Source organism: Hypomesus nipponensis, chromosome 28, assembly GCF_054491055.1.
Source record: "Hypomesus nipponensis isolate SF chromosome 28, ASM5449105v1, whole genome shotgun sequence".
Taxonomy (NCBI): domain Eukaryota; kingdom Metazoa; phylum Chordata; class Actinopteri; order Osmeriformes; family Osmeridae; genus Hypomesus; species Hypomesus nipponensis.
In genome coordinates, this window is record NC_140388.1 from 5,192,696 (window position 1) to 5,332,991 (window position 140,296).

Below are 140,296 nucleotides of genomic sequence, written 5' to 3' on the forward strand. Positions count from 1 at the left end.
TCAACTGTGCAGTTTTTTTTTCATAATTTCAAATCACATTTCAAGCATGTGAACACGTCACCAAACACCCAGATGCATGCTTAGTTTTGGCGCTTCAGAAAACACAAGCAGCCTGTTCCAGTGTGGAGGATTGACATGGTTACACCCAGATACGTCATTAGTCTTATTCTAACATTTCTTCTTTTGTCTTTCAAACCTTTAAACGGGTAGATCGAAACGAGTAGGGTGTTTTATAATAAAGCTACGTCCAATACTGAGTTGATGAAAGGGGCTGCTTGGTTTTATGTTGCCCAGGATCTTTCCGTCTTCCACTATACCACTCAACTGGAACAACCTGGCCCTTCATGCTCAACACCAGCACTCATAACCATGGTAAACACCTGCAGATACATACCCACCATAGCAACCGCTCTCAGCATGAGGTTCACATCAAGTATTCAGCAATACACAGAAGGTCTATGTACTATTTGAAGTTTGGTTGCTTGTGTCAGACAAATTTGGATTCAAGTTGTGACAACAGAGCGGTTCGAGATTCTTAAAACCTGGCTGACTGGATGACATCTGTAATAGCTGACCATGAATGGTAAGTTCTAGTTGTTTATGGAGGGATTGTAGCTCCATGAAGTGCTTTGGTACATTTGTTGTGTGTTCCACAGCTGTTGCAGTGGTCGTTCTTTGTCTATCTGTGGGATTGGTGGACTCTCAATGTACAAAAGATTTGGAATCTTACATCTGTCGACATATTCCACAAAGTAAGACACATTTATAAACAAATATATCTGAAATTGAGACATACTTTAACGTGACGTTCTGATGCCCTGAGAATCTTGTGCTTCAGGTTTTCCAACAGGATTGTCTTCCCTGGTCTTCATAATGTCGAATGTGGGGGAGATCAACTCCAGTGTTTTCCACAGTGACAGCCTCACGTCAGTGATCAGATTTAATTTTGTAGGGGCTGGAATCACAAACATTTCTGCCGAAGGGCTGAGTTCCTTCAGTCATCTCACCAACCTGGTTTTGGACAACAACCTCCTCTCTAACTTCACCCCAACCTGGCTCAGCCAGCCAGCCCGCCTCAGTCTCCTCAGTCTCCCTGGAAATCACATTGAGATTCTGGAAGGGTCCATGCTTAATGCTCTAACTGGTCTAACCAGTCTTGACTTGGCCAGAAACAAGATTTGGGCCATAGCTCCTGGTAGTTTTGCATTCCAGCCCCATCTCTCCAGCCTGGTCCTCTCAGGGAACCTACTGACCCATGTTGACCCTCAGGTCTTCCTGCCTCTCAACTCTACCAGGATCCACCTGGATGGGAACCCCTGGAACTGTTCCTGTGAAGCAGAGGACTTGGTCCATTTTCTTAGAGGTGTGAAGAGACTCTTCTTTTCCTTCAATTGTATGATAAACGGGGCCAGTGGTATCAGTGTGCAGGGTATCCACCCAATCAAAAGTTAGGAAAAACTTAGAAAATTTAAATAGCAAGTAAAATGTCAGTGCCGTTTCTAATGTCTGATTGGGTTGGGTGGGAAGCCTACAGAGATGGCCAGTGGATCTCAGCATTAAGCCAATCAAGACCACTAATTTGTGTCACCTGTTAATAATTTACTTTGATTGGCAATAAGATCACATGACTTATGCCACCTATCCAGATGTATTTTATCTAATGCAACAATCACCAGTATCAAACAGTTAGCAGATCTAGCTTTAACATTGAGTCTGTGGGGAGCCAAATGCTCAAAACTGACTGCCTGTTTTTGTTCTGTAAATGCTTTCAAAACTGCATGAGCCTTCTAGGGAAACTTATTGATGCACAGCATTTGTTTATTTCATTTGCAGCACTCATGAATTTCTTAACAGCCTTGGCTCCATCTAGAACACATCTAGAAAGACTGCCGTTCTGTTTGACTGTGCATTCGGTATTAATCAATTGGATCATGGATAGTAAGGGAACTCCTGTGAACAAGCACTGCTAGTTGTCAAGGGAACAAGGCAATCCAGATGCTGAGAGGTGCTTTTCTTGTGTGTCCAGACCTGCAGATGCGCTCTCTGCTGGAGAATGAGATGGAGGTGAAGTGTGAGAGCCCAGCAGATCTGAGAGGTCAGCTGGTCTGGAACGTGTCCAGGTGTGTGACGCCAACAGGCGACCCCGTGAGTCCCACGTTGATTCCACTAACAACAGATAAACCTGTTCCCACCCCCACCCGAATCCCACCCTCGGTCACAATCCCTGCTCTCATCACAATAATAGGTAAGTGAAGTGTTTTCACACTGGAGCCAGTACATTTCTGCCTAAACATTAGACACTTTGTAATACGTGGTTGAAAACAAAGCCGACACCTCGGGTAAATTCCGGAGGCTGTGCATGAGCATGTCGTATTGATTAGGCCTCTTACATTTACATTTAGTCATTTAGCAGACGCTCTTATCCAGCGCGACTTACAGTAAGTACAGGGACATTCCCCCAAGGCAAGTAGGGTAAAGTGCCTTGCCCAAGGACATGACATAATTTGGCATGGCCGGGAATCAAACAAACAACCTTCTGATTAATAGTCCGACTCCCTAACCGCTCAGCCAACTGATCCCGCCTCTTGACTGGGTCGTCTCTTTGCAGTGGTTCTGTGCGTACTGCTGTGTGTGGTCTGTGCTCTGGCCGGAGTCTATGGGAGGAGACGAAGGAGGAAACAAGTGAGGCCCCAGCCGGAGATCAGAGAAGAAGAAGGTGAACCCCAACCGCTGAACCCCCCGAGACGACCCTACCAGAAGTGCCCAGAGGAGATGGTGAACTGGGACTTGGAGTGCGTCCGAAGAGTCCCTGCTGGGACTGAAGTCAGACCCAAGTCGGCCAACGCTGTGCTCTCCACCTCCCCCTTCTGTGGAGGAAGGGGAAGACGTCACGACATGGAAGCTGAGACAGAGGGACCCTCACGTAAACCAACACCCACGGAGGAGAACAGCTCCGGAGAACAAGGAGAGGAATTAGGAGAAGATTCCGGAAACGCAACAGCTCAGGACACCGATGCTGAACTGAAAGCTCAGAGATGCCTGACTGACTTTATAAATGAAGGGACCCAGTGCGATGATGGAGATGTCTCACCTTCTGGAAACGGCAGCAGAACCACAACCAAAGCTACTGAAGACACAGAGACCATACCATACCTGTCCATAGGAACTGACCTGCCCACACCAAAGACTGGCAAACCAAATGGTCTCCATGGAGAAAGCAGGGGTCCAAGGATACAGATTGGGAGGCCCATTGGAAGAGTCTCCACCTGGCCTCCCACCTTTAGCCAGTGGAAAGCCAGGTGTGCCAATCAGGGAGAAGGGTTGAGCTCTTTTAATGTGCCTGAGCCTTTTCAAGACTCAGTCGTCAAAAGTGACGTCTTGTCAGAAGGTGGCAACATCATTGTCATGGAACCTGTTCCTAATGACATGCTATCACCCAAGGGCTGCAGAGGGGAAGCAACTGTCGAGGAGCCGTCTGGAGAGCCTGTTGAGGAACCAGTTGAGGCAACTGTGAAGGAACCGTCTGAGGAACCTACTGAAGAACCTTTAGAGACGGACTTTGAAACAGCTTCCTTAAATTATGATCCAGTTTCAGAAAATCTGGTCATCTCAATCCCAGATGGCACTGAACCACTCACTGGATCTGCCAAGCTGCAGTCAGAACCAGCAAATTCTGTTGAGTTTCAAAGTGGGTCAGCAGAACTTCTATTAGATCGACCATATTCTACTGAACCTCTAACTGGATCTGCCGCGCTTCAATCAGAACCCCCAAATTCTACTGACCTTCCAAATGGATCAGCAGAACTTCTGTCAGAACCATATTCAACTGAACCTCTAAATGGATCATTTGAGATTCAATCAGATCCTCCAAATTCTACTGTGCTTCCAAATGGGTCTGCAGAACTGCTGTCAGAACCATATTGTACTGAACCTCATACTGGATCTGCCGAGTTTCAGTCAGAGCCACCATATTCTACTGAACCCATCACTCCGGTTGCTGACCTTCAGTCGGAACCACCTGGGTCTAATGAACCTCCAGTGGAATATCGGCAATCTCAATTATGTCTGGTCAGCTTTGAGACAGCTTCTACTGAGTTTGACATCAGCCCAGATGGTGGTTCTCAATCCACTGAGCCACAGTCAGAACCAGTCACAGTGAGCGGGCCTTTATCTGGAAAGACACCAAGCCAAATCAGTAAAGCTGAGGAACTCCAGAACACGTATGAGGACACCACAAGCCTGACAGAGAGTGGGGAAAAGCCGAAAACAACGACGTGTGAAACGCCCACAGGGGAAGAACCAGAGATCCAGGTGCTCGGTGGCAGCTCACAGTCTCCCCCTAGTGGTGGCTCCCCAAACGACGAGAATCTCCTGGCGAATAACGAGTACGTCTTCGTCGGACTGCTCCAGGAAGTGGTTCAGAACCGAGGACGCTGGACCCGGGAGAGATGGAGACAGACACACAAGAACCAACAACTCTACCGGCGCAAAGGACAGGACTTGAACTAGTCAGCAGAAGTGGAACAAGGTCATCTCTTTGTCAACATGACTTTAATGAGCATCTTGACTGTGCTGTGCCAGCAGATGGAAAGAACAGTGAGTTTTTTTTAGTGTTTGCTTGTGCTTTGATGTTTGTCTTGTGTTGGAGACGGCCCTTTCCTGGTGTAAATGTCTGGGTGTAACAAGACACATTAACCCATGTTTCTTGAAAAAAGAGTGAAAACCTCTACTTCCTATTGATTCATTATAACTTGTACAATGACAAATATCAATCAAATATTTTTTCTGACACTGAATACATTTGTTTTGATTTTTCAATCTCAGGCGGCTGCATGCAGCATTTATTGATTCATAATTTATACACTGTTGAGAAGTACACCGACTCCTGTTAGAAATAGTACAAAATGGATCAGTCTTTTTAAACAAATAATTTTAAAAAAATGATATCGTAAGGACAAACCAAACATTTTGATACACTGGAGGACATGCACAGTCCAATACAAATATACAGTATCAAACAATACAATTTAAAATTACGAGCAGGAAACAACTAAAAATCAACAAATAATCATGTAGTAGTCATGATGATTCACACCAGTTGTTTGGCTAGCTGTACAAAAACATCTGATTTTAGCGAGCTTGATCTAAAAACATGCTTTTTGTCTCAGCATGCCCTTATATTATAATATGACCTTTGTGAACAACAAACGGTTTGAATGAATGCTGCTTCCTAAATGCCCTGTGGGTTGAAGACAGGCTGTACACCAATCAAAAGCTTCCGTAGGTTTGCTGTCAGTCTTCAACTGGTGTAAACTGCCCCTCCGAAGGGCTTGGCTTGTTGTGGAGCAGAGTTGACCACAGTTCTGTACTTCAGCAGATCATCCAGGGAGACGTGGTCTCCTTTGCATCGCCCTTTACATAAACAAATGGCACATACAATACAAAACATAATTTGGTTTACAATGGCACATCATTTAACTTACAACTAGGATTCCATGTAACCCAGGTGACTTGTGTCTGGGCCATCGTGGATTCAAGCTGTGGCTGTTGCTATTGTGTCTTGAGCAATACTATCTGTCTTTATTGTATAGTTCACAATTAAAGGGTCATGCTATAATGCTCTAGAAAAGCCCACAGAGTTTAGTGCAAAAGTAGTTCAAGTCCTGTTTCATCAATACATATAGCAAAACAATGCCAACACTGTGCAAGTGAATATTTACAGTGATGACTTCATTCATGTTAGTAAGCAAACAATATCCTAATAATGATATTACAAACATAGCTTAACTAAACATTAAAACACCATAAGAATAAAGTCAACATTTTTGTGAAGATAGGGGAATCTGTTATACTAACATAAAATATGATGATAATAACATACCTTAAACTCAATAGTTATGGAACTGAACAGTTACGGTACAATATTAATGTACCTTCCCACTGATTATGTCATGAAATGAGTGATGTGTTGGCCATGAGAAAAGTTTAGAGTCAAGGATATCAAAAGAACAGCGTGCAAAACATTTGTGGTTTAACTCCACAGTATGATACATTTTCTCTCAATTATCTCTATTTACTCTTGATTTACAGTCTCACAGGCGAAGCTTTGTTGTGAATGCCCACAATTGTGAACGTTAATTTAATGGCCCTTGAAGTCCTTGACATTTTTAAGGATGAACAGTTTGTGCTCATAGCAAAAAGTAGAGAAACATGATGAGGAAAGCAGGGTCTTGTTCGGTTTGGGAGTTAAGGAGTTTGAGGGTTAAGGGGTTAGAGGGTTTTGGCGAAGGAGTTAGAAGGTTAAGGATTTCCCTTTCCGGCAGCTTCCTTACAATAGCAGCTCAGTTAAACATCTTCTGGTGGGTGTAGGGAGAGGGGATGGATGGAGGGAGAGGGACTGGGGAGGGAGATGAAGGGAGAGGGACTGGGGAGGGAGATGAAGGGATGGAGGAAGAGGGGATGGAGGGAGGGAGATGGACTGGGGAGGGAGATGAAGGGAGAGGGACTGGGGAGGGAGATGAAGGGATGGAGGAAGAGGGGATGGAGGGAGATGGACTGGGGAGGGAGATGGAGGGAGAGGGGAGGGGATGGAGGGAGAGGGACATGGAGGGAGAAGTGCCCCCCCCCCTCGTCTAACGACATGGAGAGGTCTTAGAGGTGGGTCTCGTCTCTGCTCTCGGTGCCAAACTCATGCTTGCTCTTGCTGCTGCTGGACTGTCCGGCAGGCGCCGGGCTGCTGGGCTCATCTGGCACATGAGCCAACGGGTCAGACCGGATGATGTACCTGGAGGAGGAGGAGGAGAGTGCAAGGCTCTTCATGTACATCCCATTACTAAGGTCTGGTAGGTCATCCCACATCATACAGTTTAGAACTATAACTGTCAGTTAGGTGATCCTATATCACATCCAACGACAGGGTTTGTAGGCGATCCTGTATTCTATCCTGTAACTGTCTGGTAGGGCGATCCTGTATTCTATCCTGTAACTGTCTGGTAGAGCGATCCTGTATTCTATCCTGTAACTGTCGTAGGACGATCCTGTATCACATCCAATGACAGGATTGGTAGGTGATCCTATATCACATCCTATACTAGATCTGGTAGGTGATCCTATATCACATCCTATACTAGATCTGGTAGGTGATCCTATATCACATCCTATACTAGATCTGGTAGGTGATCCTATATCACATCCTATACTAGATCTGGTAGGTGATCCTATATCACATCCTATACTAGATCTGGTAGGTGATACTATATCACATCCTATAATAGATCTGTTAGGTGATCCTATATCACATCCTATACTAGATCTGGTAGGTGATCCTATATCACATCCTATACTAGATCTGGTAGGTGATACTATATCACATCCTATAATAGATCTGTTAGGTGATCCTATATCACATCCTATACTAGATCTGGTAGGTGATCCTATATCACATCCTATACTAGATCTGGTAGGTGATACTATATCACATCCTATAATAGATCTGTTAGGTGATCCTATATCACATCCTATACTAGATCTGGTAGGTGATCCTATATCACATCCTATACTAGATCTGGTAGGTGATACTATATCACATCCTATAATAGATCTGTTAGGTGATCCTATATCACATCCTAACAGATCTGGTAGGTGATACTATATCACATCCTAACAGGTCTGGTAGGTGACCCTGTATCCCATCCTAACAGGTCTGGTAGGGTGATCCTGTATCCCATCCTAACAGGTCTGGTAGGGTAGGCCTGTATCCCATCCTAACAGGTCTGGTAGGGTAGGCCTGTATCCCATCCTAACAGGTCTGGTAGGGTAGGCCTGTATCCCATCCTAACAGGTCTGGTAGGGTAGGCCTGTATCCCATCCTAACAGGTCTGGTAGGGTAGGCCTGTATCCCATCCTAACAGGTCTGGTAAGGTAGGCCTGTATCCCATCCTAACAGGTCTGGTAGGGTAGGCCTGTATCACTGCCACGTACACTACATCGTTGAGCTCCAGCATGGTGTCGGGCGGAGGGTTGATCAGCACGTAGGACAGAGTGTTCTGATGATCGTTCATCTCATCTGGAACAGAGGGGAGAGAGGGGACCTTCACAGCAGCTCTGCAGCGATGACACACTCCATTAAGCCTCAAATGTACCATTAGACAACTGGAAGGATGTGATTTACAGTGGCTCCCTTTCCTGCAGCACAAAGACTGTTTGGGAAAAATAACTCATTTACATACTGTTACTGTCACATGTCCTCTTGTCTCTTCAAGTATGTTATGAAATCAAACATTTCGTTGTTGTCCCCATAAGTTGCTTTGACTGGATGGGTGGTGTGTGTGTTTGTGTGTGTGTGTGTGTGGGTGGGGTTCTCCAGAAACCCACCTGATTGCACCACTTAAAATGGCAGGCCGGTTGAAAGAGAGAGAAAGTCTAACTGTTACTACCAGGGCGAGGCTGGTTCAGAGGTAGGCCCATGCTGCCACACACGCAACCATGCGCCCACACTCCAAACCCCGCATGCAGACCCGAGTCCGCTCCGTCGCTTCCGGCACATTCCAGGGGTCGACGGGAATGCCCAGATCGCCGGCGACAGGAGACAACATCACCAAGAGCCAGGTTGCCATGCCAACACAGTCGCAGCCCCGGCGCCACTCAGTTGACCACACCCACAGACACAGAGAGGGCATGCTCGGGCAGACGCCCCAAACACGGGGCCAAACCACACCAGAGTGAAGCAAAACCCCGATGGTAGTGTAAGGGTTAGGGTTATCCCTTGGTAGGGTTAGGGTTATCCCTTGGTAGGGTTAGGGTTATCCCTTGGTAGTGTAAGGGTTATCCCGTGGTAGTGTAAGGGTTAGGGTTATCCCTTGGTAGTGTTAGGGTTATCCCTTTGGCAGTGTAAGGGTTAGGGTTATCCCTCGGTAGTGTAAGGGTTAGGGTTATCCCTTGGTAGTGTTAGGGTTATCCCTTGGTAGTGTAAGGGTCACCCATTGGTTTTCTTAAGAGTTTGTGTGGAAGGGCTCTAGTTCTGAGCTGATATACCAGGGTACCAGTACCAGATGAAACTGTGGACACGTCTACTCACTCCAGAGGTTTCTATATTTGGATCATGTTTCACATTGTAGGTGCTTTTTAGTTGTTGTTTTTTAAACCCTTGAATGAGTATATGTCCAACTATTATACTGTATTGAATGTATACTATATGTTATTTTACTGTATAAAATGTATAAATATATAAACACATTGTGCTTACTTATGTACACACTACTGTATTGTGTATGCCTACATATAAATAATGGCAAGATATCCTTCCAACCATGGATAACATGGGTAATCATAACCTTGTGAACACACGTATAGTTTCTGCTCCACTCTGCCCCACCCCCGCCCAGCGCCCTGCAAAATAATCCAACACCCTGCAGCCGCAAAACGCTCCGCTGACATCATCAAGGAGCGCCAACGCCAGTCAACACAATGCAGAGAAACGGAGAGAGAGAGAGAGAAATGTATCTGGACAGCGCGAGAGGCAGAAAGATACGTGTATATATACATAAATATATCGAAAGAGATACAGACAGAGAGGAAGAGCGAGAGGCTGCTGGTTTGCCATTCAGCCGGAACACAGTCATGCAGTAGTGAAGAAGGGTCGTGTCACCAGCTAACCTGACGGCCTGGCCTCCTCTCTACTCTCTGTAATGCCCTGCAACTCTAAGCAAGTCAGCACGATTAAACCTCCACAGGCTACACTAAGGGTAACATTCAATGACACATTGGCTCCGTCCTTGTAGATAAACAAAACAGTTAAGTCATGGGAAAATATCTTTAAATGATCAATAACATCAAATATCTGTAAATGATCCATAAAATGCTTTCATAATAACCTTAAACCACCCCCTTTTCCCTGCCAAATTCTCCCCCAAAATATTGTTCGCAAGAGGTAACAATAATCTGGCACAGATGACATCCAAACAGACTTCACTCCACCATGTCAAACAGAGACACCACAAAGTAAATGTGTCGCACGCTGTAGGAGTAGTAAGAGTTACCTTGTAAATATCCTAGATTTACTCGATTCATGACATCACTCGCTGTTAGATTAGCAACATCCTCTACAGGACAGAGAGAAAGAGAGAGAAAGGAATAAAGACAGAAAGGAAAAGAAGGAGGGAAAGAAACAAAGAGAACGAAAGAGAGAGAAAAGAGAGCGAGAAAAAAAGGGTCAGGCAGGTAGGGCAGAAGCTTTTTGTTAAGCTCGTGCAGTTCCAGTCAGATCACAGAACAGATTTATTGCGTGAGAATCCAAGCCATTGTCTTTGAACTCTTTTCAAATTAAAAGCGAAAGCAAAGAGGTGTGTAAAGCTGGGTAACAAAGTGAAAGATGCAGGTGGAAAGTGCTACAGTGATTCTACATGCAGTCTGATTAGGCTACATGCAGTCTGCTTTCAAAGCAAACTTTCCAGGGCTATGTGGTTCATGCAATGCATTGTAGTGACTTGGTTATACACATTAGAAAGGTTTGGCGTTTTATCTTGGTAAAAATGGGGTGCATGTTCACATGAAACAGTAGGCAATGAGATTACAGTTAAGGTGTGAGATGTTATTTAGGCAAATCCAGAAACTAGAACTCTATTCGAACAGATGAATCCCTGTCAAAACAAGAGTCGTAAACTGAAATGTTCAAATCAACAAAGCAAATGTTCAAATAATACTATTATTATACTTATTATTATAATAGTTCCAGCGATGAACACCATGAACACGACATTTTAACACCCACGATTAACGTGACCTCACGAAAAAAAAGAAGAAGATGAAAATGCATATCTACGGCCTATTCTGTCAATGCAAAGACACGACACAAACACCCCACGCACACTCATGAACCCACTACAGTCCCCCCCGCCCCCCCCCCCTCCCCGCCCCCCCGCCCCCCCTCCCCGCCCTCCCCCCAGCCTGTCCGAGGGGGCCCCTCACCATATCCCACGGTGGGCAGACCCAGGTGCTTCATGCGGTTCTTCACCAGCTCCGACAGCTCCTGGCGCTCCGAGCGCCGGTAGAGGTTGAGCCGCTGCTGGGAGATGCGCTCGGTCCGGCTGGGCGGCTTGACGCTCTTGCGGCTCAGGCGGCGAGCCCACTGCAGGCTCTTCTTCCGGAGGAGCGGGTGCTCCGACTGGTCGCTGGCCGAGGAGCTCCTGTGGCGGGGCCTCTCCTTCCAGGACCCCTGGCGGTCGGGACCCCTGCGCTCGTCGCCGTCCTCGATGTTGATGGACACCTGAGACTAGGGGCAGACGGGGCAGACGGGGCAGACGGGGGGGGGGGGAGGGGGGAGAAGGGTTCAAAACAAGGTGTGTGTGCGTGTCACTGTAACAGGACTAGGAATCTGTTCACACCAGATCACATCCAGAAGGCATTCATGACTCAAACCAGAGGCGTCGAAGCTTCAAAGCAAAAAACGCTGCGGCTTTATCTTTGTGAGGCAAACCTTGGGGGAATGACAGGTGCTAATGATGTACGAGGGTGCCATCTTACCTGTGGGTAACTATCCTGGAACTGAGACGGACAGACAGGAAGCCAGACAGATAGGTAGACAGACAGACAGACAGACAGACCAAAGACAGACCAAACACACACAGAGGCACAATAAAAGGATGGAGGGCAAACAAAACAAGCGTTAACATTCCAAACAGCACTGACCAGTTTTTGAGAATAGTAAATGCACCATTTACTTCACATGGTCAAGAAGCGCAATGGTATAGGCAGTAAATAAGCCTGTGGTGTCATCGCTCAAATGACTAAGAGGGGATGTGGCAGATGTGTGATTCTGACATATATAATGTCACTCGATCCAGCATGATGATGACATGAATCCTGATATAACGATGACAACACTATATGAGTAACGCAACAAGGAGGAGGTTGTGGTTGGGAGAGGAGAGAGAATAAGTAGTAGGGGAGGATGATTTTAAGGAGCAGAGCAGAGGAGGGAAGGAGGAAGGACAGAAGGAAGGAAGGAAGGAAGGAAGGAAGGAAGGAAGGAAAAAGGGAAGGGAGGAACAGTCTCACCTCAGAAGACGAGAACATGTGGGACTCGGTGCGGTAGATGCCTATAGGAATCTCAGCACTGGAGGAGCACAGCTTCTGGAACAGTCTGCCGTACGTCCGGATCCACAGGTCCTCCTCTGTCACCTTCACCTGTGGAAGGAACAGGAGCTCGCTACACCAACACACACAGCGGTCCCTTCACCCACTCACACACTAAACCAGCATGCATACTGGTTGCTGTATGGTAGCTGAAGCTTGACTCACCGCACACAGGTACCCAGAACCAGGCGTGGTGTCCAGCCCCAGTAGCAGTCTGGCTATAGCAATCATATAGTCCTTCACAAAAGACTGTAAAAACAAAAAAGATAAATCAACATGAAACCTTTTTATAGAGGTGTGTCACCTGGTAGTACAAAGTATCTATACTGAACACCTGGTAGAGCAGAGTGTCTAACAACACATACCTGGTAGAGCAGAGTGTCTAACAACACATACCTGGTAGAGCAGAGTTTCTATACTGAACACCTGGTAGAGCAGAGTGTCTAACAACACATACCTGGTAGAGCAGAGTGTCTAACAACACATACCTGGTAGAGCAGAGTGTCTAACAACACATACCTGGTAGAGCAGAGTGTCTAACAACACATACCTGGTAGAGCAGAGTGTCTAACAACACATACCTGGTAGAGCAGAGTGTCCAGCATACTGATACTGAACACTCGGCCAGCAGCAAACGGCAGACGGAACATGAATGCCAGGTTGGAACCCTTATCCCGCTCTATCTGCAGAAAGAGAGAGAGAGAGGGGTAGAGAGAAAGAGAGCAATAGACAAGGAGTGATAGATGGATAGAGAAAAAGAGAGAGGGGGGTAAAGAGAGAGAGAGATATTAAACCCCACAAGCCCTGGTCACCCTGTCTCCCAGCCTCAGACACATGCCCACCATGAGGGCCGACCCTCAGAGAAGGGAACCTGGAGGGCTGCAGGACCCTGGGGAGCTCCTCACCTTCTCCAGCTTGGACAGGGCCAGGGAGTAGCAGTCTTTGGCTCTGAACTGCATGAACCTCATGTTAGAGGGATGGGTCAGCTCTGTGATGATGCTGAGACTGGGGAACAATCTGTAGACACAGAGTTGGAGGGGCGGAAAGAGAGAGAGAAGGAGTGAGAAAGAGAATAAGAGGGAGATAAAGAGGGAGTGTGTGTGTGTGAGAAAGAGAGAGAGAGAGAGAGAGAGAGAGAGAGAGAGAGAGAGAAAGAGAGAGAGAGAGAAGGAAGCGAGGGAGTTTGAGAGGGAGTGAGAGCGTGACAGAAGCGAAAAGAAAGGGAAAAGGAGAGAGAGAATGAGAGAAAGACAACGAGAAATGAGAAAGAAAGAGAATGGATAAAGGGAAGGGGAGAGAGAGAGAGAGAGAAAGGCAGACAGATTGAGCGCTTCGGGCTCGCTGGCCACACACGACGTACAGCTTTCCTTCCAGCCTACTTGATCAGGAAAAAAAGACGGCGGTTGTTTACAACGTGTGTTTACCGAGGGTGTTCTCGGTTTCATCATTTCGATTCAGATTTGTCCGTTTAGCGAATATCAAGCGGCTCGGCGAAGTTAAGGGAGGCCGAGCTCTCCAGGGGAGAGGAGACACGAGGACGGCGGGTGTCCGAGCACCTGAACATGGTCTGAACGTTGACGATGGTCTTGGCGTCGGCCATGTAGTCTTCCTCGGCGCTCATGGTGCTCTCCTTGTCCACCACCACCAGGTTGTCAGCGTAGATGATGCCACACTGCAGCAGGTTGTCCAGGCTAACACACACACACACACACACACGGAAACACGCACAAGTGTAAACACACACGCACGCCTGCACACAGTACGATCCGACGATAGACACCGTCTGCAATGCCGCGCAGACGTAACGGAATCGAGGGGACGAGGTTGAGATATGATATAACGGCTATTTATAGACGGAATGGCCTCAAAACGAATGAACCTACTTATCGATGGTTCCAGCCATGAAGTAGACCATGGGGAAACAGCAGATGGCCTCCAGGAAGTGGTTGTCCGGCCTGGGGGGAAACAGGAAGCGGGTCCCGCTAATTACTGTGAAACATTAGCAATTAGGCTATGTACATTATCACGTGCAGCTGTTTTCATCTGGAAAATCGTCATGCTTGTGTCGCAGACATAGAGGCATGTGTTCCAATGTTACGTTTTCATGGTCTAGTTCCAAGATGGAGAGGTCTTCGGCCTTTGAAACCTTTTGACCAAATATCTGCCGGCAATTACAACCCCTGTGCTCTATAATGACAAATTGATCGTGTCGTGTTATTTGCACACACAATCACATAAACTGTCAATCCAATCTATCATGATCTATGTAGATCTACCTAGGTATCCAGATTATGTACAAATCTCAATCCATTCTTGCATGACATTAGACCCATTATGGATCTACCAGACGACATGATTGGATCAACATAACCGTAACTGATATCGAACCCCGGCTGTCATCCAGACCGACAGAAACACCCAGATGAACATCCATACCAGACAGACATCCATCCAGAGAGGACGGGGATGGGGGAGGGAGGGGGGGCCTTACGGGTAGTCCAGCAGCAGCACCAGGGGGTTCAGCTCCTTCCTGGGGCGGTAGTAGGCCCTCAGGGGCACGATGAAGTTGTACAGGCCGTTCCCGGCCGTCTCCGCGGAGACGATGATCAGCTTGTTCTTGAAGCCGTAGGCCTTGGCGTCCTCAAAGCTGTTGTGCTTGCAGCCCTGCGTGCGGAGCGAACACAGTCACCCGTCAGTCAGCCCCCCCCCCCTCGCCGTTACCATTTTCGCTCTTCATTGTATATGCGGAGAAAGGTCCTGTCCACGGTTACTGTTTAGGAGACCGGGAATACGTTTGGGAGCTGTCGGGGGGTTCGGGTTGGTTGGGTCCAGGCGTCCAGCTCACCTTGTCCAGACGGAGGCAGCAGAAGGGAGCCTTCTGGGGGAGAAGGTGGCACAGGGTGGGGGAGCTTCCGATGTACGGGGAGTTGGGCGGGTAGCCTTTGACGAAGCTGGAGACACACAGGAACACACACCCCAACGCGGGGCCGTTAGCATCGGACGCGAGTATGAAGTCCCGTCGGGCGAAGCGGCAAAGGCTGTACTTACATCAACAGCGCCACACGGGGGCAGTGTGGGACCTCGGGTGGAATCTGGGATTTTGGAGGTGGATTTTGTGCAGGGTGGCAAAACTGAGCACACCCCCTTGGGGATAGGGGTCTAATGGAGGGTGGGGGGCCGGAGGGACTAACGTGAGCAGCGCTGAGCAGCGGTGAGAGGATGTTGGCGGAGCAGGCATGCACTGGCTGAATGGGAGGGTGACCGTTTCGGAAGCGCACACACACGCACACACGCAACCTGAGCGAGTCTCCATCCCCTGAAGCAATCACTTGTTTCAGTGGGTGTTTCAGTGTGTGCGGGTGAAGAAAGGGCAGGGCCAAGCACGGGTTTATATAACAATGGTCTGGGCCTGCGCATGCGAGGACAGACAAACAAAGGCGACAGGAGAGCGACAGACAAGCAAGCGAGACAGCTAGACATAGTCACGCAGGACCCAAGATAAACGTCCTGAGGGGATTTATGGGCAACGGGCACCATCATGACCGGTCTACCCCTCTGGAACAGACCTTCCATTTGTCCCTCGTTTATCCACTTTCATCACTCAAACATCATTTCCCGCAACTCGTCGTGACACAGTGATTACTTAACCGGCAACACTCAGTTATTCGCTCCCCAGCGGGCCCTCCGAGACAGAGGTCACACCTACAATCGCAGGCAATTCCCTTTGCTCATGGAGCGTGACGACAAGGTGTCGCAGAGTTGACATCTATGGGAAAACGTTAGCCATCGCTGTCAACGTTTCCAAACATTAGCCGCAAGGCTATTTATTAGCTTTATTACATAAAGCTGTTTCGGTCTGGAACGCTTGTGTCATAGAGATGGAGGCGAGTGCGTTCGAACGATACGTTTTCACGGTCTGGGTCCGAGATGAAGCCGTTTGCGATCGCGGTCAAAGTTTCACTGGCGCCAACAAAAGCCCACAACGCTACCCCTGCTCCCTTCCTATTCCGCGATTGGATACTCACTCTGACCCCACCGAGCCCTCCTCGTCCGATTGGTTGGCCTCGTCCTCTGATTGGTCGCTGAGCAGGTCGCAGGGCAGGATGGCGGCGGAGTCTGCGATCTCCAGGACGGGGGCGATGCTCGGCCGCCGGCTCCCGCCGCCGTTCTCCGTGGGCGGAGCCAGCTTGCCGCTGTCCTCCTCGGGCTCCGGGTGCTGGAGGTCCATGGCCACCGTTCCTGTCAGCGCCGTCACACGACAAGGTGACAAGGTTAGTCATGGGCTTGGGAACGTCGTCAGGTGGTTGCTAGAACGTCGTCAGATGGTTGTTAGAACGTCGTCAGGTGGTTGCTAGAACGTCGTCAGATGGTTGTTAGATGGTTGCTACAATGCTGTCAGATGGTTGTCGGAGGGTTGCTAAGATGAGCCTGTCTACAGGACTTCTGTCATGTCAAATATTATAAACGTCATCAAATGCACCGGTGTCCTATGAAGGCCTTGCTTCTCATACCTGTCATTCTCCTATGAGTCTGTAGCAGGATTCAGGGGATTAGAACTGAACTGCATGACCCACAGGTTAAGGCATTGTGCTGGAAAACTCTGGCAATACATGCAAACCACACAGACACTGTGCGTACATTGTACAGGTCTGTGTATTCATGTATTATCAATACATGATGTGCTGTATTCGTGCAGGAATATCGATGAAGTGCATTTAGCAAAGCGAAAATGCACGTCACCAAATAGCTACAGTAATGAGTCAGTGATAAGTCTACGATGAAAATATTGACTTCCAGCAACAACTGGATCCGATGGTGCCAACCCTACTAACAGTGGTCCACACTAGTCTACAGTACTGTGGTTGCAACATGCTCACACTTACCATAAGAGGTGGTCTGATCGACTTTAACACGTCAAAGAAAAACACAAACACAACCAGGTCAGCCATAAAAGTAAAAGGAAGCACATCGTGTTTAAGAGGCTCATGCATGAGCCAAAGCACACGGCACCCTCACACAACATCCAGCAGCCTCACAGTCGACAAGGGACCTCCTCCCTCCACCCTCCACCCTCCTCCCTCCGCCTCCCTCAATAACGTCCTCCATGACTGTCTCGCTCCCTAATCGACCCCTTTCTATTTCTCCCTCCCTCCCTCTCGCTCCCCCTCCCCCTCGCCCACTCTCCCCCTCCATCCCTTCCACACCCCCCCCCTCGCCCTCCCCCCTCCATCCCTTCCACCCCCCCTCCCCTCGCCCTCCCCCCCTCCATCCCTTCCACCCCCCCCCCTCGCCCACCCCTCCATCCCTTCCACCCCCCCTCCCCTCGCCCTCCCCCCTCCATCCCTTACACACCCCCCCCCCTCGCCCCCCCCCCCTCCATCCCTTCCACGCCACCTCACCCCCTCCATCCCTTCCACACCCCCTCCCCCCCCCCCTCCATCCCTTCCACGCCACCTCACCCCCTCCATCCCTTCCACACCCCCTCCCCCCCCTCCATCCCTTCCACGCCCCCTCACCCTCTCCATCCCTTCCACACACCCTCCCCCCCCTCCATCCCTTCCACGTCCCCTCACCCCCTCCATCCCCTCCCCGCCCCCTCCCTCACCCATGCTGGCGATGATGCTGTGCACGGGCAGGGAGGGGGCGTCGTACAGGCCGGCCGAGGGCAGGCCCTGCTTCTCCTCCTCCTTGAAGATGAAGCTGGAGTTCTCCTCCTTGGTGATGTTGATGTAGTAGCAGGTGTCTGGGGCCGCCATGATGTGGCGAGGGCCGGGGTTCAGCAGGATGCTCTTGTTGTCCTCCCGCTTGACGCCAATCAGACACACGCCGTACCTGAGGGGGGGGCGAGGGGGAAGGGCAGCATCATCCCAATCTGCCGCCAAAACATCTGCCATTTTGAGTTGCTGATGGCCCAGGCCATCTCCGTATGAGTCATCAGCCGTGCAGCACTCTGAGAGCCCCCTGATGCGAAACTACAAAATATCAGTCGAGTTCAACTAGACTTGACTGTTTGGTCAGCTCAGTTGTCTTGACCTAGCTAGAACTTGGCCGAGCAGAAGTTCTAGCTAGACCTAGCCAGTCCCTGCTGCTAAACTGGCATCCTCTCCCTGAGGGAGTCACCGCGGTCTCTACTCACTTCTTGTGAGCGTGGAAGGAGGCGTAGGTGAAGCTCTTCCCATCGTACTCCCCAAAAAACTTGCTGTCAGCCAGACGGATGTGGTAGACCTCGTTGCCCGAGCAACGTCCGTAGGTCCTCTGCCACTGCTCTGGGGACATCTGGCCCTCCCTGCACACGGAAACAGTCGCCACGGAGACAATCACCACGGAGACAGTCACCACAGAGACAGTCACCACAGACACAGTCACTCTGATCTCTGGACATGGAGACAGTTCCTCTTAGGAGATGGAGACTGTCCTCCAGATCAATGCGTGTCTGAGCTGGTGGAACTGGGTCCACGACAGGAAAACCGTGTTAAACTTGTGGTGGAGCTCATCAAACTGTCCCTAACCCAACTGGAGTTTTCCCAACCGCTTCCTCCATCTTTGAAATATCCAGAGGTGGATTTACAACACGTCAACCAGCGGAGAGGGTGATGTCACCTAGGCCAACACGCAAACGCAGCAGAATGACGACTCTACTCGTGGACAAGCACAAACACCACAGGATTGATGGCCACGAGGTGATGGCGCGGCAGGGACTCAGACAGATCCAGCTGTAGAGGGAATGGCTCTCTGCCTCCATGTTCTCACTGACTGGCGTGTGACTGGGGGAGCCGTAGCTGGCTAGTTGGGGTACTCACTGTCCTCTGGAGGTATGAACGAGCAGGGTGACCAGGGTGGAGGTGGCCGGACACACACAGTTGAGGGCCAACATGGCGTACTTGAACTCCTCCTCACACACCACATGATCTGACAGAAACCAACCAGAACACAGGGTTGAAACCACATGATCTGACAGAAACCAACCGGAACACAGGGTTGAAACCACATGATCTAACAGAAACCAACCAGAAGACAGCGTTAAAACGAGGGGAAGAGATTAAGTCAAAAAGAAGTACATGAGTAACAATAAGAAGTTGAGCGGGTGAGTTAGAGAACAAGAGAGAAAACTTACCGGCGAACTTGACGTGGAACTTGTTTTCAGGTTTAAGTATCTGGACATAGAGGGGGCAGTTGGGGGCGAAGTCCTTCACAGCCCAGGCTCTAAGGATGGTCTGGTGGTCCTAAGGCACAACACAAGCTCTCAGCGCACTCAGTTGTATACACAACCATACACTATCACCTGTACCTACATAACATACTGACAATGCCATCAGTTCTGACAGGGAGAGACAGTATGTTAAAACAGGCATCTATCATCATATTTAGATCACTGTCATAATGTCTTAAATCCCCATCAAAATACGAATGAGAGTACATTTGAAGCGCTAGGTTTGTGAGAGTTTCAGGGGAGTGTGTGTGTGCGCGTGGCAGTGTGACTGCAGACTTCGTGTGGCGGACGGAGACTTACTGCAGCCGTGCGGTCTGCCTCGTTCCTGCTGCTCAGGATGAAGCAAGCCTCCGCATCGTCCATCCTTCACAGGGTTACAGAGACAAGGGGGTTACACACAGAGAGGGACAACAGCTAGGGTTACACAGAGAGAGAGAGACAACAGCTAGGGTGAGACCCAGAGAGAGACAACAGCTAGGGTGAGACCCAGAGAGAGACAACAGCTAGGGTTAGACAGAGAGAGAGACAACAGTTAGGGTTAGACCCAGAGAGAGACAACAGTTAGGGTTAGACCCAGAGAGAGACAACAGTTAGGGTGAGACCCAGAGAGAGACAACAGTTAGGGTGAGACCCAGAGAGAGACCACAGCCAGGGTGAGACCCAGAGAGAGACCACAGCTAGAGTGAGACCCAGAGAGAGACCACAGCCAGGGGAACACCAAGATTGAGAGACAAAATAACTAGGGTGAGACCCAGACCGAGAGAGACAATAGCCAAGGTTACACACAGAGAGAGACAACAGCCAGGGTTACACCCAGAGAGAGACAACAGCTAGGGTTGGACACAGGAAGAAAGAGAGAGAGAGCGAGAGAGAAAGAGAGAGACAACACCCATGGTTACACCCAGAGAGAGCCGACATCCAGAGTTACACCCAGAGAGAGAGTGAGAGAGCGAGAGAGAGAGAAGAGCCAGGGTTACACCTAGAGAGATACATGTAAGATAGAAAGTATAAACATGGAAACATGTAAGACAGAAAGACAGGTAGGTAAAAAAGAAGGAAGGTGTGAGAGAGATAGAGAGAGATAGAGAGAGATAGAGATAGAGAGAGAGAGGTAGAGAGAGAGAGAGAGAGAGAGAGAGAGAGAGAGAGAGAGAGAGAGAGAGGTAGAGAGAGAGAGAGAGAGAGAGAGAGAGAGAGAGAGAGAGAGGTAGAGAGAGAGAGAGAGAGAGAGAGAGAGAGAGAGAGAGAGAGAGAGGAGGGGGTTATAGATGGGACATCTTACGAGACCACGGCTGAGCAAACAACACTGCAGCTCACCAGGCCGTGCAACTGTAAACAAATGAGAAGTGATCCAGAACAAGAGGGGCATCCAGGATCCTGTGTGGCCAGAGGCTCGCAGCCAGCATAGGAAGGACCTCGTGTGGTCACATCCTGTTCTGTGAGCACTCTGTTTCTACGCTGTGCACTCAGCAGTCTTATGGTGTGCATCCATGCATGCTCAGCGTAGTGGCTGAAGAGATCATGTTTACAGCTCTGGAAAGCCCCACGTAGCCTTCAGCGAGCACGTCCTTCCCAGCTCCCCCCTCCTTGGCGGGGGTCACCGTAGCGCATATTCAGCACCCTACAGCTACACTAACACCGGCAGAAAACGCACCACAACGGCAGTATTGACAGGTCTGGCCCTTAATGGGGGCCAAAGCCATACTGATTTCAATCAGCCCTGCTCTTATTGGCCCTGACGCCTATGCTCTGGGCTATAATGCAAGAGGATGAACCGTGTTCAGGGAAATCTCGTTACGCCAAATTGGAGAGGACAGCCAAGGAGTAGAGCCCACATTCCGGCTGCCCTCTCCCTGACGTCAGCCCTGGTCTCTCCCCGACACGCTGCTGCCAGGACTGCACAGTAGCCCTGAGCCAGAGAAGCTGTCTACGAGTCAAAGAGGAACTGAGGCGGTTCATTCCGTAGTTGTGACAGCAGTCATTCAGTAATCCCTCAAAAAAAAACATTCAGCAATCATGAAGTGCTTCTTCAGCATTTGTATAGCAGTCATTCAGTAATGATTCGGAAGTCACTCAGTATTCATCCAGTACTTATACGGCAGTTATTTACATTTAGTCATTTAGCAGACGCTCTTATCCAGAGCGACTTACAGTAAGTACAGGGACATTCCCCCCGAGGCAAGTAGGGTGAAGTGCCTTTGCCCAAGGACACTAAATAATTTGGCACGGCAGGGAATCAATCTGACAACCTTCTGATTACTAGCCCGACTCCCTCACCGCTCAGCCATCTAACTCGCGAAAGTTATACAGTTATCCAGAAGTCACCCAGTAATCATCCAGTGCACATCCAGCAGTCCTATAGCAGTCATCCAGTCACCATCCAGTGGTCACTTACTTGGCCCTCATCAGGTCCTGGTCCTTGAGAGCAGAGCCCTGCAGGTAGATGACCCTCTGAGACCACAGGGGGATCTGCAGGATCCGGCGGACCTGGATGTCCATCTCGGTCGGACACAGGATGACCACGTAGTAGTCCTGCAGCACACAACTACCGTTACCACTTCAGAACCGGGACCAGCACAGGGACCAGTAGACCAGGGTGGAAGTGTGTGTGTGTGGGTGAACTTGGGGTGAACCACGCCCGTGCAGTACCTGTAGTCTGGGGTGAGCGTAGAACTCGTTGAGGAAGTCCATAAGGAGGTCGATCTTGAGCGAGCTGACGCACAGCACCACGTGCTTCTCCGTCTGGGCGCGGTGACGGCTGTAGTTCCCGCCAGACTTCTGTCGCTCCATCCACAGGTAGGCCAGCTCCTCGAACTGCGGCACAACGTCTCCTGTTAGCGCACACACGCTCTCCGGGAGGACTGCAGACACACACCCTCCATCCAGGAGCACTAGACATACACACCCTCCATCTAGCAGCACTAAAGATACACACCATCCATCCAGACACATTAGAGATAAACACCATCCATCCAGACGCACTAGAGATAAACACCATCCATCCAGACACACTAGAGATAAACACCATCCATCCAGACACACTAGAGATAAACACCATCCATCCAGACGCACTAGAGATAAACACCATCCATCCAGACACACTAGAGATAAACACCATCCATCCAGACGCACTAGAGATAAACACCATCCATCCAGACGCACTAGAGATAAACACCATCCATCCAGACGCACTAGAGATAAACACCATCCATCCAGACGCACTAGAGATAAACACCATCCATCCAGACACATTAGAGATAAACACCATCCATCCAGACGCACTAGAGATAAACACCATCCATCCAGGCGCACTAGAGATAAACACCATCCATCCAGACGCACTAGAGATAAACACCATCCATCCAGACGCACTAGAGATAAACACCGTCCATCCAGGCGCACTAGAGATAAACACCATCCATCCAGACGCACTAGAGATAAACACCATCCATCCAGACGCACTAGAGATAAACACCATCCATCCAGACGCACTAGAGATAAACACCATCCATCCAGACGCACTAGAGATAAACACCATCCATCCAGACGCACTAGAGATAAACACCATCCATCCAGACGCACTAGAGATAAACACCGTCCATCCAGACGCACTAGAGATAAACACCATCCATCCAGACGCACTAGAGATAAACACCATCCATCCAGACGCACTAGAGATAAACACCATCCATCCAGACACACTAGAGATAAACACCATCCATCCAGACGCACTAGAGATAAACACCGTCCATCCAGGCGCACTAGAGATAAACACCGTCCATCCAGACGCACTAGAGATACAAACCCTCCATCCAGGAGGACTACAGACCCCCCCCCCCCCTAACCCCACCCAGGAGGGCAGCCCTGACCTGCAGAGGGAGAACCACCAGAGCCACACAGATGAGGATGACCACGAGCAGCTGGGAGGGCCAGATCTGGGGCGTGACGTCCCCGTAGCCCACCGTGGAGAAGGTGACGATGCAAAAGTAGAGCGCGTTGAAGAGGGACAGGTTCTTCCCCGCTCTCTCCAGGTGCTGAATGCCGCACGCCCTGGGGAGAGAGGACAGGAAGCGGTCACTCTAGATCAGGGGTGCCCAATGCGTCGATCGTAAAGCTTCTGGCGGTAAATTGTGTCCTTAAAAAATCATAAATATATATATATTTCATATGCTCCATAGAGGTTTCCATTACCCTGTCTTGGCCTCAGGTTCAGTTTTTGTCTTCTTAAAATTAAACTTTTATGTTAATTATACATTACCTTCTTAGCCATGGATAGTCTCTATTTATGAACATGTTTTGTGGTCGATCATTTTTTATTGGTCAATTTAAAAGTAGATCACAAGCCCAAAAAGTGTGGGCACCCCTGCTCTAGATGGAAAAGGGGTTTCTTGTTTTTCACACCGCCAACTCACAACCTTTGAATGGAGCGGAGTGAGAGGCCCCTCGGTAAGGGAGGAGGGGTGTCATGTGAGGATGAGCTTGGGGAGGAGAACCAGGGATGACGTCAGGGTGCAGGGTTAGGGATGAGGGGATGACGTCAGGGTGGAGGGTTAGGGATGAGGGGATGAGGTCGGGGTGGAGGGTTAGGGATGAGGGGATGAGGTCAGGGGTGGAGACCCAGTGATGAGGGGATGAGGTTGGAGGTGGAGACCCAGGGATGAGGGGATGAGGTCGGGGTGGGAGACCCAGTGATGAGGGGATGAGGTCGGGGTGGGAGACCCAGTAATGAGGGGATGAGGTCGGGGTGGGAGACCCAGTGATGAGGGGATGAGGTCGGGGGTGGAGACCCAGTGATGAAAGGATGAGGTCGGGGTAGGAGACCCAGTGATGAGGGGATGAGGTCGGGGGTGGAGACCCAGTGATGAAAGGATGAGGTCGGGGTAGGAGACCCAGGGATGAGAGGATGAGGTTGGGAGCGTGGATCAGTGTCACTCACCCGGTGAAGACCAAGCACAGCAGGGTGCAGATGAGGATGAGCACCTGGTTGAACATGGCTGAGTGAGTCCTTTGGATGGCTCGGTGGAGGTCGTTCTGGAGGGAGAGAGGGAGGGAGGGAGAGAGAGAGAGGAAGAGAGGGAGAGAGAGGGAGAGAGAGAGGGAGGGTGAGAGGGAGAGAGAGAGAGAGAGGGAGGGAGGGAGGGAGGGAGGAGGGAGGGAGGGAGGGAGGGAGGGAGGGAGGGAGGGAGGGAGGGAGGGAGGGAGGGAGGGAGGGAGGGAGGGAGGGAGGGAGGGAGGGAGGGAGGGAGGGAGGGAGGGAGGGAGGGAGGGAGCAGAGTTATCAAGCCTCCAATCTTAGTCCTCTAGTCTATCAGAGGCCATGAAAGTGATACAGTCAGGCAGGAAAAATGACCTCATGCCAGATGGACAGCTACCAATTAAATCACTATAGAATTCATGTCAGGTCAAAACCACTATCAAAACCACAACACCTGTATATAGTGAAACCTGGCTCCAACTCCTAGCGATAAGAGCTAATCTAATTCTGGCTATCTGCTAATCTGATTCAGATGGTCTGATACTGGCTGCTAATCTAATACTGGCAATCTACCGATTGTATACTGGCTACCAATCTGATCAGCTAATATGATATTGGCAATTTTTATTCTGGCTATCTATAAATATGACACTAGATATCTGTTAAAATGATACTGACTATCTGCTTATTACAGACACTGGTTAATGCTTTTTTTTGTTCGTCGTCGGTATGATTATTGTTCAAAGGTATGGATTAGGAAAGAAATGAAGATCTTACTATCATATTCTCCAGGGCACACTTGGCTAACCAGCAGTTAAGAAACACTGGGATGAAAATGTTCCTCAACGGAGGCCAGAAGATCTGAAAAGAGAGAAGACATTTATGTAACTAATGCAGTCTGCACAAAAACAATCTAAAAAGCCTTCAAAGATCCTTCCCTCTCCATGGACATAGTCGTGTGTCACATGACTGGCTCTGTGGAACCCCAGGGTAATGGTAAGAATTCAATTCAGTTCTGTCAAAAACTCAGTCGGAAATGCTCCTGCCTGCAGCAAGATCAATTCCAGCTGATTATTCCACATGCACCGTGCGGTGAATTCAGAGTCAGGTGAGGGTCCACGACACCATACGGTTAAGTTTCAAGATGGGGCGTGATGACTTACTGTGATTATGAATGGCACGGTGTTGATCATCTCAAGGGTGAAGGATATCTGGAAGATCTGCTCCCAAATATTTCCCTGCAACAAACAACAGCATCCGAGTTGTTGTGAGAGCTCTTGGCGATACATAACAATCACAGTAATAGGACCTGCATCACCAAGCAAAGCCAAACGTCAATGATTTATTAGTACTAGAACTCAGACGAGGCGTGAGCTGAAAAGATCTGTAATCAAAGCTGGTGGTTCTTTCACTTCGACTAATGCAGTGCTTCTTGCTAAAATCAATAAAGTGCTGGCCTCTCGTCTGGCAGCCATTTGCATCGTAAAGGTCTGTTCATTTGTAGAGTGTTAATGATGTGTTTCAGCTGGCTGGCATTGTGCTGAGACAGCAAAGACATTCACCTTGTAGCTGAGGTACGTCAGGAGCATGGCCTCCAGGAAGCTGATTAAGGCCACTATCACCTGGGGGGGAGGGGGGAGGGGAGAGGGGGAGGGGAGAGGAGGGAAGAGGAGGAGGGGAGAGGAGGAGGGGAGAGGAGGAGGGGAGAGGAGGGGAGAGGAGGGGAGAAAAGGAGGGGAGAGGAGGGGAGAGGAGGGGAGAGAGGAAGAAGAGTAGCGGGAGGAGGGTAGAGGGAGGAGAGGGGATGGAGGAGAGAAGAGAGAAGGGAGGAGTGAGGGGGGAGAGAGGAAGGAGTGTAAAGGGAGGAGAGTATAGGGAGGAAAAGAGGGAGGAGAAGAGGGAGGAGAAGAGGAGAGAGGATGGAGGAGAGAAGCGAGAGCAGGTATGAGAGATGAGTGAGGAGAGAGGATGGAGGGAGAAATGGAGGAGAGATAAGGGAGGAGAAGATAGAGGAGGCAGGAGAGATGAGGGAGGGGATGAGAGAGCAGAAGTAGAAGGAAGGCTCTGACATTCATGGGTTCTGATGGGTGCACATTGGAGAGCAAACTGGTCATTTGAGGGCACTGTGTCCACAGTCGGGCTGTATCCTCGAACTCGCTACTCAAAACCTCTTTGACACGAATGCTTGATTACATACTGTGTGCCACACGTTCTGAATGAGCTCAACGTGGAACAATATTCAATTTAGTCCTCTTACCTGGATCGCCCATAGAGGAACCTTTCTGTTCACCCAAAATATCAACTCCCTTTCAAACCAAGACAAAATGACAATATCATTCACAGGATCCAACACGGCTAGCTCACCACAGCAGATGATTGATCAGTGGAAGGCTGGGATTACCTACCAGTTGATTTCTGTCGAATCGGTCACAGATCTTGTTAGATTGACAGTAGAACAGTTGACGCTGCTGAACAACATCAACGACAGAGGAAGCCACTTAGGAAATGAACCCAAGATAAAATACCCTGGTTCAATAATACACTATATTATCAACACATCACATCCAACACTTATGATACCCGGGTATGAGAAGTGGTATTATACCCTCATATTCTACCCGGTCATGCTGGTGTGATGTTTGACGTGCAAGGCATGACTCACCAGGCAGACCGTCCCACTTCCTCAGGGTCGTCCAGGGCCACTCTCAGAGCGTACAGGGCGCAGGTCAACAGCTTCAAGCAGAAGTTGAACATACGAATCCTCAGGCCTGTGGAAGGAGAGGGGACACACGCTGAGCTGGAATCCAAGCCCTCTATCAACATGGATGCCCTGAAGTGCTTTGTAAAGGACCGCACAAGGACAGTCTAAGGCTGTCAACTACATCTCCCAGGTGGCTGTGGGGCTCTCCGTGGGGAGAGGGCCTCCTTCCTCACAGGTGCTTCCCTCGGCTGCCCTCACCAGGTCTGGGCTGACCGGTGCCTCCTGCACAGTGGCTAACACGTCTCGCTGCCTCTCTCCCAGACTGTCACCTCTCTTCTCCTCCGCTCTGTCACTCTCTCCCACATCAAGCTCCAACGGCTGACCCAACCTTGAAGCAAGGATTTATGTTTGGGGGTGAAGGAATGTCCCTGAATCAACAGTGGACATACTGTATGTTGGTGGATGCTTGTGGGGCTCTAATAAACAACCTTTTGACCAGCAGGGGAGTTTGTGTTGGACTGACTGATGGGCATTAATGTGCGTTCATTCAAAGGCAGGATTGCACACGCAATTGCTCAGCCCTCACACACACACACTCACAGTCAGAGCAGAAGCTGTGTATTCGGGTCAGAAGGGGGCACTAGCAGCACCGTAGACAACGGCTGTCACGGCAGCCAAACCTCCCATAATGCACTGCCACGGAAAGTCCTCCGAGAGCAGTGTTTCACCAGGGTAACGACCGAGCCGTCCACAACATCAAAATGAGAGATTCAGCAGGAGTTTCACTGCAGGCCTAACCTAGCATTTCCATCCGGCCAGAATGTTCTTTTGCGATTGTACGGGTCAGATACCCCGGCAAATACATCTCCACGAGGGAAAGGTGCATCACGCACACACACAAGGAAATACAGTTTCAATGTCCTTTTCTGAGAGACTAGCAATTCCACTCCGGCTGCAACTAACTACTTTATACTGCAATTTCAAATGACATTGTCCCCCTCTAACAATGGAACTCCAGTATTTGTTCCCTACAAGAGTTCTGTAATACAGACCAAGAGCTCTAGAACAAAATATCACCCCAGCAGAAATTGGATGCGTGTTATCGGTGAAGGCTCGTGCCAGCGTTATTGAAAATCTCATTTTGCAGCCGGTGAATCCCTCGACGATCCTTTTCACCTGACGACGTATTTAAATCCCCTGCACTTGTACTTACTGGACCTTTGGTTTTTGATGAAGAACAGCTTGAGCCTCTCTTTGAAGGTGTTCTCATTCACGTAGAACTCCACCTGGACCCTGGAGAGGAGAAACACAACCGTCACGACCTGTCTTACAAGCAGGACTTTAACGTATGAATGTTATTTCAATTCATGCTTTCCCCTTCAAAAAGGAACATTTAAACATACAGACGCAGTGCGCTCTGAACCAGCACTGCCAATTCCAAACATTAGAAAACTCCACATCTAGCCTCCCCACCCAGCCCATAAATCTCCCAGCAGCCACCACTGCAGTGCTGCCTCCTAAACGCATTACCACCCAGACTAGCTTGGGGGTTCCTCACTCCTAATTGGCCGTGCCCAGCACCACCACATGAACGCCTCAGAGCGACTAACGCAATCCACCAGGGGCTCTGGCGATCAGAAGATCTCCGAATGGACACTTAGGGCTTCCGTCCCTGCATGACGAATCACAGTGGGCCAAGCAGTGAGGCGGTCATTAAGAAAACGATTGATTAATAATTCAAAAGCATCTGGTAGAATAAAAAGACATTTATGACAACATTATCGCCATCAGTGAAGCGTTTAGGGACCTCAAACGTAAGCTCCTGTATATGATGAACACTTAAGCCTGGTCTCCCAGATCTAAAGGGTGTGCTGGCTGCGATGCCGATGAAGCTCTTATGGGTTTAATCTCCGTGGTGGAGAACATTAGTGGTCCCTGCAGACCCTGACAACATGAACACTGGGTGAGCTTGAGGAGAAGACAGTAGGACAATTACTGGAGCTTTAGGGGAACGGGAGGGAGCGAGGGAGAGTGTGAGAGAGAGTGAAAGAGCTACGGGAGTATACGGGGGTGGGGATAGAGAGAGAGAGAGAGAGAGAGAGAGAGAGAGAGAGAGAGAGAGAGAGAGGGAGAGAGGGAGAGAGAGAGGGGGATAGGGAAGTAGGTAGGGTAGAAAGAGAGAAAGGGAGGACAGAGACCGAGGATAGAGAAAGATGGAAAGAGTGGGCGGAACAGCGAAGGAGAGAGCACAATATAATGCTATTTGTAGTCAGACAGAAGAGGGTGAACATACGTGACCATTAGACACACTGAGTTGACACAGCTGTCAGCACGCACACACAAACAACCTGATTCATTGTTTAATTTCCTTCAGAAATTCAATAAGATCAGATTACATTTTATGAGGTATTACCATGCTATAAGATAATAATAATAATATAAACTAACGCTTACCATAGCCCTCTCAGTCTGGAACAGAATAAAAGTGCTCAAAGCAGAGAGGCCACGACAAGTATATGGCTAACAAAGTCAAACAAAGGTTGATGAACGCGCAAAACACGCTCATCAGCAAACATATGTATTGTATATAAATACTTGATTCGCTGACAACAGGGAATAATGATGAAAACTCACACGCACCACCAAACGAAAGCACGCACACCCGACAGACACATGAACATCAACCACCTGTTCTGCTGCAGGGGGAATTGGCCCGATAATTCAGAATGTGGCAGCTGATTGGTCCACATTACAAAACAGGACACCGGATTGGCCCATATTGCAAAACAGAGCACCTAATTGGCCTAGCCAGGACAGCCTGGTGGGCAGTATGAACCCTAACCATGCCCAGACTTGGAGACACTGGCGAAAACTGCCGTCCTACCAGGCTCTCTGCCAATGCTCAGGTCATGGGAAACACATAACAGTAGCTGTGTTCGTGGGTCTGTTATATACCAAACCCTAATTGTAATGGCTGCTACACGTCACATGGATGTTACACCGCGAAGCGGCAGCCGCTGTGTGGAGAGCTCCTCTTCCAGCAGGGGGTTCGTTAAGGGGTTTGTTCATCTCTGCATTCTCTAAGGCCATCGGTCTTCTGTACAACATCCTCTTCCCAGCGACACCTCTGGGTTCTAGCCTCTCCTCCCAGGCACACAAGCAGAACACTGCTTTCTCCTCTCCTCCCTCCATCTGTTGGCATTTCCTGCTCGCTCCCTTACACACTTTGACATATGAAGAGCAGTAGCATACATTACAGTCCTCGCATGGCCCTCAGAAGTGTGTCTGATGTATTGTAGGGCAGCGGAGACGTCTATAAATATCCATCACAGACATGAATATTAACTGTTTGGAACTCATGCTCCCTCCCTCCCTCCCTCCCGCCCGCCCTCCCTCCCTCCCTCCCTCCCTCCCTCCCTCCCTCCCTCCCTCCCTCCCTGTCTCCCTCCCTCCCTGTCTCCCTCCCTGTCTCCCTCCCTGTCTCCCTCCCTGTCTCCCTGTCTCCATCTCTCTATCTCCCTCCCTCCCTATCTCTCTATCTCTCTCCCTCCCTCTCTCCCTCTCTCCCCCTCTCTCTCTCTCTATCTCTATCTCTATCTGTCTGTCTGTCTGTCTGTCTCTCTCTCTCTCTCTCTCTCTCTCTCTCTCTCTGTCTCTCTCCCTGTCTCTATTTGTGTCTCTCTCCCTCTGTCTCCATCTGTGTCTCTCTCTCTCTCCTTCTGCTTGCGATAATGTGTGCGATGATTTGAGGCTGGGTGTGAAACCAGTGTTGAAAGAAAAGTGAGGCGGTCTACTGACAGACGTAATGCGGTCAGGGACTTACTGGGCGTTGGTGGAGTCCATGCTGTACTCCTCCTGGTACCTGGCACACACACACACACACACACACAAAGACAAGCAGAGACAGAGAGACACACACGCCAAATCACAGACAGCCACAGACAGACACAGACAGACACAGGCAGAGAAAGAGGTGTACAAGACACAGGGACAACAGGAGAAGAACACAGAGACCCAGATGCAGAGGCACGGGGATTAGGGGGATTACTCTCCATGAAGACCACAGGAGACCAGAGAAGACCCCTGCTGTGTCAGGCTGGCTGCCGTCATCGCTTACGATGACGATTTTTCTTCTTCAGTGTTTTCATGTTGGAGGGAGGCCATGGAAACGAGGGTGATACTGGTGATGGATGATACTGGCGATGGATGATACTGGTGATGGATGATATTGGTGATGGATGATACTGGTGATGGATGATACTGGTGATGGATGATACTGGTGATGGATGATATTGGTGATGGATGATACTGGTGATGGATGATACTGGTGATGGATGATACTGGCGATGGATGATACTGGCGATGGATGATACTGGTGACGGAGGACGGTCATGTTGGAGATGAAAGGGGTCAGGAGAATGACAACAGCAATACGTGCGTACATGGTCTGAGATGAGAAGAAGTAGTGAAGGAAACACAGCGACAGGATCACCTGACGGCTCTGGCGATAACGGTGGATCTGGATCAAATGAAGCTTTAGTCTCGTTGTTTAACACAGTGGTTCCCAAAGTAGGGGTCGGGACCCCACAGGGGGTCGCGAGACAGCAAGGGGGGGGGGGGGGTCGCAGGATGGATGATTTCCAGAAATCAAGGAACATTTTAAAACAATTATAAAATAGCATGTTTTAGACATGCGGGGGCCGCGAGTCACTGGCACTATTATTTTAGGGGTTGTGGGCTGAAATGTTTGGGAACCCCTGGTCTAACGCACAGAGGGGATCCAAAGTAAGACTGCAGTCTGGGTGATCTGAACAGCATTCTAAGAGCCCTTCCCTTCAGACACACGGTTCTACATTCATGTAGCTGCTGTTTGTCTGGGTCACTGATGAGCAGGCTGTGATCCATCATCATGTCATCTGGTGGAATTCCATGCCTGCTCCTGGACCTGTGAAGTCCTATATCCTCCAGAGACTCAGGACCCATAACTGTTTATTTGAGTCATAATATTTATTTGAATGTTTAGCTGGACGAAACATATTTTTCGGAAAAGCCACAATATCATTTTCTTATTATTGTTCTACTATTATTGCAGCTATAACTTTATTGACTAACTAGATATACACAGCGATTCCTGAGGTCGTTCACTAGGTGACTTCCTTAAAAAGCCCAGGATGTCCTCTCAACCGGACGAAATAAATACATACCAAGGGCAATACGGTTGCAAGTTTACTCGCACCAAAAACCAATGTCCACAACAGGGGGACATGAATGAACTACTGAGTCTCAGGACGATGACTCGTGACTAGCAACACGTCAGGACACTCCGAGAGAGGGGTTCTCCCCTCTTGTTAATTAGCTCAGCTGCTATACGGGGACAGAAATGTCTCTGGAAGCAGGAGGACCACGGGCAGATGGAGTTGGAGTGTTAGCCTTTAGCATGCATGCAGCTAGTATCCCGGCAAACCCCATACACACATAATCTCATAATCATGCAATGCAGGAATAAACTGCTTCTCACCCCTCTCCAGGTCTGTGCGCCGATGTGGGCTGGGCAAAGACACCCCAAACAACAGCCACTGGCTACTCCGAACGTCATTTAAAGGTGTGCTATTGACATTAGCTGACAACTCTGTCACTTGTCCTCAAAGACCTATTAGAATAACATTCTCTGCAGTAGTTTCAAGGACTTGTGGAACTTGTAGTTTTCTATGCAGGCAGGGTATAGAACTACAAATCCCCCCCCCTCCTGAGTTCTGCCAACTAAGACTGTGTCATCATTTCCTTTAGAGCAGCACAGACACACCCCTTTTATCATTTGCATACTATTGACAACTATGTGTGTGTGTGTGCACATGCCTGTGTATATGTGTGCTTGTGTGTGAGTGAGTATGTGTGCGTGTGTTTGTGTGTGTGTGACACGCACACACACGCACACACACACGCACACACACATACACTCAGAAACACACACTAATGCTTGAGTGATGGTTGTTTCAGCTTTCAGTTACTTTCAACCATCAAAGTCTTTTTTAATTGGGTTGGTTCCACCCACCAGGCAGGCTAAGGATGACAAACATGACGTAACCCTCCCCAGAAAACACATGAGAAGAGTTCATCAAACAGGAGCAGCAATGCAGCTAAATCTGTTCTGTGATAGCATGTGTGCTATAAATAAATGATAGTGATTTCAACACTTCAGTACAAAGTTAGTTTTGTCGTTTGTGATCTCTCCTTAAGAAACTTCAGGACAAACAGCACAAAAAGAATAACGAGAATGCTCTCAGAGAAAATATATTCATCCGCAGACAGCAGAGATCATTTGAGTTCAGTCGTTTGATTGAAGTTGCGTCCTATCCTCACTGCACTTCGATTAGTCTTACTAGAGCGAGGGCTGCTACCAACCAATTACAATAAATAACCAGTTTGGCAAGGACGCTTGAAGCACTTCAACCAACTTTTCGGAAGCAGTAATACATCTAAAGTACTCTACAAGGCATTGTGGCTCCATTCTCTGCTCAACAGCACTTTGCTCTGATGGTTGGGGTTAGTCATGGACACTGTATATATTAGATAGCATGCCATCTGTCTGTGAAAACAAACACCTTTTATAGCCCACAGTAGATACTGCCTGGATTGTTTCCGGACCAGCGCCATCAAATAAGGAAGTGATAACTGATCGGGCGGGCATCGAATTGAGACAGGCTAGCACTGTCCTCTACTGTAACCATCACCTCCTCTACTGTAACCATCACCTCCTCTACTGTAACCATCACCTCCTCTACTGTAACCCTAACCTCCTCTACTGTAACCATCACCTCCTCTACTGTAACCATCACCTGCTGTACTGTAAGCAGCACCTTTACTGTAACCATCACCTGCTGTACAGTAACCACCTCCTGTACTGTAACCATCACCTCTACTGTAACCATCACGTCCTGTACTGTAACCATCACCTGCTGTACAGTAACCACCTCCTGTACTGTAACCATCACCTCTACTGTAACCATCACGTCCTGTACTGTAACCATCACCTCTACTGTAACCATCAACTGATGTACTGTAACCACCCCCTGTACTGTAACCATCACCTCTACTGTAACCATCACCTCCTGTACTTTAACCATCACCTCCTCTACAGTAAGCAGCACCTTTACTGTAACCATCACCTGCTGTACTGTAACCACTCCCTGTACTGTAACCATCACCTCTACTGTAACCATCACCTCCTGTACTGTAACCATCACCTCTACTGTTACCATCACCTGTACTGTAACAATCACCTCTTCTACTGAAACCACCTCCTGTACTGTAACCATCACCTGCTGTACTGTAACCATCACCTCCTACTGTAACCATCACCTCCTGTACTGTAACCATCACTTCTCCTGTAACCATCACCTCCTGTACTGTAACCATCACCTCCTCTACTGTAACCATCACCTCCTGTACTGTAATCATCACCTCAACTGTACCAATCACCTCCTCTACTGTAACCATCACCTCCTCTACTGTAACTAGACTTGGCCTATACTCCAAACATTCACAAAGAAATCTGCCATGGTTCCAGTGACTGCTGACTCAGCCCTCTGTGAGACATCATCTTTGCAGCACCATCTTGTTCTTGCAAGGTGTGAGGTTGGAAGGACTCCATATACCAGGTTCCCTCTCTGAACTACAACAGGCAATCATCCTCTGCCCCATAGGAGAACACACAATGTCAGGAAGCAAACATTACAGGAACTAAACTATGGCTGTTTATCAATCCGAAGAACGCCGAGAACGCAAGTACAATCTTTTGAAGAACGTTCTTGCAAGCGTCCTTGCGAGAATGGTCTTGCAAGTCTGCAAGGACTTCAGAAATCAGAAGCGTTCTCGCCGGCCAAGTCACCACCGATGCATCCTCGATAAAAGGGGCGGATCGGGAACATTTCCGGGTATTTTTGGCGTTCTTGGTGACTTGTGTTCTTTGGAATGGAACCGTACTTGGGCAACGAAAGATGACGTCCGACGAGTTCGCAAGAACCGAAAATAATGTGGATTGATAAACCTAAGAGACAGTTCTGACCAAAGAGTTTGGGGTGTGTGTCTGTGTGTGTGTGTGTGTGTGTGTGTATGTGGGTAGTGGTGAATGGGATATGAATAATAAAAAGTGTAGCTGTCTTTAGGGCTGACTTTGGTGCATCGGTGTAAAGCAGAGTTCAGAGTCTGTATAATTGATGGCATAGCGAAAGTCGACCTATCATGAAACTGCAATGAGCTCTGCAAAAATACCTATAAAGTGCACGGTTCGCGTTTGACAGTGTTAATATGTAGGTACACAGTGTGGGTATGGATGCAATGTGGAGAACTGATGACTCACCATGAATAAAAAAAAAGCGTGTCAATGTATTAGTGGGAACATATATTGACAGACTGAACACCCTGCACCAGCATAGAGTCTTGGCCCCACCCCTTCCACCGCCAAAATATCGAATTAAAGCACAACATTGCAATTTTCGGTGAAAACATCTTTCCATCTGGCCGTCGGGTGCGCAGTCAGAAGAGTTGTCAACTGGAATCTGTTGACGATGTGTGTGTGCGTGTGTGTGCTGTACAACTCAAAAAGACAAAGTAACCGGATATGAACGTGAAGGGGTTCTGGGTGATGCCAACACTGCTCTTGCCTCAATGAACTAGTTCACAAATGACTCATTTGATTTGCAAATAAGCCGTGCGTTGACAGCAGGTGTAATCCCGGGTGTACTGTGTACACCCAATCTCCTGTGGTTTGCATTGGAAATACATGTACAATGAATCAAATCATTCATATGCTGTCAATGGCATCAGCAAAATGCAAGTCATCAACACAACCTGTTTAAACAAGTGAAGCAATTGACCCATATGCTACACATTCTGGACAAGCAATATGGATTTATATAGACCTCCCTGTGCTGCAGTATCCTCCGATTTATGTAAGCATTGAGCACTGCAGGAAAGCTCAAATGATTCTTGGAGGAATTTGACTGACGGGGAGGGTAGACAAATACGGATCCAATTTGAGCAGCTCTGCCCCTGCTTAGTAGCCTACTATCAGTCTTCCCTATCTAATACATCTTCATCATAAAACGCGCATACGATCTGTCAGAATCGGGTTACAAGCTGAGCGAAGAAAACAGCACCCTGCAAGCAACATTATGTCCACCATACATTTGTCTTTCCCGTGGAATATTTAAATAATGTGCGGGACTGTAATATCGATAATTTCGATAAGGCGATATTTGCAGTTAAGACAAGCTAATAATCAACAATTGGAGTAGTTTTCCCGCCGTGCACTCCCGCTATCTCAAAGACTGGTGTTTCGAGGATGCTGCAGGTCTTATTATCGAAATCAGTCTAGAAACATGCGCTACCTCTGGCCGGTATCGCTCCCGAAAGAGCCCATGGTCCGTATCGGCACGGCAGGATTAACCCAGGTCGGCTCGGTAGGAGTTTTCTGAGCCGCAGATTTGACGTCTGGGTCTATCTCCGAAGGGGACGGCGTCAGTTTGGCGCCTGCCATAACCACTCTCTTCCAGGTTATCACCAGCAGAGATCAACCAATATGTTCCTCCAGACGGAGTCTCAGAGTTTGGCTACGACCGCAAGCTGCATTGTAAACTGCCATCAGACTGAGGAACAAGCATCCTTTCGCTTCTACATTTCTTGTTGCTAGGACAAAGTCATGTAGGCACCAAGCGTTCCTCTCGTGGTTGAGCGCTCCATTCTTTGGAGACTGTGAAGTCCCATTCGGACTCGGCTTTAAACGTCATCCTCCCAACGTCAACCATTCAGTCATAGGCTACCCACCAGTCTTGGCATGCCTATGGTCTGCACCAATTATATAACTGGCAAGATGTTAGGGCTGGTGCCAGGAGAGCTACATTATTTACTACCATGGTCATTTCCAGTCTCTTGAATTTGCTTGGTAGCGATAAAATGATAACACACTCCAACACCATCCAACAGTCTCATCTAGTGTCAATCTAAAGCAGGACAAATATGACACTTTGATAACACACATTATTGAATAATCCACTTACTATTAAGGATGCAGTTACAATACATAATGTTCACCAAACCAAAAACGGAAATATTATGCTGGTGACAATAAGGTGTCTGGTACACTTTCTCTGCTCTCTCCGTGTGAGTGTGTGTATTTACGTGTGTGTTTACATGCGTGTGTAAAGATGGAGGACGGCATCCGACTCTAGAAAGACGCCTGGGGGCTTACAGCTGCCATCACAAAGGATGACAGCGAGCACACAGGTGAGCAGCTTGTATGAAGATAAACAAGACTGACTGAGGTGAGAGCGAGGGCCATGCACACAGCCTGCGTGGAGCGACTCACAGAGACATCATGTGGTGGAATGGGGAACTACAGGTGCCGAACACAGCACCCACACGGATGAGATGTCCGTTGTGAGACCGCTGTCGTAGCAGTCTGAAACCTGACTGCTCGATCCATACCATAAATAAGTATTTACATCTATCAATGGGGGGGGGGGGGGGGGGGGTGATGTTCGAATCTTACACACTCGACGCCGGACACAAAGACTTGGAGAGCGACCCACGTTCGCCCCTGAACGTGTTTGAATTGCAGCACAGTAAAGTGTCAGTGGGAATGTTCCAGGGCCTCGACCTGGGGCCCTAACGTGCAATAATCACTATAAGGCTGCGCATCATTTCCTGCCTCTGTGCTGCAGATTGGAGGGGAGAGACAAATGTTTTCTCTGTCAGAACACATCACAGCAGGAGTGGCCCCCTGGCCTATTCTGCCCCCACCCCACACACACACACACACACACACACACACACACACACATACACCCACACACTCCACTCCCCTCTGGCTAGCGGAGCAGCTGCCTCCAACATAACATGTCCAGAGTAGAGAGGAGAAAAGGGCCAGCCAATGCCACTGGCACACACACACACACACAGACACACAGACACACACTAACCCTGGAGACCCTACCCACCGAGAGGGCTAAATAAATCACAGGAAAAAGACTATTCTTTCTTTCATGTGGACTCTGAACTCACATATGGACACAGCCATAACAACATGCCATAGTTACGCCAGGTCTACAACAGGCCTGCCTTCTTTAATAGAACCACACGAGTCCTGCGATAGTGTTCGGTCTTCCCTCCATCGGCCTCCAGCTCAGTCACGCCCTCTACCTGCAGCTCCTTCACAAACACCCACACAACCCACCTCTCCTGAACGCAACTCCACTCCTAGAACACAGTCACCTGAGTACTAGCACCTGTTGCCCATTAAGCACTCCCTATTTAGGGCTGCCATCTGGCCTTGGTGCTTTGCGAGGTATTGTCGTTTGTGATAGCTTTCAGTACCAAGTCGTTCGTCCATTAGCCTCGTGCGCTTGTGTTTTTGACCAGCCTTTTTGACCTGCCGTGCGCTTGTGTTTTTGACCAGCCTTTTTGACCTGCCGTGGACCTTGTTTGTCTCTGGATTAACCTTCTTGCCTGTCGTCTGGTACCTTTGCCCTGTCGTCTTGCCTCCATGCGTACCGAACTCTGCCTGGCCTTGGTTTAGTCTTTTGCCTGCTACTTTTTGTCCAAGTAATAAAGTGTGCGCTCTGCGCTTGTACCATCTCCTCAGTCTCCACAGAGTATCCGTTACAGATATTACACAGCAGGCTGAATATCAGCGAATTCCGTTTGTTAGCATCCCTTTTGGGTTTGCAAAATCTCCCCTCTACAATTCACTTTCGAAAGTATGCAATAACATTGCCCCGGTGGTAATAAGGACAGAAGAAGCATCTACTTCTCATGAATAAAACAACACTCGGCAGAATAGACTGAGGAGTGTTGCTGTTCAATGTCCTCCTTGGAATGTAACAAGGCCAAACAACTGAAACTAAACATTACAGGAACGTCACAGCTACTGTTGCTCCTGTTTCCAGGAGACTTCAACAATAGCCCAGCTAATGACATGTCACACTAATTCAACAGCAATAGAACATGGGAATAATTGTAATCATAGTAATATAGCATAATGCAATATACTAATAGATAATATTATGTTAGATGATGTGTGCATTAAATTGTATTCAACAAACCAAATCAATATCTTATCAATTCATTTGTTTATGGGTGAGCTACTGCTGTTAAATATGCAATTAAAATCAATACATTTTCATGTCCTGCGCTTGCTTTTATTGTTCCTAGGAGGGCAGACTGTTCCAGAAGCTAGGAGGTGGTTATCCTAAACATCCTGCTGCACCAAGCTGGAATCACCTCAAACACACATCCCTCCCCACCTGAGAAGCAATAATTCAATATCTATCCCAGTGTGATCACTTCGACGAGGGAAATAAACCCTGAACGAACACGGCGTATTGAACATCACGTAAAAGAGTTCCCATGGCGACTGGTGAGTGTCTGCTTTTCCACTCAAGTGATTGGGCACTGTCTTTGGAAGCCTCGTCTCGCTCGGGGAAACCACGGCATTCCTCAATCGTCAAAACTGCCTTGAGGACCTCTATTGGAGCCCCCTAACCCCTCCCCTCCCCACCATGAAGGCGCCATATCCAATCAGATCATTCAATTGGCCGAGAGACAGTGCTAGAGTGTCATGTACAGCCGTAAAAGCACCGGGATCTATCGAACACAGAGACACGCGGCGCCAAAGAGGAAGGAAAGCAATCGGAAAGCCACGAATCCTTGATTCTCCCCTGACGGTTTCTGACTAAACGGACGATCCCACATGGTCTACCCATAGCCTGGGAATGGCAGTAGGCGATGGATGGCAGACGTCAACAATTGGCCACCACACTCAACCGCCACTCTATAAGCAGCAGCTTTCATTTCCTGGTTCCATTACAGACCCTGTAAACACAAACACAAAGACAGAGAGAGAGAGACACACACACACACAGACGACGCACAGCCATGCTCACACTGTTAGAGAGAGTGGGTTTCACCACAGTACTACTAAGAGCTCATCTCACCCCTTCTGGCTGTTTCTGTCTGCCTCCCACTCACTGCTGGTCTCATCTGTGTTGGCCTGGCGCCACTCTGGTGACTAATGCAACCGGTGGTCTAGACTCCAGGCCCTGTCTGTCCAGCTCTGCCAGTGTCCGCACAGCTTACCCCCCCCCCCCCCCCCCCCCGACACGACACCGGACGCCATCGACAGACAGCTGTCAAAGCAGTGGGTGTCCTGTCCTTGGGCCCCGAGAGCAACCACTCGGAACATGCCAGAACACGATCCTTGAACATCTCAGCTGATCTGAGAAGGTGAAGGGGGAAAAGGAGCTGAGATTAGAGTCGGGCGTGGAGGAGAAGGTTCTCCTTCTCAGTCGTTTCAGAACCATTGGGGTCGATTTGGAGGCCATTTATCTGTTCTTAGCGTCAGTTAGCCCTCTTGATCCATCAGCACTGTCGACAGCCCCAGGGGAATGGAGGGGGATAGACGAATTGGATTACACACACAGAGGAAGACGGAAGTCAGCGTGTCACCTCGCTGTTCATTCTGTTTTCTGTCAACCTCGACGTGCACCAAAGGGCGGCTCGCTTCTATTTCTGACGGGAAATATCACCCCCTCGCACAGGCGTCAAGCGGGGCCGGCGCACGAGAGAGAGAGAGAGAGAGAGAGAGAGAGAGAGAGAGAGAGAGAGAGAGAGAGAGAGAGAGAGAGAGAGAGGGAGAGGGAGAGAGAGAGACAGGGAGAGGGAGAGAGACAGAGAGAGGCGTCTACAGAGATGGGGGAGGCTGGGGGGCGCAGGGGGGAAAGAAAGAGAATTTGGGATCGTCTTTTATGTTTAGAGAGATCTAACAGCTCTGAACTGGGGGGGGGGGGTGGAAACCACAGACACTCAGAGACACTCGGGCTCCTCCTTAATCCCAGCTCTGGGTCCTTTCGGAGCCTGTGAGCCCCTGCCTCTTCTCTGCAGCTTGGAAACAGTCCATTTCAGGAACAACAAGGAAACCAAACCATAATTGCCATGCGCCACTAAAAAGCTATCGCACTTGCGCTGATATGCTTTTGGAGCCATTGTAAGTGGGGCGGAGCGGAAGCAATGAAGGATGTCTCTGGGAGTAGCCCAGCAACCCTCCCTGATTACCTTGGCTAACGAGCCTGGGATCATCTGGACAACGACCCCCCGAGTGCAAGCAGACCTGAGGGTCAATCAGCGGCTATGCTGGCCACCTGCCTGTTCACTACCCTCCAAAAACCAACGCAGAGAGGAAGACACTTGCCACAAATCACAGTTCTCTCTGTGTGGATTTGGCTCTTGATTTACCACCCTTTAAACAGTGGTGACGAGATGAATCTGAATATAAAGAATGTCATCGAATGGAAGAAATAACCAGCAGGCCTCACTAAAACCAGGGAGAGTGGAAAACCTTACAATATTTACATGGCGAGTACTGGTGATGTGTGGATGTGTACAGCTTTGATTATAAAACATTCTGACAGCAGTTTCCAGTGGGGGTAGTGCAAACGAGAGAGAGAGAGAGACAGAGAGAGAGAGAGAGAGAGAGACAAAGACAGAGAGAGACAAGCGTGAACATCATCTCAGTTTACATAAGCTTCACCTTGGGGGGGTTACACGGTAAGGGACATAGAGTTGATCTACGAGATAATCATCTATGTGTGGCTGTCGTACTTTGGTTCTCCGGAAGGTTACCGACCTGACGGTGAAATGTGTTTGGACTCAGATAACATACAAAATAGGCCGGCCGACTACAATTTATTCGTCGTATAAAGCTGGGAATTGATTGTGTCTTTTATTGCTAGTCAAACTGAAATGTCCATGTTTGTCAGACAGACAGTAATGATAATTTGGTGCCTATGCATATTTCCAATGAGTAATAAGAAGTACTAGCAGCCTTCTGACAGAATGAGATATCAGCTGAGAAAACGACAATGAACACAAATGCCTTACTAAAAATATGATACTGTTATAAAACACCTTCTTATAGAGTCCATAGATCCACAACACTCTAAGGGTTTATTAACATAGTAACATTTATACACCAGGCTTATGATGTTGCTGAGGTAAGGTGCAAGGAAATCATCTTTGCTCATGCTGTGGGAAAACACATACAAGCCTCAGCTCTCCAGGCACCAGCCTTTGCTGCAAATCTGAGTCGAATCCACCATTTCCATGTAAGTTAAGTTAATATCCACCGTGAGGTGGAAACCCCCGGGCAGTTACCAGCTGCTGATGTTGACAAAATACCCCTCTTTCCCAATGACCAAAACCAGGCTCCATCTGTTTCCTTCCAACCAGCACCTTGGACAGCTACAACAACCAGAACCAGGTTCCATCCGCTTCCTTCCAACCAGCACCTCGGACAGCTCCCCACCAGAGCCGCTCCACACTCACACACAAACACACGCAGAAACACACACACACTGACACCCAGGTATGCCTCTACCTGTCGTCGTTGTGGAAGGACTGATCCCCCAGCAGCAGGTCCCTGAACCGGTAGCGAGGAGGAAGAGGAGGGACTTCAGACTCCACCTCGGCCAGCCTGAGGGCCGAGATGTCCAGGAGGATGCCAGAGCTGTTCCTGTTGTTCGGCACTTCCTCAGAGGGCCCCGGAGATCTGGGACACACACACACACACAAGCAGGGTGACACGCCACACACACACACGAGCAGGGTGACACAAGGAATATTCATGCAAAAACACAGCTTCGGTTTGAGAACTGAAGATAAAGGCTCGAACAATCTTTATGTTCATTAAGCCGTACAACTCCCCTGATTCCAATTAAAAGATCCAGTTTGCTTCTGGATGAAATGCTGTAGGGAAGCGTTTGTGTATACAAATACTGGCTGCAGCACTGCAGGCTTTATGGAACAATAACGGACCTGTCACCAGTAAGGAACCTCCTGCTGCAGTGCGTGTAGTATGAGACACTCGTTCACAGCTTCAAAAGAATCAAGGCAGAGTCGGTTTTGCATTAAAGCACTAAATAACAGACGTCAGAATTGGAATATTAGATCATCGTGAACTCTTTGTGCCGTGGGGATAAATCACATTACTGTAATCCATGCTACTCATTTCTGTCTCTTCTGCTCAGTGGGCTGTGACAAACCAGTTTGCAAATATAACTCAAATCATTAAAAACAAAATGATGCCGGCTCTGAACCACTCTGAGAGACCTATGTTGCACCAAGCGAAACAGAGCTTGAAGAAACCCCTGCACACTTGGTTCCTGCACACTTGGTTCCTACACACTTGGCTCCTGCACACTTGCCTCCTACACTTAGCTTCTGCATGCACTCATTTCCTTGTCATTCAAATGTCACATTTCAATAACCTAAGAGGCGGAAAATTACCTGTCACCATGGGAACTCAATGATTGACCTGTTGTACTCATGGTTGCCTCTTGGTGAGAGAAAGAGACATACAGAGAGAGAGAGAGAGAGAGAGAGAGAGAGAGAGAGAGAGAGAGAGAGAGAGAGAGAGAGAGAGAGAGAGAGAGAGAGAGAGAGAGAGAGAGTGCATAAGAGAGTCAAACACATTTCATGACATGATTACATGTGTAGCTCGAGTCTCCTCTGACACCTGTGATGGCCTGGACAAGACACTGGAGACATTCCGCCAGGGTCTCCTTTCCTGCCATACAGTCCCTTGGGTGGGGGGGGGGGTGGGGGGGGGGGGAGGTGTAAGGGTTTTGGTCTACATAAAACTGCATTAGGAACCACCCACATCCTCTTACAGAACGACAGCCAGTATGAAGAGTCCTCATGCAGTCTTTGAGACCGCATGATTCCTCAACAAATTGGCAGAGTGACGGCTCCAGGAACGAGACCACGCAACAATGGATTTTCTCTCTCGGCTCACGGTGCTTAGAAGGGGGGGATTTCAAAGTGCACAGGGTAGTGAACCAGATTATGTACCAACCGAAGCGCCAGGTAGAGGCCCTTCCAACCCCCCCGTGAAGCTCCTCTCTTAGGCTCTCCAGCTGGTGTGAGTGGCTAATGACTCGACGCAGGTGACATGTGCAGGGGTCATGTGGGTGGAGAACACGACACACTCGATCGGGCACCTCCGACACCCTGGGTGTCCCCCTGCATACCTTCTCTCTTCTGGAGACCCTTGTCACACACAGCGATGACACGTGTGGGCTGAAGAGGGGGGGGGGGCGAGGGGGATAATGAAGAGGGGGAGGATGAGTGTCGGCTAGTCATTACGAGAGGAGACACGCAGAGGCTGCGTGATAATGATGGGCCATGTGGTCACCGAGCAGGAGAGAGTAGTTTGACGGAGGATGGGAGAGAAGAGGGGATGTACAGTGATAGAGGGGGAGGCTGGTGGAGGCTGGCTGAAGAGAGGGTCTGAAAGGGGATGCATCTTTTTAGAGATACCTTTCACTGACAGCAGTTAGGACTAGTACCGAACATGTCGTTAGATGCAACAATAGAACAGACGGATGGATTAAAGATGCATTCAGCTCACACCAAGTGACTCTATGGATCTCTGAATGATGCAAACAAACTCAATCGTTTATCCGATTATATAACCCCTACCTGAAAGTTACACTTGGTTGAATATAAACAAAAGAAGATGCCAGGCACTTACATTAGATACGGGGAAAGAGGAGGAAGTGTGAATAATTGTTCAACTCACATCGGACAAAACAATCGATAAATGCACACACCTCCATCAGTTATGAAGTATAACTTATAGGTTTACTTTATATTATAGAAAGTAAATCTATAAAATAAAGTAAGTAAATATATACAACATCAACGACACTGTTGAAAGTTGATTAATCTACGTCTAAAGGCATCAACATCAACAAAGCATCACATCGACCTCGGTCAGGTTGCCTTCATCCACCACCTTCCAGAGCGACTTACCCGGCTTGGTCTGTATCCGCGGTCCCATCATGGTCAACACGCGTATTATTGAGAAAACATTCGCTGGTCATGGTCCATGCCGCCCCAGCAGAGTCACACAGAATGTTTTCGATGTGAAAGTGTTAGTGAATGCTACTTCCTCGTGGGAAAAAAATCACACTTGAGTCCACTAAAGGCACTGGACTGTCGACCAACACCGGAACGCGGTGAATATAGTACAAGCATCCTCTACGTTTCATGGGTAGTTAGAACCAAGGCTGTATCGAAAGAAAACATCCTAATCCTCTTGTTTCGTAATGAAAGGGTAATTGAAGTTGACATCTTCTTGAATGCAAACATTACCAAGCTAAATGCATTTTGAAAAGCATAGGTAGCGGTTCTTCCAGGCTTAATCTGCTGTGACAGCACTGGCTCTCTCCCCCGTGTGTTTTGAACGGAACGGGAGAACGCACGAAACACATCCATGACTACATGGACCAACGGCCATCTACTGGTCAACCTTGAAATTACCTTCTGTTAAATGTGCCCACGAAGGCAATTAAAACCCCTTCTAATGGACAGGCTATATAATCATAAACCTTTTACAGAAAGCTGTTTCTCGGGGGACAGCGATACAAATATTCGAAGACAACAATATGTGTAGCTTATTTTATCGGCCTGAACAGCTTGACCCTTTGATGGATGAAATTATGCTCTTTTAATATAGCCTACTCCGTCAAAGCTCACTGATGAAATTGAGGTAAATTGCAAACGTTCCGCCCTGTGAATTAAGTGTTGTTGATATAAGTACAAAGTGCATGGAGATCCACAAAAAAAAAAGTGTAGGCTACTTTTAGCGCAGCACCAAAACACAATAACAGATGACTTACCAGTGATACATACAACCACAGGTATACAGCTCACAGAATAAATAAAAATGTAATCGGATTGCAACTTTACCATTGTCTAGGCCTACTGTACATGTCATTCAGATGCTGAGGCTATATACGATCTTCACATCATTCTCGACCTACATCTTTCATTCTACATGCCTCTAACCATCCTGTCCTCAGCAAAGTAAGTTTACTCTTGGTCTTAACAAGAAGCAGAAAAAAATCCTCCCTGAGTCTTAACAAGAAGCAAAAAAAAAATCCTCAGTCGAGAGAGCGGGAGGGAGAGAGAGGTGGGGGTGAGACAGGGTGAAAGAAAAAGGGAGAAATGGAGAGAGAGAAACGCTGCAGTTACATCAGAAGCAAGATAGCCCTCTCTGACATGAATTCCTTACGTTTTTGTCAAAGCTCTGGGGAATGCTGTTGTATGCGTCATTCATATCGTGTAACTATTTAGTAAGTGAATTCGGATAATCTGGGCCATTTTTTGCATGCACTTTCTCATCGGAGTTTCCTGATTAACTTGTGCCCTGACCCTTTCTGTGACACCACCCAATCACATTTTGGTGATTTCAGTCACATAACGTACATGCTAAACCTAGGGTAAAAGTTCTGTGGACTAGACATTGCCATAGCAGGGAAGAAAATGCTCTGGAGTTTAGGTGTCCCACATTAGCCAATGTCCCAGATTACCCAAATTCACTTTTCCAGGCAAAAAAAAATCCGTAATCTTTTCTGTATCTGTCTTTGCATCTTAGCTCTAACTGATTCCACTTGATACTGTCATATGTTAGCCTGCACTTTACCTTGCCACTGGCAACTGGTACAGCCAACATCCGTTTAATGGTCATACATTTGTCTGATACAGTGGTTTTCAACCCTGGTCCTAAGGGCCCAGTATGTTCTAGATGATTCCCTGATCCAACACACCTAATTCAAATGAATGGTTGTTATCAGGCTTCTGCAGAGCTTGATAGCAACCATTCATATGAATCAGGTGTGTTAGAGCAGGGAAACATACAGGACAGTGGGCCCTGAGGACCAGGGTTGAACACACACAAACATACTCATGCTAACAATTTGTCAACACAGAAATCTGTTATACTGTATTTACAATGATAATATCATGACATTATCACACCAGACCATGTGACACGTTAGCACCAAGACAGTATTAGTACTTCCTGTTTCACCTTCAGCTGCCTCACCAGCTCACTGACACCTTCCTCACTTCCTGTGGAACCTGCTTACTTCCTGGTACTAGTCTTACTATTCTCAAAACGTTTCATGACTCTATGCCAGTGGACATCCCATCAATCTCAATTATTACAGCAATAAATACAGTGATTACTTCAAGCGGGGGAAGTTGTTGGATTTGGCAAACTTTACGGACATTTTTGCATATTACATATTTGTGTGCTAACATATTTACATGACGCATTTGTGCCTTATTCTGCAGTCATATTATGGGAAAATGTGAAGACCTCTGGGACATTGCCTGTAAAAAGTTCAGAAACAAATAAAACTTTGATTTGATGACGTTCGATGTTTGGACGGTTCAGAGAGGGTACGCCTCCTCTCTTTTCAAGATGGCAACCTGGCCTCCTGGATGCTTGGTTTTCATGCTCCCAAAGTGTCTGCAAACAGAAGGTGTCAGAAAATGACAATAAGCGAAGTTGTAGTCTTTAATAGACAACTTGAATGTATTTAAACTGCATGAGCCTAGTTCATCAGACTGATGCTGAGAACTCACACTGGAAATGGGAGTGTCGTAAGAGCCAACAATCTCTCCCTTTGCCTTACAGAATCCCAAGTGTCCTACACTTGTATCCTAGCCGTGTCATACTGTACACACGTGTCCTACAGCCTAGCCGTGTCATGCTGTACACGTGTTCTTCACGTGTCCTGCATCCTGGTGCCCAGGAGCGTCTTACCTCCAGGTGTTTGTCTCATGGTTGTACACTTCGAGAGTTTTCAGGTTGGTGAAGTTATCAGAGCCCCCTGCTGCCAACAACGTCCCGTTGAACACCATCAGAGAGACCTGAGGAACACGTAGAGGGCTGTCACTGAGTGTGTGTGTGTGTGTGTATCTGTAGGATGTGTGTGTGTGTGTGTATCTATAGTGTGCGTGTGTATATCTCTGTGCGCGAATGCTTTAGACACCCAGCCACTCACGTTGTTTCTTTTGGACCTCATACGTTTGACCGGGGTCCATCTCAGGGTTTCCGGGTCGTACGTTTCCACGGCGCTGAGCTCCAGGAGCAGCTCGTCGCGGCCGCCCGCCACGTAGAGACGGCCCAGGAACACGGCGCAGCCGGGGTTCTCCCTGGGGCTCAGCATGGGCGGGCACATAGACCAGGTCCCGTCCACTGGGCTGTAGCACTCCACTGGGGAAACACCACACAGGGGGAAAAAAAGGTTGACTGACTGTGGTTTGGAGGGAAAAAACCGACATACATCGCAACATTTCGCATCTTTGTTTGGGGGTCTGGAAAGCTTTTTTTGGCTTGATTTTGTCTTGGTTCCTGAGTGAATGTAAACATTCAGACTCTGAGATTGTGGTGGTTCCTGGAAAAGCATCTGGTAAGAGAACAACATGGAGACTAAAATAGGTTATGGGAATTCTCCTTAGTTTTTCTTCTCAGAGACAGAATTAGGCCCGAACAAGTGGTAGTACAGCACACACACTCATTTCTTTGGCAGCCTCAGCCAGCAGAAATATTGTGTGAGTCTGTGTGTGTGTGAGTCTGTGTGTGTGTGTGTGTGTGTGTGTGTGTAATAAAAGGTCATGTTCACCGAGACATTATATAAGTGCTGTCAGACTTGATGAATTCTCACAGACTGCATGAAAATAGATACCTGTAGTCTGTACAGCTAAGAGGATAAGAGCATCTCGGCCGCAGAATACATCGACAAGACCGACATTGTGGATCGTGACTAGAGCCTCCCCTGTCCCCTCCCACCTGAGTCGAGGGGCGTGTCTCCGTCGCTGCCTCCGACCACGTACAGATGTCCGTCCAGCACGGCCGCGGCCGCCCCGCTGCGCCTCGTCAGCATCGGAGCCTGCTTCTTCCACGTGTTCATCTTCGGGTCATACCTCCAGGAGGGGAGAGATGAGAAGAGAAGCCACCTGGAGTCTCGTAAGTGTGACCTCATACCTTTTCCCCACATTATGTGCTTTCCTACACCCATGCGGTGCGAGAGGACGGCCGTTGGACGCACCTTTCCACCGTGTTGGTTGCAGCCATGCCGTTGAAGCCTCCCAAGGCCCAGAGGTGTCCGTCCAGCTCCAGCAGACACACCCCACTGCGGGGGCTACTCAGGGGGGCCACGTCGCTGCTCCAGCTGTCGGTGTCGGGGTCATACCTGGGGGGGCGGGCGGGGAGGGAGGCAGAGTTGCAGCGATGTTCATGCTATGCGGTACAGCTAAGGTTAGTTCCCCCTGTTGTTTCCAAAATGGCACCGCCGTTCTCGGGGCAGGAAGCAGTTCATGTGTGCTACACTCTACTGTCCTCTAGGTTCTCTACTGCATGGTGCACTTCTCTACTGCCCTCTGCTGTTTTCTACTGCCCTCTCTACTGCTCTGCAGTGTTAAGTGGTCTGTTGTTGTTCTATAATGTCTACTACTGAATGGTTCTGATCTAAGTGTATTATAGCTTGCCAGACTGCTGGAAGTCTAGTGCTAGTTGCTTCGAATCGTATTGGTATGCAGTTACTAGATCTTTAAATAGATACAGTGTGGTGGGAGACGTTTGGAAGGGTGGGCTATACCTTATCTCCTTATGTTACCCACCATCCATCCCCTATGCCACAGCAAAGGCTTACCCAGTGTCAGCGCACTGTCACTGGGCCTCAGGTAGTTGAGAACCCCCCCCCCCCCCCCCCCATCCATCACCACATCTATCACCGCGCCTTACAGCTCCAGGGATCCCCCGCATCACGTTCCCAGACCCCCAGTCGTCGTCCCCCTCACACACACACACACACACACTCCGTTCGCACTGTACCCCAGTCTGACAGGGATCCGAGTCCCAAACATGTCAGGGATTCAGATGGCTGAGCGGTTAGGGACTTGGGCTATTAATCAGAAGGTTGCTGGTTTGATTCCCGGCCGTGCCAAATGAAGTTGTGTCCTTGGGCAAGGCACTTCACCCTACTTTCCTCGGGGGAATGTCCCTGTAATTACTGTAAGTCGCTCTGGATAGGAGGGTCTGCTAAATGTCGGCAATTTTTTTTCGTTATTTCAAGTGGAGTTTTTGCAACAGCATGTGTTACGTCTGTGTCTTATCGCTCACCACCGTCTCACTTTTCCCGGCCTCGCCGGGAGCAACGCGCAGCCTCAGAGGGGCCGTCTCTCCGCCCGACTCACCTCTCCACGCTCCGGAAGCAGGAAACGTTATCCTCTCCGCCCACCGTGTAGACCTTCCCATCCAGGGTGCCCACGGCCACGTTCCCACGGTGCTGGATCATGGAGGCCATCATCTGCCACTCGTTGTACTGAGGACAGAACTGCTCCACTGGGCACGATGGGTCCTCCTGGCTCCAGCCCCCAACTGCACACCACCCAACCGGGGGAACGACATGACCCCTATCAGTGTCAGCATCCTGTGAGTATCAAATCCGTTTCGTCTATAGGAGTTTTGAGATCTACAAAGCACGACACCGGGTTTGTTGTTTGCCAAAGAACAACCAGCATCGGATCTCGGAGGATCGTTTGTCGTCACATGACCCTTTTACACCCCCACACCCGTGTTCTCCTTTTCAACACATAGGATAAGATGAAGAATTTCACATCTATTTTAGACTGTCATCTGCAGCCTAATAGCTGCATAACCCCCCCTCCTCCTGAAATACCAGCTAGAGGCTAGAACCTTCAGAGGCTGGGAGGATTTATGGATGACTCCTTCTCTTTTAGCCTGCACACTTGAGCTAGCCTGCAACCTGAACACTTAACCCTTGGCGCTAGCCAGCTGTCTGAACATTTATCCCATATTGCTAGCCAGCTTTCTGAACAATTATCCCATATTGCTAGCCAGCTGTCTGATTACATAGCCATTAGTGCTAGCCAGCTTTCTGAGCACTTATCCCATATTGCTAGCCAGCTGTCTGATTACATAGCCATTGGTGCTAGCCAGCTTTCTGAACACTTATCCTTGGGTGCCAGCCAGCTTTCTGAACCCTGAATCCCTTGGTGCTCGCCAGTTGCCTGACACATTTCTTATTGTCATAATCAGTCTTTGGAACTATTTTTCTTGATTAATTACTGTACCCTTGCAACGTGAATAGTATGTCAGTAAAGCACACAATGTCTCAGACCTGTAAAGATGTCTACCACTGACCTATGTACATCGTGTCGTTGAATGTGTCTTTAGGTGGAAGTCTGCAGCCCTTCCTGCGAAGGGCGAGAGGTCCATGGGTGTCATGGCGACGGCCGAACCTACTCGTCACTTTGGGCAGCATGACACTGGAGTCTGGCTTCCCCAGAGCTTCCCTAGATCACCAGCAAACAGAAAAACAGAAGTTAACACTGAAGCTGAAACACTGAAAGAAACGCAGAAACACTGAAGCTGAAATACTAAAACAAACACAGAAACACTGAAGCTGAAACACTAAAACAAACACAGAAACACTGATGCTGAAACACATAAACGCTGAAGCTGAAACACTGAAGCTGAAACACAAAAAACACTGAAGCTGAAACACTGAAACAAACACAGGAACACTGAAGCTGAAACACTGAAACAAACACAGAAACACTGAAGCTGAAACACGGAAACAAACACAGAAACACTGAAGCCGAAACACAGAAACAATAAAGCTGAAACAGAGAAAGTTAAACGCTGATCCAATCAAACTGAAAAGTAGAAACACCAAAAGACAGGAAACTGAAGCTGAAAAACAAAAACACTGAAGCTCAAAATGAAAAACTGAAGACGAAACACAGAAACACTAAAGAGAAAACACAGACACACAGAAACACTACAGAGTAAATACAGCCACACAGAAACGCAAAACCTGAAACAATCACTATTTTCAGTTAAATGGGGTGAGTTGCAACTCAGATTTTCCAAATGTCTTCATCTGATTTTAATATTAGCCTGTACATATAAAAGACGATTATCAAACAATTCTCTCGTCACACCTCTCCCGTCGAGAAACACCTGTCTCTGTTCAGCACAGCGCAAACTCTGATAATAGCGATGATGAAGATAATTACCAATAGGCATATACCTTCACCACAGCCCACACAAACGGACACTCTCACGCTCCAGTACCCTTGTTCATTGTACACCCCCATCTCTCCTATGCGGTTTGTTCAATTCTCCCGGTGTGGTTGGTCAGTCTCTGTCTCAGTCTTATCAGCAGCAGTACATACAGCCCACTGTTGAGAGCCTGAGGTCTATCTTATAGACCCAGCTGACATCCACAGAGCTGGATGGAGACTAGCCTCCACCCCTTGGCCACACACCAACTGCAGTATGCCATCCTGGTTTACTCATCCACGAGGCCCCAGGAAGCCTCGACTCGAGTTCCGCGTTTTCAAGTTTCAGGTTTCTTGGCCATTTGTAGTACAAGAACAAGAAGTACAAGAGCAGGTATATTGAAATGTCTTCTTAGCAGGAACCTCTCTCTCTCTCTCTCTCTCTCTCTCTCTCTCTCTCTCTCTCTCTCTCTCTCTCTCTCTCTCCCTCCCTCCCTCCCTCCCTCCCTCCCTCCCTCCCTCCCTCCCTCCCTCCCTCCCTCCCTCCCTCCCTCCCTCCCTCCCTCCCTCCCTCCCTCCCTCCCTCCCTCCCTCCCTCCCTCCCTCCCTCTCTCTCTCTGTCAGTAAAGCGCACTGCCTGGACAGGGGGTTCACTGTCTCGACTGGGGTTTGTTGAACAGTGGTAAGGATGCATTATTGTATTCAAATGTTGTGTGCGGGTGTGGGAATGTGTGTGTGGATGTGTGTATGGGCAGTCATCCATCCAGTTAGACAGGGAAAGTACAGAGGGTTCCCCAGTGGGGAAACACGAGTAGTCCCGCATTCCCCCCAGGACTCCATGCCCTGGTACAGACGTCACCCTATCAGCTCCTCTGGTACAAACGTAACCCTATCAGATCCTCTTGTACACATCTGGCCCAATCGGCTGGTCCGTTTCAACCAGACCGGACCCTTTCAGCTCTGGCTGTCCACCTCTCACTCCCCATCCTCAACCAGCTCACGTCTCACGACCTCTGACCTGCGTGTCTACACGTCTGTGATGGCAGAAATGCCTAAGCTATTTTTTCGGACTGAGTGCAAGAGAGAGGCACTGCGTGTAGCGGTGAATCCATATTTGTCTGTTCCTGTGGACGGCGAAAGATTTACAATGTGTGCAGATGGTTGAGTTCTCACGTCGACGTCTATATTTTCTATATTTCAAAAGTCTCGAAGGCAGTTTCATAGCTTTTAAAGCCTAATACAAATGTATCTCTGTTATTAAAGGACTAAATACATATAAAAACAGAGCAGAGAACATTGACTTTACAAAGCACCTCGTAAAAAAAAAAATCATAAAGCACGTTACAAGCCTAGTCTGGGAATGTCTAGTTACAGCCCTCTTAAAAAAACACTCTTAAAATCTCAATAACTGGGAATGCGTCCTGGATTATTTATGATTTTGAATTCAAATAACCTAAACACTCACCAGCCTACAGCTCCTTCCGGTTATTGATCAACAACGCCTGTATGGTAATCCAGCAGGTTTAGGGTTCAAATGGGTCGATTTCTCTTTTCTCTTACCTATACCTCAGTATTTGCTCGTTCAGATATTCCCTCGCTCAAGACTGTCCTCTACCCAAGAGCAGAATCTGTAATGAGCATCAAATAGCTCCTCAAGTCCTTTAATAAGGCCACCGATGGTTCTGGCCCAGTCTTGGCATGCCCCCTACATCGTAAAGCTGGCAGCATATTCGGGAGGCCAAAGGTTGGTGGACATAAACGCTGGCACGTACATCTCATGGGGGTGTAACTGAGTTGAACTGGTTCATCTCGCTCCTCAGCAAAAGCGCCGCCCACCTGCGCCATCGTAGAGCTAGCCTTTCAGGGGCGTGGCTGGTGAATGTGGTGTCTGTAGAGGTGGCGGTTGCTTTGGCGAGTCAGAGGAGCCTTGCTTGCTTCTGCGGGGTGTTTGGGGATGTCTGTGTGTGTTTTTGAAACCTCTCCAGTCGCAGAGGAGGGACAGAAGTTCGGGGGTGAGGGGTTGTCGAGGGGTCGTCGAGGCGTTGTCAAGGTGTTGTCGAAGCGTTGTGGTGCTGTCGAGGGGTTGTCGAGCGGTTGCCGAGCGGTTCGGGTGTCGTTGATGTCCTCAGGTGTTGTTGATGTGTTCAGGTGTTTTGGAGCAGGTGTGTGGCAGAGGATGACAACGTGAGAACCACATCAACAACAATGGTCTACATTCAAAGGCTATGGGGCTGTGCACTTGTTTTCCTGGGGATGGAAGGCTTGAAGGGACAGTGACTAAGAATTGTTTTACCGCATCCAGCAGTGATGAAAGGTGACACGGTCTGTGTCACTGATTCGGGGACGAGAGGAAACTCAGGTTATGCCAGATGGAACCGTTGAAATGTTTGGCACCTTGTTGTGGTTCTGGGGGAAGCCATGCAAGAGGAGGGCCAAGAGGCAGCACAGGCTGGAAAGACTACTCTACCTGTGTGTGTCTGTGTGTGTACACACGACTGTAGGGGAAGTGAGTGTTTGTGTACGTGTGTGTGCGAGTGAGTGTGTGTGTGTGTGCGTGTAGAGTGAGTGTGTGTGTATGTTTTGTGTGCGTGTGTTGTGTGTGTGTGTGTGTGTGTGTGTTGTAATGATGCTAAATATGTTGTGAGATCATGGCTTAGATATAAGCTTGATGAATGGTAAGCGAAGTAAAGGTCAGATGTCTGTCCTGGAAAGAGCTGGACTAGGTCTTTATCCAACTGTACTATGTGTGTTTATAGCTAGACTAGGTCTGTATCCAGCTGTACTATGTGTGTTTATAGTTTATTGTGTCTGATACTTTGTCAGTGCTACCACAGTAATGGAAACCTTGGCATTAGTCACAGGCCTGTGGTATTTTAATAGGTGCAAATGTTACTTCAAACCCTTCAAAAGTGCTTCAGCTAAGTAACAGCCAATGTATCAAGATTCCCTTATAAGTCCTGACAAAATAGTTCCCTACCATTTTTTACACTTAACTCCTAACTCATAAGTTGACTCAGTTCCAGAACAGATGGCTCATCTGTGCAGTAGGTATTCCAGTCACAGAATACTAACATTTGCATCACAAGCAGTGGTGTCGTGGTGATCGAGGGGAAAGACCCACGCAGACGACTGTCCTCAGAGCTCCTTGGCTGGACTCCAGCCCCCTTCGACCTGCCCCTGAAGCCCTCAACCGCCCAGCCCCCCTCGACCAGACCCTTCCAGCACAGCCCTTAGCCACCTGCAGCTGTGCCTTGGGTCTCGGTGCCAATCACGTGAGTCATAAGAGAAAGACGTGCCAAAAGGTCCACCAGTGAGAAACACCCTCCGAGACCATGTTATTTTGGGGTCTCGGTTTCGCCCATGGGGGAATGCTTCACCCTTGACCTGCTCTGGAACTGGACTAATTAGTTGTACTCTGAAGTATCTATCGCCATCTGGGAACACCTGATATGGACACCCATACATCAATTTGCAGGCTGACACACACAATGACACCCCCACACACACACACACACAATGACACCCCCACACACAGTGACACATATTAGCATATACACACCGGCACATGAAAGGTTCTCCTCGATGAGAATTCAGTCTGAACAAAATGCTATTCCGTAGTTCTTCTGCATCAATATCACCAGATCATTTATTTCATTTAACCTTCATCTAACCAGGCAGAATCATTTAAGAAGAACATTCTTATTTACAAAGATGGCCTAGCATAAAGCAAAAGCTTATTGAGGGAGAGGGAAAGGGGGCTATGGAATAAAAATCAGGTTGAAAGCACAATGGCACACAACCAGAGCAGTACAACATACAGAAGAAAACAAGCAGGGCATTTGTACATAGGGAATCAGAGGATAAAAACAAAAAACAAAAAAAGTGTTAAACCACAAGAACACAAAGCAAGACACAGACTATTTCACCAGACAACAACCACAATCAAGACATAGACTGACTGGCAGAAATGAACAGAGGATCAGATGAACTCATCCATCTAGTCAACGAGGTGCTAATCTTGGAACATCTTTGAGATGATGGAAATCCTAACGCAAGACAGCCTTCATTAATAACAGGCTGGTACATCATAGTCTCCACAGAGCCACACGGAAAACACTGCGGCATTCCTAAAACTACGGATCAGTGAAATCCTTCGAACCCCACCGTTTTTCTCCAGACAGTCTAATGTCTAGCCCTGTCACCTTAGCCTGGATAAAGGCAGATATAATGAAATAGTAAATAAACAGAGAAAAGAAATGCTAAACGCAGGGGTGTCCAATCCTGGTCCTCGAGGGCCACTGTCCTGCATGTTTTAGATGTTTCCCTGCTCCAGCACACCTGATTCAAATGAATGGGTCGTTATCAAGCTCTGTGGAAGCCGGGTAATGACCATTCATTTGAATCAGGTGTGCTGGAACAGGGAAACATCTAAAACATGCAGGACAGTGGCCCTCGAGGACCAGGATTGGACGCCCCTGTCAGCTAAAGGTACTCCATGAGCCTCTTTTCTATTGGTACACAGGACACCTTGCTCCTGTTCCACAGGCATGGCTGAGAAATTCTCTGACGCAAACGTAATCTGTACGCAGATACTCGATCCAGAAAGCAGATCACATTCAAGTAGTAAAAACCCTGGTGTGCCGTCGCCAACGGCAGACACACAAGTGGACAAATTCAGGATAAGAGGCCACTTCTTAGATTCTTAGACATGTGCACTGTCCTGTGTGACCCCGGTAGAGTACAAAGATTGTATTGAATCTCTTTGTCTATTTGACTTTCTGAAAACGGGAAAGGTGACAGGAGGTTTTAAGGGCTCCACTTTGTCGAGCCCCTAAAATAATACGTCTTTTACGATCGACAACATTTCCAGGTCGTAAAGCTGGGGAACATCCAGTCCCACTGGCTTCGTCGTGAGGGATCAAGGACAGACGATCTCATCCAAACAGATAGAATTATGCCACACGTGTTCTGTATATGTGTACCGTGAGCTGGAAACTGAAGGTAAAGTTTTAGGAAAGCTTTGTTTGACTATCTTTTAACTCTGTCATGAAAACAGCCAGGTTAGTCACAAGAACTGCGTAGGTGGTGGAAAAAAAATCTGTCCCACCATTGACGGCAGGGTATCATCTTCGCCCAGGCTGCCCGGGAAACCAACATGAGTTATCCCCGGTGATGACAGGTCAGCTGGTAGCGAGACAAGATGCAGCAACACGAGCCTTCTGGAGCATCAATCTGACTGCTCCCTCTATGCAGCACGGAGAACAACAGCTGTCTTGTCCTGTGCTACAGAAGAATACCTTCTTCCTGTCCTGTTTTTTTGCCGAACACGGCTGTTAGACCCAAAGAGACAATTCTGTGGGAATTGTACGGACTTTGTTTAGGCCTTCAAACCTCTGGACGTGTAGGCATGGCACATTTGTAACACTGCATACAATTCCCATAGCTTTAGTACAGCATCTAACACATGATATAGGTGCTCGAACCAATCTATAATGAAGTGTGAATGAAGTCTACAATTGCAGATAACTGTCTTCCAAATTCCTCTTTGTAAGAAATCCCCTTTGAAGAAGTCTAGAGCTACAGTATCTGAGCTGGGACCCAGTGCAGGGTTACCTACTTGGTGTCTGCCATCATGGAAACTTTGGTCAGGTACAGGACAGTGATACAACCACTAGTCCAGAATGCCACTGTACAGGATGTAGAGCATGAGCTTATACCACCAATAGCACTGGATGTGGTCCCACATTTCCTGAAAATCAAATCACTACTGGCACAATAAATCTAAACAGAGACAGAATCGTTAATATAATGTATGAAGGTAGGTTTGATTTCCACAACAGAAGCAAATGATCATAGCAAGCTTATTACCACTGTACTAAAGAAGAATACATTGTTCACAGACAACCTCAAACCTGTTGGATTTGATTGTTACTAAGGTAACCGTGACGTTAGGCTGATAGATGGAGACAGTTTAGTTTATCGAGAGTGAGGATCATACTGAATGAGACACTCAGGGGGAACGCTTGAAAGATTGACATCCTAATCTTTCATGCCCTGTCCTGTTCTGATATCCCTGTCATTCTGTCCAGTCAGGGGTCAAATTAGGCCAGGGAATTTGTCAAGAGATCCTAACTATGTTGTGCTTGTCTCCAGGTGAACTTTCCCAACATATATGTATGTGCGTGTTTGTAAACCAACGGTGTTTGGGAAATATTCTCTATCATCTTGAGCATGTAGTAGAAGACAGTTCCCGGCCTACAGAGTTGTCAGGTTTCCCTGTATCATAGAAGCCAGATTGTGCTGCGAGAGGATATGTCCAGGCTGCTGCGTGGTGCTGTTTGTGGGTGCAGCCCTAGGGGGCAGCACAGTCCGGCTCTAGCCTGCTGACTGCTCCGTGACATGAGTCTCTAACGACCTGACCGGACAGGAACTGACACAGGTGGGAGGTTTTTGGTGCCCTTCGATGACAGAAACAGTTGATGTGGGATTACAGAAGAGGGAGGTAATGAGTCACGGAGGGACCTGGAGAGAGGCTGGAGAACAGCAGGCAACCACAGCTCAACACCACGGAGTTAAGAGACAGTGGTGCCCTCCGGTGGTGGCCTGCTGGTATTGCCATCCAGGATCCAGACCTTGGGTCGACTCCAGTCTCTTTTGTCTGAACTAGTGTCTACTTTATTCTCTAAACTAGATCTATTTAATTCTCTATTGTCTAAACTATGGTCTACTCTATTCTCTAAACTAGGATCTACTTTATTCTCTTTTGTGTAAACTAGGGTCTACTCTATTGCCATGTTACAGTTTTAAAGCCAGCCATGTAATTTCAGTGCAGATGTCATTAATTCAACAGGACATTTACAAAATGTACTGCTGGCTGAATATCATACACACATAAACATCTGTCCTGAAATGTTGAATTTGAGATACTAATTGTAGGGATGATTTACATGTTCCCTCAGAGCCTGAAGCTGTCAGACAGCATTCAGTAACCCCATTAACGGACTGCCAGTGCGAAAGGCAGAGAGCAAACCTGGGCCTGCCAGACACAACACACACACAGCACCGCATGGCTTCACAGCTGCGAGGCTTCCAGCAAGCCAGCCAGACACAACCTAGTTGCTCCCACTTCACTTTGGAGTCCTCGCAGGCCTGAAGACACAGGGAGACACACAGCTTCGTCAAAAGAAAGGGAGTCAGGTGTCCAAGCGGTTAGGGAAGCGGGATAGTCATCAGAAGGTTGCCGGATCGATTCCCGATCGTGCCAAATGACATTGTGTCCTTGGGCAAGGCACTTCACCCTACTTGCCTCGGGGGAATGTCCCTGTACTTACTGTAAGTCGCTCTGGATAAGAGTGTCTGCTAAATGACTACATGTAAATGTAAAAGCCTGTAGAATAATAAAATCATTCGACAGACACTTAGAGTCTGCTGCGGAGTGCTGCAGCCAACTCTTAACCCAAACTGTACCCCGCCAACCCGATACATACATCTATGAAATATACACTGAATGATCATCATCCACCCTGGAACTATCTACTCTGCCTTGAGATACAGTCATGTCCAAAGTATGTGCAAAGTATATAAGAATATGAAAGAAATAACGCATTCAGAGAGCGTATCTCTGACTTGCTAATCACATGAATGACAAACCCGAGGTGGCCCTGGGAGGGCGTTGAACGAGGGCTCGTGCGGGCGGGTCCGGGCTGGAGTCGGAGCTGTTTAAACATGCATGAGACCCGTGTCGGCGGGCAGGAGCTGGCGTCAACGCTGGCGTCTGCTCAGGTGTCACTGGAGCGCATCGGGAGCAAAGAACCAGAGATCAGCAGGTGGAGGGGGTATCACATCACCTGCCGTCCGGTTAACTGGCATTGGGAAGCACACCTCCGTCGCATCCCGACGCGTACGTCTCTGCTGTTTTTTTAGTCTGACTTTACGTCATCATCTTCGATAGCACCTTTTAAGGTAACGTTGAGTCGTTCGGTTTGGGGATGGCAGGTTGAAGATATTGTTGGCAGAAGGCTAAACATGATCCCGGGCTTTTCACCTGGAACAAGAGAACGCTCGTAAACACAGAAGGAAGCTAGTTAACACAGGAGAAAGCTAGTGAACACAGGAGGAAGGAGATGGACCAAGTACTCAAGTTGATAGCCTGCGATTGGATGATTAAAAATGCGTTTGCATGATTAACCTGTCTTGATATTTACATCGCAGACCTATTTGCAGCAGGCACACTTAGCAGCTTGGGAGAGTAAAGGCAGTTCTCTTTGGAGGCCATGTTGTTTGTGTGAGTGACGAGACGTGTGTTTCCTGCCAACAGAGAGGATCCCAGGAGATGGAGTCACGCCAGAGGGAATCTCAGAGACACAGCAGGAGGCCCAGCAAGACTCTGCTTCAAGATCTGCTGAGTAAGGGCGCCCTGGCCGGTCACAGGGATACACCCGTGAGTACGCAGAGAGATACCGTGGAGAGCTGTGTCTGAGCCAAGGAACACGGGGGAAATATTGATTATGCTCATGTTGTTCTTCCAAACGACGTACGGATCAAGGGCTCGTTAACCTGGAACCTCCAGTTAGATCTTTTGACCACTGAGCTACCCCCCCCCCCCCCCCCCCCCCCCCCCCTCAGACTCCAGGAGAGCTGGTGAGAGATGCCAAGACGGTCCGGTCTATCGCCAGCATCATCAACGGCAAAAGCAGGCTCCTGCTCTTGGAGAGCCCCGATACTGTGGAAGTCTACAAGGTACCTTCACTTCCAAGCCTACAAAACAATGTCAGACGCCCATTGAAGGCTCACCTATTCACCCCTGGTTGGTTGACTTCCCCTCGAAGGACTTCCACCACATTTCTAAATGCCCATATCTGCTGTGTGCAGCTACCTAAAGCAGTGGCGCCCCCTGGTGGCGGAAGAGGGGACAAGACAGTTTACCTTCCGTCCATCTCAGCCAAGGCCTCCAGCCTGGGCTCGGTCAGAGGTCCCCTCAGCCTGTCCTGTCCTTACCTGAGCAGCAAGCGCAGAGCTTCCTTCTCCTCCACCGGCTCACATAGGACTGGGAAGTACGGGAAACAGGTAAGCAGGCAGTTAGTCAGGCAATTAGTTCCATTCGTTTTGACAAATAGTTAAACATTAGTCACATACATTTTGACATAGCTGTACATTAGTTACATTCACTTTGACAGATAGCTGTACGTGTTACACAAACTTTGACAAATTGTTGAACATTCGTCACATACATTTTGACAGATAGCTGAACATTCGTCAAACACATTTTGACACAGAGCTGAACCTTTGTCACATTCATATTGACAGACAGTCGTGTCTCTGTCAAATCTCTGTCAGAGTACCCTGAAAGCACTGAAGGAGGCTAAGCGGTCCAACGTTACCGTGACGATGACCTACCTGGGGCAGGGTCACCCGGGGTCAGGGTCGGGCTCGCCGGCGGATGAGCTGAAGGTGCTGCAGCAGATCTGTGGCGGAGAGAACATCTGTGTCTTCAAGGGCTTGGTGAAAGCAGGAGGTGCTTTTTGGCGGCGCAGCTTCGCATGCCGGCTCTTCTTCCATTTGTAGACCAGGGGCGTAGCCACGGGTAGGCCTGGGCAGGCACAGGCCTGCCCAATGTGTTTTAAGGCCTACCCAAAAAACGAAAATATCTCTGAAAAATTAAGCACCGGGTACACATCGCAAAGTAAATAAGTAAAAAAAACTGAAAAGATTTTTCAAGATATTTTTCAAAGATATTTTTCGGGCTACGCCCCTGTTGTAGACGGTTGTGTTTTAAATTAATGTCATTTAGTATTTCGATGTCACAAGTCTTCCATGGGTGGATTCGATTTGCGGTTGTAAGACAACCACATACTTTTGTTTGTGTTGGAATATTAATTCTTTGGGACTTCTTTGGTTCCACAACGTTTGAAGCGCGCCCACCCGTTGACAGGCGGGTGTATTGAATGATCCTTCTTCTCCAGAGCAATTCCAGTTTGTCTCCCAGAGACACAGAGGGTTCCCCTTCAGCGCCAGCCTGTTTGCGAACGGCATCATGGCGGCCAGGATCAGCTCCTGCTGTGAGTACCGCTACGCTCCGGGCTTCCAGCAGGGCCGTGGGAGCTGCTTCAGACTCACGTGGCTGTCGGGGGGGATGCCCTGTTACAGGTCAGGACCCTCACTCAGACGGTTGCGTACGGTTTACCCACCGGTCCTCAACGGTCGACGTGGTGCATTGCAATAAGCAGGAGCGTTCCGCCAAAGCGCTTTCGATGTTCACTTTATAGGCGTTTTAATCTTGTGCAGATGTACGAGTGTTCGAAACAAATCCAGCTCCTGTCAGCAGCTGAACCATGGCGCTAAAGAGAACTTCCGAGAACCTCCTCTGGACCAAACACCCAGCAACGGTAAAAAAAACGAACAAAAAAAACAACACAAAATGGTTTACTGAAAACTGCCCTGACTCGGTGACACTAGTATTTTGGACAGGGCCCATTTCACAGCAGAACACCATACAGAAACAGCCGACTGCAGCCACCAGGGAGTTATTCTAACGTGCCTTCTGGTGTCCTGTTAGCAGGCGACGTGGGGTCGTGCCCCTCCTCACCTCTGTTCGTCCCGGTCAAACCCGAGAAAGCTGCCAGGCCCAGGAGGAAACAGAGGAAGGAGGACAGCAGCAGGTCCACAGACAGCCAGGCCAGCGCCGCAGTACGGCACAACAGGAAGCCCAGACGGCACCGAGGCCCGTCTGGTCACAGAGACGACAGCAAGGAGAGCGGCGAGAGGGGCCCGGGCTCACGGAGGTCAGGAGAGCCAAGCGAGAGTGAGGGCCCAGTGTCATCCGTCCAGAAACTACAGAGCCAACAGAAGAAAACCAAGAAAGCGAAGAACCCCCAGAAAGACCACCAGGAGTCCAATAGCCCAGTCATGGTCCCTGGTGAGGATCCCTTCACTCTGTGCATTCTGCTGGGGATGGCTTTATATTATCATAAGAACCTGGCTGCACTTTGAAGCTGAGATACAGATGACCTGCAGTCTTGATGTGGGAATTCCATTTATGTTCCTTTGTGGAGTAGGATGGAAAAGAACACATTGTTGCTTTTTAAAGATTCATTGCAGGATGAGGAAGCTCTGAGCGAGCAGAACGGCAAGAAAGAGAGGGATTTGGGATCAAATGAGAAAAGCAGAACGGGGGAAAGACGGAGAGACTTCTATGAAGAGTGTGTGGAAATGAGCGCTGGGCTGGACCTGAGCCCAAACAAACAGAACCGCTTCAAGGCAAACAGTGAGTCAGTAACTGCTGAGGAACCAGGCCAGAATATCCCTGGGGTATTGTGATCCTTTACATAACACATATTGTCATGCCAATCTCAGAGTGTACCGCAGATCCTTACAATACTGTTATATATTGTTTTCTTATTAATGAATGACTTGTAAATGGCAAGTCTTACAGCCTGCACGATTAAATGTCCACAGTTACTGTACTTTAGAGACATCTGCCAGCCCTGAAACTATTTCATGTTGCGCCTTTGTTTTCTGTGTGTTTGTATGCTTGTATGTGTGCGTTTGTATGTCTATATGTGTATGTGTGTGTGTGTGTGTCTAAAGTCCTGGAGAGGCGGCGTCTCCAGAAGAGGTTGTCCTCGGGTCCCAATGCCACCAGCTCAGACGTGGAGCCGAGCGGGGAGAGTGACAGCCCTCCGGAGCCCGACACACACCCAGAAGACCGGGCCACGGAGGACAAGCCAGGAGACGTCCCTGAGCAAGACCTGCAGACACAGGTGGATGACAGATGAGAGGGGCTGACGGTATCCGTTAGGCTAGCTCCTTCCTGGAAGATGAATGAAATACAACCCCAAATATATCAAGTCCCAATCATAACTTGAGATTGTGCAGGACATAGTTTGTCACATGGTTGTGGACTTCTAGACATGTCTGGCGTATCTGGCTCCGAGGAAGGTACATCCCCTGATCCAGATGTCTGAAAACACCACACAGACTAGAAAAGCCTCACAGCCCCTGCCTCCCCAACCCTGCCTCGCCAGCACTGCTTCACAAACCTGCCTCAACTACACTGCTCCCCAAATCTGCCTCAACTACCCTGCCTCCCCAACCCTGCCTCGCCAGCACTGCTCCCCAAACCTGCCTCAACTACACTGCTCCCCAAACCTGCCTCAACTACCCTGCCTCCCCAACCCTGCCTCGCCAGCACTGCTCCCCAAACCTGCCTCAACTACACTGCTTCCCTAAACCTGTCTCACCTACCCTGCCTCACCAACCCCGCTTCCCCAACCCTGCCTCAACTACACCGCCTCACCAACCCTGCTTCCCCAACCCTGCCTCAACTACACTGCTTCCCTAACCCTGCCTCACCTACCCTGCCTTACCAACCCCGCCTCACCTACCCTGCCTCCCCAACCCTGCCTCACTGACCCTGCCTCGTAGCCCCAGCCACAGAGCCCCCTGCCTCCCCAATTCTACCTCCCCGACCCTGTCTCACATCTCCCGCATACTTCCCACCAATATCTTCCCCAGTCCTAGCACAGCCTGGCCAGCAGATTCCTGAGTTATCCTAACAGACAAATAGTAAATGTCTCCGGACTCAGATTAGGGTTCCAAGATCGCTTCGGTCTGGCTGTGGTGCAGACAGTTTGTGTTTCATGAGTGCCAATAAGCAGACGAGCCATTGGTCTCGGTAGTGAGAGGATTCTGAACTTACACGAGACATTTTTATCAGCCTTACATCATTTGTTTGGATTTCTCAATGTGCTACATTCACGTTCATCACCAGGGACAGAGCCATGTTTGGCTGGTTCTTGTCAAATTCAAAATACATATCCATTTCATGCTCGCAAACACTGCTCGCTCCTTTGTCCTTGCTAGCTGAACGCCATGATGACAGTGCTGAACGGGTCGGACGAGGTGGAGCAGCTGGTTCTGAGGAACACGGGCCTGACGGATGAGCTCCTCCAGAGCCTGGCCCTGGGGCTGAAGGCCAGCCCGTCCGAGGTCACTCTCCTCAACCTCAACCTCAACCACCTGGGCCCCTACGGCTCCCTGGTGCTCCTGGACCTGCTGAGAGCCAAGCCCCAGGTCAGGGCTCTCCTGTGAGTCCCTCTCTCGTCTGCCTTTTTCCCCGGTTCCAGTTTAACATTGTCCATGCTTCCATCCCTTCGGCCTCCAGACGGCTTACAGTTTTTTACAGACGCTAGGACACATTGCTCAATACTTAAGTCACGTTTTCAAAACTCTTCACACAGCGAGCACAACAGAAGTACATGTGGGCTAAACTGTGAATCATTTATCATTGTTTTGGCACAAAATGCATTCAATGACTACATCTTTCAAATTACATTCATTATTTTCTCACTTCGACACAACAACTGCCAAAACTCTATGTACCTACAGGCCAATTTGCACATGCTAAGATACTGTTTTCAAAACTGTTAAACTTCAGTTCAAAACAATAACAAAATCCAAAACTGAATAAGACAGCCATTTGCTAAATTTCTACAGTAATATTGTAATGAAATATATTTCAAATAAAAAAATAAAATGGTATAAAATAATCTCTATGGAGGGGTTGCGCTAGGTGAGGAAAGGGATGCAGAGAGAAGAAAGCCAACATTTGTATGGGACAATGTGGCATGTCACCACTCCTGTGCAGTCACTGAGTGGTTTGCAGCCCATCCCAGAATGGTGTCACTTTTCTTCCCACCTTACTCTCCATTTCTCAACTCCATAGAATACTCATTTTCCTCATGGAGGTGGAAAGTTTACTGTATGACCACCATCCACATGATCAAATGTCCCTCCTGGATGCAAGAATGCTGAATGCCTGGACATTGCCAGGGATGGATCAGGCATGCCAGAAGATTCTTTCCTAGGTGTGTTGCCATAGATGACATAAGATGTGATGTGGATGAGAACCTATGGCTAAATGCAGAAGATTACAGTACCATTCCTATTGTATCTGTATCAGTGTGTATACAAATTCTTGTATTCTGGAATGAGCGAGAAAAAAAAAAAAAGATATACAACATATTGAAGTATACTGCATCATGTCTGATTCATTCCAGTAACATATATTGCAGTGAATTCTAAACAGTAGAGAGGTGTCCTTGTTTTACATAAGAACACTTTGTATAATGCTACCTGTTGTTAGTGATTTTAGGTCATTGTTTTGTGGGTGACAAAGTATGTTTGTTGGCTGTCAACCTTTGCTAGTGTTATGGAAGAATGAGTTGATTTGAGACTTGTATGAAGTGATTTGGTAGTTTTAGTACATTTTAAATGTGAAATTAACTGCTGTGCCGAGCTGAAAGTTGGTTAGGAGAACTGTGTGAAGAGTTTCGAAAAGGTGACCTAAGTATCGAGAAATGTGTCCTAGTGACTGTAAAAAACTTGTTTTTGAAATGCCGCCTCCCTTGTGTCTGCAGCTTGTTCGGCAACCAGCTCGGCGACTCGGGCGTTCTGACGCTGCTGAGCGGACTAGCAGAGCTACAGACGCAGGAGATGATCCAACCGGACCAGAGCTCGACCTCTCACCCCGAGTTCTCCTCCTTCCTTGCTTCCGGGGTCTCTGTCTACAACTTTGTGCTCCTGGAGTTGGACCTGGGAGGAAATGGGCTGAGCAGTGATGGACTGAAGGTGTTAGCCTCCTACATGAGACACTATTCCCAGCTGCAGTATCTGGGGCTGGCTCAGACCAGGGCGGGGGACCTGGAGGCATGGGCAGAGCTGTTCCAGAGCATCAAGGGGAACGCGTCCCTCTATCACATCATCCTGGACGAGAGCGACCTGGGAGACGCGGGCGTCAGGCTGTTCGCCGACATGCTGATGGTGAACTGGAATCTGCGGAAGGTGGACCTGGACTGCAATGGCATCAGTGACGTCGGGGGAGGGGACGTGCTGACCGCGTTGCTCTGCCGAGGACAGGCCGCCGTCCACCACCTCAGTCTGGAGAGGAACCAGGTCAGCGACGGACTGATGAGTCTCATACAACAGGAAGTCAGATGTCTTTGAGACAAACGTTGCGTTTCGGGGTGTGCTGTCTGGAGTCAGAGCAAAGAGCACGAAGCAGAAGTCTCACAGGAGAGAAGAGAGTCCAGGGAGAGACATTTCTTTGTCTTCTGGAATGTTCCGGAGTGTATTGCATACATTGTATCGGAACAAGGGAAAGCAGGGAAGTGAGCATCTCAGGCTACTTGTTTGTCATTTTAAAAATAAATCTAGCAGGTCTTGCCCAGATCTGATTTAAATATATCTGAACATCTCAGCAGGTTTGGGCTGTGGTTTAGAGCACTTGAATGAAGCCTTTCTTCTATGTGGTTTACCTCTTTTTTTCTGCCTACCCTGAAGGACGCACCTCATAGCCACTCTCTCCCCTTTCTGTTGATTCATCCAGAAACACTTGAAACCGTTCAGAAGAGCTTAACGATTTCTGGAATAACATGTTTGAGAAGTTTACACCTCCGTGACAAGAGTCATTTAAAATCAGTTATGCCTGTCTTAGATTTAGTGTATTAAAACAAACCTACAGTGCAAATAAAACAAATCCACTAATTTGTGCTCTGAGGTCTGTGTTCACGCTGCACACTTTTAATCTGACAACACAAACTACAGTACAGGCTCACCCTTTCAAAATGGCTGCCAATGAATGGTCATCACTTGTCCATATCAAAACCGGATTAAGCTACTAAACACTAAGGCAAACCATGTCAAGGTGCTTCATCTCAGTGTTCTCTGAGACTCTTCATGCATCACACAATACTTCCCTTTCAGAACCAAACCAGACTTGAATCTTGGCCCAGAATGTCATTTGTTCTTTCGCCACGACATTCTGAGAATAACTGTAAACTGGGATCAAAGCTTGTCAAGTAGGTTATCAGCCCCGGTCCACAGTTGCCAAAAGCGACCATGCTGAAACCAATCCCTCCACATGTCATGTGGGGGGGGGGGGGGGGGTTGACAGGGAGATGAGATGGCTGTACCTGAAGATTACAAGACGAGTGCAACTACCAAAGACCAGCAGCTCTTCTGTAGACCGGAACCTTCTGTGGAGCAGTTAACTCTGCAGCTAGGTCAAATAGCTGAATGGTGTACACTTTGCTCATTGTAACCAGGATAACTAGCTTCCTGGCTCCTCACATGGAACTGTTAGGAGAGTGGATTTTTTCTGTAAATATAGGTTCTGTATTTGATCCTTTTTATTATTGTATTTTAAGCTTTAAAAACTCTTGATACCCAGGAGTTGGAAGTGAAAGTGTGTGGCCACATAGATGAATCAACATTTATCTCATGGAATAAAGCTGGCTCCCAAGACTTTCAGGTCCTGCTGGACTCAGTTCACTCAACTCTTTGTCTCTAGCTAATGGTATTTAAATCTGCCCTGAAATCAATACTATACGGCCGCACGGCTCTTTCAGCTGCCCAGCAGTGATTATGGAAACTCTGTCTTCACAGCGTTTACAGTACAGGTCCGCCTGGGAATTTACACTTCCCTCAACTGCTCCCGTCTGTAGCTCTGGTACGCCGATTCCTACTCAACGACACCGCAGGTTACACCGACATGAGAAGCCACAGCTATATGAGCAGGCCGTACCTGGTGGTGGTAGGGGGGGGGGGGACCAGCTCAGCTACATGTTACACCGTACGACCATACAACGAGCCAGTGTCTTTTTACAAAGGGATCAGTCATGCGTGACGTGCGAGGTTCTCCGGTGTCTCTGAGGATCCCCACATGGGTCGGACATGGTAGGACGACACACCTCTTCAGTCAGTGTGTGGAGGGAGCGTGACCGTTTCCAGAAAGATCCAAATATGACATGTGCATCCGGAGAGCTCTGAGGCATGTCAGCAAACTGAGAAACGGTGGGGATGTCAGACATGGGTGTCGTTTCTGAATGAAATCCTTTAATGCGGATTTATGGAATGTCAATATGTAATCTAAAAGCTGTTATTTAGGCCTTAATACTGTCAGTCTTCTGGACGCTGGCCATTCGTTTAATGAATACGACATACCCCTCTCGCAATGGAGCTTTCCGTTCTTTTTACAGCATGCGTCTGCATGTATGTGTGAAGATGTGTGTGTACGTGAGTGTACGTGTGTGTGGTTGTGTCTATGTGTGTGTGTGCGTGTGTCCAGTTCTCTTCATGCATTTAAAACCCCCAGGGTCCATGTTTGTGTTTACAGGAAGCTGTGAGCAGTGGACTTGAAAACAGCAGCATCTCTTTCCGGCCTGGTTGAGCTCCTGCTATCTGTCCCACTCACGTGCTGCAGGCAGCACCTGACCAATGGGAGGCTCGACGTCGTTTTCACCTCCAAATGTATTGGCTTTAAGCAGGGGCGCAAGAGTAACACCGCAGTCCACCCTGAAAGATGTCCGCCGGGAGACGCAGAGGAAAGTCTTTTCCTGTGAATGAAAGGCCCTGCGGTGTTTCCACCTGATCCCTCTCACGGGTCCCGACCCCTGGCCGTGACAGCCGGCGAGGCTGCAGGTTTCTGAGGCCGAGCCGTCCGGCAGGCGGGGCGTGACAGGGCATGCCTGTGGTCAGCCCTGGCAGCGGATGACAGCAGGGCTGTATATCTGTGAGACGTGACGCTCCAGTGAGATCCCTCTCCAGACCCAGCAGCTCGCCACCGCAGATCCGGCCCGGCGACACGGAGGGGAGCTTTACAGATGGGCCTTCTCTTCTGACTGGGAGGCATGGGAGCTACTGTAAAAAAAAACACACAAAAAAAAACTCTGCCCGCTCGTACACGTGACCGTGAACTCCCCCCCCCCCCCCCCCACCCCTCCTCACAGAAGACTGCCTTTCCCCAGGGACGAGTTGTGTTAGCTGAACTGCAATCCACCCTGCTCCTGTCGCCATAGCGTAGCTTCTGTAGGCCCGTTCAATCTGCCTGGTGTGAAAAGTTAACAGCATGAGTAGTAAACATGGTACTTCATTACCCATGTCCAGCCCTTAGTGTTTGAAAGGATGACGTGCGATTCCAAAGGGAGAGTGCAGTCTGGCTTTGTCACTGCGCCACAGCACAAACTGCATCGTGAGGTATCTTAACGATTACACTTTCAGGTGGTTTCCCTGTCTGAGATGTGACACATACTACACAACTCGTATATGCTGAGGGAAGACCATCTGCACTATATACTACTGTCAATCCACGATCTTTCGGATGAACGTACGATCGAGACTTCAGCACAGGAGCATCACCAAGCGTGGTTGACCAACACTCGGGTATGTATGAGCATTTCTCTGCCACAAATAGATATTCCCTCTCAATTTCCTGTTTTAATCTATGGAATGGCTAGGCAAAGAATGGGGGATGGCCTTATGAAGTCCAGATGTGTCCTGATAGAGGCTTCAGAGGACTATACCCCCAGGACTTGTGAATACAACATGGTATTTGTGCTCATCATGCAAGATTTTCCATCACTCTAATGATAACAAGACATCTGATTGGGGACAGTTAGGACATCATCTCGGAGCTGCAGGGCATAACAGAGTAGGCAGTGTGAAGGGAGAACATTGATGACATGAGCATATTTTGTGCGTATAAAGTGTGACTCATTTTTAAGTTTCAGTGACCTAGCCATTCATTTTCCGGATTTATAGTTACTTTAATGTACAGCGAATCAACAATGATAGTATGTTGTATACTTGACTGCACTGTCCAGTGCATGCGATCCTTAAACAGTGGGTGTCTGGCATAGGGTTGCTGGCCACATTGACTCCTTCAATTTCCTGCAGACAATGAACTTCTAATATCCATTGTAATATGAGGGTATAAAGACCAGATGACTTCCATTATCCAACACCAGTCTGGAATAAAAACCACGGCACAGTCCTGCACACCTGTCAATGGTTAGACATGGTCTCCAAGATGGCAGTCACGTGATGAACGGAAGAAATTCAACTCATAAAAAAAAAAAACTACAAACCGGCCCTCCAACTTCAGTTTCAGAGCGTCATGTGTTTTAAGACGTTCGGCAGTCCACTTATTCCACTATAACTCATTCATGAGTTGATCGTAAAAGGGTTTTTGGCAGAATAGGAATGAAAGAGAAATATCTCGCGCTGGCCGCGTCTCTGCGTGTCTCGTCGGAGCGGAGCAGGAACTCTTTCACCTGTATCCCCGCGGCCGAGCATAGACTGCTGTCAAGTGCAAGAGCATCACAACGGAGACAATGCAGCTAAACACCACGGGTAGGCAGCTCTGCAGCCCAGAGACCGCAAACATGACTTCCCTTGTCTGAAGGGTAACTAAATATACCATCAGACATGGAAGCTAGACAGGTAGATGGGAAGTGCTCTTTCAAGGTGGTGGGTACCCTTCCTGCCCCTGCACAGGCCAGAACTGTGAGGGTCTCTGTGCGAGGCGGAGGAATCCAGTTGCAAGGAGCTGAATCGAAGCTCTGTTGGGGCTTAGCTGGACACTGTCACTGTGTGTTTGTTGAGGGAGGGTCAACGAGGACTTTATTTGGCAGAGGAATTTCACAGCACAGGACTGCAGAAGCACCAACGGAGCCCCACTCGAGGAAGTGATAGCACTGTCGGTCAAGGGGGCAGAGCACTGGCCTAAACCAATTAAGTGGAGATAATTAAGCCATGAGAATGCTTATCATAGCTATTCTTTCAACTACACACCGCATCTGTGAAAATAATGAAACCCAGATTAGAATTTAGAGTTGCAATTTCAATACACGGTACTACAGATTATTGCATCGTCACTGTGGACTTGCTTCGGACAAAACAAGTGTGCAGTGTAAACAAACAACGGTTCCTCCATTTGTTTTAAGTCTAGACAGTTACAGGCCCATAAATAACTTGACAGCTGTGCTCATACCTGAAGGTGCTGTGTCAGGAGTAGGTGTCGAGAGTCGAGACTCATTGTTGACCCTGCTTGTGGTTTTACTAGTCCATTACTGTGGCGATGGAAGGTAGAACACGCTTTGCTTTCGAAGACACACCTTCAAATGAAACACCATTCATGTGATACATTTGTTTCCTTCGATGTCAGCTGAGGGCGATAGAGGGAGGTGTGTTCAGTCCAGAGAATTCCCTCACTCCACAATAACTTGCACATTGGAAACGTCAGCTAACAAGGCGGTCGTCATCCATTCTAATGTTCTCATGGAAAGGTAAAGAAGTTGGATCTTTCCTTCTGAAATGTAACATCCTCCGGTTCCGTGAGAAAAACACGCTGATGGACCGTTTTTTCTCTGTCATCTTTACAAAGAAAATTACTTAATTTAAGACAATGAAAGGAGAGGAAGGATTCACTCTTGGTAGATTGGTGTAACTCGCTTCTTTGTCAATGCTGTAAGTATAACATGGAATGTAAATAATTCGCGGGTTTCTGCCATCTCTGGACGGTTGTACAAACTCTCAAAAAAGAATGAAGTAGCCGCTATGGATCTGGACAATGCCCCGTACTCCAAACTCAGACCAGCTGGAGTCGGGGGGTGAGTACACTGCAGACCATAATAACTCATTGTTACGCTTTCATGTTGTTTAAACCAAAACATATGTCTCTAAAGAAAATACATCTCGAACAAAGTGAGTTCATGGCAGTGGACCAGCTGCAATGACTATCTCAGTGATATTCATCAGTCGATGAATGAATGATACCCGTAGCCAAGTTCATAAAGCGCTTAGTCATGAAATAACTGCCGCCCCCCCCCCCCCACTCTTTTTCACATGTTCCAGCATAGGTTATTTACGCTTTGTGATTTGAGCGAAGCTGAAGGAGTCCCTAAAAGGCTTTGTTTGTGTTTGTCTTCCTGGACCAGTACTGCAGGCACGTTATCTTAAATGTCATGTGGTCAGTGCAGTTCATCTCCCCTCAGCCTCTGACTGCTGCAGCCAGCCACTACTATGGGAGGGAAATTATGGGATGTGTGTGAGGTGGAAGAGATCCTCTCATTCTGCTCCTCTTTCTCTCCTCCCTCTCCCACTTATCCCCTCCCTCTCTCCTCCCTCTCACTTCTTCAGTGTGTACTCAAAGCTGCTCTCGGCCTGTTGGCTGTTCGGCCAGGGAAACTCCTAAAATATTGCATCACATTACTGTTTGAGCAACAAGTGGTCACAGTTCAGCAGACATTACTTTAACAGCTCTGGTTCCTAGCATCCTAGCTTTCACTGGAATGGTGTTAAAACCTAAAACTGAGCAGTAATTCAGGAAAGTTGAAAGGAGACTCTTAGTGACCGAAACCTGTGGTTTTCCTCTTTCCCCTGGTGAAGTAGTTCCCTACAGGTCGCTGAGGGGCTCGGTGGAACGAAACCACAAGCGAAACAACTTTCTTAGATGATGGATATGTAGCTTATCCAACCCATGACCACACGCTGTGAGGGACTCACACTCTTGAGTTTCTACGGTAGCACTACCAGGCCATTATTCCACTGCTGTTACAGCTTCCAAGCATCCTCAGGACTGCTTGGATGCATCACTTCAACACTTCAACATCTGAAACTGCCGAGAGACATTCCAGACTCATAGAGCCTCCTGGCTTGGCCACATCGAGGGCTCTTTCAGGGACTAAACAAATGCAATGGCGAACATCATCAACTCGTGTCACTGTTTGAACTGAATGCGATTGGTCTCATCTGTTCAGTGACAGGGTTGATCCAGATGTGCCTTACTTTGGTCGGACTGTGGGTGGCGCTCACCCTGATGAAGGTGATGTTAGGCCTCTGAGGTTCTCCCTAGGCAGACTGTGTGTGTGTTGGTGTGTGTTGGTGTGTGTTGGTGTGTGTTGTGGTGTGTGTTGGGGGTGGGGGGATAGATAAGAAACAGCTCAGTGACTGTAAACAGCTGTGGAGGTTGGCAAAAGCTGCTGGTCGTGTTGGAGCAGAGCAGGAGTAATGCACAGAAAGGGAGGGCTTAATCTTGTACAGAAAACCACCTTGACACTACTACTGGCAGATGATCGAATAAATATCACATACCTGTTACACTAAACAACCAAAACATAAAACATTTTGACATAACAATTTACAAGGAGACTTCCGATAAAAGTATATGCTGTGGCGTTGTTGACTGTTTCAGAGCGTTCCATGACATGATGATCACTTCCCGGCAGGCATGGCATCCATCTCTTCCAAACCAAGGTGCTTCATCCTGGGTGTGGCAGTTGTGTATGTGACCGCTCTCTCTCTCTCTCCCCCCCAGGAGAGCCCTGGTTCTCTGGGTTCTGCTGTCCTGCTCCTGTTACTTGGGGCTCGCTCACACGCTTGCTGAAGGTAAGTTCTCTTCGGGAGTGAGGATGATGATGACTCAGTCTGGTTAGGCTTTCAGGAGGAACATTTAACTGAGCCAACAGTCTCTGAAACATAACAGGCCTGTTGGACCAGGAACGGGTACTATACAGTACTGGGAAACACTGCAGTGTCCTTAGAGAAGTCAAGACCCAGGGGTTAGCCTGGCCCAGGTGATGTGGTGTGACAGGTTAGCCTGGCCCAGGTGATGTGGTGGGACAGGTTAGCCTGGCCCAGGTGATTTGGTCTGCATCGCTCTGTGTTGTGTCCATGCTAGTACGGGTAATCCAGAGATGAACTGTGGCTTTCTCTTGTTGTTCTGGCATTGCATCTGCCCATACCATACAGCTCAAGTGTGTGTGTGTGTGTGTATCCACAGAAATGCCATGCACAGCGTGGACAGGGTCACCACCTCTCCACACACTTGACTCAAGGCCCAGCTGCTTATGGTCACATACTGTAGTCACCACAGTTTTCTCTTTACTGCAGTAATTCAACCATGTCAGTCCTTGGGTTTCGGCTGTCCACTTTTGCTTAGCATGACAAGAGGGAAGCTACATAACCGTATCTATTACAACAGGGTAGCATTGGACGCTGAAATGCAATGAATCACCTTGCACTCTGCATAGCGTTTGGGTGGATTGGTTGACATAAGGTAAACACTGTCATTCGTTTACCATCTGCTTTCTGCTTCCCAACAGCTAGCCAATTAGCCAGGTGCCTTTTTTAACTAGTATTGTCTACATCACAGATATCACTGACAACGCTTAAAGGTCTGGCACACTTTTAGGGCAGCACACCACAGGAAATATTGCTAGTGAGATTTTGTAAACCAAATAAGTTACTGAAACCTGTCATGCAGCTAATTTGATTTACAATAATGAATGTCTTAGAAGTTCAAGATTTCATTCAGTTCCAGACTATAAGTACAAGTGGTTTAGATTCAGAAATGAATTCTGGACATAATACACAAACAAAACTACTACAGGATTGCAGTGACGTAGTTTGTAGTAGTATGTGTGTGTGTGTGTGTGTGTAACCTTATTTCTTCCCATGAGTTGGCCATTCAGGCCTTATAGCAAGGAGTGAAAGTCTGCTGTAATTCACCTTAATGAAGTTAGCCTGTCAAGTTACCATCCTTACTCTGTTAGCAGATCAGGCATTTCCAGCTGGAGTATTGCCTGTCTCTGCTGAAACACAATTACTATCCCCTCTAGGGACCCACTGACCTCTTGTTTCTAGACTTTTTCTGGAACACAGGCTGACAGCCCAGTTGTATAATCTGCAGGCTGGTAAATGGATGCATGGCCTCATTAAAAGTCCTTTTATGCTTATCCTGCCATATGATATCCATACGCTCTGTCCATTTACTCTGAGATGCTCCGTTTGAACTGTCCATTATGTAAGGCTTTGCTTGTGCTACCTGAGAAACCATATTAATGGAAGGCGTTTTGCTACAAGTGTGCCTAGTGTTAAAGACAGTTAGAAGTAAAAGGCCTCAGCTCTCTGTCACTGAAGCTTGCTACCAGAGGCATGGGAGTTTACAGCAGTTGACAACATTTATATGACCTCATAAATATTTATCCACATTATTTTTACAGTGATGATGTAGTCTCATTTGATAATACACTACGTATGGTATTGCAACCTGTCGTTTCCACTAAGTTTAATGATAAGAATTCCAGTGTTTAAAAAAACCCTAACTAAATCATACCATGGTTCTTACACAGGAGTTGCTGTGCCATCCAATCAAAGGAATGAATTATGTACTAAGAGTCTCCAGAAAATCAATGCTTGCAAATCTGTATTTAACAGCCTGGCTGTATTGACCAGGAGGCATTATGTGGTAACTGTGGTTCTGCTGTTCTGTAGATGTGGATGTTCTGGAGCAGTTGGGACTCACTGGGAGAAGAAGTCCTCCATCGTCCGGGTCCCGCTCCGCCCCCCACGGAGTCATCCCCTTCAAGTCTGGGGTCATCCTCACCCAGCGGGCCCGGGTCCAGACCACTGTGGGCTCCGTCTTCCCCTCCGGCAGCACCGACCTCTCCCTGATCCTCAGCCTGCGGTCCCACCGCGTCGCCAGCGCCTTCCTCTTCACCGTCCTGTCCCGGAGGAGGAAGCTGCAGCTGGGCCTGCAGCTGGCCCCCGGCCAGGTGCTGGTGCACCTGGGGCAGGAGAACTCTGTGAGCTTCGACTACGACGTCCACGACGGCCGCTGGCACCACCTGGCCGTGGACATCCGCGGCCGGCGGGTCTCGCTCTACGCCTCCTGCGGGAGGACGAGCGTCCACGCGGATTTGCCTCTGAAGGAGGAGGAGTCCCTGGACCCCGAGGGCTCCTTCCTCCTGGGGAAGATGAACCAGAACTATGCGCCGTTTGAAGGCGCCATTTGTCAGTTTGATATTTATCCGTCTGCCTTGGCAGCTCATAACTATTGTCGGTACCTTAAGAAACAGTGCAGGGAGGCGGAGACGTACCGGGCGAATCTACCCCCGCTCCTTCCCCTTCTTTTCCATGACTCTAACTTTACGGTCACCCCTGTAGCCCCTCGGTCATTGACAGATGTATCTAGGAAGGCCCTCAGCCCTGGTTTCACCCTGACTGGGGAAAAGACCAGGACTAATCTTTTTCCGACTCAGAGTTCGTCGTTATTCAACTTGTCCTCGTGGAGTAACGGTGGGATGACCCCAAAACGTGGTTCCACCTCGCTCTCTCTTCCTGCAACGCCGACTCCTTCAACAGCTAGTCCCTGGCTTGAGCACCCCCTCCAGGCTGAGGCCCAAACTGTTCCTGCCCCCCTCAGGACCAGTGGAACACAAACATCCCGACGCGGCGGCCCTAAAACCGGCGACACAGGCTTCAGTTTACAAAGGCAGCCACCTCAGGGGAAAAGTATGGCCTCGCCAGTTTCCACCAGGCCACCTGAGGCGCAGACGAAAGCGTCCTCCACCGCAGCGCCCGAAGAGATGGCATCTTCGCACACGTCCACCCACAAGAAGCAGACGGCAGTGCTTCCAAAGAAACCAAAGCCAAAAGTGCTGGGTGTGCAGCACATCAACCCCACCTGGCCTTCCCTCGTCACTCCGGCTGCCACAGATGGCTTCCAAACGTTTGGGTTGGAACCGACCCAGTTTTCCCTGCTGGCAGGACCCACGGGCCTGAAGGGGGAACCAGGACCAGTGGTAAGAACGTGGTGTGACATATCAGAGCCGGTGTGTATCTGTCTGTGCATGTGTTAGCACTCTAGGCTTATGTTGTCTGTCTGTGTTGCTCGGAGAACTTGTGCTGTGCGTCTAATTGGGAGGGAGGGTCATCCATCTTTGGAAGTCCCTGGACAGAATGCAGTCGACCCTAATTCGAATCCAGCCCGGGCCATTTCCTCCATGCCCTCCCTCCCTCCCTCCCTCCCTCCCTCCCTCCCTCCCTCCCTCCCTCCCTCCCTCCCTCCCTCCCTCCCTCCCTCCCTCCCTCCCTCCCTCCCTCCCTCCCTCCCTCCCTCCCTCCCTCCCTCCCTCCCTCCCTCCCTCCCTCCCTCCCTCCCTCCCTCCCTCCCTCCCTCCCTCCCTCCCTCCCTCCCTCCCTCCCTCCCTCCCATCTCCTGTCTCTTCCCTTTTCTGTCCCAATAATGCAGAAATGCCCTCAAATAAAGAGAACCAACCAGGCTCCGTGGTGTGACTTGGTGCTCAGTATAGGCCTTGGCTAGGCTAACGCTGAGGCGTTACATTCCTCCTGCAGGGTGAGAGGGTGAAGGGGAAGAAGGAAGACATTTAAAGCAAGGTCAAAGGTCAGGGCCGCACCTCGACGTCTCAAGTTGAAGTTATACTGGATGTAGAAGTGGCATCGTGGATGTGTGAGTAGCCCTGCTGGAAGCTGTCAAAGCTGACAGATGTCTACACGTGAGGTCAAAGGGAGAATACTGGTAGGAACAAGGGTAGAACACAGAAGAACAAGATTAGAATACTGTTTAAAGACTCAGCTGAACAGAACACTGCAAAGGCCAGTCCGTAGAAGAAGAGTAGATCGGTGGAAAGAGTAATAGTAGAACACAGTGGTGAAATTATTGGGAAACCAAACCTCTGTTTTACGTTGTGCTGATAAATGACCTTGTTTTATGAATGTCCGAAATGTTTGAACAGCTTTCAAAACTATAACAAGCTTGAGTGTTGAGCTTGTAACAGGCGGTTAATATCCCATAGTGTAATGGTAATTTGTTCCTATTCAACTGTTGTTATGGTGCCCAGATGGTAGGCTTGAGGCTTTGCTTGTTTTTTTAAGATCTTGTGAATTAGTGGACCATGACTTTTGGTCTTGGCAAGGTGCCCTATAACATTCTGGCCACTGGCGCGCTCTAAAATGTCAGCATTCAATATGGTCAGCATTCCTACTCAGATGACATGTAATGAAACGATTTTCTTATCATGTCGATTTTGTGAGTATGGTAGATGGACAGTAGTTTGACATGAGGAACCTGGTTGCTCTGGTAGTGAGAAGGGTTACCCACAGTTTCCATGGTTGACGAGCCGTGTTCCAGCCAGCGACTGAAGCGTGTTCGGGAGGGTTACTGCACACATGGTGGGAGATTTGGGGCCGACCCCACGTGTGTGGTCGTGCTCGTGTGTCAACGTGCCGTTCGCCGCTCCTGTTACGCAACGCCCCTCCTAATCCTTCAGTGTTCTCGATGACAAGGACCCCAACTGAAAAGTTGGGATTTGCCCCGAATGGACTGATGCCGAGCTGGTTTTCCTATCGGACCAATCGGACGGCTGATTTCTCTGCTGCGCTTCCGCGTTGTACACTGACAACATCCGAAGGCTTCGAAAAGCTTGCATGCTTTTTTCCTCGCTCATATTGGAAATGAGGTCCTTACTTTCCATCCTCAGGCTGCCCCCTCATTACAGTTGACCTTTCCCCGCTCTTCTAATCCATGTGAGTAAGTGCTTTTTAAAGGTAGATGATACCCACCACCATCAACATGAGCCGCGTTTGCTGATGCCAGAAGTAGGTATCTCGCCGGTACGAGTGTGACAATGGCCTGTTGTAATGGAAAAAGGGACTGAAATAACATTGCTTTCAGTAGAAGTGAGCTGCCGTGTAACACAACTCCTAAACCTACCGACATATCACTGAAGCCCTTTGGAGTTCCCAAGCTTTTTCATCCAGGCTGTCCTTCGTGTACGATGTTACCCAACGCGGCAGGAAGTAGACTGAGCCATGCGAGTCTTCTACACCGGAGCAGCACTGGTGGGGGTGATTAGGTTCATTGGCCGGTTGTTCCGTGCCTCATCACTCGGCGACGTACCGCTGCTGTCTGCCTGATGTCTCGAGTGGAGTCAGATGGCCGAGCGGTTAGGGAATCGGGCTAGTCATCAGAAGGTCACTGGTTCGATTCCCGGCCGTGCCCAATGACGTTGTGTCCTTGGGCAAGGCACTTTACCCTTCCTCGGGGGGAATGTCCCTGTACTTACTGTAAGTCGCTCTGAATAAGAGCATCTGCTAAATGTAATGTCTCATCCTCTCCTCTCTTCCAGGGACAGATGGGACCTCCGGGGAAGCCCGGCCAGCCAGGAAAGAGAGGTCCTCGGGTGAGTCTTTGCCGTGCTTCCCCCCCTGGTGCTCCTACGAGCTCTGCATCCAAGCTCTCTCACCCCCCCCAGTCCATCCTTTACACTAAGCCCCATGGTGCCTGGCTCGTATCTGGCCCACAGTTTTCCAACAGTAATACACAAAAATAACACTATTAGCGATAGCTTGACGAAAAAGGCTTATGATGAAGCACTCAATAACGTCTCTGGATTATGGCGTGTTATTCTCTTTCCGAGCTCGGTTTCCTTTGGCTCTGATCGAGCACTGTTTGTCTGCCTGCCAAGGTCTGCTTCCAAAAGCTGGAGAGGGAACGGATGGAAGACTGGTAATCTACCTGGAGCCAAAGAGAAATTAGCTCTGTGTACAACAGTCTGATTGTTTCAACGTACTTCATTTATTTGTTTAGATTGAGTTCAAGTAGTGTTTATCTTAACCAGAAGTGGTTTAGCCAATTCATCCCAGCACAATCAGACACATCCATAATTGTGCCCCCAAATTCTTTTCAGAGTAAATACAATTTCGACTTTCCTATATTTACTAGTCCAGTGGCACGTTATTTATGTGTGAAAGAACGATGTAGAGATCTGGGTTGTGGGCTACCTGCAGCAAACCAGACGGTGACTCATCCTCCATGAATTATACTGTGGGTACCCAATCTCTTTAAACAAGAAAGAAAGAACGTTTTGTCGGATCTTATTAAAAGCATTTAAGACCTTTCTTCGACCCTAGTAAACCTCTCACAATGCCACTGGTAGTATAGATCTTGACGGATGTGGGGGGTAAAACCTCAATCTAGGGTTCTCCTTTCTCCTCTCAACCTGTAATGCCATAACATAAGGTGTAATCCAGCAACTGTTGCCATTACAGAATGAGAGTCAAAGAGGTGTAGATGTTGGGCATGCTAATTGAACTCGGCCTCTTTGGTGAGCTAGACCCGGTATGTAGCTAACTATGGAGGAGGACCCTATGTGTCAACATTTTCTATAAAATACTCCCCATTTGATTTCACTGTACCGTAACTTGTATAATGGGTTTTGTTCGGAGCAGGGTATCGCAGCCTGTGCTGGAGTCACCTGGTGTTCATGATGTCTCTCTCCAGCCTGTGAGAGCCCAGAGGGTAAAAGAGCGTCTGTTCTGGCTTCATGGCCTGTAAAAACCGTTTGCGCCCACGTGTCACCCCTGTAAAAGGCTCTGGCCCGTATCATAAACCTGGTGGCAGTTCTCCCTTTGTGACACGCTGCCGTCAGACACAGGCCCGCGCTGTGTCAGGTGTTGGAGGCTGCGTGGTCGTTGACATGCGTGCTAAGCATGAGCATCTGTATGTACGTGTGTGTGTGTGTGTGTGTGTGACGGTTTGTTCACCCCTCGGTGAGGGAGTGACTGAGCAGGTGATCTGAAGCGGATGTACAGTTTGAACATCATGACTACCAACGCACACGTTTTCTTCCTCTTCCTCATGCCACACTCATACCGTCTGAGCTGGATGAGACGTGAAGTGCCCCCAAATCTGCCTCTCTCGATCTCCCTCCCTGTGTCTTTCTTTGTATCTCTATCTCTCTTTCTCTCCCCATCTCCCTCTTTTCTCACCCCTTTCTTTATCGGATACAACACTAACTCAAATACAGCAACACTAACTCAAATACAGCAACACTAACTCACATACAGCATGACTAACTCACATACAGCAACACTAACTCACATACAGCATGACTAACTCAAATACAGCAACACTAACTCAAATACAGCAACACTAACTCACATACAGCATGACTAACTCACATACAGCAACACTAACTCACATGCAGCAACACTAACTCACATACAGCATGACTAACTCAAATACAGCATGACTAACTCACATGCAGCAACACTAACTCACATACAGCAACACTAACTCACATACAGCAACACTAACTCAAATACAGCAGCACTAACTCACATACAGCAACACTAACTCAAATACAGCAGCACTAACTCACATACAGTAACACTAACTCACATACAGCAACAGCAACACTGACTCACATACAGCATCACTAACTCACATACAGCAACAGCAACACTGACTCACATACAGCATCACTAACTCAAATACAGCATCACTAACTCACATACAGCATCAGTAACTCACATACAGCAACAGCAACACTGACTCACATACAGCATCAGTAACTCACATACAGCAACAGCAACACTGACTCACATACAGCATCACTAACTCACATACAGCATCAGTAACTCACATACAGCATCAGTAACTCACATACAGCAACAGCAACACTGACTCACATACAGCATCACTAACTCAAATACAGCATCACTAACTCACATACAGCAACAGCAACAGTGACTCACATACAGCGACACTAACTCACATACAGCAACACTAACTCAAATACAGCATCACTAACTCAAAAATACAGTGTGTTCACAAGAGAACCCAGGAAGGTTAACACTGCCCACGACAGTAATATGTGGACATATTAGTTAGGCTGATGCTCCGCTAGCCCAGGAGCTATCCTTCACCATGCACTTCTGCTGATAAATGTCCCCATCTGGTTCCCTGCTGAAGCGGGGTGATTTTCACAGTTCAGTGGAGAACACCGTTTGTGGCAAAGCGAGGGGAAAATGGTGTGTGATGGACGAACGGCCTTCACCCTGGGACCCCTGGATCCTCTTGGAAAAAGGAAGGGATGGGGGGGGGAAATCACATCCATATGTTAAAACTCAGACAGACACTAGGCAGAAAGGCAGACAGACAGACAGACAGACAGACAGGCAGGTAGACAGACATACAGGCAGAATATGAAGTAACGTAGCAATGTCCCAGCTGTGCTCCTCAGCTTCATGTATTCTCTCTGTTGCAGGGTCCTCCTGGTCCTCATGGCAACCCTGGTCGTCCCGGCCCGTCTGGACGCAAGGTATGCACAATAAGATTTGACAAGGGGGGCATCGCAGTCAGGGGCCCAATATTGAGGCTATTTGTGAAGAATGTGCAGGCGCTATCTCCTATCTGTCTCTCATTTTGCCTGTGTTGGTGGGGCAGGTTTGGCTGTGTGTATCTACAATAACTGACCCACGGGAAGTCCATATTTTTTATAACGTTCCTTTTTTCAAAACGGTGTGTTCCTTATATATAGTGTCGAATGTATATGTCTACAGCATGTGATCCTTGTTGGTACATAGCATTTGTCATTTTTTTTGCAATATTTCGTTTCATGTCTGCAATGTTGACACCAGCCTTTGGATAGATCTGTTCCCGCCAGGGAAACCATAACATACTAGTGTTGACTGTGAACTTGGAGGGAACAATTTATATAGTATTACAAGTTGACATCACGTGCAAGTAAACTGCAGTTTCTAGTGGTTAACAGGTGTAGATGTTGGCAAACGTAGCCTGGGGAGATGTTGGTCTTAAAGACAGACCGTTTAAAAACACCTGGCTGCAATGCCAAGCTGCAGCTCACATTAAAATGTGTGATACAGGTGCTGAAGGAAAATCTAAGTTACACCCAACACAAACTGAGTAAGATGACTGTGTTTTGTAAGCCTTTACAGAAGCATTGTTAACTAAAGTATCTGCTGAACCAAGCAAGAGAGCCCCAAGACTGAGATGAAAATACCCCTTATCTCTTTGCAGGGTGACAGAGAATGTTCAACTCTTTTGGGCCAGAAGTGAGCTCACTGGAAGCCAAGTGTTCACTGCCAAATCAGCCATTTATGAAATCAAACAGACCACCCCTCCCTCGATAAAAAATGATTATTAGCACTTACGGATTACAGTAAGGGAGTAGTGTGGATTTGTGTACATTAATTTAAGGTGGAAATATCTAAGTATACTTTCCAGAAGTCCTACCATACCTTGAAGCCTGAAAAGGAAAATAAATGTGCCAGGTCTATAAATAGCACTTCAGTGGCTTCATATAAACGGATCCTTCTGTAAACAATACAGTACAAGGCTCTAGGCAAACCCATAGGCCTGCTCTCACCAAATGGAAATCTCCGTAACGTCACAGTACCCAAACCGTATCTCGTGTGCAGAGATCCTACAGTACGAGACACGTTTGAAAGCTCCGCATTGGGTGCGCGTTCACAGTGGTTCTGACGGCTCATACCTGCCCATGTGTTGCTGTCTTCCTTGCAGGGACACAAAGGAGACCCTGGCCTCTCACCCGGTGGAGCCCCCAGCGGAGGGAAAGTAGGTGTCGTCTGCTGTGTGCCGTGGATTAGCCACTGCTACGTGATCGACTCACTCGACCGATCGTGCTCGACTCACTCTATGTGATCGACTCACTCGACCCCAGTTTGAGGCGATGGTGTTCTAAACTGTTCTGTCTCCAGGGAGAACTTGGCCAGCCGGGATCTCCGGGACTGTCCGGCCAAGTAGGTCGCAAGGTACGAGATCTGTGAGATGACACACTGCCCAGACGATTGCAATGCATTTGTGAGAAACCGTGTCGTGCTTGTGGCTGATGTGTCTTTGCTATGTTTTACACACACACACACACACACACACACACACACACACACACACACCGAAGACATGAATCATATTCTTTGAATGATTCAGAGAGATAGGATGGACCACATTGTAGATCTCTAAATCTCAGCCTACACCTAGAACCGGCCCATTCTGACATCTCTTTGAAGATGGGATTCTCAAAGAGGAAGTGTTTGGAAGGCTTCTGCCAAGCCCTTTCTTCTCCAGGATGTTTGGAAAGAAGCCTAACATGGTGCAAACCGCTGCACCTGCTCGCTTCTCCTCCGTCACACTTGAAAAGCTGGCCTGTAATATCATTAGTACTAGCCGGTGAGGAAAAAGGGGTGATTCAGGGCAGCTTAAGTGTTTTGGGTTGACAGGATTTGCTTGTGCACAGTAGCCTATCATGTCTTTTACATTTACTATGATACCTCACATTTCTAGTGAATAAAAAAACATTGGACATTGCTGTGGCATGTTATTGTCATCGTATGAAGAATCTCATTATGTAATTGAGATAATGGTCCACTTCCCAAAAAACTGCAATGCGTTGTTCACTAATTAGCCCCAGGCAGGTTAAATTGTCCTTGACCAAGTAACCATTTCTAAATAATCGTCACACCTAGCGAAGAGACTAACAGCTGCTGATTCCTTTTCGGAAAGTACACAATCTGCTGTCATGGGCTGTCAGGCTTTGGTTGTTAGCAGCTATTTGTCTCATAATAGAAAACAGCTTGCTGGGAAAGCGCATCTGGTGTCCTCAAGGTTGATTCATTGTGTGTTGAAGTGGACCTCATTCGGAAAGAGGGAGATGATGATGACCGAGTGTCTCACTGCTGTGAGATTAGAGGTTGACATGGTGACAGAGGGGTCCTCTTTACATTTCTGACTCCGTGCCTCTGTCAAAGCTGTGCTTCCCTGACCCGCTGTTCCAGAGGAAGGCAGGTGAGACCATATGCCCTGGTCAAGAGGACTCCAGATGAGACCAGTCTCTCTGGATGTCCTCCTTGCCCAAGTGAGACCAGATAAGACTAGTACTCTGTCTCCACTGTCATACTAGTACTCTGTGTCTCCACTGTTATACTAGCACTCTGTGTCTCCACTGTTATACTAGCACTATGTGTCTCCACTGTTATACTAGCACTCTGTGTCTCCACTGTTATACTAGCACTCTGTGTCTCCACTGTTATACTAGCACTCTGTGTCTCCACTGTTATACTAGCACTCTGTGTCTCCACTGTTATACTAGCACTCTGTGTCTCCACTGTTATACTAGCACTCTGTGTCTCCACTGTTATACTAGCACTCTGTGTCTCCACTGTTATACTAGCACTCTGTGTCTCCACTGTTATACTAGCACTCTGTGTCTCCACTGTTATACTAGCACTCTGTGTCTCCACTGTTATACTAGCACTCTGTGTCTCCACTGTTATACTAGCACTCTGTGTCTCCACTGTTATACTAGCACTCTGTGTCTCCACTGTTATACTAGCACTCTGTGTCTCCACTGTTATACTAGCACTCTGTGTCTCCACTGTTATACTAGTACTCTGTGTCTCCACTGTTATACTAGTACTCTGTGTCTCCACTGTTATACTAGCACTCTGTGTCTCCACTGTTATACTAGCACTCTGTGTCTCCACTGTTATACTAGCACTCTGTGTTTCCACTGTTATACTAGCACTCTGTGTCTCCACTGTTATACTAGCACTCTGTGTCTCCACAATATATAATTTGGATTAGAGCGTAAAGGTTGCATCGTGTCACGTGCGTTGTGTCTGTAATCCCAGTAAATTGGGATACAAATTGGGATTCATGACTGTGAGATTACATGAGATTACTGTACGTGTCCAAAGCTGCTGCACAGACTTTCAGAAAAGTGCCTCAGAAGTATCCTATTACTTAACCTTCTGCAGTTTGACACACTGAGGGACATTTGAATGATGCAGTACGCGTGCGCACACACACACACACACACAGACTTCCTACTTTTACTGTACTCAGATGTTCTGGCTCCAGGTCCCAGGGACATTCCTCCCTGCTCATCCATCGTATGTTGGCTCAAACACAGGAATCCCAGACTCCTTCTCACTAAGCTAGGCTAGCTGGGACACACCTGGCTAATCTATTTTAGCAAGCTAGACTGGGCTTGCTCACAAAGCTAGGCTAGCAAGGACACACCTGGCTAATCTATCTTTGGCAAGCTAGACTTGGCTTGCTCACTAAACTAGGCTAGCTAGGACACACCAGGCTAATCAATTTCAGCAAGCTAGACTGGGCTTGCTCATTAAGATAGGGCTTTCAGGGTTATAGTCATACTGGTCCCTACCTTGTTCTGAAAGTTTGGAGTTTGTGTAAGGAGAGTAGTCTAGAAGCAATGTTGTTCTAAGGGAGAATGATGACATCCTTATTTAGCTTGTTTTATAAGCGTTTAACTTTGTTTGTGGACGTTGGGGTTCTAGACAAAATCATCTGTAAATGTTTAAATAAACAGTTTAAAGAGCTTTTTCTTCAAGCTAATGAGACAGAATCTCAATCCAGCACTGGGGTGTTCTGTTCTCTGTGGTGCAAGCGCCTCATCACTCAGGACCTGTTCAATTAGGGTCTTTTTACACACCATGCTCCACATCACTGTCCTTGACTTGTGTGTTTGTGTAACTCTGCTAGGTGCATACATTGATATTGACTCATTCGACTTGAATCAGTTTAAGGCTGAGGCTGAGTAGCTCTTCACCTGAAGGCCTTGTGTATGTCGTGTCCCATAAATGCATATTTATATCTCTATCCTACACGTGTAACAGTAATAACTATCACATTTTTGTGTATTTCAACAGTAATAGAGTTAGCTCTATGCTATATTCCAAAGTAGGTCAGTTGCTTCATAAATTTAGATATTTAATCATGCCATCGTGTATATTATCTCAAATGTGGGTTTTAATTTTACCTCTGTTATTACTTATTTTCTTATTTATTCTGTGCCCGAACACGTGAATTTCTTCAGAATGAAGTCAATTGAATTGTCAGTGGGGTCTCATTCTAGTATCTGTCTCCACAGGGACTGAAAGGCCACCCTGGTCCGCCTGGCCACCCTGGAGATCCAGTGAGTGTCGAGTGTTGAATATTCATTCGTTAAGAATATACCAGACTTTTTACCTGTATCGTTAGATGATGCAAGGAAGCCATTTCCTTGGCCAGAATGCATTTTGGAGTTAATCCACACCCATATAATACATAAACACACAGACACACAAAAGTGAGGATGTCACCCACGTCCTCCGTAGATAATATATACAGTGTAATCTGATTTATATCATTTTATATATATATTTGTTGTACTTATGAGTACTAATCATGAGTCATGTGTCACATTACCATCACTTAGTTGTGTGTAGCGTCACCTATGGCCTATCTGGGCTGTTGCCCTCTGAGTGGCGCTCTCCCATGTCACGACACTGGTAGTGGGTCCTTCCAGTGAGCAGAGATCTCCCATTCTCAATCTCAACTCCCGAAACGGCCTCATTGTCAGGAAACAGCCTCATTACGGTGGTTTGTCTTTCAATGCCAACAGGCTGTAATTTACAGATGCCCTCATGGCCATGCTAATCAACTATAATATAATATTCAAATGGCAGACCATGGAGAGGATGACTCATGTTAATGACTGAATGCTGTTAAAGACAAACATCCCCTGGTGCAGCAGTAAAGTAGCCAGAGGTTGTACCACACGACAGACTGACTGCTGTGGGTTTGGCTGCTACCAGGCAGACCCAATATCCTGCATAATTCTGCTTTCTGAACTCGACGCCAGCAATGACATTGTTCCTCTTCTTTTTGGCTTCCATTCGAATGGATTCACATGGTCTTCGTCTGAGATTGGAGGCTACAAATCACACAGCCAGTTTTCCCTTGTGCTCCGTCTCTCCCTCATCCTCCCATCCTCCCATCCGCTCTCTCTTCCTCTCTCCCCCTCTACATCTCCCCTCTCCCCCTGTGTCTCCCTCTCTCCCCCTCACTTCCTTTCTCTCTCTTTCCTTCTATCTCTCTCTCTCTCTCTCTTTCTCTCTCTCTCTCTCTCTCTCTCTCTTTTTCCTTTTCTCCCTGTCTCTGCCCGTCTCCCTCTCCCACTGACTCCCTCTCTCCGTCTCTGCAGGGCGATCGTGGAGCTGATGGAAGCCCAGGGGCTAAAGGTTATCCTGGCAGGCAGGTGCAGTAAATCTAGTGTTGCAGTGCTGGTTGAGCAGGGCCTACACGCATGCATGCGTACACAGTACCTACTCACACACACACACACACACGCCTACACAGAACCTACATGCACACTCACACTCAGACACACACACACGCACACACACACACACACACACACACGCCTACACAGTACCTACATACACACACACACACATGCCTACACATTACCTACACTCTCACACATGTAAAGCCCTTGGTTTTGTCAGGAAATAAAATGTGAAACTGTTTTACTTAGTCAGCAGTACCGCGAAGAAAGAAAACAAAATAAAACTGTGACTAATTAGGTAGCTCCCCGGGCGAAAGATGTTTCCATCACTCTCCCAAGCTCGTACCGTGAGTCCACATTCAGCTTTCCACGTCTGGGAATTTGATTTGAAGGGGAAAGTTCCCTTTGTAGCCGAGCTGTGTTATGATTTCAACGCTTAGTAAAACATGTTTCCTCTCTCAGTTTGCAAATGTGCAGTGCCACGCAGCTGGGCGATCACTCCCAGCTTGCATCGTTAAAAACGCTTTATGGTGCTTTCGGCTTCACGCCTTTGCCCGCCTCTGTACCCCCTGAGTCCCGTGTCACCGCGGTGATCCCTGCTGGACGTCCAGGGGGATGGAAGCTTCTAGAAGCCTTGAATGAGAGTCTTAAGATGACGTCCACGGGCCTCCAGGCCTGCACGTCTTTAGAATCCCGTACTGTGCTTATTTGAACCGTGTTCTAACAAAACTTTAACAGTGTGTCGACGGTATGGTAACAGTGCTAAGAGGCTAACAGAGCTATGTGTTGTCCTCCAGGGTTTACCTGGGCCTGTGGGTAACATGGGGCCTAAAGGATCCAGGGTGAGTAACCAAGCTCCTGATGAAATAGTCCGAAGCTCTATTTGAGCACGTTTGTTTTACTGCAGTACAGCAGACAGTCTACCGTATGATGTTGCTATCTGACCCGGTCAGAAAGGTAAATACGATTCATACCTCCTATGTGCATGGAGCTGCCGGACACAGCTCATAGCTTTTCACAGCACATACAAGCATAACGGTCCCCCACAAACACACGCACACGTCAATGACAGCATGTTATAAACACAGGTAGAGAGGCCCAGTCATGCTACAGTGAAGCTAAACGAACCGTGAAAAGAGAGCGCGCCACACTCGTAAACCTGCCACGTTGGACCGCCCCACATCCTGTCAGGACCGCGTTCTTAGTGGAACTTGGTCCACGTGAGACCACGTTGCCTTAAAACGATCATAAATATTCTCGATATGAAAGTAAAAGCGCAATAAGTGAGCGCATGCTAATGCTGTTAGCCTTGAGGAACTGTGTCATCGGTGAGTATGTTCCTACTGTGCTGTGTATCTCCCCGCCTGTCCTCCTCTGTCCCCCTGGCTCCAGTCCCAGAAGTCTGCAGAGATCCCTCAGGTGGGGGTATGTGCCCTTGGACTACATCGTGGAAGCCAGCACCATGCAGTCCATGGGCATATACACTTGCCTCAAGGCTTTGTTCTTCAGCCAGGCGTCATCCATCCATCAGGAGCCGAAGACACAGGAGTTCGTGGAATTGCTCGACCTTCACCTCACCTGTGCATCTCCTTCTTGTGTCTGTGTTGCGTGTTACATCCCTCCCTCCCCCATTCTTCCTCTCAACCCCCCCCCCCCTCTCATAAGTTCTCTCTTGTCTGTCTCTCTCCCTCCTTCTGTCCCCCCAAACCCTCTCCTTGTCTCAGGGCCACATAGGAACCCCTGGTCTGTATGGCCTACTTGGACCAGATGGGGAGAGGGTGAGTGTCGCTTCTTATCTGCAAAGGGAAAAGATGAAAAGGACTAGTTAGTGAGGATCCGAAAGCCGTTGTCGTCCAAGTAGTTGTAGTTAGCCACCAGCAAGTACTGCACATCACACTGTAATCTTATCAGCCTGATAAATAATGGGGCAATTACACGGACAGACGCCCCAGCGGGCAGTTGGCACGCTCCAAAACATCCTCTAAGTGGAAAGTTGATCCCGCTCACAATATTTATACATTTACATTTAGTAGATGCTCTTATCCAAAGCGACTTACAGTAAGTACAGGGACATTCCCCCGAGGCAAGTAGGGTGAAGTTCCTTGCCCAAGGACACAACTCAATTTGGCATGGCCGGGAAACGAACCAGCAACTTTCAGATTACTAGCCCGATTCCCTAACCGCTCAGCCACCGGACTCCCATATCATACAAGATCCAAACCTACAAAAATGTCAAATTTGTCCTACTGTTAAGGATAATATCCCAGAGCTAGGCACTGTAAAGGAAACCCGGCTTAAAACTGCTTTGAGTTCACTTCAGCAGGACTCAGATTCCCATAATCCATCAGGACAATGGACTAACATTGTCTAGTTGAGCCTGCTCTTTGGGTGCACATGATACAACGTTAGTGTATATCTGCTCCTCTTTACTTCTGCTTAGAAAACTGGAGATGTAACTAATTGTACCCCAAGATATCAGCTGTACCCCATTTTCTCTGTGTAACCCTCTCTCTTGTGTGTCTGTATTCTCTCTCCTCCTCTCCTCCTCCTCCTCCTCTCCTCCTCTCTTCGTCTGGGTGTCTCAACAGGGCCTTCCAGGTCTACACGGAGAGAAGGGCAAGATGGGTAGGCCGGTAAAGTTTTCTCTCAACATACTTTTCAGAGCACCTTTCATGCGGTATCAATATGCACCCCAATCAACGGCCATACCCTGTGCCATGGTCCTTGTTTGTTTGTATAGTAACGTATAAAACCGTGTGGTGAATATGACACGGCTGTGATTCACAGGGGGAGGTAATGGGACACCTACGTTTAGATCCGATTTGTGACGGATGTGACGGTGGCTTCAACACAGCCACTTTGTAGAGTCTGTTGTCTTTAAGCACTGGAGTCCCCGGGTCCAACGCCGCAGCGGGCCAGAGAAGGACGTCGGATGACGCGTTTCAAACGAAGCCATGCGACCCTATATCCATCTCGTTACAGCTAACCGATTCACGATATTTCATTTGGTCATGCGCTGCGATGCACTCTGTGTACGACAGGCTCTCATGATGTTCGGCGTTTATTGCGGAAGCTCTTAAAACGTGTTTTATCCGCGCCCAATCATCTGTATGGGAGAGTATGTCATGTGGTCCCTCACTTGTGGTTCCGAGTCACTCCACTGCTAACTGCAGGCTTGCAGACTGGCTGGGCAGCGGCGCCGCAGCGAGGCTTCTCAGTTCTCCCATGAGTGTTGTATTAACATGGAAAACTAAAGTGCTCGTCCTAACTTTTAATATGTACACCACATTTTCCCAAGCACTGTCGTACATCCAGTGGTGACCGTACTCTGTGTGTTACACTGTCGAGCCAGTGACAAAGGCTGCAGCCGTGCATCTGTAGTCTGGAGGGCAGGTCATGCCAGCTACGCAAACCCTGTTCTCGTCAGCAGCACGGATATGGTCTGGTGCTAAAGTTGCGCCGACTGGATATCTGAATACTGGGTGGTGCAAGGACAGGGGGAAGATGTGTTAGTAAACGGACATATCTCGTGCAGAACCTGTGTGCTGGTAACCTCCCAGGATCTAGCGCATGATGTACAGCTCTGGGGAACCATGTGTTTGTGTTTAGAACGTCAGCCTTACTGTCCTTCTTGGAAAGAAGAGCCTTTTTCCACATTTTCTCTGGCAGCACACGGCAGCGACGACTCCCGTTTCGGTTCCTCTGGATCCGACCCATGCCGACTGACTCGCATTCGACTAGCCGCCACATTTACATTCAGTCATTTAGCAGACGCTCTTATCCAGAGCGACTTACAGGGAAGTACGAAGTAAGTACAGGGACATTCCCCCCGAGGCAAGTAGGGTGAAGTGCCTCGCCCAAGGACACAACGTCATTCGGCACGGCCGGGAATCGATCTGGCAACCTTCAGATGACAAGCCCGATTCCCTCACCGCTCAGCCACCTGACTCCCACACAGAGACGATCTGTAGACGCTACCGCGCAGACAGCGGGCGTCGCGTCTCATGCAGGAGAACGGGAGTCCAGCGCTCCGCCGCGGACGCGCTCCTCTCTCCCCACAGCGTAACCGCGTAACCACGGCAACTGGAGTGCGGCCTGGGGCGCTCCGCGGCAGCACGCTGTTGACTCTGGCCCGGGGACAAGCACACGTGGAGCGCGCGGCTCGCCCGCCTCGTGTTCTGGGCTCGAATGGAGCTCACGAGTGCCAGGAGAAAAGAAATCCCTCGTCAGCAGATCTGTAGTCGGCCAGTCAGCCCGTTTTCATGCTACTGTAGGCAGACAGACAGCTGGTTATACGATCAGACAGACAGCTGGCAAAGCAGGAACACAGACAGCTAGAGTGGCAGGTAGAGAGGCAGGCAGAGAGACCATGAAAGAGGGAGAGAGGCAGGCAGGCGGAAAGAGTGGGAGGTAGACTGAGAGACAGGCAGGCAGGCAGGCAGGCAGACATGCAGAAAGAGAGACAGGCGGGCAAAAGAGCAGAGATGGCAGAGAGACAGGCAGAAAGGCAGGCAGGCAGCTTGAGCTCTGTGGCTTGGAAGCTCAGCCATGGAATTTCCTGACCGTCCGAGGGAAAGGAGCTCTGGGATGTTTACTGGGTTCTGGAGTGTGTGCTTGAGGTTTACTCTGCCAATATCAATGTTGGGGGAAGTTTGTGTGCTGACTCTGCGTTTTTGTGTGCTCTCATAATACATCTAAGACGAGGACGCTTATTCCGTGTTTGTTGATTTCAATGCTCCCGCGACCGTCTGTCGACATGCTCTGGGAAGTGAGAACATCACTCATCAGTGTAAGCCTGCTCATCGTTTACAGGCTGGTAAATCGGAATTCGAACTCAAGTTTCGAGTTTTGGAGCTGTTCCTTGAGACGGAAGGTCACGATGTTATATGTTTAGACTGAACATCTTGTCTTGTACTGCTGACCTTAGAACCAGAACTACTATAGTGTCCCACACCATGTGGCTGTACCAGCTTCTGTGTTTGTGTGTGTGTGTGTGTGTGTGTGTGTGTGTGTGTGTGTGTGTGTGTGGACCCAGGGGTTTCCTGGAGACTTTGGTGAACGTGGACCACCGGGGCCTGATGGGAACCCAGTAAGGAACCAAGCGTCCCTGAGTCAGCTGTCTTTAGAGTTCTACCACACTGAATAAACACTGTACATACACACATATATACACTGTACATACACACACACACACACACACATATATATATATATACAAACATGTTAAATATGCACACATCACATATAGATCTCCTGATTGGCTGACCTCTCCAACACCATTTCCTGTCTCTGAGGGGGAGCGAGAAGGGACCAGTTGGCTGAATCTTCCCCATTCATGCTGAGTCTTGGCTGGCAGGAAGGTCACACTGAGCTCTGAAGCACCCCTCTTACTCTCTCTCTCACTCTTTCTTTCTCTCCGTCTTTACTCTCCCTCTCTTCCCTTGGGGTTTCTTTGGGACTAGTTCCTGCCGAGGATGTGGACAGGGCATGTAGAAGTGGGGCAGTTAGCCTGAACAAAAAGCCCCATTCTGTCTTGCGTCAGACCTCTTTCCCTAGCTCAGCCCAGCAGTTAGGAACTGCAGATTACACAAGCTACTGTCAGGGGACCACACGCAAACACATTAACACACACAATCGCCACATCTGCCTATATGGTTATGAATAGACATGCTCTTTGCACACACACACACACCTCCCAGCAGTCTGAGGAACTGTAAGTCTCTCTCTGCTGTATAAGACTGGAACCTTCTCCCCTGAACAGGGAGAGCTGGGTGCGCCTGGTCCAAGTGGAGTACCTGGCCTCATTGTGAGTATCTGAAGCCGTGTCCACCACGCTGCTGGTCTCACATTGCTCCTGCTGGTCTCTCCTCTCTCCTGCTGGTCTCTCCTCTCCTGCTGGTCTCACATCTCTCCTGCTGGTCTCACACCTCTCCTGCTGGTCTCACATCTCTCCTGCTGGTCTCACATCTCTCCTGCTGGTCTCACACCTCTCCTGCTGGTCTCACACTTCTCCTGCTGGTCTAACATCTCTCCTGCTGGTCTAACATCTCTCCTGCTGGTCTAACATCTCTCCTGCTGGTCTCACATCTCTCCTGCTGGTCTCACATCTCTCCTGCTGGTCTCACATCTCTCCTGCTGGTCTCACACCTCTCCTGCTGGTCTCTCATCTCTCCTGCTGGTCTCTCCTCTCTCCTGCTGGTCTCACACCTCTCCTGCTGGTCTCTCATCTCTCCTGCTGGCCTCTCATCTCTCCACTGTGTCCACCTGACTGCTGGTCTCTCCTACCTCCTGCTGGCCTTTTTTCTCTCCTGCTTGTCTCTGACATGAATTGTGAATACTTTAACGTTGGTGAAAATAAAAATGGGAAAAAAAGGGTTAGTGACTGGATTGTTTGGGAATACTCTCAGCCGATGGTAAACTGATAAACGTGTGCCTCCATACTGCAATGTTAGAATGTGTTTCTGTGTTGGCAGGGAGACATGGGGTCTATGGGCATTATGGGCATACCTGGCCCAGGTGGACTAAAGGTAAACTCCCAGACTTCAAACGTTTTACTTTGATTATTGAAAGTATGCAACAAGTCCTCATCTGTGATTGGCTGTTTTTCAGGGGGTGTCCGGTAACCCAGGAGAGGCAGGACTGAAAGGTGATCAGGTGATCTGAATACCTTCTCATTGGTCTACCTCTCTCACTGATACGCGGGATTTCTATACATGTGTGTGAGGTTGTCTCTTGCTGTGGTCAAGAGGTCACGCAGCAGGTCTCGGACAATACACATGTAAAATGTGAAAATGTGCTACTTTCACCTTTGGAAAGAGCAACATGCAGAAAATAGTACAAACGATGAGCGATGACTCAACCACCTGTGTGTTGTTCTCCCTGTGCATTAAGTTGAGGAATGTGTACTGTTTAAGGACGTGTTTTGGTGGTTACGATATTTGTACGGTCCAGCTCATGTATATAACGTCCATCTGAGAGACATGTTTCTCACTCATGCTTATCACTCTGTTGTGGACTGATGGTCTGATCCGAGCTCGATAGCTAATAAACGAAGTCAACTCTTTTTCATTGTGGTGCGTTCCTTGGCCCATCCTCCGACAGAACATCATCTAACACTCACCTGACCATTTATCATTAGGAACCATGCATGGGACGCCTCTTCATATGGCTACATAGACTCTTAAAAGTACATTTCGGAACATTTATTTGTCATCGGCTGCTGTCTTTGTGCTCAGATGATGCATTCTTCTCGTAACCCCGCCTACTCTTGTCGTCAGGGTGAAGTCGGTGTGCCGGGCAAGCCAGGAGAGACGGGGTTCCAGGGTGACAAGGTACAGGCCTGCTGCGGTGTCTGCTGTGTCTGTAGCAGTGCTACGTCTCTGTAGGACGCTGTGGATGTCATACCGCTTCACGGGGCGTGTGCGTTTGTGGGTTTTTTTTACAGGGTATACAGGGTTCCCCAGGGTTGCCAGGCAGCATGGGGAAACCGGGTCCGCGGGTGAGTGGTGTCGACGTTGCCATGGTTACCCCGTTGGTGTGTTGAAGCTGTGCTCGCGGGAACTGACGGGATGAGTGACAGCAGTGCTGTGTTGTTGTGGCAGGGGTCGTCTGGTGATCAGGGGCCTGAAGGACGGTCGGGGCCCCCGGGGCCTGAGGTAAGGACCCCGCGTGGAACTTCCGACCCACCGTCACAGAAGAAGCTCTGTGAAGCGAAGGCAGTGCCAGGAAAACCTTCCGAGATATCGAAGAGAAAGACGTTACTCAGTCTTGCTTCAGAGAGGATTTCAGAGACACAGTTCCGTCTTTCAAAGGAGTGACTCGGGATTTGAATATCTCTCATGAGCACTTGTTTTGGAAGTGATTTGGGATTTGCAGTCGGACTTGAAGGTGCATAGAGAACTAATATGTCAAGTTTCTGGTTTTCCTCAGGGCTTCCCAGGTGACATCGGCCCACCTGGTCTTAACGGGCCCGAGGGGTTAAAGGTCAGTGTTACAGTTGGGCTAGTTAGATAGTATAAGAGTATTTTACCTGTTAGATAAAGGCAATGAGTTGAGACAATTACATTGACGTATGGCTAGTTTAGTATCTAATTATTACAGTAATAGTATTGATAACCGGTTAAATGTTGGTGATCGTAGCATTTGTGTTAATGATCAGTTATTCAGGGAGGGTTAGTAGACCTTAAATATCTGTAATATCCCCAGGGGAAGCCTGGAGCCAGAGGTTTAACAGGTCCAAGAGGAACACCAGGTCTCGAGGTAAGTTTGTCACGTGGACATCCCCTGTTGGGGTGAGTCCCTCTGGGACGTGGGTGGACAGTGTTGGGTCCTGACTCGGCTGATCTTCTCCTCCAGGGGGACGGAGGAGCTCTAGGACCACTCGGAGCCATGGGACCAGAGGTGAGCACTGATTGGATAGCTGTGTTTGCTCTGAACCAATCAGGAACCCAACAAGCACAACAATGAGAATTGTTTTGGGGTCCGTCTATGGAAAGTCAGTGTCTGCCATTATGAAGACAGCACAATTTGGTTTGATATACTGTCGGACTCTGGCAGAGACAGTTGCCTATTGTTTTAAAGCTGTTTAGATTGGTTGATGTTATGTTCAATGTTCAATTGTGGCACCAGATTGGTTGCAAAATTGCTATAGTCTCATACCCTTCTGTCTACGAAAACAAAACAGTTTAACAATATAGTCTAGCATGGATCATAAAAAAAACAGTGGCTTGCAGTTTAACCCAATGAAAATATTAGTTGGAGTAAAATATGATAGACTCATTGGATTTAATTCATCAGTTTTTTTTGCGCGTTTGTTTTAAGATATTACTTTTGGAGCCCAGCCATTCTGCGAAGTACTGGCAATGAACGTCATATAGCTTCATTAAAGCACTGTGGAAAGTTACAGGACGGCTTGCGGGAAACCCATAGTGCTCTCTTCTTTGTCTAATACTGAAACCTATTAAAATCAGCCTCTCCTGTCTACCGACAGGACATTCTCCTCAAAGAGCTCATATCCACCTGGTCATGTGGACAAGCCAGATATATACTGCATTTCTTCCATGATAGCCTCTGATTCGGTAGCTGAGAGCTCCATTCTCCTCCTCCTAGCTACAGAGACATCCCGTTAGCATCCATCAAAGATCACAAGGAGCTTGGCGCTGGCCCAGGTTAAACAATAGCAGTGGAGTAATCCAATTACTGCCATCCAGACGCCTCCTCCCGCCACATGGATCCGTCCAAACTACTGTCGACCAAAGTCAGGAACCGCGAGTGATGGGACAGCGTAAACCCTTTTCGATCAAACAAATGAGCCAATGACAACATCCAATTGAAAGAAGCGATGATCTTCAGGCACTAACAGAAGGGAATGCTCCAGCACATTGTTCTGGTTTAGGGTCCTCTTGCTCGGTATGGGCTGGATCCCTCAGTTTGTTTGGGAGTGTGCGCTGCTCGCCAGGGTCATAGAGGGTGTCAGGCGCGCAGCCTTGAGGACGGCGGGGGGTGGTCAGATATGCTTATGGTAGAAGAACGCGGGGCTTAGGAAACCACTGGTGATGGAGGGCTGTGGGCCATCTCTGATCTGTGTTCAGGGCAGACCTGGGAGGCAAGGCTTCGCCGGGAGCACGGGCGAGGAAGGACTGAAGGTTAGTCGACTGAGCATGCTCCGGCATGCTCCGTGAGCCCCGTCACTGTGGTCCTCGCTCCAACTGCTTCTTCCAACGCACGGCATGCGCGTCCGACGCTACCCGTCTTGTACGGTCTGACCTGAACAGCGTGGATGTCACTGATTTGCACATTATGAGTCTTGAGTACGAGCATGTAAATGAAGTGCTCATTATTTCCAAGCGTTGTTAGCATTTTCGTGAAATGCTAACAATCTTTAGTTACAAATGAGATTCTAATAACCTTGGATTATGCTAATGACATGCCAGGTATCTCTAGATGCCGGTATGAGATGCAAATTGTCTTGAAACATGATTATAAGATGGTTAATTATCTCGACACACAAGTATAAAATGCTAATAATGCTGCAAATGATGTTAACGAGCTCCTCTGTTGTAGGGGGAGAGTGGGATGACAGGAGAGGTCGGAAAGCTTGGAGAGAGGGTAAAGTCTTTCTCTCTCTCCATACTTCACTGTGTGTGTGTGTGTGTGTGTGTGTGTGTGTGTGTGTGTGTGTGTGTGTGTGTGTGTGTGTGTGTGTGTGTGTGTGTGTGTGTGTGTGTGTGTGTGTGTGTGCGTGCGTGCGTGCGTGCGTGCGGGGCGGCTAGATAACTTACTGGATAAGTGTGCGCGCCATGTAAACTAAGGCCTTACTGCAGCAGCCCGGGTTCAAATCCGGCCTTGGCCCTTTGCTACTCGTCTTCCCCTCTCCCTGCTTTTCCTGTCACACTTCACTTACAAACGATCCAATAAAGCTCCAAAAATGCCCCAAAATGTATACACAAAGAAAGAGACTCTAGGAGTGTTTTGCTCGTGCACGTGCAAGCCAGTTCAATGTCTGTTCGTCTAAATCTGTACTCTATGACTCTCCATGTCAGTTCCGGATTAACCGTTCGCTGTCCTGCTCTCCAGGGTCCTGTGGGGTTCATCGGGCCAGTGGGAGACTCAGGGCTGGCAGGAGAGAAGGTTTGACTCACCACACACAGACAGACACCAGTGGTGTTCTGTTCTGCAGGCCCTGACTCTCTGCTGATGTCTGGATCCTGTGTCGGGCGGCATCATGGCTGGCTGGGTCCTGAACTAGTGCTGTGTCTGTCCGCAGGGCGACCGCGGGGAGGTGGGCCTGCCGGGGCCTCCAGGGGAGAAGGGAGCCATGGTAAGGAGTGAGTCCGGACCAGGTCTCTCCTCCTTGGGGTCTCCAGTCTGAAAGGAGAGGGGTTCAATCACAGTGGGCTCAGAGAGGGAGTGCGGAGAGGATGTAACACACACACACGTAACCTAAGATGATGCTGATTGCACATTTTCTCTAGCTAGCGTCTCTAGCTGTGTACTGGCATGCCTTTCATGTCTTTATTTAGAAGACACTTTTATCCAAAGTGACGTTTCCAAGCACCTATCCATGAAGTGTAACTGGCAGATGTCATTATTAGCAGGATTGACGGAACTACATCAGATGTTTTGTTGTTTTTTTTTAGATGTCTTGATGTGTCGTATTGATTTTTTTACCAGGGCCACCCTGGAACCCCTGGGGGACATGGGCCAACGGGACCACAAGGCCTCCCAGTACGTTGCCACTAACATGTCGTCACTAAGAACTGCCAGGGGTTCATTGTTTTGATGGTGTTGACTGGTTGTGACGGTCCTTCCTGTTGTAGGGCCTGGCTGGATCGCGTGGAGTCGGTGGCGGCATCGGATCGAAAGGCAAGAGGGTAAGAGGCTCATCTCTCTACGCACACTTCCTGTTTGCATGAACCCAAGGCAGCGATGTTGCTGAGGATGCAAGGACGGCAAAATGCCGTACGGAACCAAACCCTGAGAACTGAAGACTCGTTCAGACATAGGCCACAGCGCCGCTATGTCAGGGAAAAGAATTGCTGACATCCCAAAGACGGCTTGGACTGCGTTCCCGGCACATCTGTCCGGCCCCTGTGAGCGCGTGGAAGACGCCGGACTGCGTGGCGAGACAGCGGTTTCTGCAGCGATCACCCAGCTCTCAGACCCGCCTCGGATCTGTATCTTCCCCCGTCCGACCGACGCGTCTTCCGGGGACGTGTCTCCTCCCCTCGTCCCTCCAGGATTGTTACTGTACCACCTGTGACCCCCTTGACCCGTTGGCGATTGAACAATGATCTGTTTCCATAAGCTTAAGAACTGTGACCTCCAACTCATTTCAGAGTATGCGAATACGTAAGCATGTGGCCCAGTCTGGTTGAAAGAGGGTAAGGGTGTTGAGTCTGTTCCTTGAGTGCGTTTGCAAAGCGTCCGTTCCTCTTCCTGTCTCCACAGGGATCGACGGGCCCTGTCGGTCCTGCTGGGGAGGATGGATCCAGTGGGCGGCAGGTGAGCAGGAGGTTTATAGGTCAAAGGTCAAACGGGGAGTCCCCCTCGTCTGATGTCAACATGTAGAGTCACATGGCTGAAGCTTTCCCCAGAAACCACAACCGATACAAAGATACCGCAACACCCAGTGGCTTTGGCTCAAGTTCCGAGTCGGTATTCATTCATTAAAGTTTTAAAAGCAACTGGATGCAATTTTGTCATTATTTCTGAGGACATTTGAAGGAGACTTGATTTGCCAACGTGCACTATAAAAAAAACAGTCATTAAAGAGGGACGGAACCTCGAGGGACGTCTCAGAGCGAGAGAGAGAGAGAGAGAGGCATGCTGCCGGCTGTTGTTACACAACTGGATGTCAGATTACGCAACGCTGTTGTCTCTCTACAGGGTTCTTATGGAGCGCCGGGGAAGTTGGGCTTCCCAGGGGAGATGGTAGGAGCTCATAACCAATAACTGTCTTTGTCCAAACCACGACACTAATATAACCAAGTAAATCATCAGCATTCCGTATTTCAATTATTTTTATGGTTCATTGACACCAATTAACTTTTATTATGTTTTGTTATTCCGGAGGGATGTCTTGATAAACAACATGCTCGTGATGATGAACGTAACTAACTGGGGTAAAGGGAAGCAGCTGTAACTCTTTTAGCATGCCGACATGACATCTTTGTGTGTGTGTGTCTGTTGGTGTTCCGCAGGGACAGATTGGGGAGACTGGGGAAGCTGGTCCCAAGGGATTTCCAGTAAGTGCTGCTTTAGGCTATTCTGGCCACATATGTGGACACAGTGCAGGGGAGTGGGTGGCCATGAGCAAAATGACAAGCTTGAGGACTTCAGTGTGCTTATCTGTGTCCTCTGTGTCCTCTCAGGGGACCCAGGGACCCTCCGGATCTCCAGGGGCCAAAGGAGTCGGAGGAGAGCCAGTGAGTTCTTTAAAAGTCAAATATTCGGGGGCATTTCCACTATCCCTACCACAACGGCCTCCAATCAGGGCATCTGGGTGTTTGTTTGAATCCCTGCAAAGCCCACAAGTCAGAGAAACTTCAGGTTTAGGTGAAAGTTTATCTTCTCAGCGTGAAGTTCCCCTTTGATTGCAGACTTTGTTTACCGGAGTCTGGCGGTGTCCATGACATTGTCCCTTTCTTGTCTTCTCCAGACAGCGTCGAGCCAGAACCTCCAGCAACCGTGTTCAAATCATCCTGTTTGGTTGCAGGGGTCTGGCATGCTTTGACATAATGCGGCCTTGTGCTCCAAAGATGGAGGGGGTCTTTGGAGCCTGTGAGCTTTTGTATGTTCTTAGTATAGTGTGACCTGGCCTCAGCTACGACTCCCCTCCACCGTGGGGCCTCTCCCATGCTGATGCCTGGAAACCCATCTGTTGGTTCAGCAGACAAAACGGTATTCCTCTGTCAATCACAGAGAGTCTTGGAGAGGGAGGGAGAGAGAGTGTGAGGTCGAGACGGTTGTGTATTCACTCCGTCCATGGCATTCCTGCAGTTCGTCTTCTGTGGGTCTTACTGTGTCTTCATAACAGCTGGGCAGCTTCCATCTCTGACAGTAGTCTGGCTCTGGGTTTCAACCCTTCAGAAAGAGAGACGTCAGATCTCAGACACGCGTTATCTCCTCCATTCCACTGTTTCTTCTGTTCCTTTTCAGGTTTTTTTTCTCTCCGTATTTTCTGGCCTGCTATATCGGCCTTTTGATTTCGATTTAATTACATCTTTGAAAGAAGCTTGGAAATAAGTCTTTGACGTGCTAATATGTTATCACACCCAGCTTGTTATCAGCATGCACTAGTGTGTATTTCGGTTTTAATAAGACACGGTATCTCCGTAAGCATTTTCCATGCTCTCATCGACGCCATGCTTGTGTTTGCCACAGGGAGCGTTAGGGCCGTCAGGAACCATGGGTCCGCTGGGGGAGATGGGACTGAAGGTGAGAGGCTCCACACCCGGACATTCTAGACCAACGCACTCAGATACCCTGCTTTGACTCACATAGAGAACCTGACCTGACTCACATAAATGCCTTGCTCTGACTCAGTCACATAGAGAACCTGACCTGACTCACATATATGCCTTACTCTGACTCAGTCACATAGATAACCTGCTCTGACTCGGTCACATAGAGAACCTGCTCTAACTCAGTCACATAGAGAACCTGCTCTGACTCAGTCACATAGAGAACCTGCTCTGACTCACATAAATGCCTTGCTCTGACTCAGTCACATAGATAACCTGACCTGACTCACATATATGCCTTACTCTGACTCAGTCACATAGATAACCTGCTCTGACTCGGTCACACAGAGAACCTGCTTCGACTCCCATTGATGCCTCGCTCCGACTCAGTCACATAGAGAACCTGCTTTGACTCGCCTAGATACCCTGCCCTGACTCGGGATAGGTTCCTTGCTCTGACTCCTTCGTATCCTCTCAGGGTCCGCCGGGAAAGGCGGGGGAGCTGGGATTCCCTGGAGGACCTGGGGAAAAGGTAGGAACGTTCACACCGAGCGCGTGGCTACAGGTCACATCCAGCCTCGTCAGTGGTAGTACACCGTTGCATTTCCCTGTCCTGCCTGCAGGGGGACCTCGGGCCGGCAGGGACCACTGGGGAGCAGGGCCTGATTGGTCCGAGGGTGAATATCCCACAATAGCACTTCTGCCCTGGTTGGTGGTCGTTGATTGGTGATGTCACTGGTACCTGGGATTGTCCTACTGAGAGTGTGTTCCTCCTTAGGGGGAGCCGGGGCTGGCCGGGGAGGCGGGACACGGCGGACCTGAGGGAGCCAAGGTGAGAGGAGAGGCACTGGATGTTTACTGCCGGTACCTCAACGGGAGCAAGAACATATAGCGATGGGACGTTCAAACTGCAAACATGGCCATGACAGTAACACAGGCTTTGTGTATCTGAAATACATGTGTGTGTGTCTGAAGAACGTGTATATGAAGTTGGAGTATACAAAAATGCACTATTACAGCAGCAGAGGAAAAGGAACACAAGACGTATCGATAACAAAAGCAGATCAAACAGCAAGTATTGACCCTGGGCAATAAACTAGCCATGCGGGAATAGGGCTTCACTTTTGCTATGCAGGAATAGGACCTCATATTTGCTATGTGGGAATAGGACTTCAGTCTTGCTGTGCTGGAATAGGACCTTGTGTTGCTGTGCTGGAATAGGACTTCAGTATTGCTCTTATTAGGACCTCGGCACAGTCAGAGAGTCAAGTATGTTATTGTGACAAGTTACAGTTGGAGTTGAACTTCTGGTGATGGTAAGGCAGCAGTCCTGTGCAGAGCTCTTGTGTCTGGCAGGCCTTGTGACAGAAATATAGTGCTGATTCAGAGAAGCGCAGGAAGCCCAGCCAAGCGACTTCGCGTCTGCTGCGCCGCTAACAGCTCCTGGCTCGGCCAACTGTAACCAATGTCGTACAACGGCAGACACGAACACGGTGAAACGTCAGCGTTGGAGGAGCTGCAGTCTGGGAGGAGAAACGCCTCAGGGTCACTGCGTTCTCACCACGGCAACCTTGACATGTACATTTTTCCCACTGTCCAACGACATATGCAAAGACTTCTCATTTGCGTTGCGGCGTGAATTAAACAGCACCCTCCGTAGATTTACGGGCACTGCACAACCGAGCACCTAAGAACAGGCCTTGGGTTTGGAAGAAGGAGGCAGGCTGGACAGGTGACAGGTGACAGGGGCCAGGGGCCAGGCCTTGATTTAATGCTCTTCCTGGGAGCAAGTGGATGGGTGTCTGGGTCAGTATGTATCACGTGGGGGGGGTGTCATGTGTGGTGCCTGCGTGTGTGTCTGTCCCCCAGGGTGACAAGGGGGAGGCTGGCCCAGAGGGCGCCCAGGGAGAGAGGGGCCACCTCGGGCCGAAAGGGAAGGAAGGACCCGTCGGACCTCCAGGCCTTGTGGGCGTTAGGGTTGGTATTCAAATTCCTAGTTTGTAATCAGTTTCACAATCAATTCTGTTGATTTTTAAATCATTGGATGACATGACTTTTCCTCTCATGATCTCTGTCCCTATTTCGGAACATGTTTACCCAGGGCGTGGAGGGGAAGTCTGGAGAAGTGGGAAACAGGGGGAAACCAGGAGAGAAGGTACGTCACGTGGCTTCTACAGCCTCAACCATGCCTGTCTCACACCATGAAGCCTGTCTCACACCGTGTAGCGTGTCCATCGAGTTGTTCAGCTTGTTATTGTGGAAACCCCACACCCCTGGACCTGCTACATATTGATAGAAACAATCAGTGTCCATGGCCTCAACAAAATAAACAAAGGGATTACGCGATCAAATGTTCCACACTGATTAGTGACTCTAAGCCTAGGTCTCTTCCCAAACCTGAACTCTTGTCACCTATCAACCTTTATCTTTGCAACCCTAAACCCTGGTGTCTTTGCATACATGCCTTTTTTGAACACTCCAGGGTAGCAAAGGTCATCAGGGTCACTTGGGAGAGACTGGGCCAATCGGTGAACAAGGAGAGGCGGGATTTGTCGGATCAAAGGGATCGCGAGGAACCATTGGGCCAATGGTATGCCTGTGTGGGAGGATGTAGATAGATGATTGGGCTAGTTAAAGGTGCGTAGTGATTGACAGTAAGATGAGCCACTTGTCTCCACAGGGAGTCCCTGGGAGGATGGGCCTGCAAGGGGAAGCAGGCATAACAGGATATGAGGTAAGATTCCTACCTTACGAAGCTATAGGTGCTAAACGGTCTTCTAGATTGACGTCATGCTAGATCAGGGAGAGCTACAATGGAACTTTCATGAAAGTTAATGTCCCAAAGCATCATGGAGAAGTTCAAATGCACTTCCTTGTTTAGCTATCCTCACCTATGCTCAATGGTGGCAAGCTCTGAATAGCTCCAGACCTTGTGCAATATGTCCCCTTCCACTGACGTTCCCTTGTCTGACTGCAGGGTCACCAGGGACCCAAGGGCCCACTGGGGCTCCATGGAACCACAGGAGAAAAGGTACATCTTTCAAATACATGTGGCATTTGTGACAAGTACAGGTATATTGGACTTATTTGTTCTGGCTGCTCTTGAATTCCTATCGACCGATAGAAACCTATAATAAATGAGTCTTTTCCCAAATGAGCTGCTATTCGTATTAACAATATACTGAGAATCATCATACTCAGGGCCACCGCCAGGATTTTTGGGCCCCATGAAAGAAAAATGTTGATCATTTCAGTTTTTAAAAATATAGAATTGTCCTAACCTTTCCCCCCCTTATACGACGCCCCTGGTCATACTATAATGCCATATCAAAGTTTGAAATGAAAGTTTGTGAAGGATAAAACAGGATGTATTAAGTGGAGCAGATAATGAAAGCAAGACGATGTGTGATAAGTGGAAAAGATGACATGGCACTCGACTAACTATGTCACATAATCAACTAATTAAACTCTTAGTCACCGGATACACCATGTGAATGGACACTGCACTAGGAGTCTAAATACAAATTTGAAGAAATTCCCCTGCCAACTGAGAATAACTTAAAGCTAAGAATAACAACTAGGAAAAATAGTGTAGGCCAGTGTGTGTAGCTTGTACTGTAGGCTAGTGTGTGTAGCTTGTACTGTAGGCCAGTGTGTGTAGCTTGTACTGTAGGCTAGTGTGTGTAGCTTGTACTGTAGGCCAGTGTGTGTAGCTTGTACTGTAGGCCAGTGTGTGTAGCTTGTACTGTAGGCCAGTGTGTGTAGCTTGTACTGTAGGCCAGTGTGTGTAGCTTGTACTGTAGGCCAGTGTGTGTAGCTTGTACTGTAGGCTAGTGTGTGTAGCTTGTACTGTAGGCCAGTGTGTGTAGCTTGTACTGTAGGCCAGTGTGTGTAGCTTGTACTGTAGGCCAGTGTGTGTAGCTTGTACTGTAGGCCCGTGTGTGTAGCTTGTACTGTAGGCCAGTGTGTGTAGCTTGTACTGTAGGCCAGTGTGTGTAGCTTGTACTGTAGGCTAGTGTGTGTAGCTTGTACTGTAGGCCAGTGTGTGTAGCTTGTACTGTAGGCCAGTGTGTGTAGCTTGTACTGTAGGCCAGTGTGTGTAGCTTGTACTGTAGGCCAGTGTGTGTAGCTTGTACTGTAGGCTAGTGTGTGTAGCTTGTACTGTAGGCCCGTGTGTGTAGCTTGTACTGTAGGCCAGTGTGTGTAGCTTGTACTGTAGGCCAGTGTGTGTAGCTTGTACTGTAGACCTTGGTAGGCCTGTGTCTGTGTGTGTAGCTGGTAAACTCCCCTCTGTCCTCTCATGAGACACCAGTGTGAACAGCATACTGTGCGACTGTGCCACTGCCCACATATCCTCCAGCTCACTGCTCCACCATGTCCTCTGCTGTGTCACTAAAACACATGCAGAGCACATGCCCAATAAAACAGTACAAACACACTCATAAAGTCAATGGAACGTTGGTCCCCGTTTACTGACAAACCTATTGATGGAATCCACATTTTCCTCTCTTTCTCTGAATGGACTCAATGGGTATTGTTCTGTACTTCGTTCATTTTGGGTGTGTGTTTGTGTGTGTTTCTCCGGAAGGGTGACCGTGGAGAAGACAGTAAGGTCGAAGGTGCTCCCGGTCCTCAAGGTGACAGAGTGAGTTCCTTGCATTCCTCCCGTATCTCATCTCGTTACGGCGCTCAGACCCGCGTCCTCTCTGAACTCAGTGTATCTCTTCCCTTCGGTATCTGAGATGGGGAGATGATGTTAGACAAGGGTACGAATGAATACATAAAAGGCTTCGGCCCTCGTGTGTGTGAGAAGACGTTTGATCCAGTGTGTGTCCCCGTCTGTCTGCAGGGTCCAGCGGGACAAAGGGGGAACCGGGGTGAGGCAGGAGATCCAGGCTATCAGGTGAGGGGAACCCCGGCTACACTCCATACTGCCTGCTTGCATTGTGCTGGAACGTTTGGGGGTCAGGTGGCTCAGCGGTTAGGGAGTTGGGCTAGTAATTTGAAGGTTGCCAGTTCGATTCCCGGCCGTGGAAAAATGACGATGTGTCACTTCACCCTACTTGCCTCGGGGGGAATGTCCCTGTACTTACTGTAAATCGCTCTGGATAAGAGCGTCTGCTAAATGACTAAATGTAAATGGAACGCAATCGACTCTTGTTTTTTCACCTGACACAAAATGCAAATAGGAAACCAATCCCAAAGTTGACGCATGTGCATTTCCCCCAGGGTCTCCCAGGTGCGGAAGGGTCGCGAGGCAAAGCAGGTGCAACTGGCTCCCCTGTAAGTACGCCACGCCGCTGCGGGAAAACACGCTTGCACTCCATTTCTCCTCACTCCTGTTCTAGAACGTTCCACGTAGAATGTTACTCACTTTTGTCTCAGGGAAACGCCGGCCCCAGGGGACTCCAAGGGCTCAAAGGTTCTAAAGGTGACCAAGTAAGGACCGACTCGGTGGGAGCATGCCGTATGAGGTTTCTGTTCGATGTCCCTGTTTGTCGTGCTGACGTGCTGCCTGTCCGTGCTTCAGGGTAGGAGCGGCAGATGGGGGCCGCGGGGGAAACCGGGAACCGGAGGACCCACAGTACGTAGCGACCCAGTGCTGCATTCTCACTCGGCTTTCTTTGAAGGGGGAAATCCCTTTTAGGGCTTTGTCAGGTCATTTGATGTACAAGTTCATCCTAGCAGTGGGTAGGGATATGTACTGTGGGGATATAGATGTGAATGCCTCTGCTTCTCTGAAAGGGTCAGCAAGGTCCAACAGGCCAGAGGGGAGTGGTGGGCAGGCAGGGGCTCGAGGGACAGCCGGGGGCCGACGGACCGGCCGGGAGGAACGGAGCCGACGGCCTGAAGGTAAGAGCCGGCAGTTCCTCTCTTTAGCTTCCACAGCTAGCGATGCTACTTCCTTCAGCTTTCCCTGGCCACGCGTCAGGGTCAGGGCCGGTGTTCACCCTCCAGCTCTGTTTCAGGGGGATCAGGGGGAGGATGGAGAGTGTGGCACCACTGGTGAAGCTGGACCGACTGGGAGGAGAGGCTCGTCTGGACTACCGGGGAGTCAGGGCTCGTTCGGACCCAAGGTGAGGAGTCTTGAGTCGCACACGGCGGCAACAACCACTCGAGTATTGCAAACGTTCCCCGCTGGATTTCTGATGCGTGTGTTTCAGGGAGAGAGGGGTCTCCCAGGCCAAACTGGAGCTCCAGGAAGGAGAGGATTCATTGGCGGGATGGGGTTGCCAGGTTTTCAGGGGTATAAGGGGATGAAAGGGCAGCTGGTGAGTGGCGACAGGAACACACACACAAGATAAAGGTTCCTGTTGAACATTGACCAACACCTGGCCTGACGACATGCTACACACATGACTTTTATGTATTTCCCGAAATGAGCCACAAAAATCATAAGATTCATTCGGTCCTCTCAGTCTTAATGCAATCAAATGAACTGTTCTTGTTCTCTGGTTGTGCTAGGGTGACACAGGTGAACAGGGTCTCCAAGGGATTCTGGGAATGTTGGGACCAAAGGTACTCCTCCCTTCATTTCCATCCATTTCATGCCTCGCTGGTGATCATAACTCTGATATTCAAAGTGCAACGTCTTTAAAGTTTCCCCACAGGAATGAAGTTGTCAGACTAAAAGGCCCGGGCCAGAAATATGTTTCTGATGAATACACACTAAGACACATTAGCCATTTCCAGTAGTAAATCAAGGACTGGCTGAGGATTAATTCTGACTTTTCATGGAAGTTAAACCCTCAAAATGTTGAGAATCATTTATAGTTTTAAATCAGAATATTGAGAAAGTATATCCAACATTTGCCAGATCGACCCTTATGCCTCCGTGTGTAATCTCACTTCACACTCGATAACTGCTGACTGGGCAGGGATGTTGCTCTGCAGGTGACAGACAGCTGAACCATCAGTCTTCAGGGCTTTACCGAGTCTTCGGTCGACAGACCTTTTTAAGTGCTGCAACTGCCAGTGATCGGCCTGGACCTCTTCCCGCTGTTTCAGCGTGATATACAGTACAGCGCTGTCCCTGGGGTGGGAAGCAGATGAGCGTTGGCTTGAAATGCAGCTTGGGTTTTCTCCAAAAACAGTGACGGGTCAAAGTCGTCTGTCATTGATGCTTCATCAAGTAAAATCAGATGTTTGTACCTTTCCGCAGTTGCAGTGTTGGTGCAGTGTGGTGGTACCGTGGGCTTGCAAATCTCTCCAGAGTTTAAGAGTCGAGACAATGTGCTTGTATATCTCTCCAGAGTTAGTGTTTTTTAGAATGTGCTTGTATATCTCTCTTTTGCTACGGGGTGATGAGGTGAGTGACAGTGTTGTTCTAATGGGCTCGTGTATCTCTACAGGGGCCTCCAGGAGATTCGGGGCCAGCTGGGATACAAGGACCCAAAGGGCCTCGTGGCTTGACAGTAAGAAGACCCCAACACCACCTGACCCCCCGGGCCTGTCTTGTCCCCGTGCTCCTGGGCTGCGTCTCTGACCGTCTCTCTTCCTCTCTCACCAGGGCAAGGGAGGGGCCATGGGGCCCCTGGGGATTATCGGCCCCAGTGGTAATCCAGTAAGCACCTCGTTACTCATACCCCGCAAATCTGCCCAAGAACATGTGATCCCAACTCCTTAACTACTGACTGAGTGACTCTCCCCCCTCTCTCTCTCTCTCTCTCTATCTCCCTCCCCCCCTCTCTCTCCTTTCTTCCCCTCTTTTCTCATCCTCCCTCCACCAGGGGCCCCCGGGCGACGAGGGGAGCGGAGGGGACACGGTGCGTGTTTCCGATGAACCCTGTCTGTCCCTGCCGCTCGCTATGTCATGGTGTGTCAGGGGTGCGATCTGAAGAGGGTTAGCGTGGAGGACGCACCTCTCGGGATGTGTGGGCGACACGCAGGGTTTCTGACGTGGCACTCGTTCTCGGGTTTTAATCCCAACCGGGAGATCAGTCATTGCCTTATTACCTACCTGTTTCGGGCATGCCGTCTTCGTATTCATATATCTGCGTTCCTTGTGATGTCTATGGTATGATGACAATGAGGGGTCAATTGTCGTTTCTGCCTGACTGAATAGTGGACATCTGTTGGCTGTGTGTTGTCTTAGTTGTTTCCCTGTAAACACCGTCCTCTGACCTTCACGCCTCTGAGAGAGGCTTTGCTACTATCGCTGTGTGTTTGAACAGGTCATTCTTCTTTTTGAAGTGTTTAAATATACACTCTGGCCCGTCAACTGGTTGTCTATTACTTGTGAACCCAGAACCTAACCAGACACCTCACACCATTCTAGTGGAGACGGACAGAACCCCCCCCCCCCCACACACACACACACACACACACACACACACACACACACACCCTTCGAACGCATTTCATTTCCTATAGTCCTGATTTGGTTTCATTCAAAATGACACTAAACCACGGTGAAATTAGATTCGGACAGATGAACACTTGCTGCATGCTCGTCACTGCCGTTTCAGTGAATGGAGTAATTGGATTGTGGCAGTGCGGTAGCCCCGACTGATCCAGCCCGTGGGGATATCGATCCGAAACCTAACCTTGTTTTCCTTTTTCTCTTTCCACAAACAGGGCTTACAAGGACCAACGGTACTTCATCCTTATCTTCCGAGGGGGACAACCGGAGCTCACAGCTCTTGGGATATGATCTTATCTTTAAGCGGTCACAAGAATTACAGATTGGTGAAATGATGCTTATGTAACTCGTTTGTTCCGTGTTCCAGGGACCTCCTGGTCCTCGCGGAGCTCCCGGAGCACCCGTAAGTTCTCGTCTCTCTCTCTCTTCGCAAACACGCCCTCGCCCTGTCGCGCCGACGCACAGGGGGACGCGCTGAAGCCCCTTCGGCCCGTTCGCACGGCACGTGACCAATGACGTGTCTCTCTCTCTCTCTCTTCTTTAGGGACTTCAGCCTTCTCCTCTGTCGTTCGTAAGTTTGCTCTGCGCCTGCTCGCCTCGAATAGACTCTGACGGGGATGGGGGGGGTTAAGATGGAGGGATGTTGGCTGTCTTCTATGCTAGAAAAAGGAGGCCGTTTTAGGGATGCTTTTTAAGGCATCGTCGACTCTCATGCCGCCCTGAGGTCAGAGGTCAGTTGGAAAGGGGCAGATAGGGGGACCAGACATGTAGAACGCTGTCTCAGGCGTAGCTCATAACATAATGGAAGACGTACAGTATGCACGACACTCCTCATTCATTCACTCGTTCGTGTTGCTGTCGACGCAGTGCGCATATCATCTTCATCACAATCTTCCTCCTCATTATTTGAATTGAACATTAGATATCATGTAACGCCTGTCAGTTGCTGAGTGTGATGGTTGTTTCCGTCCCAGAGTTACCAGGACATGGATGTCCCCATGCTGGACCAGGGGAATGAGATCTTCAGGACCCTCCACTACCTCAGCGACCTGGTCCAGAGGCTGAGGAACCCGCTAGGAACTCAGGACAACCCTGCCCGCGTCTGCCGCGACCTGCAGGACTGTGAACACAAGATGACTGATGGTGAGAAACCAGCTGACCAGCAGAGCAGAACCTCACAGCTCCAAAGCTCTCGGAAACATGCCCAGTTTCAAGTTTCATATAGCAGTTTGAGCCACGCCACGAGGATTTTTTTCAGAGAAGGGAAAATGTGATAGAGTGGACAGGCATTTCACTTTTATAAACTTGAGAATAAAAACTAACCACTGACCCCAACCTCTCTTTCTCACTTGGTTCAGCCCCTTACCTCAACCTCTCTCTCTTACCTGGTTTAACAACGTCATCCTCTCTCTTTCTCACTTGGTTCAGCCCCTTACCTCAACCTCTCTCTCTTACCTGGTTTAACAACGTCATCATCTCTCACTCACTTGGTTCAGCCCCTTACCTCAACCTCTCTCTCTTACATGGTTTAACAACGTCATCCTCTCTCTTTCTCACTTGGTTCAGCCCCTTACCTCAACCTCTCTCTCTTACCTGGTTTAACAACGTCATCATCTCTCACTCACTTGGTTCAGCCCCTTACCTCAACCTCTCTCTCTTACATGGTTTAACAACGTCATCATCTCTCACTCACTTGGTTCAGCCCTTTACCTCAACCTCTCTCTTACCTGGTTTAACAACGTCATCATCTCTCACTCACTTGGTTCAGCCCCTTACCTCAACCTCTCTCTCTTACTTGGTTCAGCCCCTTACCTCAACCTGTCTCTTTTACCTGGTTTAACAACGTCATCATCTCTCTCTCTCCTGGTTCAGCCCCTTACACAACCTCTCTCGTCTGGTTCTGCTTGTCTAAAGGCACATACTGGATTGACCCAAACCTGGGCAGCTCTGCAGACAACATCGAGGTCACCTGCAACTTCAGCGGAGGAGGCCACACCTGCCTGAACCCCGTCACAGTGTCTAAGGTCAGTCACGACTCACCCAGCCGAAACAAATGCTTGGCCCCTCAAAACGCAAATATTTAGCCCTCGAACAGGAGAAGGCACATCCAAGGTTTCGTGTTTCATCAATGCTAGTGGCTTCAGATTCAACATTCAAATCATTATCCCATGCCGCAGCCATGACAGACAAACATTCCACATGCAAAACATGAACAAAAAAACACGTGGCGAGATTCACACGGCAAAAGCACCCACGAGAACACGATTCGAACCACACCAAGCGCATCCCTAAGAGCAGAGAACACGCGTGTCCGCAGCTGGAGATGGGAGTAGGCCGTATCCAGATGAACTTCCTCCACCTCCTGACTTCCGAGGCGTCGCAGCGGGTCACCGTCCGCTGCCTGAACACCCCCGTGTGGGCCACGGGCCCCTCCCTGCAGCCCTCCTCTCGAGCCCTGGGCTTCCGCGCCTGGAACGGGGAGGTGATCCAGGCAGGAGACCTCCTGGAGCCCCACGTCACCAGGGACGACTGCTGGGTACGTCAGCAGAGAAGCCATGCCGTCGCGGTGGTCCTCTCAAGCTCGTCAGCCCCCTCTAGAGGGACAAAAAGGACAGGCAATTTTTTGTTGTCCTTTTTGCAGTCGTGTATACAGGTAGTCCTTTCCATTTAGTATTTTACGCTAACATGCTAACCTCTCGCATACCCTCTCACGAAACCTTGTATTTTAGATCAAAGACGGCCACTGGCATCAAACCCATTTCCTGTTCCAGACGCAGGACCCGAACTTACTGCCCATTGTGGACGTGTTCAACTTGCCCGCCTCAAAGCCAGGCTCTCACTACCACCTGGAGGTTGGGCCAGTGTGCTTTCTATAGAGGCTCCCGGAGGCCTGATAGAACTACAGGGCGGGGTGGGTGGGAGGGGAGACTGCGGACAGACGTTCCCCGTGTCTCCAGGTCCACACTGGGGCTGGCATGGAGCTGCGGAACCTTCACCATATGCTTGGACTGCAAAAAACATAAAGGGGAGGGGGAAGGGAGGGGGGGTCACAGGGAGGGATGGACCTGCAGAGGATGTTGAGCACTAGTCCCTTCTGAGGAGAACATAAGCTTGTATCATGAACTTGTTTACCTGTTACTGAAGACCCGGTGGGGGGGGGGGGAGAGGACGGTCTGGTCTGGTGTGACTCCTAAGACGGCACCTCAGACTTATGCTTCCCTTCGTGGTCTGATGGCGTCGTTACATGAACTCGAAACGTGCTTTAGAAGAGAGGCATGTTTGATATAGTACTTTTCATATGGTACTTAACTGTTCTGCGTATACACATTGTTTATACATGTAAACGGTCCGTATGTTGTAGTATAAAGTGCAATAGATCTTTTGCCGGAGTCTTTCAAAGCAATTCAGGTAACAACAGTGAGATCTCAGCATTTGACCAGGTATTCAGGTTTGTACTGTACTCAAACAGTTCATGCACGCAGGTCTACAGGTAAGCTTTTCCATTTAGAGTGTATGTGAAGTTTAAATTATGAGTTGTAGTCATTTAAACACACAAGAAACTAACTCCATCTGTCTACCGTTCAACTCAGCTAGATGTTCAGTTATATAAAGAAAATAGGTATTCTGGTGCTACAATGAATGATAGACTCCAATGGTTGATCGAGATTATTGATGTCAGTTCTTTGGGCCTTTTCTGAGGGAATTAAATGCAAATGAATGCAGGTGGTATCATTTATATTCTCAAACAGGCCATTTCAAATCATTAGTTTTCTACTCCCCGTCGTTTAGTTATGAATCTCACTCAACATTCAAGCAATACCGTTTGACCGTTAAAAATGTTAAATGTGTATAATAACTATTACATTTTGTATACAATTTATCCCAGTGGAATCATAATGCTAATTTATATTATTTAAATGTACATGGGATTGGCAATTTGTTTCATTTAAACCGGATGCCAATTTAACATATCTGCGAAACATTTTGTATCGAGTTTCATCAAAGCTTTAATTTTATATTTGTTTTTATTACGTGGCCTGCTTGTGGTGCATTTCCAACACTTTGTTTGTGAATGTCTGGTGCTCAATTGGACCAATTCTACCGATAACCTCTGTATACGTCTCAACCTCTCACACAATTTATTACAATCGTAGCTATGTTAGTAAAATTACTGATTCTACTTTTCAAGTCTAAGTTTCCTTTCTTCAACAGACAGATGTTCAATAAATAAAAAAATCCAAGTTGATAATGATCTTTCAATTGACTATTTATTCTGATCTCCAGTCATTTAATAAACAGTTGTCTGTCCGGTTATGTTTACTGTAGTATCTCAAGTGATTTAACATATTGCAGTGCTCTTAATGTACTTTACATAACCACCACTTGAGGACAGTCTTCTACTACGGCAGAACAACCTCTAAGAATCCAATGACCTTCACAGAATTGGTCAGAAACGACCTCTACCGCTTCATAACTGGAACCTTATCACCTTCAAAACTCTGTGAGGAGTTGGCGTTTTCATCTCACCATTTAAAAAGTGTCCTATACCCGAAATGGAGAAGTAGACACAAGCTGGGAAACAAAGTGAGATGTTCTGGGGCATAAAAGACCCGTCCGTGATCACCCGGTCTTTATTATCTTGGACACATGGCATGACGCCCTCCATCGACGGGCAGGTTGACCCCGGTGATGAAGCTGGCTGCGTCCGAGGCCAGGAAGGCTATAGCGTGGGCCACCTCCTCCACCTCCCCTGGTCTGCCCAGAGCATGGGTCTGCTTACACTTCTCCAGGAACTGATGGAGACAGGAGGAGATAAACCACTCGGGATGACTCAAACAAGAACCATCTCAAGTCAGATTCACCTAGACAGAAACCTCAGTCCTAGTCTGGGAATGGGACTAATCTGTGAGCTTGTGGTTTTATCTGCTCTGGCAGATGGGTCTGGGCCGGTTGATACCTATGCAACGGATATCGTCCAATACCCTTGGACCTATTGGAAATGGCACTGGTTCCAGGCTAGTACACACTTGGGAATTGGTCTGGCAATGCCAGGCTCCCTCCTTCCAGTGTGTGCATCTCTAAATCAAGTGTACTAAGACCAGGGACTGGGGTTGCAAATTAGCCTATGGGCTAGAAACCTTTTACATTCCATTACGTTTAGTCATTTAGCACACGCTCTTATCCAGAGTGACTTACAGTAAGTACAGGGACATTCTCCCCGAGGCAAGAAGGGTGACGTGCCTTGCCCAAGGACACAACGTCATTTTGCACAGCCGGAATTGAACCGGCAACCTCCTGATTAACAGCCCGACTCCCTAACTGCTCAGTCAACTGCCCCCCATTTTTTGAATGCAACACATCTACACATATTGTTATGGCTTTGACTGTGATAATGATGTATGTGATAATGTGCCCTGCCTTGTCCCTGACCAATAAGCGAATACATTAAATTAAATACAGTACCTTAGCGTATTGGTCCTCATCAAGGCCAGCCCTTCTGTGGACGTCTGTGATGATCACACCGGGACTGGAGGGGAAAAACAAAAACACTGCACTCACTAACAGCCATGTTGACACTGGACATCAACAAAACTGACGGTTACGCCTGACGTCATCCACGTCTAAAAGGAAAGGGGGCGTCTTCCGGACATACCAGACAGAGTTCACCCTCACGTGCTTTGGTGCCAGCTCTGAAAGACAAGAGCAGGGCGGTACAGTCAGCTACTTTATTCTCCAGATCACTCCTGGCCTGGTCAAGCAAGATGTTGGATTCGCTTACCCAAGGCTATGCAGCTTGTGAATTGGTCGATGGCAGACTTGGACATGCAATAGGCAAGGACACCTGGGAACTGTAACAAAGAACAGGGTCATCTGGAATCCCAGGGCATAGAAGAAGCAACATACACACACACACACACACACACACATACTGACAGTGTCTGTTGTGTGGTACTCACAGATCTTTGGCCGTTGACACTGGAGACGTTGATAATGGAGCCCTTGGTCTCGATCAGGTGTGGAACGCAGAGCTGAGTCAGGTGGTAAACAGATCTAAAACACATGGCGACACATTTCAACTGACCAAGAAGACCACCCTTGACTTATTCTTGTATCGTTTTCTATTTCCTTAAAAAAAAAAAAAAAAAACCTGGACTTGAAAGCCGGCAAATCCCACCTGACGTTGACGTTCATGACCTTGTCATACTGGGCAAGATCTGTCGTTTCGATGCTGCCCATCACTAGGATGCCAGCGCTGTTGACTAGCACATCCAGTCGACCGAAGTGAGCGATGGTCTGTTCCACGGTCTTCTTGACCGTCTCCTCATCTGTCAGGTCACCGGGCACAAGCAGGGGCTGCACAACGCACACGCGCAAGTAGATATGTTACAGTAATAGTTGAGACTCAGCGGAAACGAGAAACTACATTGTTTCTGCTTGACAGTGCGCGCTGTAGGCTACCTCGGGACCACCATTATCCGTGCATTGTTTGGCGATTTTGGTTAGATTATCCACGTCGCGTCCATTGAGTGCCAGCAAGGCACCTAGTTTGGCGAACATGAGGCTTGTCCCTGCCCCGATGCCAGAGCTAGCACCTGTAATTAAGGTCACTTTCCCCTTTAAAGATGACACCTGGAAAGGCAAGACAACAGTTCTGATATTAAAAGAACAGCTATGGGAGCGAATGGGATCGACTTATTTTAACAGACCGACGCGTTAACAAACTAGACCAACACGAACAGCACAGCTTACCTTGAAAGCGTCGCTTGTTGCCATTGCTTACTTACAATTTTATCTAACTTTAGACACTTCAGTGAATTTGTCAAATGCGGCTAACCAATTGCACTCGTGGGTGTGTGGATCGTCCAGGGATGTCCGCGTATTGTGCTGACGTCATTGTAACGAGACGGAAATGTAGTTCTATCGAGTCTTCACAAAGATTTCTGATAAAGGACCAAAAACCCAAATAATAAAAAACATTTATTCATACAAAATCCCACATACATATTAACGGATACAGCAAGGAATAGAGAACTGACACATTCAGTTACTTACATTACCAACATTTGTCTGTATTTGTGTGTCTGTGTCATCCGGATACTGTACATGTAATAGGTAAAAATGATTTCATTCAGGTACATTGGTTAATAACGACGTATGTTAATACAAGGTCAATGTTGTTTCAATGTAAATGTTGATGTCTATCCCGCAAATGGGTTGGCATGAAGAGTCACATCCTTTATTCTTGCTTCAGTCAGGGGCCGAAATGTCTTCTCATTGACAGGAAGTTTCTCAAGTTCATCCAGGGTTTCCATGCCATCAATGATCCTACACATCCAAAAAAAACTTTAATGAAACACATCTTCAGGTATTAATGGCAGAAAGGTCAGGAGTGTGTGTCAAAACAGTTTCAAAACCTACTTTCCAAACACAGTATATTTCATGTCCAGATGTGGCTGCTTGGCGTAGGTGAAGAAGAACTGCGATGCATTCGTGTTGGGGCCATTGTTTGCCATGGAAACGACACCGCGTACATTATGCTGCAGTAAACAAACACGGATAACAACAGATCGAGATAGCTGAAGAAGTAACATCAAATTGTTTCTAAAGTACAAGTGTGAAAGTGTACTACTCACCTTCAGGTGTTCACTAAACTCATCTTCAAACTTTCGCCCCCAAATACTGGTCCCTCCCTTACCAGTGCCTTAACATTGCAAGGAGAAAATTGTCACTTGTAGTTAAGATATATTTGCTCGGTAATATTGCAATCTAATACAAGTATGTATACATCAGACATTACCACTGAGTACGATAGTATTGAGCCGGTATTAAACTGTCTCAGACAAGCTCATGTTCAATCCAACCCGAGAACAGAACAGCTGTGTATCTGGACGATGATGGTACACTACCTGTTGGGTCTCCCGTCTGCACCATGAAGCCTTTGATGTTGCGATGAAAAATGCAGCCATTGTAAAAACCGCTGGCGCAGAGGGCAAGAAAGTTCTACAGATCAAACAGAATGAGACACTTCTTTGTTACATTGAAATAGCCATGTCCAACCACGTCACTGAAATGTTCACTTTTCAATCATGTCGTTTCAATGATTGAATGCCATTTAAACGTTGTGCTTCCTTGTTGGAGGTGCATCCGTTGCATTGTAGCAATTGAATTGGTTCAGTAGGACTGAGCCACACAATAACCAGGATAGCATGCTAGTTGGTAATAAAGTTACTCACTTCACATGATTTTGGAGCTCGCTCACAGAACAACTCGATTTTTATCTCACCAAGGTCTGTGTGTAGAGTCACTGCCTGCGAAAGAGTGGATTATTTTATTTGAAATAACTTCCAGCACATGACCAGCAGTGGAGAGGCATAGAGCCTACATTCTATGGTTAGCTTAGCCATCAAGCAACCCAAACTGCCAACAATTGGCTGGTAAGCTGGATACATTTGATTCCCAATATTAACCAGTGAGTTCGAAGAGGATAAGCAATTATACAGTTACAGGTTTGTAACTTCGTATCGATTTGAATAGAAAGCTAAAAGCGTGTTTAAAGTTAAGACATCTAACCATTCCCAGTCGTTGTATGAGTGCTTGATCTCCGAAAGTGCGTTAACGAAATAAATTCGACTAGCTACATCCAGTGTCAGAATAATGGTTCCGCAATTTAACAGAGACGGCAAACTACATTATTAAGTAATTCATTTTTACAGAGTACCGCACTGTCACATAAAGCTACATAACACCAATCCAATAAAGACCAATAATTTTGCATTACACTGAAAAGTCATAAACGATGTGTTTTCGTGGCTAAAAGCAGTATAGCAACCAATACAAATATTTTGGCTTTTGTAATTCCAGAGAATAAGTAACGGTGACTGAAGACAAATACTATGTTTATTGTTTATTTCATGGTAGGAGTGACAGGGAGTGGGGTTAAGGCTTGACACCTCTGTGGTATACTGACAGACAGCTCACATCATTCATGTGATTGAAATATAACGCTGATCTCCTATGAAGGGTTGGAATACTTGGCAACAAACTAATACTGCTATGGATTTCTAAAATACTGTCAGATCTGAACATATGGGTATATTTGGGCTGGTTTGTATCTCCAAAACCGAAAAAAACATGAAAGGAATAGCGGGCATTTCTAATGTGACAGTCTCCCACAGCTGGACCTCCTTAGTCTTTGCCACACTACTGAAGAAAAAAAACGAATTCAGAATTTAAAACAACACAGCAAAAATGCATTATCACAAATAATGTGGAGTAGTAGTTAAGTGTTTCTCTTCATATTTAGTAGTTTTAACTGCAATTAATATCAAATACACTGATACAAATTGGAAAAGAATGAACTGAAATACAAAAATGTGTAATATAACATTGGTTTAAATAAACAAAAATATTGAGAAATTGAAGAAAATATATTTATATAAAAAAAGATGCAAACTGAATGTCAATTTCCTGAGAAAATGTGTGTGTATTGTAAAGATAGCTGTCAATACTGAAGAAAACATAGAAATCTAACTTTTAAAATAATTCAACTAAAAAGGTATTGCTCCAATTAACATCTAATGGCATCAAGTCTGAGACTTCCTATCCTGATCAGAATGGCATTAGAGGTTACTGTGTCTCATGCACGAGGGAATAATTCCCATTGAACAGTGTCTTCCAAATAAACCAACAATTTTCTGGCTGAATAAATTGCTGTTTTAGTGCGCAGCACATTCAGAGATAGTGTTTGTAAGACACCTCAAAATCCACGAGCTTAACTGTTCATAACTCTTTTTCCACATTCACACTTTCATTGAGACATAAGTTGATTGTCTATAAATAGCAGTGCACTGTTAACATAGCTTCATGCCTCCATCAAAATAACATAGATGTACTGTACATGTTTGACAGATGTGGTAGGGCCTTATAGATGCGTTATGGCATCCAGTGCAAAAGGAGCAATGATCCCTTTTAATCTACTTCTGCATCTACTCCCTTACTCTGAATATGACCAACAGAAGGGCAAAGCGTCCAGAACAGATGGAAGAAACACTGAGAACTATGTTAGTGTTGGACAGAGAGCAAAATATGTTGCCAGAAAGGAATAGCTTTACAGACATCCTTTAAAAATGCTTATGTTTGCATTTCAGTTACATTGCTACTGTGTATATTATGATTGTGTGTCGAGCTTCAGTACAGTCTACTAAAACACAAAACAATATAATTATGGTTATAACTTTCTACTGTGACAAGAGGCATTTGAGACCTTGCATACCCGCCTTTGCAACATCATGCTTACTTAAGCAAACCAGAAATGGCAGAACGTTTTTACCCATAACACACTGAACCATACTTTTCATATCAGCATATGGCAAAAGACAGGATGAACATGGGAGTAACATGGGAATAAAACACATGATACATGACATGAAGAGAAGTGACCAACAACCTTTGTAATAATCCTTACAGTAGTAACAGCTAGCTTATAATGCCAGGATGAATGCCATGCAGGTCCCCGTTTGTGTAAATGAAGTGAAAGTGTGAATGACAGATTCCCTGTGTGGTAACAGTCTGAGAAAGGGTTTCCTATTTAAACATACTGCCTAAATGATGGCATGTTCTTGAGAAAGTGCATATCACAAATTACCATCCGGATTCAGTCATTCTGTTGATGGAATTGATGCTGCACCACAAGTTGAATTTGAACTGAGAACTGTGTAATAACAAATATTACCAACAAAGACACATAAAACAGGTTAGGGTTAAGGCAAATCTACCCAATATCTGTTGGCCACTCAAAGTGACACCATGCCTCTCGTCAGGAAATTAAGTGCCTTCGACAGTCATTCCACCACTCCTAAGGACTCTCCTGTGTGGAACTGACCTTCAGCTGAAACGATCCGCTGCTGCTGATCCAATGGGCCGTCACACATGGCTGCCAATTTACCCGTCCGTTAAAAACCCTCAAGTATTGTTCACTACAGAGAACAATAAAGTTCCAGAGGTGCTTCACACCAGTCAAAATCAATTGTATCATGTTGCATTCCCGTGCAAATGAGGTCAACTGAAATGTCAAGCAATTAGCATTATAAAATATTTGGTCTTTACATCTAGGCCTAATTAGAGTTAAGAAATACCCTAGTGTATATCTCACTTGAATTCATAATGTTGCCATCTGCACATAGTACTATAATGAGCACAAGAGCGCAGCCTTGGAGAGTTCTGTTTGAACGGGAGGGTCCCATCCTGTGCTGGCGGACAGCGGCGGTCTCACGGCACGCATAGTTCTACTGCTAGGTCAAACCCTTCACTGCTACGGTGACCTACCCCACTGGATGAGTGGGTTGTGACTCCGCAGGGTTATTGACTCATCGGACACCTGTGCTCGTGACACAGTCCACCGGCATAGAAGCATTGAGCGCTACTCGTCTCCGTTGACCTTCATTGATATCGCTTTAACTGACCTCCCCTGCTGTCACCCTCCTGACAATGGGACACAAGTTGATTCAAAGCTAATCCTGAATTGATCTCAGTCTCTCAGTGAGTTTAATAACTGTCTCTCAAGACAGACATAAAAAAAAAAAAAAAAAAATTAAAAGGAAAGAAAAATGGCATTGTGACATTTGCAGCCTCCCCCCCCCCCCCCTCCCCAGCAGGCCATCCTGTCCTCACCCTGACTCAGCAGGCGGTCTGAGGGGCTGGTCACCTCCTCCACCCCCACCCCCCCCCCCCCCGGGGACACCAGACTCAAACACCCAGTCTCAGTCTGTTCTGGCCTGTTCCTTGTCCACCTTCCACATCAGCTCCTTGACCTCCGTGGGCAGGGTGTTGAAGAGCTCCTCCTCCACCACCAGACCGGTTCTCTTCAGCTGCTTGCACTCGCCCAGCTCCACGGGGAGGCACTCCAGGCGGTTCCCCCGGAGCTCCAGCTGGGTCAGGCTCGTCAGCTCCCCGAAGCGCGACGGCAGGGTCTGCAGGCAGTTGTTCCCCAGGTTGAGGGTACGGAGCTTCTTGCACTGGAACAACTCGTTGGGCAGGGTCTCAATCTTTAAAAGGTGGAAAAGAGGAAGAAGGGATCAAAACGAAGAAGTCCTACAGCCGTGTTTATGAGTGGTGGACTGACATGGCACATTCTAAAATATATCATTTAGTTATTATCTCGAAAGCAATTCTGAAACATGATCCTTTTAGGCAAATAAGGCATCTACAAGAAGCTTCGGAAGCCCACTAAAACAACCTACAGCATCAAAAGAATGCAAACAGAATGCAGTGAGACAAACATAAAGACCCGCGACTCACTCTGTTGGCTGTCACTGCCAGATACTGGAGGTTCTGCAGGAAGCCAATGTCTGTGGGGATGCAGGTCAGGTTATTGTGGCTGAGGTCCAGGAAGCGCAGCTTGCGGCAGTAGAACAACTGGCTCGGGATCTTCTCGATCTTGTTCCTGTTCAGGTACAACCTCTCCATGTTGGTCAAAGTGCCAATCTGGATGGGGATGTAGGCGATCTGGTTGTACCAGAGCTTAAGGCAGACCAGCCGGTGGAGATGCTGGAAGCTGATGATCTCCTCGATGGTCTTCAGGTTGTTGTCCTTCAGGTCGATCTCCTGCAGGTTGTGGAGGCTGAAGATGGAGTGGGGGATGCGTTCGAGGTCACATCGGATCAGCTCCAGCTCCGTCAGGTTCACCATCTTTTTCAGACTGTTGAGGACCATCAGCTTGGTGCCCTCGTTGTTGACGGACAGCTTCTGGAGGTGGACGCCCACGTCGGTCACCACCTGGGGGAGCTTGGTCAGATTGCTCTTCAGCCGGAGGATCTTGAGCCTCTTGAGTTCCCGTAGCCCGTCGATGACGATGTAGCGGTTGTTCTCGGCGCTGAGGTTGCCGGTGAGGTGCAGCTCGCCCAGGTTCTTCAAGCTGTAGATCCACAACGGGATCTCCTTGATGTCCGTGAACTTGACGTGAAGGGATTTCAAGTTCTCGCGCAGGAAGGCCAGAGCCGGCGCTTCTATTTTGGCCGGCGTGTGGTACAGCCACAGCTCTCGGAGGTTGACCAGCTGGGCGATGATGGGGGGGATGGTGATGTCCGGGATGAGCTCCAGCTTCAGGACCTCCAGCTCCATCAGGTCGAAGACCGTGTCCGGGATGCCGCTGAGCATGAAGAGGTGCAGCTCCAGCTTCTCCTGGGAGTTCTTGGTGATCCTCTGGCGCAGTTTGTCCAGCGTCCACTCGTTGTTCAGGTTGAGCTGCCGCAGCTTGTTCTCGCTCACCTCGGAGAGGAAGACGGCAAAGCGCTTCGAGTAGAGCGGGTCGTACTGGTCGATCATGTGCAGCATGAAGGCAAAGTCGTTCTTCACGTCGGGGATGTCGCTGTAACTGCTCTCCTCCCGGATCGACTCGAAGGAGTATTTCTTCAGAGAGCGACGCAGCATCCAGCACAGGGTGTACATACAGATGAGGCCGTAGACGCCGACCAAGCTGATGTAGAAGCAGGCCAGGATTTTGAACAGGGTAGCCAGGGGATGGGCACAGCGGTACATGCTGTAGCCCGTCAGGCTCTCTATGTCCACGTGACAGTCGACACTGAACTGAATTTTGTGCACGTAGTACCCCGAATAGCAGATGATCAAGATGAACTTGATGACTTTGATGATCGTCTGTCGGATGTAGAGTCTGTAGACGATGTCCCCCTCCTCGACGTGGATGCGGAACTTCTTGACCTTCTCGAACAAGGCCTTCGCCTGCTCCCCCTCCTTCTTGTCCAGCACGCCCGTGTCGGTGCGGTCCACGATGCCCTGCTCCAAGCGGGACTTGGTCCTCTGCAGCATGGGGACACTCGCCTCCACGTCCTCACTTATGACGGACGCCTTTTTGTCCATGGAGCCATTCATTTTCATCGGCTTGGGATCGCTCTCCTCCACCACCGTCTCGGACAGTGCCCTGGTGGTCCACGGGGAGTCGAAGCACTTCAGGAGGATGGACACAAAGTGTTCCAGCTTTGAACTGGTCCGGGGAAACTTGAACCAAAAGTTGCTGCAAGCCAGGAATATGAGTGTATGCAGTAGCACCAGGTAGGGAAAGTACTTGGCAAACCAATGCAACCTGTTTTCATAACACACAGCATCCACGTAATTGTACTGGTGTCGGTCCAGGTCGTACTGGATGCCCTTGGGCTCCAGGATCAGCGGGGACGAGAGGGTGGAGTTGAAATACCTTCTGCAGGTCTGATTGACCACCCACTTGCAAGGCAGACAAATCATCTTGTCCTGGGTGACCTGCAGTGTGCCCCCGAACACTGAGATCATCAGCATGACTATGGAGATGTAGTCGGTGAAGACGTCCCACCATGGCTTCAGGATGCGGTACGCAGGCTGGGTGTCCACAAAGTAACGCAGCTCAGTGATGGGGATCATGGTGTTCCTGCACAGGGAACGGTGATCGTCATGACGGTGAGGCTGTTGACATGCCACTCTGACATTTGACAGGATTGGAATATACGCTTATTCAACAAAGCAAGAGGATGAGAAATGAGGTTATTGTACTGTAATGGTTATTGTATGAGGCAATGCATCACACCATTCGAAACGGTTCCCTTGAAATGTTGTAATGATCCAAGGCCTTAAGTAGACACTAGAATGCGCATTCTTGGCTATTCATTCCAGCGTTGTTAAAAACAACAGCATTTTAATTATAACTCTACAACACTGTAGGTGATTATACAGGATCTTTATTGCTCTGGGTAAATATGTTTCTGGAGATCAAAGTCAGTTTATGGGAGCACTAATTCATTATGGGTGAGACTGATGTTTTAGTGTGTGTTTCATGATGTTAATCTGTCCAGATAAAGAGAGTTTGTCCTGTTATTGGTCTGGCAGCCTTAAACAGGTACTGGTGCCAACATGCAATGGATGAAACACACAAAAAAAGGTGGACTGCACAGAAAAAGGGGAAACTGGTATTCACGCTACTTGCCTCAGGGGGAATGTCCCTGTACTTACTGTAAGTCGCTCTGGATAAGCGCGTCTGCTAAATGACTAGATGTATATGTATTTTCTATTAAATGAGGCTACTTACGAGAGCGTGAATAAGGCGGACTACCTCAGCGTAACAGACAAGCTCTTCCACTCCTCCTCCTTCCATGAAGACAGACAAGAGAAGCCTCTTACTACTGCGCCATCCCAAAACACACAGCCTCACAGCTCTTAGCAACCGCCCCCCACTCCTAAAAAACAGAGTGCGTTTTGTCTCAAATGGTTCAAACAAAGCCGCAGCCACCTTTACTCTCTAGTGCTCTATTCTTGGCCGTTTCCGATGATAATATCCAGGGTATTGTCTGGTGTGGCCTTGAGGAGTGCCTCTGCGACCTTTGGGAGGAGATCCTGTTTACCTTAGAGGAGCCACTGTCTCCAGCTCCTGTCTCTCTGGAACACCCTGCTCTCACCTAATGGCCTCCCTAACCCTCACCCACTGCAAGGACTGGGCACTCGTCAGTCTCCGCGCACCGCTGAGGACGGACATACTTCCTGTGCAGTCGAGGAGTTTGACGCCCGGCCAAAGTCCCTCTAGGCGAGCCATACAATTGAGTTTGAACAATACTTACTCTTTTCTAACAGGCTATTTGATGATATGAGCAGACATCGGTAACTGTTTTTGTGAAGGGAAACGGTGTCTTACCACAAACGTCAGTGGTGTTATCTGTACTCCAATGTCTGGTGCTGCAGTTGGTGGATATCCCACTCTCTATGAACCCTGCAATCAGCATGAGTTCTGCTCACCCGCATCTCCATCGGGAGGGGTATTGAATCTGAAAAATAAAGTAACATGACTTGCCTTATTATCTCTGTAATAACTCTGTGGGCATTAAATAACACCCTCAAATGAGAATTAATGACCTCACAAAAAGCTTACATTTGATTTAGGGGAAACTACCTCGATTTACTTTCTTTAGAAAAGACATGGGCCTGAAGGTGACTTTCTTGAATTTGGGCATAACCTGACAAAGTCATTCGGCATGGGATGAAAACTCCGTTCGGGTGTAGTCAGTCTTGTGTAGCCAGTTAAGATTAGCTTACTCAATTGAGAAATTTCATTTTAACGTTGAATAACATATAATTTTAATAGGCCTTTGTTAACTGTCAACCATCCGTTGACAGTAAGCTAATAGCTAAAGCACAGATTTCAAGACTGCCACTTGCTAACAAAATACACTTGTTATGACTAGTCGTTAGATAGTTAACTAGTTAGCTCTAGCCACTGGAGTCAAAACTAGAATACTGTAGCTAGGTACAGTAGCTAACAAATGCCGGTTCAGTTGACAGGTGCAAATCTGTTTTCAGAAACTAAAACCAAAATCTCTGCTACAGTATGTCGATTTACAGGGGTCTCTATGGCAGCTAACCAGTCAACTTCGGTGTCAAATAGTGTCTGCTATAGTCAGGCATGCATGGTGAATAATGCTGAGTCTTGCACGCTAGTGTCCTGTGCCTAGCTAGCTCACTATAAGCTGTAGTTTAACAGGGAGGAGTAGATAGCACTGTAACTAGCGAGCTAGCCAAGGCCATTAGCTTGCTAACTAGCATAGGCTAAAGTTGGCATAAACTAGAAAACTACAATACAAGATAATTAACGGAAATAAATCGAGGATAAACAAATATTTATATCTTACAGATTTTAGTCCACAGCCATAAATGCCGACGTACCAACACCTCTAGCTTACAAGAAATATTTGGTGAAGTGACTGATGATACTAAAGTGGCTAGCGGACCAGCTAGCAGCAAGCGTAGCTGTGTCTGTGTTATGTCGACCGGGTCAATACGTTTCACGTACAGTACAGTACTGTAGCCGACAATGTACGCCAATCCGATAAGCGGCGGTAACGCCAGTACAGGATACTTGCTTGACAGTTTTCCTTCCGACTACTACTGTCGAAGAAGAATCATGTTTCACAAGGAAGTAATTTCAAGTGTTTTGTAAATTCAGAAATACAGTTTACAGCACTGTAAACGAAACTGTCGACAATGCTGTCGTTGAACAATTTGCGGATTATTTGCACATCTCATGGACTCCAGCATTCAAATCAGTTCTTGATGAACAAAGCATGCTTATCAAAGGTTTCATCGTATGTAACGTTAAACAATTGCATCACCTTCAATAGCAATAAGGGCACAAGGCAAAGGAATAGCTTGAGGCTACTGAAAGAGAGAGGGTTAATGTACACCACCATTGTCAGTTCACAGAAGTTGTTCTGCACAACCCATGTGAAACAGAACTGTTGGAATTGCAGTCAACCTATTGAAGAGACTCCAGCATTCTTCTGTTCGTCTTGTAACGTTTTGCAACCTCCAGACGAGAGGGCATCCTTCTTCCAGATCATGGATTGGTGAGTTTACGTCTAATCCAGGGGCATATGACCGGGATGAACGTTGAGTATCAACGTAATTCGTGCATCAAATATGGGTAGTTGTTACTGTGTGGTTTTTCAATGTCACTACTCAAGCCATTGTCAGAATCAAATTATAGAATGCCAATTAAAACCACACTTCTTGTATCCTTTACTTGTTATTGCATCTTTTTAGTGACCAGACCTTTGCAATCAACACTGAAAAGCTACAGAAAAGATATCTTCATCTCCAACGTTCTTTGCACCCTGACAACTTCAGCCAGAAGAAGGCGGTAGGCTACTCTGTCATTTTGTTCACATAGAGATTGCAGTCAGACTGGGGCCTGTTCGGCAGCCCTACAGTCAGGTTCACAGGACCGATGACAGATCAGTATTAGGGCCCCTGGGCAGGGGTGCCACAATGGAAATAAAGATGGAACAAGGTTCTGAGAAAATGAACATTAGGGTTCAGCCCAGTGTTCAAATCAGTCCATCATCGCTACATAAATGGATGTACCACGTCTGCAGTAGGGCAGTCTGCCTCTTCCTCCACCACGCTTTTGTCGTGAGGATCTCACAAGCCCACAGTGTTGTGCCTCTAAACACAACACTGTGACTGTCTTCAGCCTCCTCTCACCCCAGACTCTGTTTAACAATCCGCCCTGTGGCTGGTCCTTATTTAAGCCTGCTCCCAACTTTATGGATGGGGGTCATCATTACAAGGTTTGCATGCTAAAGCTCCTTGACTGGAAGCTATGGATGGTCCCCACGAGCTGGCAGGAGTGAGAGCTGGATATATGGAGTGAGAGCAGCCATCGCTGTGCTGGTCCCTCTCTGACATCACTCCTTCCTCTCCTCGCCTCCACCCGTGTCCCTTGGTGGACCCGCAAACCCGCTGTCCAGCTCAAGAGTGTCAAGGTGTGTTCCGAAATCCAATTACCGACGTGACCCAGGATCCAGCATAGCAGAATGAATCTTGTCAATGCATGAGCTACAAAGAAATTCCCCGGAGATGGGTTTGGCATTGTGTGAAGCAAGGATGTCTCTCCTTTTCACACGTTTGTGACAGTTTGATTTGCAAGACTAGATAGACCTCCACAGGTTATCTTTCGCATCCCATTCACGCGCCACCAATGACGTAGTCGTCTTTTGTGTGTCGTATAGATCCGTTGTGTAGTCGAGCTACAATCTCTGGCCTCGTAAGTGGAGATGTTATACTGCACCTTATCCAACGGGGGCCCGCGTGTGAGCCTGTTGACTTGTTCAGCCATCTTGATGTCCTTATGTCTTCTTCTTGACAGGAAGAACAGGAGTTTTCAGAGCATCAGTCGGCTCTGGTGAACAAAGCCTACAGGACCCTCCTCAAACCGCTGAGTCGTGGACTGTACATGGTGAGGTGGAATTCTGTTCCGGAATGGTATCTAAACCTGAAATTATCTCCCACCGAGATAAAAAGTGGCCAAAAAAACTTCTTCAGAGGAAGAATAGTTCATTTATTGTCTTGTCGATTCGCACTGTGTATACTTTGTCACGCATAGCTTCCATCCCAGTCGTTCCTCCACATTGAGGAGGTTTTAGTATTAGGGTTAGTATAGTCCATTATTTATTGCTATCTGTATATTTAGGAAGTTTCACTTATTTAAGCTCAGCATAGATGTAAGTTATGTTCTGTGTACTTATATGTTATGTTATGCCAGGTGCTTGCGTCGTCTTGTCTTAAGAATTTCAGTGCCCAGTCTGACCTTGTGTTGTTCTGTGTACCTGACAAATAAAAGACTTGAACTTGAGCATTGTTGATTGTGGGCTGATGCCGCCTGACTGGCCTGTGTTGACGGTGAAGGACTCATGTTTTCCGTGTCTCAGTTGGAGCTCCAGAGCATGCACCTGGAGGAGGGGACGGACCCAGGAGCTGACCCCCAGCTCCTCCTGGAGCTGATGGAGATGAACGAGGCTCTTCAGGAGGCTCGTAGCCCGGAGGACGTGCACCCCATCGGCCAGTCCACTAAAGGTCGAAGACAGTGTTTATATGGGAATTAGTACTTTGTGACCTGTGAAATTACGTTTTTTTTTTTCTTCAAGCCAAAATGCCTGTACGTTGATGGCCATATGGCTTTCATCAACGAATGTCAGATTTTAGTAACAGATTGTCGGGTTTTCTTTGTGAACAGCTTGTGTTAAACCTGTTCTTTATCATTGTTTCAGAGAGATTAAAAGACTTGACTGAACAGATAGACACGTCGATGAGGAAAGGTAATGTCCTACTGCTGTTGACTCGACATTTAACATGTTCTCTCTCTGTTTGTATTTGTATTCATTGAGAGACTATCAAACTGACTGAACTATTTTTCACTCTTCATCTTTCTCAACAGGAGAGCTTCAAACGGCTAAAGAACTTCTTAGCCAGATGAAATACTTTGCGAACATCGAAGACAAGGTGAAAGAAAAACTTTCAGAGCTCATGTAAACAGTTTGGGATCCTTTTTCCATTTGCATGACGTTAAAAAAAAATAATCTTATAGACAATTGAAGACATTGCTGTGTATATTTTAATAGTTGACTTTAAAGTTTATTGTAAATAAAATGTTAAAAACCCAAGCCCCATGTTATACTCTGTGGGACAATAAAGTTAATCTTAATTTGTATCTATTATCTTAATATATCTATATTCACAGATGCTTCTTTTGTAAATCATTTCAAAAAATAAAGGGGTACATTGTACAATGTGATACAACATCCTGATACCTGTGTTTTTTTGTTAGATAGCACTCACATGGCACTCACATCTAACAACACAGTCGGACGTTAAGCTTAATTAGGTGCAGTTCCACTGAACACGTCATTAAACATGACAAGGAAATGTAATTGACTGTGAATAAAATGCTGCACCGATTGTTATTTGATTACATTGCCAATCAGGGCAGCATTTGTCATGTCTTGTTGATTTACAAAGTGAAGAGTAATTCCTCAGTTGACCTGTAGAGGGAGACACACTACCTTGATACATGGATTGATGAAAACACCATGGCGTGAATCAAATGCAGGCTTTACCAACCCTGCTTCTGGAGAGAGACCCTCCTGTAGGTTTACACCCCAACCCTCCAGGAGAGCTACATAATATGGACAATAAAGATAAAGATAAAGATGTAAACCAGTTGGCTGAACTGAATGAAGATGATGTACTGAGCTTTTAGATATCATTAACAACAGTTTAGTAGCAGACGCATTTTCTAGTGCTGAGAATCAGACGGCTATGCAAAGACAGGGACATTCTCACATCAGACACACATCCTGGAATGGTGAATGATTCGTTACGTGTCTACATCACTGTGGTTTACAAGACTGCTACAAGTCCTCCGGCAGCACCATGCCCCCCCAGGTTCCCTAAGCCGTCCCCCAGAAACACGACCTGACTGGGGGCTATTATGTCTGGCACAACAGCCCTCCTGTGCCAGGAGTTCTGCGCTGTTGAGAGGCAGTTTCAGTAATACCACTGGATAGACAGTGAATTAAACAGAGCCCGCCCACCTCAGGGACAGTTCTCAGGCCTATTTATTATTCATGTCGTAATCGGAAGGTATCTACGGCGCCTCTACATTAATGAGAAAATTTGATCGACCAAGTCTGAGCCCAGTGCTGTCTCCCAGGATTCTCTCAAATTGAGTTTGAGAGAGAGGAAGGGGGAAAAACTCGTTGCTGTGGAATGGTGAAATTGACTTGGATGGCAATGCATGGCCAAATGAGCTAGGTACATGTGGTTTTACATTAAGGTAGGCTCAGCAGGCTGCAGCCAAGCAGAAAGGAAGAGAGCTCAAGTATCCACCATTTTGCAGCTCTTTGAGCTCTGGCAATGAAGGAACATGTGTGTCTGAATCGTGCATGTCTGCACAATGCCAGATGCAGTAATTGTTTGATAGTAGTTTCAAAATCCTCTGCAAGAGTTTTGTATGTATATACATGTAATGCATAAATACTGCTGCTGCTGTTTCCTGGTTTGTCCAAACATTTGTTGTGGCCCAATCAATATACAAGCACACATTTCCCAGAATGCTTTTGGGGACCTGTAATTGGCTGTGCCCTGGAGCAGAGTTAATCCCTCCCAGGCTTGTGTCGAGGCAGCTGTTGAGGGCACTGGATGGCATATACGGTCTATAAGGATGCAGGAAACAAACCGAGTGACAGAGCAGGAGGAATAAATCTGTCTTCTTGACCTCAAGGTGGGAACTGTGCTGTCCAACCTATTTCCATTTACATGTATCCATTTAGCATTAGCATTTAGACGTTTTCATCCAAAGCGACTTCCAAGAGAGAGCTTTACAAAGTGCATAGGTCACTGATAATAATAACAACAAGATAGCCCCAAAAACACTGCGAGTAGCCAAAACATGAAGCACAAATTCTGAAAAACCAAAATAAGTGCCAAAGGGAAGAACCATAAGAGCATGTAGCTAAACAAGATACAATGAAACAACAAGAACCGCTACAAGTGCAAGTGTACCTGTGGAACCTATACTATAAGGAGGATAACTCTCAAGAACAGGAACATCTTGTTCGAGTAGCACCTCTGTTACAAGGAGACCTCACCGTTTTACCCATTAGGGATCTCTTCACTTGTGTGAAATAGAAGTATCATACATATCTGAGAAAGATCTCGGGACTGGCTGTCTTTTGAGTCAGGCTGTATAGACTACAGGCTGTCATCTTGTTTCAGTGAAGCACAACGATGTGTCCTAAACTGCGGGTTGGACGACCTGACGGAGCCGACCTCTGGGCACGGTGGTCTCCTCACTTCAGGCTGGAACCCGGAACCCTCTCCAGAGCACTGCCCACATGCTGGGGACAAACTGTCTACCTATCTGTTTGTTTGCCATGCAGGAAACACAAGGTTGCCTGGACAAAGCAGGGAAGGTCACCACCAACGAGAAGGCCGCAGAAGCAGCAGAAGATGATCGGAACAGTAAACTGGAGGAGCAGTTTTCCCCATAAGAAAGAAAGCAAGGAGGATTCCTCTCAGCTTTTAATGAAAAGTTCTTTGACGTGTCTGCTGGGGAAACTGACACCCTTTTCAATCAAAGCATTGTTTGTACCACCAGTGCTGCCAAACTGCTGGAACATAGCGTTTGTGTTTATACGCAGTGATACGATGAAAATGCGAGCAGCGTGCATCTTCACGTTCATATCTCTCTGTGACTTTATCCCTTTGTGTTCCACTCAGCCACAGGCTCTCTTGCAATCTGCCAGAGACTGCACCGATTTTCAGTTTCAGTTGTTTTGATCGTCTTTTTTTTTTGGTTGCAACTTGAAGGGGACCCGGCCTATTAAAACCAGAAATGTGAGCCTCTCAAGGCCTTGCTGTTGGTTAGCTCGTTTAAAGCATATTTATGATGTCAAACCCAAACACAGCAGAACAAGGCTCTTTCTACTCAGTTGCATCTTTGTGAGTGGAATTCCCACGAGACGTTGTGCAGCATCTCCCTCTAATGCATGAGATTCGACGGAGAGATTCAGGGAAAATCTCTCCACTCCTCAGCCACAACAGGCAGAAGGATGTGCACGTAGAGACTGTGCATGACTGGGTGTGTTGTGTGTGTGTGTATCTGTGAGTGCATGAGGGCAAATGTGTGTCCTGGTGCGTCTGTTCGTGTATGAGTGTATGTGTCACACTCTGTGACTCAGGATCAGGACACTTGTCCTTATTTTTAATCCCCCTGACTTCCCCGAACATGTAATCCTCCCCCAAAGAGCGGATGCCGAGCAATCCCCTTATCAATTACCTCCCAAAACCTTCCCTATGTACTCTCACAAATTATATTGGATTAAGAACCCTGTACACAGAACCAATCAAATATGGTGGCTGCTGATATAGTGTCAGACCCAAACCTTGTAACCCCACATCATGAACAGACTGTTGCTTTCTCTAAAGAAAGAGTATGTTATTCCTAACCTTTCCATAACCTTTCTTTCTTTAAAATCACACCCTGTATTCGACCGTCTCAAATCAACAAAAAGGACCAACGTCATTTTTGAGACAAATAATAGGTGGCCTGTACCACATCGATCTCCAAACAAGATGGCTAACAGTTCAATAACCGGTATCAGATACTGTGGCAGGGACGGCGACAGCGTCTCTGTCCTCGGGATGGAAGGTGTTCCTCACTGGAGACCCAAGTCAGATTTTAATTACAGATTGTCAATACAGCTTCTGGAGCTTCCGAAGGCTCTTGGCTGCGACGTTGAAAACTCAGGAGATGCTGAGTGAAAGAGCTTTCACAGGAACCTTTGAAAGGAAGACTTCAGGGATATGAGCGAGTCGCGGGGTGGTGGCGTTTCCGAGGGCGTGCGCTAAAGCCACCTGGCTCTTGAGAGATATCTCTCTTCCTGGCTTATCTCTCCTCAGCGACGCAACAGACACGCCTGGCTGCCACCCTGCCATCGCTCGTCACTTGTCTCTCCCCGTGTCTCCAGTGGGAAGGCCTTCCCAAGCAGAATGCGCCATGTCACCAAGACATCTCCCAGCTTCTCCCTGCTCCATAGGAATCTCAGGGGAGCTTATTATCTCCTGTGGGGTGGGGTTAGGGGTGGGGTTAGGGGTGGGGGCAGAGGACATCATATATAGTGAGGCATTATTTCTTCTGGCTCAACACTAAGAGGCCACGTCTGGTCTGTTCCACGCGGTGAATCTGAATTAAGGCTGGGCTTCTTCCACCGAGCAACATCATGCAGGTGCCTACAGCAATGCAGGCAAGCCAGCAGCTGTATAGAATTCTAATGTGAATCTTCTGTCAAAAACCTAAACATGCCACAGTTCAACTGTGGGAATTGTTGTTGAGGCAAATACAAGTGGAGATATTATTTTCACACTTGGTAGTGCACCAATTGTTTTTGGCATTGAAGTCAAAGCACCTCGTAAGCAAAGCATTTATTGTATAGAATCACACATGTATTGCTATGCAGGAACAACTCTACCTACAACAATATGGCATCATATTGGGACAAATGGATAATAACCTCCCTGCAATGTTTTCATACAGCAAATGATTTACATTCAGCACAGTGCATTCATTTGGAAACTTTACATAAACATCCCACCCCCTTCTCCTTCATCCTCCTCCCTCCCTCCCTCCTCTTCCCTCCCTCCCCTCCACCCCCCTTCTTTGTGCTGATGATAGCAGGATAATAGTGCTCCTGTTTTCCTGTGCGTCCTGGCAGGTTCAACAGAGATGTAACCTTTTCCTCACTCACAGTTTCCATGCCAACGCCAGCCCCTGCCGCAACTTTGCAGTGCAGATGAACACAGAGGGGGTGCTAATGGATGTGATTGGCCTGAATTGGGGGGAGGGGGGGAGGAACCGTTTTAAAGGTGGGGATTTTATTTCCCTTGAATTTTGCGACGGTTGTAGTGTCTGAATGATATCTTTGATTAAAGGTGGTTGACATCTGAAACTACATCATTAGTATATGACAGCAACTAATGCATTACAGTTTTTTACAATTGCTGACAGTTTTTTTGGGGGGGTTTCCTAAACTCTTAACACAGTTAGCACAACAATCCGCCTGTATAGGCTGTACAATTAACACACTTCTTGTTGCTTTGACACAAAATGCATAGAGTAAACACAAATTTTACATTATTTTCACACTGTCAGCAGATAACAGATAACATCATGTTCAAAACCTAAATTTTTGGCTAAAGTCAAAGTGAACAGCTTTTTATATTGTGAATTGAAACGCAAATATATCCCCTGTATTTTACGTATTCCATTGCTACTGAGAAACAGCTGAAGTTATGCAAATACTGTAAATCACAGCTGATTCCCAACTAGGAAACACTCAGGTGTTGAGGTTCTTTCAATTGCATGACCATATGGTATAGACAGTAAAGAGGACCTCTTTCGGCTGATCTGGTGTGGAAAAATAAAAAATAAACAATATAGAGCAACACAAAGAAAGTATGAATACAGTTGTGCCTGCACAAAGGAGAGGAGTGGGACAAGGGCAAGGGAGAGGAAGACAAGTACCAGGCCAAGGGAGAGGAAGACAAGTACCAGGACAAGGGAGAGGAGTTAGAATGTGTGGTGGCACTCAGAGAAGGGCCAGAGCTAGGGTAATACTGTAAATTGAAGCTATATTGCATATTTCTTGCAGTAAAGTCCTGTTGCAAATGAAGCTTTTACTGCAGAAATTATGTTTCTGGCTTCTTTTTTTCAATACAGTAACCGTGCATTCTATAAAGCTACTCTGAGATGGGTCATTCATTTTTTTTTCTGAATTTATGCAACAAAAAGAAACAAAATGCATGCATTTACAAAACCCAACAAAACTAAAATGTAGAGGCTTCAAAAGAAACTGCATTGCAAACACAATCTATAATCCATATACTGTGAGACCTGACACATACCTGCATAAATGAATGCAGTTTGTGCTACGATTGACTAAATGTTCCTGTGAAAAGAGAACATGTGTTTGGTAGACATGGTGTCATGTTTGATATATTTTTGTGTTATGACAATTAGTGTTTGAGTTGAGTTTACAATGTGTGATTTTAAGCAAGAAATTAATAGTTTTGCCAATTGTGTGTGGTAGGTGTGTTGGTGCGTTAAGAGTTTAGAAAACTTGTTTAAGGTATTGAAAAAACTGTGATAGCGATTGTAAAAAACTGTAAGACAGATAATGACTGGTTTTTGTCCTGGGCCTATGGGCCCCTCAGCAGCTCTCTGTTCTGGGCCTGTGGGCCCTTCCACAGAGTTCTGTCCTGGACCTGTGGGCCCCTCCGCAGAGCTTTGTCCTAGGCCTGTGGGCCCCTCCGCAGAGCTCTGTTCTGGATCTGTGGGCCCTTCCACAGAGCTCTGTCCTGGACCTGTGGGCCCCTCCGCAGAGCTTTGTCCTGGGCCTGTGGGCCCCTCCTCAGAGCTTTGTCCTGGGCCTGTGGGCCCCTCCGCAGAGCTCTGTCCTGGGCCTGTGGGCCCCTCCGCAGAGCTCTGTCCTGGACCTGTGGGCCCCTCCGCAGAGCTTTGTCCTGGGCCTGTGGGCCCCTCCGCAGAGCTTTGTCCTGGGCCTGTGGGCCCCTCCGCAGAGCTTTGTCCTGGGCCTGTGGGCCCCTCCGCAGAGCTCTGTCCTGGGCCTGTGGGCCCCTCCACAGAGCTCTGTCCTGGGCCTGTGGGCCCCTCCGCAGAGCTCTGTCCTGGGCCCTCGTCCTCCTGACGTGAAAGCCCTGGCGTGACTCAGCCTGTGGCCAGTATAAAAGTGATGTATTGAGGAAAGGAGAAAAACAAACCTTGGGCTTTCCTCTTATTGCATCTGTCAGGACAGAGACCAGCCTGTCACCGCTCAGATTGAGGCCCTTGAAACGACGTTGTGTCAGTGACCTGTGGATTCTAGAAGCCTTCACAGTTCTAAAGGCTCCGAGTGTTTATCACCTATTCCACAGCTGTGGCTGGTGTCTGGGGAGGTGTGGATTCAGATGACTGCTGACGTACACCCCGATGAGACCTGCTCTCTGACGCCTGAGGTTCTAGCTATCAAAGCTCTCAGGCTGGAACGATATTAATCACTCTTTCAGCTGTCAGTCCACATCGGCAAGGAGTCATCCATCTTTGAACCTGTGTCAGTAATTTGACAATAACTGCTCTTTTGATTAAAGTCTCTGCCCCCAAAACACATCCTAAAATACAACACTCCTCGACATTGACAGATGGTCGCCTGTCTTCTTCAATGCCCTCAACCTATACAATGATTGGGCCGTATGAAAGAGATGTACAAGATGTATGTGAAACTGATGATTTATAAATGATTCGCTAGGATCCGCCGAAGGTAGGTAGCAGCCTTTCTGAAAGGAAGCTTGATCGTGTTACCTCTCCGCAGCCTCTCCGGGTTTGGAGCCAGTAACCGAGGACAGCCAGGTACCACAAGAGTGTCGGGCCAAAACTCTCTTCCTGTTCGTTCAGATCTCACTGCTCTGCTGCTGGAGAAGCGCAGCAAGCGACACGTCTCAGACTCCACGTGTCACAGACTATCCGCCCCCAAAGTACGGACAGGGATTTTCACGCGTCATATCATTTGATCAAGCCCCCAATATTGATCAAAGAAACAGCTCCTTCAGCAGCTGTTGTTCCTCGTATTTCCTCTGCGCCTTGGCTTGCTGACAGACTTGATGTTGTCTTCAAGGCCTCTTCAGAAAATGAAGGACTGGAAAACTTTGTGGCAGAGATATCTCGCAAATGTGAGGTACACATTTGTGGGTGTTTTGTTTTTTGAAAACAAACTGCTTTTCCCATAAAATGTTTGAAATTTAAATTAATGATCTTATTTTCCACCCAGTTGGATTTATTAAATCATGTAGGGGCGATCATTTGTGTATTGCTTTTATTGTTTTGTTCCTTCATTTATCATGTCTGGATGAGAAATGGAGGGAATCAATCGGATTTGATTGTTTCCTTGTTTGGCAAATTTTCATACCACAGCTAGACGTGCTAAGACTTCAAACCATCCATAGTAAAAATCTTTTGGCTGAATGTAAGGAGACTTAATGCAACACTGAACTTGGATGTTAGCTAGTCAACTGCAGCTGCTCTCATACATGTTGTTTACTCAAATTGTAAAGTGCGACAGAGTGGAATCTGACTCAACCTGTGTATGAAAATCCTATTTTCTATGTGAGATCCTCGCAGCTGAAGCAGAGGGTCATGGGAAATGTAATTTTGGAAACCATCTGGTGTCATCTGGTGAATCAAGGCTCATCCTTGGCAGCAAGAATCTTCTTTTTTTCTTCCTGGATGGACCCTGGGAGAGTGTGCGACATCTCAATCTTGAATGTTTTTGTCGTTTTATTTTTTTTCTTGACAGGTTAAAGTTTCTGAATGAGAAGCATTTTCTTTGTTACGTTTCTGTACACAAACCCCCAGTCTGCTTTTAACCAGTCTGCCTTATGGACACATTGAAATAATCTGTAATGGGGTCGGTCGATGGTGTCTTTTTTCTAACTACATTTCCATCAGCAGAGCAACTCAGCTCTCGCCATGCTGTAACCATGGCAACGTGATCCAACGTTGACCTTGGATATGTAATTTATTATTCGTTTTAATTGAATTATTATATGTGATGTAACAGTACAGCTGTAATTGGATTAGTGTGTCATTCCCCTTGTTAGCCTTGTCTTCCTGGTGTTCCTTGGGATCTCATTATGTATTCCGCTCTTCTGTGAGTTCTAACAATCACTACTTTCTAAAGTTAAAGCAAACAGGTAGGTAAGTCCTTGATCAAAGGCTTGGGCTTTCAAGAACTGGTACCTGAAATAGAATCATGGAACTGTGGATTTGCAAAGACCCAATGAATCCGGAAAACCAAGATCATAATTTTCAGACAAAGTATTCAATAGTTAGAAGCCAAAATAGTAATTTTAAAAACGAAACGAATGAGTCAAACTGAAATAACAACTATGAGGATGATGATCGCGTGTGAGCATGTGACCAGCAGATGCCAAATGAAATGTGTCTTACCTGTGGCAATGCACTGGTGCCGACAACTGCATGTCAGTGACATAGCAAATTTGTGACATTTGAAATGTGTTTCAGCCTTAGTAAGTAAGTCGTAAATACATTTCATTTATACAGCACACTCACAACACAGCAAGGCTGACTGAGGTGCCGAACAAAAACACAAAAACAGAATTCAAATACATTTTTTTAAAACACTATAAAATACACAGTAAATCAAAATACAAAACAGTCAACAACAGAAAAAACAAGCAACAGCACAAGTGAAGTGGTGGGAAACGCCAGAACATAAAGGTGGGTCTTAAGCCTGGATTCAAAACAGACAATGAAGGAGCCTACCTAATAGATAGGGGAAGCTGATTCCACAGCTTAGGACCAGCAACTGCAAAGGCCCCATCACCTGTGCATACACAGCGTGATCGGGGACTGTATAAAAGAGGCTTGTCCGCAGACCTCAGTGACCTAATGGCTGCGTGCAATTTTAAAAGGTCCGAGATATATGAAGGGGCCTGTCCATTAAGAGCTTTAAAAACAAACAATAACATTTTAAAACGTATACTAAACAGGACAGGAAGCCAGTGCAAAGACTGGGGTAATGTGGTCAAACGTTCTAGTG

The 140,296-nt window shown here is 48.0% G+C and overlaps 9 protein-coding genes across 14 annotated transcripts; 4 read left to right on the plus strand and 5 right to left on the minus strand.

The window, feature by feature from the left end:
• The first annotated feature begins 2,043 nt into the window (after window positions 1-2,043).
• On the plus strand, window positions 2,044-4,758 carry LOC146219608 (uncharacterized). The gene is made up of 2 exons (XM_084694980.1): window positions 2,044-2,245; window positions 2,609-4,758. The coding sequence occupies exons 1-2, from the start codon at window positions 2,059-2,061 to the stop codon at window positions 4,507-4,509; spliced, it is 2,088 nt and encodes a 695-aa protein (XP_084551106.1). The 5' UTR covers window positions 2,044-2,058; the 3' UTR covers window positions 4,510-4,758.
• Window positions 4,759-4,915: 157 nt separating this feature from the next.
• On the minus strand, window positions 4,916-43,788 carry kcnt1b (potassium sodium-activated channel subfamily T member 1b). The gene is made up of 31 exons (XM_084695311.1): window positions 43,730-43,788; window positions 42,449-42,619; window positions 30,842-30,880; window positions 28,232-28,311; window positions 26,980-27,085; window positions 26,575-26,623; window positions 25,880-25,939; window positions 25,481-25,555; window positions 25,095-25,178; window positions 24,279-24,373; window positions 23,212-23,392; window positions 21,992-22,156; window positions 21,738-21,874; window positions 19,643-19,706; window positions 19,247-19,355; window positions 18,933-19,041; window positions 18,269-18,418; window positions 17,738-17,964; window positions 16,158-16,371; window positions 14,978-15,083; window positions 14,624-14,796; window positions 14,016-14,087; window positions 13,689-13,823; window positions 13,038-13,149; window positions 12,714-12,815; window positions 12,298-12,381; window positions 12,055-12,183; window positions 11,521-11,541; window positions 10,966-11,269; window positions 7,981-8,065; window positions 4,916-6,784 (listed from the first exon to the last, which is right to left on the minus strand). Exons 1-31 carry the CDS (start codon window positions 43,786-43,788, stop codon window positions 6,652-6,654), a joined length of 3,630 nt encoding a protein of 1,209 aa, XP_084551437.1. The 3' UTR covers window positions 4,916-6,651.
• A 1,994-nt stretch (window positions 43,789-45,782) lies between these two features.
• Window positions 45,783-52,160, minus strand: LOC146219610 (uncharacterized). The gene is made up of 8 exons (XM_084695344.1): window positions 52,028-52,160; window positions 51,092-51,243; window positions 50,122-50,305; window positions 48,975-49,118; window positions 48,716-48,849; window positions 47,928-48,139; window positions 47,687-47,793; window positions 45,783-47,389 (listed from the first exon to the last, which is right to left on the minus strand). The coding sequence occupies exons 1-8, from the start codon at window positions 52,048-52,050 to the stop codon at window positions 47,311-47,313; spliced, it is 1,035 nt and encodes a 344-aa protein (XP_084551470.1). The 5' UTR covers window positions 52,051-52,160; the 3' UTR covers window positions 45,783-47,310.
• An 8,126-nt stretch (window positions 52,161-60,286) lies between these two features.
• Window positions 60,287-67,488, plus strand: LOC146219611 (uncharacterized). The gene is made up of 11 exons (XM_084694972.1): window positions 60,287-60,394; window positions 60,580-60,693; window positions 60,826-61,020; window positions 61,291-61,468; window positions 61,917-62,100; window positions 62,239-62,339; window positions 62,513-62,869; window positions 63,041-63,217; window positions 63,541-63,713; window positions 64,816-65,039; window positions 66,372-67,488. The coding sequence occupies exons 1-11, from the start codon at window positions 60,287-60,289 to the stop codon at window positions 66,955-66,957; spliced, it is 2,397 nt and encodes a 798-aa protein (XP_084551098.1). The 3' UTR covers window positions 66,958-67,488.
• Window positions 67,489-71,943: 4,455 nt separating this feature from the next.
• LOC146219612 (uncharacterized) lies at window positions 71,944-113,719 on the plus strand. The gene is made up of 60 exons (XM_084694895.1): window positions 71,944-72,401; window positions 74,108-74,178; window positions 76,066-77,375; window positions 79,722-79,775; window positions 82,644-82,697; window positions 83,921-83,974; window positions 84,118-84,171; window positions 87,312-87,356; window positions 88,407-88,460; window positions 89,288-89,332; window positions 90,215-90,268; window positions 91,079-91,123; window positions 93,526-93,579; window positions 94,252-94,296; window positions 94,964-95,017; window positions 95,100-95,144; window positions 95,768-95,821; window positions 95,935-95,988; window positions 96,092-96,145; window positions 96,420-96,473; window positions 96,696-96,749; window positions 96,846-96,890; window positions 98,081-98,134; window positions 98,553-98,597; window positions 99,066-99,119; window positions 99,256-99,309; window positions 99,663-99,716; window positions 99,809-99,862; window positions 100,440-100,493; window positions 100,878-100,922; window positions 101,192-101,236; window positions 101,363-101,416; window positions 102,375-102,428; window positions 102,933-102,986; window positions 103,078-103,131; window positions 103,233-103,286; window positions 104,324-104,431; window positions 104,556-104,609; window positions 104,937-105,044; window positions 105,135-105,188; window positions 105,432-105,485; window positions 107,043-107,099; window positions 107,304-107,357; window positions 107,684-107,737; window positions 107,840-107,893; window positions 107,985-108,038; window positions 108,200-108,307; window positions 108,424-108,531; window positions 108,619-108,726; window positions 108,920-108,973; window positions 109,807-109,869; window positions 109,965-110,018; window positions 110,185-110,220; window positions 111,032-111,049; window positions 111,184-111,219; window positions 111,361-111,387; window positions 111,791-111,959; window positions 112,731-112,840; window positions 113,134-113,352; window positions 113,546-113,719. The coding sequence occupies exons 1-60, from the start codon at window positions 72,349-72,351 to the stop codon at window positions 113,690-113,692; spliced, it is 5,043 nt and encodes a 1,680-aa protein (XP_084551021.1). The 5' UTR covers window positions 71,944-72,348; the 3' UTR covers window positions 113,693-113,719.
• A 1,682-nt stretch (window positions 113,720-115,401) lies between these two features.
• Window positions 115,402-117,720, minus strand: LOC146219613 (uncharacterized). Its single transcript, XM_084694443.1, has 8 exons — window positions 117,567-117,720; window positions 117,276-117,446; window positions 116,992-117,170; window positions 116,774-116,867; window positions 116,596-116,665; window positions 116,470-116,506; window positions 116,280-116,343; window positions 115,402-115,609 (listed from the first exon to the last, which is right to left on the minus strand). The coding sequence occupies exons 1-8, from the start codon at window positions 117,588-117,590 to the stop codon at window positions 115,451-115,453; spliced, it is 798 nt and encodes a 265-aa protein (XP_084550569.1). The 5' UTR covers window positions 117,591-117,720; the 3' UTR covers window positions 115,402-115,450.
• Window positions 117,721-117,781: 61 nt separating this feature from the next.
• On the minus strand, window positions 117,782-119,501 carry ppil3 (peptidylprolyl isomerase (cyclophilin)-like 3). The gene is made up of 6 exons (XM_084694444.1): window positions 119,388-119,501; window positions 119,051-119,125; window positions 118,724-118,817; window positions 118,451-118,518; window positions 118,236-118,354; window positions 117,782-118,142 (listed from the first exon to the last, which is right to left on the minus strand). The coding sequence occupies exons 1-6, from the start codon at window positions 119,388-119,390 to the stop codon at window positions 118,016-118,018; spliced, it is 486 nt and encodes a 161-aa protein (XP_084550570.1). The 5' UTR covers window positions 119,391-119,501; the 3' UTR covers window positions 117,782-118,015.
• Window positions 119,502-122,550: 3,049 nt separating this feature from the next.
• Window positions 122,551-127,627, minus strand: lrrc8ab (leucine rich repeat containing 8 VRAC subunit Ab). 5 transcript variants are annotated; one of them, XM_084694437.1, is made up of 5 exons: window positions 127,478-127,627; window positions 126,487-126,616; window positions 125,887-125,945; window positions 123,114-125,232; window positions 122,551-122,860 (listed from the first exon to the last, which is right to left on the minus strand). In XM_084694437.1, exons 4-5 carry the CDS (start codon window positions 125,223-125,225, stop codon window positions 122,576-122,578), a joined length of 2,397 nt encoding a protein of 798 aa, XP_084550563.1. In that variant the 5' UTR covers window positions 125,226-125,232; window positions 125,887-125,945; window positions 126,487-126,616; window positions 127,478-127,627; the 3' UTR covers window positions 122,551-122,575. The 5 variants fall into 5 exon arrangements, with proteins under 5 accessions (XP_084550563.1, XP_084550562.1, XP_084550566.1 ...); XM_084694436.1 differs by having other exon boundaries at window positions 125,887-126,374; XM_084694440.1 differs by having other exon boundaries at window positions 123,114-124,914; window positions 125,026-125,232; window positions 125,887-126,616.
• Window positions 127,628-127,696: 69 nt separating this feature from the next.
• hscb (HscB mitochondrial iron-sulfur cluster cochaperone) lies at window positions 127,697-130,924 on the plus strand. Of its 2 annotated transcripts, XM_084694442.1 has the most exons (7): window positions 127,697-127,930; window positions 128,042-128,191; window positions 128,388-128,484; window positions 129,493-129,582; window positions 130,055-130,199; window positions 130,394-130,441; window positions 130,561-130,924. In XM_084694442.1, the coding sequence occupies exons 1-7, from the start codon at window positions 127,830-127,832 to the stop codon at window positions 130,653-130,655; spliced, it is 726 nt and encodes a 241-aa protein (XP_084550568.1). In that variant the 5' UTR covers window positions 127,697-127,829; the 3' UTR covers window positions 130,656-130,924. The 2 variants fall into 2 exon arrangements, with proteins under 2 accessions (XP_084550568.1, XP_084550567.1); XM_084694441.1 differs by having other exon boundaries at window positions 127,697-128,191.
• The last annotated feature ends 9,372 nt before the right edge of the window (window positions 130,925-140,296 follow it).

Excerpts from the sequence above, each read along its gene's own strand:
- LOC146219608 (XM_084694980.1), top strand. The coding sequence starts at position 2,059 with ATGGAGGTGAAGTGTGAGAGCCCAGCAGATCTGAGAGGTCAGCTGGTC. Across the intron at positions 2,246-2,608 it reads TGCTCTCATCACAATAATAG|TGGTTCTGTGCGTACTGCTG; the intron begins GTAAGTGAAGTG and ends GTCTCTTTGCAG.
- kcnt1b (XM_084695311.1), bottom strand. The coding sequence starts at position 43,788 with ATGCGGTCTCAAAGACTGCATGAGGACTCTTCATACTGGCTGTCGTTC. Across the intron at positions 14,797-14,977 it reads GCTGCCTCCGTCTGGACAAG|GGCTGCAAGCACAACAGCTT; the intron begins GTGAGCTGGACG and ends CTCCGCACGCAG. Across the intron at positions 13,150-13,688 it reads AACGTTCAGACCATGTTCAG|ATTGTTCCCCAGTCTCAGCA; the intron begins GTGCTCGGACAC and ends CTGTGTCTACAG.
- LOC146219610 (XM_084695344.1), bottom strand. The coding sequence starts at position 52,050 with ATGGGGGTGTACAATGAACAAGG. Across the intron at positions 51,244-52,027 it reads GGGGTGTACAATGAACAAGG|GGAAGCTCTGGGGAAGCCAG; the intron begins GTACTGGAGCGT and ends CTGGTGATCTAG. Across the intron at positions 48,140-48,715 it reads AGACACGCCCCTCGACTCAG|TGGAGTGCTACAGCCCAGTG; the intron begins GTGGGAGGGGAC and ends GTGTTTCCCCAG.
- LOC146219611 (XM_084694972.1), top strand. The coding sequence starts at position 60,287 with ATGGAGTCACGCCAGAGGGAATCTCAGAGACACAGCAGGAGGCCCAGC. Across the intron at positions 61,021-61,290 it reads CTGGGAAGTACGGGAAACAG|AGTACCCTGAAAGCACTGAA; the intron begins GTAAGCAGGCAG and ends AATCTCTGTCAG. Across the intron at positions 62,870-63,040 it reads TAGCCCAGTCATGGTCCCTG|ATTCATTGCAGGATGAGGAA; the intron begins GTGAGGATCCCT and ends TGCTTTTTAAAG.
- LOC146219612 (XM_084694895.1), top strand. The coding sequence starts at position 72,349 with ATGGATCTGGACAATGCCCCGTACTCCAAACTCAGACCAGCTGGAGTC. Across the intron at positions 99,717-99,808 it reads CGGGACCACAAGGCCTCCCA|GGCCTGGCTGGATCGCGTGG; the intron begins GTACGTTGCCAC and ends TTCCTGTTGTAG. Across the intron at positions 109,870-109,964 it reads AAGGGCCTCGTGGCTTGACA|GGCAAGGGAGGGGCCATGGG; the intron begins GTAAGAAGACCC and ends CTCTCTCACCAG.
- LOC146219613 (XM_084694443.1), bottom strand. The coding sequence starts at position 117,590 with ATGGCAACAAGCGACGCTTTCAAG. Across the intron at positions 116,344-116,469 it reads GTGAGGGTGAACTCTGTCTG|TCCCGGTGTGATCATCACAG; the intron begins GTATGTCCGGAA and ends TTTCCCCTCCAG. Across the intron at positions 115,610-116,279 it reads ATGAGGACCAATACGCTAAG|TTCCTGGAGAAGTGTAAGCA; the intron begins GTACTGTATTTA and ends TGTCTCCATCAG.
- ppil3 (XM_084694444.1), bottom strand. Across the intron at positions 118,519-118,723 it reads GCAGACGGGAGACCCAACAG|GCACTGGTAAGGGAGGGACC; the intron begins GTAGTGTACCAT and ends TGCAATGTTAAG. Across the intron at positions 118,143-118,235 it reads AAATATACTGTGTTTGGAAA|GATCATTGATGGCATGGAAA; the intron begins GTAGGTTTTGAA and ends TTGGATGTGTAG.
- lrrc8ab (XM_084694438.1), bottom strand. The coding sequence starts at position 125,225 with ATGATCCCCATCACTGAGCTGCGTTACTTTGTGGACACCCAGCCTGCG. Across the intron at positions 122,861-123,113 it reads TGGCAGTGACAGCCAACAGA|ATTGAGACCCTGCCCAACGA; the intron begins GTGAGTCGCGGG and ends CACCTTTTAAAG.
- hscb (XM_084694441.1), top strand. The coding sequence starts at position 127,830 with ATGCTGTCGTTGAACAATTTGCGGATTATTTGCACATCTCATGGACTC. Across the intron at positions 128,192-128,387 it reads TTCTTCCAGATCATGGATTG|TGACCAGACCTTTGCAATCA; the intron begins GTGAGTTTACGT and ends GCATCTTTTTAG. Across the intron at positions 129,583-130,054 it reads TGAGTCGTGGACTGTACATG|TTGGAGCTCCAGAGCATGCA; the intron begins GTGAGGTGGAAT and ends TCCGTGTCTCAG.